At 39.8% G+C, this 144,179-nt stretch overlaps 4 protein-coding genes, 2 long non-coding RNA genes and 1 other non-coding gene across 8 annotated transcripts in view; 5 read left to right on the top strand and 2 right to left on the bottom strand.

The window, feature by feature from the left end:
* Positions 1-3,853, bottom strand: part of LOC131235034 (RNA exonuclease 4-like) — a 5,316-nt gene extending 1,463 nt beyond the window's left edge. For both annotated transcript variants that reach the window (XM_058232122.1, XM_058232121.1), the window contains exons 1-5: positions 3,741-3,853; positions 1,130-1,281; positions 905-1,038; positions 128-354; positions 1-43 (exon numbers count right to left, since the gene is read on the bottom strand). The exon at positions 1-43 is cut by the window's left edge and continues 164 nt beyond it. In XM_058232122.1, coding sequence (XP_058088105.1) covers positions 1-43; positions 128-354; positions 905-1,038; positions 1,130-1,281; positions 3,741-3,775 — 591 coding nt within the window. In that variant the 5' untranslated portion in view covers positions 3,776-3,853. The remainder of the gene's footprint in view (positions 44-127; positions 355-904; positions 1,039-1,129; positions 1,282-3,740) is intronic.
* A 47,585-nt stretch (positions 3,854-51,438) lies between these two features.
* On the top strand, positions 51,439-59,789 carry LOC131234733 (serine/threonine/tyrosine-protein kinase HT1-like). The gene is made up of 3 exons (XM_058231673.1): positions 51,439-52,954; positions 56,232-56,687; positions 59,492-59,789. Exons 1-3 carry the CDS (start codon positions 52,556-52,558, stop codon positions 59,738-59,740), a joined length of 1,104 nt encoding a protein of 367 aa, XP_058087656.1. The 5' UTR covers positions 51,439-52,555; the 3' UTR covers positions 59,741-59,789.
* On the top strand, positions 56,694-58,167 carry LOC131234734 (uncharacterized). The gene is made up of 2 exons (XR_009165764.1): positions 56,694-57,952; positions 58,004-58,167. It is a non-coding gene; the product is annotated as an uncharacterized LOC131234734 (long non-coding RNA).
* Positions 59,790-70,280: 10,491 nt separating the features above from the next.
* TRNAL-UAG (transfer RNA leucine (anticodon UAG)) lies at positions 70,281-70,360 on the top strand. Its single transcript has one exon. It is a non-coding gene; the product is annotated as a tRNA-Leu (tRNA).
* Positions 70,361-80,007: 9,647 nt separating this feature from the next.
* On the top strand, positions 80,008-88,447 carry LOC131234707 (protein KINESIN LIGHT CHAIN-RELATED 2-like). The gene is made up of 3 exons (XM_058231642.1): positions 80,008-80,159; positions 83,171-85,221; positions 87,647-88,447. The coding sequence occupies exons 2-3, from the start codon at positions 83,228-83,230 to the stop codon at positions 87,855-87,857; spliced, it is 2,205 nt and encodes a 734-aa protein (XP_058087625.1). The 5' UTR covers positions 80,008-80,159; positions 83,171-83,227; the 3' UTR covers positions 87,858-88,447.
* Positions 88,448-100,126: 11,679 nt separating this feature from the next.
* Positions 100,127-102,335, bottom strand: LOC131235411 (uncharacterized). Its single transcript, XR_009166113.1, has 3 exons — positions 102,104-102,335; positions 101,106-101,945; positions 100,127-100,645 (listed from the first exon to the last, which is right to left on the bottom strand). It is a non-coding gene; the product is annotated as an uncharacterized LOC131235411 (long non-coding RNA).
* Positions 102,336-132,160: 29,825 nt separating this feature from the next.
* On the top strand, positions 132,161-134,504 carry LOC131235231 (peroxidase P7-like). The gene is made up of 3 exons (XM_058232372.1): positions 132,161-132,503; positions 132,859-133,053; positions 133,747-134,504. The coding sequence occupies exons 1-3, from the start codon at positions 132,282-132,284 to the stop codon at positions 134,302-134,304; spliced, it is 975 nt and encodes a 324-aa protein (XP_058088355.1). The 5' UTR covers positions 132,161-132,281; the 3' UTR covers positions 134,305-134,504.
* Positions 134,505-144,179: the final 9,675 nt, after the last annotated feature.

The following is a 144,179-nucleotide window of genomic DNA, read 5'->3' as shown; positions in this document are numbered from 1 at the left end:
TGCATCGTTTAAATATTCTGCTCTTATGCCCGTCATCTCGTACCTTTTTTTTATGTGTTCGGTACAATCAAACACCAAAATGAAGAATGGTGGATCTAGAATTTGAAATTTGTCGGTATTTCGTTACCTGTAATTTGTTACTGGAATTTGGGGTTTGACATAAGTGTGGAAGATGATCTTTTCATCCTCACCGATGACACAGACCCACCCGCAAAGATCTAGTGACCCATCGCTTCCTCCTCCCACCATTTTGCACCCTAGTGCAACTACTTGTGGTCCTTGTGATCTCATACTGCTCGTTTCAATTTCGGATGGAGAGTATATGCTGAGCCTAGACAGTTGATAAACAAGTCCCTACGAGAACAAAACATCACTCACAGATGCTTGATGAATACTGATCACATACAGGCAAGGTACCACGAGTTGTTGGAATAAATGAACGATAAGGACCACCTTGGACAAAAATTAGGTTGTTCCACTCACCAGGTGGGCCACGTTGTTGGAATAAATGAACAACCGATGGTCAAACTCAACATACATCTGTGGCCAACCTGTTGAACTGGTTAGCCTGATTTTCAAGAAGTTTGGTACCGCAAGTTGTGGTGTTGTTTCTTGTAGATGATCCGTTCTCATGCTTGATAACTTGGGTCTGGGGGTAAATCCAACATTTAATCTGCATTTGGATGCACTATTGAATTCAATTGCAATAATTAGTTCAATGAAGTGGAAATGATAAAATCACCGCATCATCCTCAGTATTGTAATTTCATATTGATAGACTCAACATGCACCAAATAAATGCAATTCGGTAACTTTCCTATGTATTAAATTAGCTAGTGATCACAATTCAATTCAATATTGCATTCAAATGCGACTCTAATCACAAGGTGACACACTAACTTACAGGACTTGCCAAATGTGAAAGTTGGCATGTTGCACGGTGAATCCGAAGAGCATTTGGGTTATCAAGAATGCTTAAGCAAAGGTTGCATCCTCGAGCACTGAATATTTTTGCACATTCCACTTTCGGCAATGGCCCTTCAAAACCAAAGAAGCACATTTCATGATCAACCATAGCGGACAAAAAATGAATGGCTGCAATTGGTGACTTGTGGTTTTTGGGTTTTACCTGTAAGATGATCCCGCAGCGAATCAAACGATCGACAGTGCTTCTTGCATATCCCACACATGGGCTCATGCACTGAATGATATGAAATCCTCATGTGCTCCACCAGGTGCTCCACTTTATTGTATTGTCTAAAGCATGCTGAGCATTTGTTCCTGGTGCATATATACAAATGGGTTGTATTGTAAACACATGATTAGTTGTATTGTAAACACATGATTAGAAACAAATGTTCAATAAGGTAATAAGAAATGATATATACACTCCTATGTTTTTCATATGTACACCTTGTCTTCTACTTTTGGTATTAGAATATTAACCCATTGTACTGTTTTAATACAAAAAGTAAAAATAAAAGTTGTATGTATCAAAATGAGGGTGCCAACTTAGGTTAAATGAGCTAACATAATCAATATTATGGAGGATATAATGAGAACTGATTGTTTCCTCCGCCCATTTCTTGTGCAAGACATCCAAGCCATGTAAATGCTGTACCCCATGACTCTTTTTAAGGCAAGGAACACACTATTATTTCTTCCAAAAAAAAGGTTAGCAGCCCAAAAATACAAGATGTGCCCACACTTAGGGCTGGGGAGAAGAGAAAAAAGAGAAGTATAAAAAGAAGCACACATCCCGAGCCAGGTAGAGAGTCCAAACTCCGAGCAATGGGAGGGGGAGGCACCTACACCTCGAGCCATGGAGAGCAAAGAAAAATAAGAGAACAAAGCTAGCCCTTTGAATATATGGGATTAGGGATGCATGGCTGAAGGGATCGACAAGGCAAACTCTTTAAGAGGCAATAATCTGAGAAAGGAGAGCTCTCTTGTGCCTACCAATAACCTTTACCATTCCTCTAAAGGAGAGAAGCCTCAAGTGTGATGTGCGAGCTGGGCCCCACAATTAGGACCGTCCATCTCAAAAACCATGTCCATCTACTCATTAGGTAGGGTACACAAAATTGAGTCAGACAATCAGCCATCCAATTAACTTCGCTAGTGTAGCCTGCCAGATGAGTGTATTGGCTTGGTTTTAGTGCTGCATGATCTTCATGGTGGGTCCATCTTTTACGTAGATCAGGTGTTCTAGACACATGAGGCGTTTGTGTGGGAAAGATGGGCTGCATTTTAAGCTCACAGCCAACTGTAGGTGATCGATTCTTATTATATAAACATAAGAAAATTAGTTTAAATCTCGATTGCTCAATGTGTCATTACAGACTAATTTACTACTAGAAAATGGAGGAGAAATCTCCACAATTTCAACGTATAATACCATATCATATGAGTGTTTCTATGATGCTATCGAGAGATTATCTTAGCCTATCTTGATTATATTATATTGTAATTAAATTTTATAGTATTCGTTGTGCATTGCAAAATCAAAATCAACAAAACACCAACTTTATCCTTCATAAGAAAGCCTTTTTTTTTTTTGCCTTCCAAAAAAATAATTCATAGTTAGGGCTAGCTATTGAAAAAACAAACCACTAAGAAGAACATGTTATAATGAGAGAAATGGCTCCAAACTTGCCATGAAAAGAAAAATGGTTTGGGAAGCGCCCACCCCATTTAATAGATATACCCTATCTTTTCTGCATTTGGTGTTATAATAGTGCAATCCCATTGTATTTGTCGTATTACCAAAATAGAGAGAAAGGGTGTTTCTATCATTAAGGGTATGGTTGAAAGTTTTTCCCTCCTCTCTCTCTCTCTCTCTCTCTCTCTCTCTCTCTCTCTCACACACACACACACACACACACACACACACACACACACACACACACACACACCCACACCCACACACAGACATGCACCCACTCCCATTCCTTCACACAGAGTCGTAGTTTTAGATGAGCCCATGCATTGGAAAGATTGAATAGTCCCTCTTGGTTTTGATTGCAATTAATGTGGTGTATAATTACATGATATTTATCCTCAATAATACATGATTTTACACACATCATAACTGTGACACATGAGATACACAAAAACTTCCCCTCAAACTAATGGTGGATACGCAGCATTACTTTGTCTTTAGAAAACAAAGCCGACCACTGGACTGACCTTTTGGTCAGCTTCACAGTTCTTATTCCTGTGATCATATTTGAAACATGAATTCACATGATCGGTTGAAATAAGTTCTCCAATCCATTGCTCACCTGACATCAACCCTACTTTGCCAGGCTTCGAATCAGTTGGTATATCACTTCCAGGTGGAGTGGCCATAATATATTCCATGTGCATGCACACATATAAGCAAAACGTGATTCGTTTACCTGGCCTTAATTAACTGAGATAAAACTTAGATGATATTGATCATGTGTGTTATTGTGCAATCTAGACCAAGAACTGAGGTTAGGAGTGAGTTGATATGAGTTGAAGGCTTTAAAAATAAAAGGGTAAGGCCCAAAAAGACATGAATGGAGGTAATAAGAAAATATTTGATGACCCATGGTTTAACTGAAGGTTTGGCCCTTGACAAAGTAATCGGATTCATGTAGCTAACCCTAGCTAGTTGGGATAACGCTTAGATGATGATAATGATGATATATATGTATGTATGTCTGCATAAGAGAATTAATCCTATAATCTTCAAATTCTAGATAATTAATTACCTTAGAGATTCTGAAGACTCAATTCTGGTGTCCATGAAAAGTGCCTGAGGTGGGGAGATGGAAGTGAGAAAGTTGAAGAATGAAGAGGAGTTGGGATTGTATTTATAGCAGGAGAGGGTGCCTGGAAATGCCATACCTTGGATAACACCTGGAAAAGTAGCAAGAGTTAGCAAGGAAGAAATGGTGGGTCATCGTCAGTGAGGCCACCTAAGGATGTGACTCATCATGCAAAGAGGTTTTACCTTTGGGTCTTGAAAAGAAGAGATGGTGAAGATTATTCCAAAAGGCTACGGAAGCCTTGTATCTTATAGATGGGTCTTTATCTAAGGTTTAGGGGGCATCACTCGCAATAAGCATCACCCTTCGTAGCAATCCTTGTTATTCGTAGGCTCAACTTGCAAACATGTGTCCAACTCGGTCTGAGAAACCGAATCGAGTCAAATCAAGTTGAGTATAAGGAGAGAGAGGGAGAGAGAGGAGGAGAGAAAAAAAGAGACGTGAGAAATCGGGAGAGAGGAGGAGAGAAGGAATATGAGGAGGGAAATCGGGAGAGAAAGGAGGAGATATGGGTGGGTGTGGCGCCTCCTTCGGGTAGAAAAAGAGGGGTTAGGATTCGTTCGGATTTCGAATCGGATCAGTTTGGATTGATCATGATCCGAACTCAATCCGATGTACATCGGATCTGAGTGGTCCTACTCGATGTGACTCATCATGCAAAGAGGTTTTACCTTTGGGTCTTGAAAAGAAGAGATGGTGAAGATTATTCCAAAAGGCTACGGAAGCCTTGTATCTTATAGATGGGTCTTTATCTAAGGTTTAGGGGGCATCACTCGCAATAAGCATCACCCTTCGTAGCAATCCTTGTTATTCGTAGGCTCAACTTGCAAACAAGAATCACCCTCTGGGTAGATAATGATCTCTCTCTCTCTCTCTCTCTCTCACACACACACACACACACACACACACACACACACACACACGTCTCAGCGTGCATGCTTGCTTATGCTGTATGCATGCACATGCATATATTTGAGTTGTACGTGCTTAATTATACATGTAATATCAAGTTTGCTAGTTCGACAAGAAGCGTGTGGGAGTGTAGACATCCACGTGCAAGCTCAATATTCCTGTGAAATTTGAGCTTTCCATTAGGAAAGTACACTGTTTGGATCTTTTGGCATAAAAAATAGGTCATTTCACACCTCAGATGGGCTACAATATGTTAAAACAAATGAATGGCTAGAAACAATTGTAACTGTCAATTTACTTTGTATGGTGGCCCACCTGTAGAGTGAAATTGTCTGATTTTTTTTTTCCACTGAAGATCTAAACATTATTCCCAATCCTATGAAAAGCTCAAATATGACACGTATTTCATTTTTGCACATGTGCCTGCATGCAGATGTGTATGACTCTCTCTCTCTCTCTCTCTCTCTCTCATGTACTTACTTATGCATGCACATGCACATACATCATGTAACAAAGGTATGAGTCCACTAACACTTGAGCCTTATTAGCATTTGAAACATGTGTCATATATGCTCATAAAAGTGAATAAACTCATAGTGATTTTGGTATCGCAATTTTAACATATCAGGCACATATCTACCCAACATCACATTTGCTAGTGTAAAACACATGTGCAAGATCTAAGCCATGCATCAAGTGGGTCTGATATCGCATAAAAATTAGGTTGGCCAAATCATCATCTAAACCATATTGGTAGAAACAAGATGAGTTACAAAAGTTAGGACAACTTTCTTTTAAGCTATCCATTTGTTTCAAGGGCCTTATAAGTAGGCCACTTGATGGGATTTGCGTGACAGATGTTAGGGTTCCCTCCCCATGTAGAGGTGGAACACACATGTTTGGGCTTAAGAGCTTTTTTTTTTTTTTACCACATGGTCTTGTGGGAGGTATTTTGGTCATCTTAGGCCCTATCTATCTTTTTAAGAGAGTGAAAAAGAAAAAAAAACAAAAACACATTTTTTTTTGGAATTTCTCCCTGGGAGAAAAAGAAAAGAAAGTACAGAGGAAGAAGAACATGGTGTAGAGGAAGAAGAACAAGGAACATTCTACAAGGATATCTTCAAGTTTTTTGGTCAATTACAAGAGGGATTCGTATCTTTAAATTCGTGAGGTTCCATTCACAACAAAAGTCTCTTCGATTATCTTTTTCAATTCATGTTGGTCCTCCATCTTCTTTTAGTTTAAAGTCACAAAATTCTATGATGGTCCACATAATGGATGAATCTGATTATCCGAGCATCCATTGTATACATCTACCCCATCCCCGTGGAAAGATACATTGGTGCACATGACTTTAGGGTTCATGTGCAAAAGGTGGGGTCTTTACATAACAAGCAACTATCGATATGATATGTACGGTTTATGGGTTATCTAATACCTAATTATGCAATGATCTCAAAAATCAGATTAATCCAACACTTCAGTGGGTCATACTAGTCATTGATCGGCTACAGGTTTTCCTTAAATAAAGTAATTAGAATTAATATCGAAAATATATAATTCTCTGCGTAAGATACAACTTGGCACAAAGAATCGTACCGATTTATTTAAGACATGTAATTAGATGTCTATCATTCAGTGAAATCCTGAGATCAAAATTTATTAGAACCCTAAATCTTAGGTTGATTGGACCATTGGATAGGGTCATATTGATCCGAGACGATCTTAGCCTAAGAATCATATAATGTTTATCTATGTCGATTCATTGGATGGTTGAGACCTGATTCGATCTGGATCGACTATTAAAATCCAAACATCAGAATATGCTTATATCCAGATTTGATGATCGATTTGACCACCTGGTGGGCTAACTTGAGCAATCAATGATTGATTATTAGAATTGTAATAAATTGATGTATGGATGATTTAGATTAAGTTGATCAATAGTTATCCCTTGAAAGTGATCAATAGACAATCAATGGTCAATTTATATCCACCCATTGATCATGATTGGGCCCTAAATGATCAATGTAGATGAATCCCCACATATATATTTTTTTATATTAAAATTGTACCCAAAAAACAAAAATAAAGAATCAGTGCTCATTTCATAAAGGAAGGATTTTGTGATAGACAGGGTTCGTTTGGGGCCCACCATTGACTTGGGTGAAAAATGTCAACACCGGCTCTAGCATTTTGACTTTTTTTTTTTTTTTTTGTGGGCCCACCGGATTCGGGCTTTAGAGATACCCGAGTACAATGCACCATCTATATTCTATGCCTACCTTGGCGAATCCCCCAGTCATTAAACTTTATTCCACTCTAGTAGTCCGCGGACTACTAAAAATATTAATTCACAATCCGCTCTTTTGGGCCTTTTGTACGGGTGATCAGGACCGTTCAAGAGGTATCATACCATTAATTAGAAATGAAAAAGGTTCTTCTATAAATGATCCTATCATTCGATCTACTGAAGGACAAGATACTACATTCTTCAACTGATTACATTTAAGTTTACTTTTCGTACGGTGAAGATCATTTGTATAGAAGAATAGGACCGTCCATGACATTTCAATAGTGGGTCCTAACTTTTAAAGTGCTTATGCTGATCCACGTGGGGCGAATGGCGGAGTACGATTTCAATTCTGTGTTCCGCGGACTACCCACTTGGCGAATGTAAAGAATAAGAGTTTCTTTTCCTCCGTCGCGATTCAGAATCTGCTTTTGTGGTGTGGACGTCCTTAGCACCGCTGATTACTGTGGTGTGGTCAACTTGAGGATTGGATATGACTTATTGTTGGTCTAGTACTCTAAAATGATATGGAAAAATGGATGGACGGTGTGGATAAAAGTCATACGTCACCGTAGCACTTGTATCCTCGTCTGTCCTGAGCTCCGAACCAGTGGTTGTAATACCTAATCCGCGCCCAAGATTCGCCACGTGGATACATTTAATTTTTGAGGAAGCGGATTGCATGGTGTGCCGCATCACCGACCTCGTTGTTGTGTTGCCGCCACCAAGTTCCGTGGGTCCACCGTCATGCATGTGTTATATTCACACTCAATTCATTTTGTCATGTCATTTTAGGACATGAGCTGAAAAATAAGACATCCAAAGCTCACGTCGACCACATCAGAGAAATGAGTGGGATTGGACGTCTACCATTGAAAACCTCACATCAATTTAATATTTACTTTTTTATTCCCTTTAACCGTATGAGCAGGTTGGATGGAAAATAAACATTACGGTGGCCTTAGCCTCTTTACTGCCTTGGTTTTTCTTCGGTATCGTCAGCTTGAGCTTTAGTCTGCCCTATTTTTGAATCATGCTCTAAAATGATACTGCAAAAGGGATGAATAATGTGTATATATTACATATATCATGGTGCAGCCCACAGAACTTGGTGATGTCAACACACCATGTAGTTCGCTTTTAATTTTAGATGATTGGTGCATACTTTTAACTTCATTGTGCTGATGTGCTGGCAACTTGCGGGCCAAGCCGAGGTTAATCTTAGCCTTTTCAAGCCCTATAACCCTAGGCCTTGTTGGTTCTCCAAATTCTTATAAAATGTAAAGTAAATGAACTATAAATATTATTTTAAGTTATTTGTTTGAACAAAAATTAGGGCTAATAAAGCAAGAGTCAAATACACTGGTAAAGAAAGTAAAATAAATTATAATTATTACATTTGCACATTATAAAATTGCTAATTTTACCATGGTTAGTGATTTAGGAGTGAAAGAAACAATAGAGCGAAATCATTATTGCAGGCAAATGTAATTGATGTCACTATATAATTAAAAAAGTAAATAATCATGATCTATTTACAGTAATTAATTTACCATTGTAATAAGAAAACTGGTCATGAGTGTTAGTCTAAGTTAGGATCAAGATAAGGCCACTTTAATTTATAAGTGAAAATTAAAATGTTATATGATGTTATTGTATGCATTGAGATCTTATACGTAAGGGTGCACATCAAACCAGTAGAACCGTGGAACTAGACCGGAACCGATTAAACAGTTCGGTTTGGTTCGATTCAAGAGTGCACTGGTTCTGGTTCCGGTTCTAAAAATTAAGGAATTGTTTAGATCGGTTCGGTTCTAGTTTAGGGATATGTAGAACCGAATCGAACTTGGAACTGAACCAGAAACTGAACCTACATTTAAAAAAAAACAAAAAACAAAACAAAACTCGAAGTCTACTTGACCCCTCTCTCGTGCGCCCGCCCCTCTCTCTCTCTCTCTCTCTCTCTCTCTCACCGATCCTCTTTCTCTCTCTCTTATTGCTCCTCTCTCTCTCCACACACCATAGAACCATGGAACCCATTTGGAATCGAACCTGTTCTCACGGTCCAGTTCCGTTTCAGTTCTAGGGTGATAACAGTCCGGTTTCGGTTATAAAAATCCTAGAACCGCATAGAACGGTTTGGTTTCGGTTTTCCCCTAGAACCGGACCGAACCGACCGTGTGCACCCATACATGTATTACAAGGTTCTCTTGCATTTAGCCACAAAATCATTACCCTTTTGAAGTAAATATTGTTAGCTTAGTTTTAAATTTTTATATGTAAGATTTGCTTTAAAAACCTGTTTTCTAAAGTGTGACATTAGACACAAAATAAATTTATTGAAATCTAATTTATATAGGATTATTCTTATATCGTTATGGCATGGGATTTCATGGTGGCTGGGGTGGGCCAGGCCACTGGGCCTCCATCATAACCCAAAGCGCCTCATTTCTGCTGAAAAGGAAAACTCAATATTTTTGTGTAGGATCTTCCAATATAGGAGATTTTAGGGACATGGCCCATCCCATGACAAATTATGTAATTGCTTCTCTTTATTGTGTAAGAATTTCCATGAACCAATTATGGATGACTATTGTTAAGAATCAAAGCCTTCTTAAGTGTTGTTTAGTACTACTTTAACTCAATGATGTAGGATTCATGTAGTCATTATCCTCCATCCAATAAAGGGTCCCAATGTGGAAGGTGCATGGCATATGGGGATCCCATCTAATTTGGATTTTGGATGGTTGGCCTAATTTTCTTTTAGTAGTCCTTTTCATACCATTGATCAGACAGGATTGTCAGACCAGTTTGAGTTTTGGGTTGTTGATAATATTATGAGCTTCAATTTGAATGTATATCACATAAAAAATCTACCGGATGAGAAAATCCTAACCTTTCAACAGGTATCAAATTAAAACTCTACTAGATGAGAAAATCTGACACAGGGAGGGACGTGATGAGGTCGGTCACCGTCTTCTTCAAGGGACATCTACTCCGAACTCATGGAGTTATTTGAACTCCTCGCAGAGCTTCGTGTGAATTTGGGTAGCTATACTAAAAGCTCTAATCTATGCCTATCTATTGTGCTTACCGAGTTAGGCCGAGGGTGTACTCATGTAGGTGTATGTATGGGTACTCGCTGGACTTTATTTGCCTCGACTCAATTCTTAAGTCTTTTATCTTATAATTTTATTTTATTTTTAGTTTTTGATTTTAAATAATCTATTCAATTCAATCAAATATGCCAACATCTTTTTTTGCAAATGTGGCATTTTGTTTTGCGGGGCCAATCTGGCAGGTTTGTTGCTGTGGGACCCATGAAATTAGAGGCTCTTGAGAAATATAGTTTTTCAACTGTTTAGGCTATGTTTGTTACCTAATGTCGCTTGCATACTGATCCCAATCTTTGATTCTTAAAACCACTGAAATTTTTTATTTTGTTATTATAAATTCAACTACAATTCCGATGGTCATGATTATCCTCTCAGTATTAGTGTTCTAGCCATTATAGAATAAATTTCACAAAATGGACGATTCCGATTATGAGACCAGTCAGCGTGTAGACCCCAGTGGACGGCGGCTCATGCTAGATTCTAGATCGCGACCAAGGCAAAAGGAATTGGGAAAGTAAAGCTTTCTGCCAGGCACCTGAAGATATGCCTCCATAACATTCTAATGGGGGACCGTCAGTGCACACGTCTTGGAGCAAAATCAGGCCACTCAAATCATGAGGTGGACCACACATGTCCGTCCATGTAATATCAACCATCGGTTATGCTTTTCTAATTACTTCCACTTTGTTCTGTACATCAAGACCAAATGATAAGTGGACCAGTTGATGAGTGAATTAGCTATTGGGGTTTTTTTTTTTTTCCTGTACATCTGTCCACTAATCGGGCTGGTGTGGCCTCGGAGCTGGCAATAGACGGCCTAAGGCTTAGCTGAGGTTGCCTGGGCCCAGCCCTATAGCCTAAGCCTTGGCCCAAGCCCAGACCTGGCCGGCCTGGCTAAGTTAGGATCAGGCTCGGGCTAAAATGAGCTGGGCTCATCGAGGACCGGCTCTATTAGTTGAAGTGAAAATTAAAAGATGATATGAATTCTACCAATTCAAATGAAGCGGTGCATGATAAGTTCTTGATTTTTGAACCATGTGTTATAGGTAAAAATGGTTTGACCACTCATGGGGTCAGCTCGAACTCATGAGCTAATGCTTCTAAACCAAAGAACTCCTAAACAACCATCTCAGATCATTCTGAAAAAGGGTAGACTTCAAACTCCCGAGCCTAGTCCTCGGCTTCGACCAAATTTATATGTACATCTCTAAGCTTCGACCAAGTTTATTTGTATATCTTCGAGCTTTGACCAAGCTTATTTGATCTCTAAGAGATGTCTGGATTTATACGACCAGAAGATGATCAGAAGACTAATCGGCTCGACGAGATCAAGGTCATAGTTCGTCGAGAACGACAAGTACATCACCAAGAAGATGAGTCCCCTCCCTATGCCCAGAGCACAGACAGACCAAGGAATTGATTAATCGACCGGTGACGATTGGTGTAGAAACTTTGAGCCGATTGTGGAGATCAGCTCAATTAATTGATGGCTCGACTCAGCTCGGCCCCATCTTGATTGATCGAGGGCTTGGCTCAGGTCAATATCAAAACTTATTTGATCGAGGGCACAGATTGGGTTGGCCTCGACCACCCATTGCATGATTCTATGGTTAACTACATCAACACTTATCACCTACATAAATCCTGTGTAACGGTTCAGAAACTTAAGCAAAGATTACGCCTAAGATCAAGAATCGTATCTAGCCTACCTACAGTATAGATAACAGGCCCATCTACCCAAAAAGGTACGCATAATCTCTCACCCAAAAAGGTACGTATAATCTCTCACCCAAAATCCTTCAATACTACTAGACTCAGATTTCTAATCTGACTTTAGCATTGGAAGGTCTTTGCTCTAGCCAGAGTTTTATTTGTCTTCTTCCTGTGCAGGTACTCGAAGGTCTAAAAATGATGGGGTAGATTTCGTATCAAAACAATCCATCTACTCAAGTGAGTGATGTATGAAAATGGTGTAAACTTTTTAAAAGCCAATATTTTCAAAATCTCGTTGCTATTTGTCCCAAGGGTCCCAAACCTATTTCCTTGGGCCTAGCCCATCAAATATCAAACTGTCCTATGTTGGAACGGATGAAAAGAAGAGTAAATTCTAGTCTATTCACACGCAACCATGTATGGCATACGTATGCGATATCTGATCTTTACACCAAGTGGGCCACACTTTTTAGATCTTCTTGCCTAAATATCAGGCCATTTCAATCCTTCGGTGTAACAAAATTTAGAAAACAAACGGATGCATAGATCAAATTGTTGTGAGCTGTTCGTCTGTTATGTTCTCTGTAACACAAACAACTGAGCGCAACAGCTTGATGTTTAAAGTAGAAGATCTGTCTGTTTGGGAATCTGGATTATGCATTTGGTGGGGCCCACAGTTGATTGTTCATAAAAGCCGAAAGTCATAATGATAAGTGGACCTTACGTAGTTAAAAGTGTAGGGCGATAAATCAAAATTCCTCAAAGTCAAAAGGCTCCCAGCACCCTTTTCCCATTGGAAGAATATGATACTCGACCCACGTTTTGAGATTGTACATGTGGGGCCCATGATTCAGTGGCCTAGACCCTGGAGATGGTGGTACCACCATGTATGGACCGCGCCGTGAAAATCTCCAAGATTGGGTTTGGATTCCTGTGTTAGTTTAGCACAATTTCAAAAAATGGTGGTGACTCATGGTTTCACACGTCGCATTGATGGACAGCTATCCAGACCCTTCAAATTGCCAGTCACTGTGAGCATGTGTTTAAAATAACGCTGATATAAAGAATTCTTAACCATCGAATGGATGATTAGAAGTAAATTAGTGAGCGGTCCAAATTCACAGGGAAAAATCAGATGGTTAGTATTATCTCATCGGTGCAATTTTTTGGTTGTGCTTCATCCACCGTTGGTTCAGAAGTTTGGACAGTCTGGATTACTGCACCATTATGTCATGGTACGGTTGAAGAGTCACAACCATTTTCTAAACGTTGTTGAACTAACTTACGATCTATAGCGCCCCACGTGGGAAGCTACACACTGCAACTTTTTCCCCACGAACATGCCCCACGTGTAGGACATCGGCACCATGAAAGCGGTGGGCCCCACCGTGAAGACCACCTGGCATAAAAATCAGACTAGTTCGCTCATTGAGAATGCCACACTGTTGGAATCAATGGAGAACTGATGGTCTGACTCAACATACAGGTTTGGTCCACCTAGTGAGTTGCTCAGCCTGATTTTCAATAAGGGGTGGGGCCCACCTTTCATTAGTCAGTATAAATAAGAAACTGGGAAATTGTGGCGATCTGTAACTCAAATTAAACCGTTCAGATGGTAAACGTATATGTTGTATAGCTACGTAAAGATCCGATTGGTGGACATTAATTGGATGGCTGAGATTGAGGGGAGTAAAAAAAATAAAAATCCAACGCTCCCATTTCAGCCAGCATGTGTGCACGAATCAAAGGCTAAAATTGTTTAACTGATATGATGTTAGAAAGAAGAAGTGTCCACAGTGGGTCCCACAATTTGGACGTTGTAAATTGAGTTTTAAGTATAGCATGTGTACATTTTCTAGTGCCCGCCTATCATCCATCTCGCTCATGGATGGGCCTGGGCCTGAGCAGACCCACCCGACTTCATCAGCCCATCACGGAGTAGCTACTGTTTTGAGCTCTGAATTATCGAGGCTGCGCCCAGGCAGATCCTAGATCTGTCCAAGCCGGGCCAGCAAAAACAGGCCCACGACTATAACGAGCCAAAGCAAAAAGGCCTTAGCACAGCCCGTGATGAGTATGCCCGGCAGAGCCTGTGAGACCAGACATCCACATATATATCTATCTGCCGTTTCTCAACGCATTTCTTTATACAAAGACTTCCTTTTTCCTCTTTCCTGATAGTAAATCTTTATCAGGACATGGAGTGTGAATTAAACTCATATTTGAATTGAAACTGAGATACTAATGCAAGTTTTTACCTTTTAGAGCAAATAGATTTATATCTGAAAGAAGCTGACAATAAGTTCTTTCAAAATTGATTATTTGTTCCTCTGTTAGAGATGTTCTAGAAATGTCTGCGATCGTCTAAATAGCTCTATGAATGAATGAATTGGATCGAATTGGAAAATTGAATGATTTGTACAAGTTATACTTTCCGTCACCACTTCTTGGAAAATCATTAGGTATGAATATGTCAGATACCCATGACTCGATTGGTGAAATAGTAACTCTCCAAAAAAACATATATATATATATATATATATATTTCAAATGCATAGAAAATATTTTGTTGCGAATGAACAAGATAAAGTTCATACTATAAGCCTTGCCATCTTATTGTTACACGGATTCATTTAGCAAAAGCACTACAAGTATGCTAATTAACAAAATTTCTAGAACGAAATTACATCAAATTTGTAACCATGATTGTTTTCTTCCTTATATGAAAATATAGGGCGATGAAAGAAAACTCATAAAAAATGTTGGTTTTTAACACAAGACTGAAGATGACATTGTGCACACGACAGGATATTTAGATTAGTGGTATTGTGTTTCTTGAATAAGAGATTGTTTTTCCGGACTAGGGCTTAAGAAAAAGGAGAAATACAAGTGTTTCAAACCAAAGCTTCCCACCTATATTCATAGGTAGGGCTGTAAACAGGTCAGGCTTGGGATTGGCCTTAGCCTGGTTTTGGAACTGTTTTGGGCTGGGCCTATTCAAAATTCTGTTTGTGCAGGCCTGAGGCTGGCCCATTGACACCCCTATTTATAGGCTTTGCTTAGGTTATTGTAGTAATGAGGTGCACCAAATTACCATGCTTTGTCTTGATAAAAAATAATAATTCACATATTTCAATTAAGTACATCCAATGTCAAGCCTATGATACTAGTCTTCTACAAGAGGTGACATTACACTATATCCATAAGTAGATCAGAAATGATTCATTCTTGTAAACAATTGATTTGGTCCCACTCAATCAAGCTTGTTTGATACCATATGTGCACATGTACAAATTGTGCACAATGCACCGATAATGATGCATAAGTAACTACTTTTAATATCAAACGGATTTTATCTTTATAGACTTAATCGATTAAAGCCCGTTAAAAATTAACAAAAAATGAAAAATAAAAAAAATAAAAAACAATCATAAAAATATAGCTATCAATCCGATTTAGCACCTTAGATAAGTCTTATGTGAATTATCACAATCGTGCTATTATCTACATCTTCCTTTATCTATCTCCATAGCCTAATATTGATTTGTTTGCTTTCTTAGTGTGCTTCTACCTTAGCCGAATAGATCATACACTAAATTAACATCATCTCATTACAACATTGCCACATAGTATGGAATAATAAAGACGCAAGAGTCGCTTATGAGAATAAAATACTCACATAACAATTAAACTAAAATAAATTAGGTAATTACTTTTACAACACACGTGGGTCAATTTACATATCGTAAATGATCAAGCGGTTACTTGTAATCACCCTATGGGATTCATTCAATCAACCAATGATCAATCCTTAATACATCATATAGCCTTACATGATCTGATTGGATACAGAGTCGATCATGCTGATCAATGATGCCATGTTGGTCCCTTGCAAATATACATTTTATATGTAGAAGTATCTCAATATACATAAATTAAATTGTGTGTATTATCTGCAGGTCTACACCATGTGAGAAGTGGACCAAGATCAACAAATGGTGATCACATCTCATTATGATGATTATGATGGCCAATTTGAATGGATGTGTGCATTCATTGTCATGAAATGATTATGTCCCAAACATGTGAACTTGGTATAACCACGTACTTACAAAGTCTAACATATCCCACTTGCAGGCGTGCATGCTTCCAAAGGCAATGCTCCAAAAGCCTTTTTTTAAGTACCATCGCATGAGACAAAAGGAGAGTCCTATCTCACTCAATTCTACAATGATAGGAAACGCTAGTTCAACTCACCTTCCCCGGGTTTCACAGAATCACGCTCGTCAAACAGTGCCAGGTCATCTACAACACACGTGGCAACGTGGGACACCTGTGCGACCATCACAACCGTTCCTATGGCCTAACAAATGTGTTGGACATCAGAGGATGACCATACACAATGATCAGACATACCCTCGGGATGGATGAGTGGACTCTTCTGGAAAAACCTGAAAGATTTTTTAAGACAGGGCCTACCAGATTGACGGTTTGGATCACTAGATCATGCAACCATATGCTATCTGGAGACACGGGTCAACTCGTTGTGCCCTGAGTTGAGTCGGGACTCACTAGAATCCGAGTCGACCATGGATGAGTTGTATCAGACTCTTACGAGTCTTAAAACCATGCATCCTCACTTGATGGGTGTTAATGGGCTGGGTCAGCTGTTCGAATTCGATATTTCAGGGGTGGGCCCAGACCTATACTCTGGGCCCATCCTGTCAGAATGGGTTTCAAGGATACGTCCGATTAGCCGTTGGTCTGTTGTGGGGAGACTGATTAATCACGGAAAATTCCATGATGCAATGATTTGCATTACTTTTACATGGTTGTATGAGGACTGAACAGCTGCAACCAGTGGTAAGTTAAAAAAATAAAAGCATTTTCATATGCGCCCAGCTGTCCTAATTAGGCCCAGGCCCAACACCAGTGTAATTCACCAGTAGCCTATAATGGTTATGGTAGGGCAGCCAATGGCCGGGCCGGGGTCAGGGAGAAATCAAAAGTAAATCTTGGCTGTCAATTAATTTCAGGTCTGGAATTTGGACTCAGGCCTGATTGTTGGACCCAAAGGCTATATCTCATGGAAGATGATTGAGTAAGAAGAATTCCTCCTTTTTTCTTGGTGCGAAATTCCCTGCAGGAGCCTAGGTGAGCACACCTATCATCACCGTTGGATAGACAGGGTCCAATATGGATTGCATATAGCGCCAAATCACTCTGATTGGATGATCCTGGCCAGTTGATTGAGGGCTACAAAGTGGAACAAAACGTTAAAATGGTATTACCATCCAGTTTTCAGTCCCTTGGTTGGATGGCCTTGATCATCGTGATTTTAGGCCGATGTCGAATCCCGCATCAGGCCCCTCTAATTCAATAGGGGCGATTCTTACTCCACCTTTTTAAGGTGTGGAGTACACAATTTCCGTATTCCGCACTTTTATTAGATGCCCTTGAAATTATATATATATATATATATATATATATATATATATATATATATATATATATATATATATATATATATATATATATATCTTAACACACACCCATGGATGGATAGATCTGTGGGCACTTGAACCCATGATCTCAGTGTTGAAATGTAATTTGGCTGCTGAGCCATGAGCCATGCATTGAGACCAAGATGGCACAAAATGGGCTGCCATGGGGTTCACCTTAATGGATCTGTTGTATATCTATGTTGCGTATCTGTTTTAATTCATTTTAGGTCACAGTCCCAAAAGGTTGGCATATCCAAATCCTAAGTGGATTACACCACACGAAAACGGTGGTGATTGAACGCCCACCATTAAAATATTCAAGGGCTCACTGTAATTAATGTTTACCTGTCATCTAACCTGTTGAAGGGAAAACACAAACAGCATCCAGAACTTTTGTGCCCGCAGGAGTTTTTAATAGTGGGAATTCAATTCCTACCGTGTGGTCCACCTAAGATTTGGATATGCCTATTTTTTGAATCATGCCCAAAAATGATTTGACAAAATGAATGGACAGCATGAACATATAGCACATACATCAAGGTGGGACCCATGGTAAGGGCCTCACCCACTAGGATGTCACCCTTCCCTCACCTAATCCGCACCCAATGTATCTGGACTGAAATCGGTCTGCAATAACTGTATTACGTAAAAGGGTAAAATTAATGCCCATAGGCGTCCCACTATGTTGTATATGTAAATCCACACAATCCATCTGGTGAGATCTATTATTCGAGCTATACGTAGAAAACATCCGTCCAATAAAAAACTCAGCTGATGAGTCACACCAATGTAAAAATGTAAAATTCATGTTCGTAAAACCTCTTAGTTCATGTACATGTGGAGTGGGCCACTTAAGTTTTCGATCAGGCTAAATGGGCCATACCAAATGACGGGTCAATGCGCCATGTGTTCTGTGTAAAGATATATAGCTCCTATCTATTACAATTCTATGGTTTTAGAATAACAACTCTCAAAAAGTAATTTGGTCCAATTGAGCCTACTTGTGATAACTTGAGAGGATTTGCAAAATTCTCCGTATTTTCTTATATATTATGAAGAATTCTTTGAGTTTTGCTTTTCTTTTTATTGTATATTGTCTTACTCCATGTATGAAGTTTAAATAAAGAAATACAATGTATATAATAATAATAATAATGAATACATGCATGAAAAAAAATTCATATATAGCTATTAGCTTAATGGTAACAAAAGTTCAATTCATGATTAATTAGCTAGAGTTAAGGGGCGCAGCAACGAACACCAGCGAAAATGCACCACATGTGCATGTACAGGCAGTTGGACTCGTGATGTAAAGTAAAAACTCTCTACAAGAAATGAATATTTGCCCTTTTTACCGTGGGACTCCCACCTATACATATGCGCGTGGCGCTTTTCATTGGTGTTAACTGACGCAGGGAAGGACATGTAGAGGTTGAGTACCGTCTTCCTCTAGGATAACTCCAAATCCGTGGAGTTTCTTTGGAATTCTCATAAAGATTTTTTGAATCCACTAGAAAAGAAACAATAAAATAGAAATAAATTCTAAAAAATTTGTAATTTGATTAATACCTGAATAAACGAGTTTGCACCCCTTTAAATAGGGATGCTAGGCCATGGAAGAAGTTTCAAAATTAAACTACAACTAAAACTCCTAGAATTCGTGACTTACTATAAATAGTGATGTCACGATTCCTACTAGTGCACATGGTTTTCGGCCAAAAGTAGTGTCCTATTTGTCTTCACCACATTGTTCTCCTAATTATTCTAAGAACTTTCATGTTGGGTGCAACTCCTAAAGCCCAATGGATGAAGAGTTATGCTCAAACTAAAACTTATTATAAATCGTAAAAACAAAATTAAAACAGGAAATCGACCATCGATCTGATGGTATTTCACAACTTCGGCATGGGCAACTTGGCATAGTGATGTAGGGATGAACGTGATGAGGTTGAGTACCGTCTTCCTCAAGAGGATAACTATTCCGAATACACTAGAACTTGTCTGGACTCCTCACATACGCTTCTCAAATCCTTGAGAAAGAATGCAAACAAAATAGAAAATAAATTCTATAAAATTTGAAATTAATTAATGAATTAAATAAACGAGTTCACAACCCTTTAAATAGGGATACCAAGCATTGAGAGAGAAATCAGAAGCAAACTACAACTAACACTCCTAGAATTTGCAACTTACTATAAATAATAAACTTACTATTTATAGACGGTCATGATGTCTACTAGTGCGCAAGGTTTTCGCCCAAAAATAGTAAGTGTCCTATTTAGCTTCACCAAGCTGTTCTCTTAATTATTCTAAGCTCTTTTCACGTTGAGTGCGACTCCTAAAGCCCAATGGATGAAGAGTTATAATCAAACTAGAACTTAATTTTTATAATAAAAATGGAATTAAAAGAGGGAAACGATCGTCGATACAGGGGTATTTCACAAATTCGGCTTGCGCGACTTGACGTAGCGGGGTTGGGTGGCTGAAGTAGCTCGTTCTACTCCAAAATCATATATTTTACGTCCAATAACTCATTTTGAATTATGAGGTACGCCCGATCTAACGTCCGACAGTCCGAATTACTTTTGTTGTCGACCGGGCCTTTTTTTATCCATCCAGGCCATGAAACTATCCGCGACCCGCTCCACATCACATAGTAGGGTTGGGTGGCTAAATTAGCTCGTCCAACCTGAAAATCATATATATAGTACGTTCGATAGCTCATACCGGTTTGTGAGATATGTCCGTTTTAAGTTTTGATGATTCGGATCACTTCCATCGTCGACCGGGCCTTTTTTTATCTTTCTTGGTCATGAAATTGTCTGTGACCCACTTTACATCAGTGTTGAGCTGGGCTTCTTGGTGCTAAACCAGGCGCATGTAGCAATAAAGCTCTTATCCATTGTCTGCTACTTATTTATATGTAAAAATGACTAGACCAGCACATGAGTGTTGCAGTTCATTTATTTTTATGAATAAATAAATAAATAAAACTTATCTTTATTAATTTATCATGATACATACCAAACTATTCTCTTGTAATGTACATATACTACAAAATACCATCGCCATTGACGCTAAAGTATCGCAAATGTATCATTATAAAACTTTTAGTGTGCTTCATGTCTTGCATTTGCCCATATGATAAGTCACACACTTGACTCATGTGCCATGTGTGCTACCTCGTATCATTTAAGCGTCTTACATATGTCATTGTATAATATTTCTGCCTATGCCAAAAGATTTTCAACTCCCACACATGTCATATGTGCCATACGATCTTCTCATAGTATTTGACACACGTCGTAGAAATAATTAATTAACCACAACATCACTTCATCGAGCAAAAGCAAGACAGATCTCATTTAGGTTGATATATAAGACTAAAATTCTGCTACTACCTAACGGGACTCAGCATGTTGTTTGATGCCCTTTTTGAACAGGTTAACCTGGCCTGTTTCAACCGTCTGGGCACGTTGGTCTGATCCGACTGTCGGGTCAGGTATGGTTTTTGGAACACACTACACGTGGACTATTTTATTTTTATATCAGTAAATCCGTGGGATTTATTAAAGTGGGTGAGACACGTTTGGTAAATGTGGACATGAACAGTTGTCATCCATGGGTGATGTACCCGTGGGATGGAGACAAGCATATGAAAAGATGAGACATGGGCATAGCTGGTGTCGGTTGGGATGCATGCTTTAAGGAGTGCTGAAATCACCAGGCAAGTGCATGCAATCAATGCGAGTGTTTATGGTGTGGATGAGGCCATGCAGGCATTCATGACATGCACTTGACATGGATGGCATACCACTACCTATCCTTGTCTGCTATTTTCATTCTCTACCTAAAATCATGTAAAACGTTGCTCAATGTCTCGGTTTCTCACCGTTGATCACTGCCAGGATGGAAGACCCGTGTTTTGTTTGGGTCCCAATGGTTATGGAAAAGCTCTTTTGGCTACACCTTGATGTATGTGTTTTATCCACGCTGTTCATCCATTTTCCACCTTATTTTATGGAACGAACCAAAAAATGAGACATCCAAATCTCAGGTGGACCACACCACTGGAAACAGTGGTGCTTGAAGAAATCGGATTTTGGTACCGAGTAACTTAGTAGGCTTTTATTGTACAGTGTAAACTATGTTGGCGCACCGTGAGCATATATAGTTTATCCCGCTGTCCATTTGTTTTTCTGGCTCATTTTAGGGGTTGAGCATATCCAACTATCAAGTGGACCACGCCACAGGATGGGAATAATGATTTCCACTTTTGAAACCTTCGAAGGGCTAACAGGCATGATATTTATTTGTCATCCAACTTGTTTATAAGATCACACATACATGGACGAAGCAAAAACACAAATATCAAGATGATCCTAAAATTCTGTGGCTCCCAAGAATTTTTCATCGCTAGAAGCTCAATGCACACTCTTTCCCTTGATGTGGTCCACTTGAGCTTTGGATATGCTTCTTTTTTAGACTCAAGCCATAAAATTATCTATTCAAAATGATGAACCGAGTGGATAAAATACATAAGTTTACTAAGTACACAATCAGCTTCCGTGGTTAAATGCCCACCATTAAAACTCCCTAAGCCTAGCATAATATTTATTTGCTATCAAACTTGTTGATTAGGTCACAAAGGACCAGTATGAAGGTAAAACATTAATATCAGCTTGATCCAAAACTTTTGGGCCCCCAAAAAGTTTTTAATGGTGGGCTTTGAATCACCACTTTTTCCTGTGGAGTGGTCCACCTAAGATTTAGATCTACCTCATTTCATTTTCTAGCCTATGCCCTAAAATGAAGAGAAAAATGAATGGACAATTGACGCAGGGAAGGATGTGAGGTCGAGCATCGTCTTCCTCAAGACGATAACTATTCCGAATCCACAGAACTTCTCTAGACTCCTAATAGAGACTTCTCGAATCCACGAGGAAAAAAAAGCAGAAAATAGAAATAAATTCTAATAAATTTAAAATTGATTAATGAATGAATAAAAATGAGTTCACAACCCTTTAAATAAGGGTACCAAGCAATGAGAAAGAAATCGGAATCAAACTACAACTAAAACTCCTAGAATTCGCGACTTACTATAAATAGTAAACTTACACGATCGTGATGTCTACTAGTGCACAAGGTTTTCGGCCAAAAATAATAAGTGTCCTATTTGGCTTCACTAAACTGTTCTCCTAATTTTTCTAAGCTCTTTTCACGTTGGACGCAACTCCCAAAGCCCAACGGATGAAAAGTTATAATCAAACTAAAACTTACTATTTATAGTAAAAATGAAATTAAAATAGGGAAACGACTATCGATCTAGCGGTATTTCACAAATCTGGCTTGGGTAACCCAGCATAGTAGGGTTGGCTGGCTAAAGTAGCTCGTTCTATCCCAAAATCATATATTTTACGTCAGATAACTCATTCCGGATTGCAAAATACGCCCGATTTAAGGTCTGATGGTCTGGATCACTTCTGTCATCGACCGGGCCTTTTCTGAACCATCTTGGCCACGTAATTGTCCGCAACCCGCTCTACATCAACAATAGATAAAACACTGTAAAATCCGAGTCCATGCTTCAAATCATCCCATCCAGATTATGGGTACCAATTTAATTAAGTTTACTAGTGTTGGACCCTATTTCTGACAATTTCTAAGAAACCTAATTGAAAATGATGCATGTTATAGTAAGGTAAATGTATATCATGTTAAAGATATTCAGAGTGTTTTTTATGGAATCACAACTGGCAAGATGATAAAACATGAAATAACTGAGAAGTATTCAAAAGCAAAACAGATAGTTCAGATGCATCCAGGAGGCGCAACTGAGAGGTGTCCAAAAGCAAACCAAATAGTCGAGAGATGTTTACGAGCGAAATGACCGGTCGAGAGGCATTTAGAAGTGAAACAAGCAGTGAGAGGCGTTTAAAAATAGAACGGACATATGGAAACATATTAAGAAAGATAAAAAAATATATTGTAAGATTACGTGGCAATGGTTCGATTACTATATTAAAGAAAAAAAATCTAAAAGAATTAATAGTACACGCCATCAGATAACCAACAAAAGTAATGCGGCCGATGTGTGGGCGATAAATGATTAGCAACCAAAGCAAAACTTGATTGATAAAAGATGACCAATCATATGAAGAAACGTAATAAAAGGAAAGATTTAGAGAAATATTTTTTAACTATTGTAAACGTTGCTGTAATGTAAAAAGGATATGAAAGAATAAGCTATAATAGAACTTTATAAATAGCAAATGAATTCAACATAGTAAGATATCTCAAAAATGCTAAAAATCTCAAAAATAATCTGGCCAATCCAATTTATTAATTTATATTTGATCTCAATTTATTCTAATAATTGTGATAATTCTTTGATATAATCTTTAGTTGTAATTCAAATTTATGCTCATACGGTGGATTTGTCATTCATCCAATATCATACCATTCTTTTAAATACACATTTTTACCTTTGATCTTGGTGACGTATCGTGAGTTTTTACTTCTATTTGATTGCACTGATATTTTAAAAGCACCTTCTTTCAAAAGATATAAAGTAATCCATTTTCAAAGAAAGATACTAGTTGATTAATATAAATTTTTACAAATGACCTCACCGGGGCTCATCTTCCCAGAATATGATAACATAGATTTACATTAGACGTATTTGTTTATTTTAATGATTAAGGTCGAAGTTGGTTGGTTTGAATGGAGCTGTTTTACCGACTTTGACAAGCCTGTGCATACTACACACAGCAGAAAACAAACCAAGCGCCAATTAGATTACATGCCTATCAAATCGGAGGGTATTCATCGGAGGGTTAAAAATGAAAATATCCAATGGTATTATTTAAACGAAAATGAGTCCACCAATCAAAGGTTAAGATTGTTCAACCAATCTTATTTTTCGACTGCTACTTGTTGACAGTCTATCCCCCAATTTAGTCGATTTGATTTGAGTTATATGTGCGACGTGTACCATCTCAAAGTGACGGTGTTTCAAGCGTCATCAAATATCAAAAAATTGCCCACCTGATTTACGGAGTAATAAAAAATGCTAGCGCAAATAAATAAATGAATGCTACTTGCAGCCCCACGCGTGCCAACATGGCAGTTGTATGCGAGGAGCTGGTCGTTCATCAAGTGGGCCTAAATTGCAGTTGTCTTGACCCAAAGGCCATGACGGTTCGTTTATCAGGTGGGCCGCTCTTATACATTGATTGGAGACGGTTGGCCATATTTTGTGCATGCGGCAGCCTGATGGATGGACCAGCCAGATTTTCACTGTCAGGGAACACATGGTTCGTCGTTGGTCCGCTGATGAATGGCCCAGATCTTCGACACGTCATACTCATGGCACGTGTGGGCATAAGTAAGATTCAAAACTGTACTCGCGCGAGGCTTCTCCGTAGAGTAACAAGTGTCATATGATCGGATAGTTGTCACATGTACATCTATAAGGTGTGGGGCCCAGTACTACTAAGTGGCGATCTCAGCATGCGATGAGCTTCAATCAAGATAGGCTCTGCGGTGATTTCTTTTAGTACTCTTTTACATCGTTGGTTCCGTGATTTGCTTGTGCTTGTGCATTCCAACGCAGCTGCTGCAGGTAGCCCGTGCAACTAAAAGCTCCATGAGCCCACTCTGATGTCCGTAACACATTCAGTCTCCAGCACCACTGAAAAGGCATCAAGGGCGCATGTTATGTTAGGCACAGAGCACGGCGAAAAGTGCAAGATCATTAATAGATTTTGAAAATTTTTACGTTTTTTACGGTGGATCTCATGCCTAGCACGGATGGGAGTGGATTACTGAGACCCCCGACTCACCCAAGACCGTGCGGCCCCTCACTGTGGGCCCACCTTGATGAATGTATTCTGTATCCACGCCGTCCATCCGTTTTTCCAGATCAATTTTGGGAAGCGGATTGGCTGGTGTACCACACACCAGCTATATAGCTGGTGTAATGACGTCAGCAAGTTCTGCGGGTCTCATCACGAGGTCTCGCCTAATCCGCTCCCACCACATATTGCCTCCTGTCCTAGATTATGTGCATGGATTAGGTGGGTCCATGTTGATGTATGTATTATACATCCACGTCATCTATCTTTATTTCTAGATGATTTTAGGCATGAGTTAAAAAACGCAGGAGATTCAAATCTCATGTAAACCACACTATAGGAAACACTAGTGATTGAATGCTTCACCATGCCAAACGGGCCATCCACGCTCATATCCATAAACAAGCTCGTATACATAAAGAATGAGCCGGGCCTGTAGTGTGTTGTTGGAGATTCATAGACCTCATTGGAAAGGGGCATTGCATATCAAAACTTCCTAAGCCCCTTATAATACTTCCATAATGTTTATTTGCCATCTAACATATTGATAAGTTCATGCAAATTTAGATTTAAAATAAAATAAAATGTGCAAACATCAGCTTGATCCAAAACTTCTGTGACCCATAAGAAGTTTTTAATGATCAATTACCAGTCTCCTAAGGTATGGTTGTAACGCCCTGAAAATTAGGGGTAGAGTAAAAGTCCAACTCCCGAGTTCCAACGCATCACTTATGCAACATAGATAATGATGATTAAATGTTGTCCATATTAGTGCACTAAACATGAATGAGATTATACCACATACTCCAGAGACAAGTGAATTTTGCAAGCGGAAGACTGTATTAGATGTATAAGATATATGAATTGTAGTAAGTCTCCGAAGTATGATCAGGCTACTAGGTTAAACATGTACATGTATACCCTCAAAATGTACAAAATGAATATACTTGTGTGCTCCAAAATACAATCATAACAAGTGTAAAGATATCTAATCAGCATCCCTGTAAGCCCCGTCGATTAGAACACGGTCTACATAGACACGCCTGATAGCTGCAAATAGGAGAAACCCTCCTCATCATCATAAAAGTTTGGCTCCGCCTCGTAAGCTTCGCCAACACCTACAATTAAGACAGAGCCTGGTTGGTGTGTACAACACCGTCCCGTAACGTGGGAGTGAGTGATCAACTCAGTGGAACAATAAAGCAAAGGTTAACATGTTATCAGTTCAGTCAAGCAGTAATGATAACGCAATACAAGCAAACATCCCTAAGTACTGTGATTAATGAAAGAATGATATGAAATAATGATGCATGCCCTTGCTTCCGCTCCCTTAGCGACTTCATCTTATGATCGCGCATGAAACACTGCCTCAGTGCTTAACCTGCTACGCCAAATACACACGTAATGCGGTGCATGAGTTTGATTACCAAGTTCTTATTAGTCCTTTTCATACAGCAGGATTGGGAAGCTAAGGTACCTCCCTTATATCAATTCTCAAACAATGATCCATTCTAGGGTCGTCAATCCTAGTAAATCTCATATGATGATACGGTTCTAGGTCGCTGCAAAGGGCTCGTCACCTTATCAGTGCAGGCCTAGTGTACTCTTGTTGCTAGTAAGGGCTCGTCGCCTCTACGCAGTCTTAGTGTACACTCGAGGTCACTACAAAGGGCTCGTCACCTTATCAGTGTAGGCCGACAACTCGAATATAGTGTCTCATACCACCGTATTCGGCTCACAAGTCTGGGTTGCTCACTGGTCACTACGGGGAGGCTCGTCACCCCAGCGTAAGCCGACAGCTTGACCACGGTGTCCCATACTACCATGCCCAGCTCATGAGTCTTAGCGGATCGAGGTACCAAGGTTAAAGGGATTTTCACTGGTGAGTTTGGTACCTTAGATTCAAGCAGTAGCGTCCATACATGGTGAACATACATCAGGTCAATCGGGTTACTGGACGAGCTCGATTAGTACGAGCGCACGTTGAGTTGATCGACATGAAATGCGTAAGCACTCCGTGTGGCCTAACCACTGCCGACATCCCAAGTACGGCTCGGATTCATCGATCACGACTTATGTGACGAAACAACTTCAGCCACCAAATCAGAATCTGTTACCGATTGCCTGGACTATTTCATAGTCCCAAACACATTCAATTATAACAGATAATCATACAAGCTAATCAAAACAGTAATGAATCAACAATTCCAATCATATAAGCATGTGAGCATTTGATGGATTTCAACTTAACCATGAATTCACACATAAGCAATGTCTAAGTAAAACAGATAAAGAATATAAGTTACATGGAGGAAGTCATACACATCGTTAAGATAGTTGAGAATCTCTTCCTAATACCCATATAAAGTACAATTTATTACACACTTGTTCATTTAGACATTTCTACAAACACTTAGACTACATATTCCAACATACATGACGTATGTTGGTGATAGCACGTATTAGAGTAAATCTTTATACTAAGGAGTTGCCCCGTATACCACACGCATATACCCACGACGGATAATCATAGCCTGTATGAATCCGAGTTCCATATTCATTTAATCATTTTCACAAACACTTGGGCTACACACTTTAACATATATAACGTATATTGGCCATGGCGTGATTTAGGGCAAGTCCTTTCGTTAAGGAGTTGTTGCATATATAACAAGCATATATCCACGACAGATAATCATGTTAGACATAATTTCAAATTCCATACGTATTCAAATATCACAACATATACATAGAATACACTATATGTCATATAGTTCATATATACTTGTAAAACGAAACAGACGACGCATTTTACATGTAAAATAGCACCCACGTCAGTTATAAATCATTAACTGATATTGAAAGCTTTGAAAACTATAACCTATACGTTTATAGTCCTCACCTTTCGCCGATAGACTCGTAACGAACTCCGTTTTAAAGCTAAGTCTTTGTCTACGGCAGATTGGCAATCTATAGCATAAATTAGGTTAGCTATTTCATAACTTACACTATCTGAAACCCTAAAACAGATTAAGGTTAGGTTTTCTTACCTAAGAACGAGATTGGTATTACCCATATAGCGACACAGGAGTGGTGGCTAAGCACGTGGAGCGTCAGGGAAAGATCCCAATATCTATCTCTCACTCTCTTCCTCACTTTATTCTTCTCTTTTCTCTCTTCTTTCCCTTAGGGTTTGCAAAATTCGTATGATATATAAGAGGGAGTGTTTAAGGTCCTTATATAGGCCCAAGTTTGATGGGAATGGCCCCAAGGCCAAGGTATACTTAGGTTATATCCAAATACGGACCGTTCCGGTCCAATGGAGCACTTCTAGTGGCTCTTTTTCCACATGCGATCGCAATTAAGCTCCCTGACCATGGATCTAGGTCAGGCTGAGTTTTCGTTCCGATCGGATTTACAGATTAGCCGTAGCGGACCAGTTTCAGTTCAATGGTCACGGGCACTCGATCAGGGTCACAAGTACATTGACATGTGTGAGACATTTCTCTTGATCCGAGGGTGTATTTGGGTCGAATTCTAACGGTCTGAATTCTTATATTTGGCCTGCAAGCGACACGACTCAGATTACTTAAATTTGAATTTTTATTTCTAAAACATTCACGTTTCTCACACACTTTGCTCACTCTGCTCTGGGCTCAAGTTGTGCATTTTTAGACACTATTAGGACTTAATTTTTGAGGGAGTTATCAAGTCCAGCAAGGCGGTCATAACCATATGGTTTCGGGGTAATCGAACTTTCGACATGCGGTTTAAGTCCGATACGGAGTTTTAAGGTGCTCCCGAGAGCAACTGGGTTTTGAGATGGATCCTAAGTTTCAAGATAATGTAGCGTTAATGATTCTACACATTTTGAGTCTTAAAATTTGTATTTAAAGTAGTTCGAGCTAATTCTATTGATTGTTTTGTTTAGCACTTAACTAAATCGTGCCCTAATTACGATAGAATAAGGTCTTAGGGCAGTTTTACGCCCCTTTCTAGAACTTTTAGTAGGTATATTATTTTAATTATTTTTCTAATAGTTCTTTATCAAGTCCACTTCATTCCTACCAAATTTCATTAGATTTTGTATTGTAGAAAAATTCTAAAAATTCCAGAAGCAGCAATTATCCAAACTAATAATTTTCTGATAGTTGTCACAACGACCTACATTTAACTATATTAAATATTTTATTATATTTTTCAATTATTTTTATATAAAACTAGACTTATCAAGCTTCAATATGGCTTTTGAATCACCTAAATCGGAGTTATAACGATGGAGATATGATTTTTCAAAGTTGGAAGAATATGTATAATTTTTCTGCCGAAAACGGGCTGTCGGCCTGCTGCGGCCCTGTTAGTCCCACTTGGTGGCGAGGCCTCACCAAACTGGCGAGATCCTTGCCGGTCGCTGGACTTTGTGGTGATGGCTCGCCCCAGGGGCGATGTCCTCCCCCCCCGGGGGGTGCCGGATACATGCGAGACTCACCTCAGGTCCCCCGAATTGTGTCGTTTGGCCCTCGTGTCCGTGTGAGGCATTTTCGGGTCTAATTTATAAACCGGAATGAGTTTATTTGACGTGCAATATATGATTTTGAGGGTAGGAGACGCTAATCTATCTAACTAACCTATTTATTTTGTTAGATTTCAAAAGGTTAAGGGTCAAAAACTCATTTTATCCATTTAGTTACTATTTATGGTAATTTTTAGTTTCGGTATTGTTCTTCATCATTTATACCCTAGGATTGGTGTGTATTATGAATGTGTTTAGAAAACTTTGAAGAATAGGATGGTGAAAGGTGAGATTTCGAAGGAAAATGGTTAAAAAGAGACTTTACGCTTTGGGATTGAGTTCTGGAAAGTTAATAAGGTGTTATGATCGATCCATTGCCTAAGGACATCTATTTCCAGGTTGGTAAAAATTCGAGGCGTTACAATGGTCCACTTAAGATTTGGATTTGTTTCATTATTGGGCTCATGCACTAAATGTTCTATAAAAATGGATGGCCAGAGTGGATATAGAATGCATACATCAAGGTACGCCCCACAGTAAGGGTTGAACTCTCTTGGGTGCGACGACATGTCGTGGATTAGGTACAACCGCACCTGTCCATAGCTAGGATCGGACAGGGGCTCTTAGGGGCCACCATTATGTGTGGGCTTTATACACACTGTCCATCCATTTTGCCATATCATTTTAAAATATAGGCCTAAGAATGAATCCACGGCTCAAGTAGGCCACACAGTAGGGATTGAACACTTACCGTTGAAAACTTCTTGAGGCCCATGGAAGGTTTGGATAACTAATATTTAAGTTTTCCCTTCATCCAAGTTTATATGATATGACCTTGTGAATAGGTCAGATGACAATTAACCATCGAGTCAACTAGTGTTAGGGGTTTATCCCTCTCTGTGGTCTACTAGTGTTAGGGGTGTACATCGAGTCAAACTGAGTCCCAGCTCGAACTCGGCTCAGCTACTAGTTGACCCTAGCTCGAACTCAGGTTGGCTTAGTCCTCAATCCTGACAAGCCAGCTCAGCTCGGTTCAATCAGCAACTCAGGCCAGCTGAGTTCGAGCCGAGTTTGCCTGTGCAGCATTTTCACGAACATATGGACTACACCTTCAAAATCTCACTGTATGTAAAACAGTAGCAGTGGTTTTACAGGTATTTTATCAAACACCTTCTAAGCAACATAAAAATCAAGAAAAAATGGTACTTGTTTTATATACATACCTTCCTTACCACCCGCCACACATCGTTGAGTCATTTCATCAAACACTTGGTGAGTAACATCAATATCAAAGTAACCAAGTCACCAAACTAGTTTAATCCGAGTTCGATTCAAGCTGGGTTCAATCCGAGTCAAGTCGAGCTGGGGCCAGCTCGAACTCATTTTCGAGCTCAAAAAATCAGCTCAACTCGGCTTGAACTCAGCTTCAAACCGAGTCGAATCGATCTTTTTCGAGTCAAGTCAAGTCGAGCAAGCTAAGGGTCCTTACTCTTGCTCGGGCGGTAGACTCTTAGGAGTTTCAACACCCGGTCAAGGGTTCGAGTACCCACAAGTGGTGAAATTCCACTAGCGTGAGTGTGTGACGTGTGTGCGTGCGTGTGTTAAAATTAAAAAAATATATTTAAAAAAAAAAAGTCAAGCAAGCTAACCGAGCTAGCTCGGTTCGTGTACACCCCTAACTCGAGCCTTGGATTCATCTCTTTTTTAAGCTCAATTTTTAAAATGATCTAAAAAACTAGATGGATGGCATTAATAAAACATGGACAGATCGTGCAGTCAGAAACTCATTACATTATAACCTATGGAGTAAACTATGAGAGGCGCCCACCGTGATGTATATGTCTTAACCCAGCATGATGTATGTATCTTATCCATGCAGACCAACTACTTTATTAGCTCATTTTAGGGCGTAGCCCAGAATTTTCTTTTCTTTTCTTGAAAGGTGATATTTTATTAGAAGAGAACCCGGAAAACAGCGAAGAAATAACAACACAATAAGGAAAACAAAACAAGGCAAAACAAGAGACCATAATAAACAATAGACCAATCCCAAGACTGGCAAAAGAAGCTCAGAGAAACAAGGCACCTAAGGAGGTCCAATCCCTAAAGAGCATAAGAACTCTAGAAAAGACACCTGCCTTCCAGACTAATGTTCCGAAAACAACGGTTGTTTTTCCCAATCGAGACGGCCCAAAGCACTCCTAGAAGGAGAATCCTCCACTATCTTTTTCCAAAACCTCCACCAGAATCCCCATGCCAATTATAGAAAAGAGATTCAACTGAGCTTGGCATGGATAACGGGACTCCAGCTAAACTCAGGATGCTCCACCAAATATCATGACAAACGGACAGTGGATAAAGAGGCGATCAACTGCAAACCTAGAACTGAGGCATATCGAGAAACCGTGGGCATTGATTCATCTTGAAAACTCCTTGGGGCCATGTAAGTTTTGGATCCAGCCGATATTTGTGTTTTCCCTTCATCCATGTCTACGTGACCTTATGAATAGGTGGGATGTCAAATAGACATCACTATGGCCCCCAAAATGTTTCAATGGTGGACGTTGTTATCCAACGGTTTACCTCGTGTGCTCCACTTTAGCTTTGGATATGCTTCAATTTTGGACTCATGCAAATGGATAATGGCTTGGATCAGACGCATATAGCATAGTGGGCCCCACAGAGCTTACTTTAATTTGTAAGCTCATAGAACACATACATCAGGCTTATAGGAGACCTTGCCGGGACCAGGACTTGACCACCTATGCATAACACCACATGATGCTTTTCCATTGGATGCCGGATGCAATATACATTCAAAGCAGGGCCGGCAAATTAAAACTCAAGTGAGCCAACAATTAAATGGGAATGGCCTTGGCCTCACCCAACATGGTGTGGCCCAGCCTATTGTATTTATAGTATATCTTAGCCCCCCATATTTTTTTTCAGATTATTTACGGCATGAGACGAAAATTGAAGTAGATCTAAATCTCAGGTGGAGCACATCGTGGGAAACAATGGTTAACTGAAAAGTCACTGTTGGCTACAAAAGTTTTGGATCAAGTTATTATTTGTCTTTCCCTTCGTCCATGTCCTAGCGAACTTATCAAAAGGCAAGATGACAAATAAACATTATGGTGGGCCGTAAGAAGTTTTTAATGGTGGGAGTTTAATGACCACTGTTTCCTATAATGTGGTCCACTTAAAATTTGTATATGCTACATTTTTTCTCTCATTGCCCTAAAATGATATGGAAAAATGAATGAATGGTGTGGATATACTACACATACATCAAGGTAGGCCCCACAGTCAGGGCCGCACCTAATTTGCTCCCCAATTAAACTTCTTGGGGTCCACTAAAGTTTTGAATCAGTATCATGTTTGGTTGTTTGCATTCAATATTCTGTTGGGACTCACATTATGAACGGTGCGGATGGCATATAAATATCACGGTGGGCCCTGGAAAGGCTTTGGTGGTAGGCATATCTCCATTCTCATGGTTCCTTTGGTATGTCCCACTCGAGTTTTTGATTACGTTGTATTCGTAACAGAAGGTGGCTCACGTGATGGACGGAGTAGATGTTACTCACACTTCACTGTTGGGTCCAACCACCAAGCGTTCGTTGCAAGGGCTCCCCAAATTAGTGTCCTGCCTCTCAACCCGCATAATAAAAGAAAGAAGAAAAGACGACTGAAGAAGTATAGAGACACGTGTGCCATTCTCTAGTGGGGTCCACCATAAACATGTCCTGGCCTATAAATCAGGAAACTGGACGGTCCAGGAATTGGTGTACACGTGGCACGCACGATGAGTGGGCCAGCGATTTTTCCTGCCTTGAGGCATGTTCAAGGAGGGCCGCAATCAAATGCGTTGCACGTCTATTCTGTACCACCCCCTATGTACAGAGCCTGCTCTTCAATCCTCCCATGCGCGGATGGCCTCAGCATCTAACAGATCGTAGCTCAGTGGGTCCCACCGCATCAACGCGTCCGAGTTGCGGGGCGCGCGGATCCACCTATGTGGGTGGGATCCCTGACCGTGGGGCCCACCGTGACGTAGGTTCCTTATATCCACACCGTCCATCTGTTTTGAAAACTCATTTTAGGTTATGATGACAAAAATGAAGCAGATCTAAATCTCAGGTGGACCATAATACAGGAAACAGTGGTAATCAACCATTAAAAGCTTCTCTTGGGCCACAACAGTTTTGGACCAAGATGATATTTGTGCGGTATCTTCATCCAGATCTTTGTGACCTTATAAACAGATTGGATGGAAAATAGGCATTCCGGTAGCCCCCATGAAGTTTTTAATGGTGAGGATTCAATCACGACTGTTTCCAGTGGTATGGTCCGCCTAAAATTTGGATCTACTACATTTTTTTTGGTTCATGCCCTAAAATGAGCTGTAAAAATGGATGGACGGTGTCGATGTAAGGCGCAGACATCACAGTTGGCCCCACGGTTAGGGATCCACCCAACGAGTCGGACCGAGTTAGGATCTGGTCGAGTCACAAACCATGGTGCGTGCATGTGACCCTACATCACCCACGTTCTGGTCTTGGGCTAAATGACAAATATTCCCCATCAAACTGTATTTTTCTGGAACCAACTACCTTCAACATATCAGCATCAACGGGCCCACCACATGGAACATGATCCGGTACAGCCGGTATAACCGGAATTTTGATAGACCAATCTCACCACAGCACGCATGGGAAGCTCATGTACCAACCGGTACTGGCCCATCTAGTGGGTCCCATCTTCGATGGCTCATGTTTCAGCGGATAAACGTAACAGACAATCCTATCCATTGCTTTATTTCTCACCGTTGCTTTGAATGTCAATGACCGAACGTCTAGGATGATCCAATCCATGTTTTTTTGGTAAACATTTCACATCAATAGTTGGAGCCCAGTAGGTGGACGGTCCTGATTGACACATAACCGGTCAAGTGTACTACCAGGAGATGGCTTTACCGTATTCCGGTCCTACCGAAAGTACCGTATCATCCTTCCTACGATATATGAATTTACATGATTTTGTCTCTGGGTGTCAAATGCAAGTAATACCTTGTTGACTCTGGTTCATCGCGATGAACAGAGCATCGTTGCCGCTAATAGCTGTTGGTGTACTCTTGTGGTTGGTGATTCATGGTGGGCTCATCGTGAATAGCCCACTTAACCAAAACCGTGCAAATGGACAGTCCGATCCATCCGAGCTGCGACCTTCTAATGGACATCGGAAATACAAATGAGGAGAATCGAGGTTGATCAGAAGGCTATGAGCCTCCATGCTTTGGCTTTGCACCTGGTGGGCCCAACACTCCCCTTCTGATGAGCCAACATTGAATGGTGACTGGATCTACGACCACCATGGACCATGAAAATACAAAATGGTGGTACGAAAGGCTAGGATTATCTATTTCACGTTACACATTGGTGGCCTTGCTCTAGGGGAATCCGTACAGACGGTCCAGATTTTCCGAAATATGGCTACGTGTACAGTGGCCAGTGGAGAAGAACAAAGAATGGTTCATCGCGATGTACCAGAGAGCGATTGGAAAATGTATGCTTTCTTCCCCCTCTTTTTTTTATCATTAAAGATCCTTTCACTTATAGTAAGAGACCGTATACGGAACGACCATACGGCTGTCCGACATGCTCACGGAGACCTCATGTTCTCGTGGGCCCACACGCCATTCGTTCAGTACCATCCGTCCTACGTTCTGTTCCGGAGGAAACCTGAAAATGCCCCTTTTCCTCCCAAAATAACGAAACTGCCATTTGTCTTTCCTGAGCACCGACGCTCGCCCTTAGGCTTACGAAATTACAGAAATAACCCTGAATCAAGGAAGCCGCCGCTACAAGGGATGTAGAATAAGCTTATTCTGTAACTACGTGTTTGGGACCCATCATATGGTAGGACCAAATCCACTCCGTACATCATATTTTAACCCTCATTTTCTTGAGTAAAACAAAAAATCAGGCTGATTGAAAACCCAAGTGGGCCACACCGTGTAAAATCATGAAAACACATTTTTTGCTTCTCCCATTCATCCGGTGCAGTGCATGTTATGAATGGCTGGGAATGCATATGTAAGTCACTGTGAACCCCACGTACAATCTGAAAGGTTTTAATAGTGGGAATCCCCATTCCCACTTTGCCCTTTGGTGTGACCCACCTGTCTTTTGGATCAACCAGAATTTTGGGATGCAACGTGACCTTATGAATCGGTTAGATTACGAATAAACATCAACGTTGGGCTCAGTGGACATATTAAGGCCATTGTTTCCTTTTGTGTGGGCCACTTGAGCATTGGATCCCTCATTTTTTGGCTCCTCCTCCAAAGTGTTTTGGTAAAATGAATGGGCTGCACAGATATATGATATACATTGCGGTGGGGCCACAAATTTAAGCTGACACTATTGGACCGACTTTTGAAGTCAAAATGCTATTGCAATTTCAAACTGAGTGAAATAATAATAATTACTTGTTTACAAGGGATTTATATGGAAGAGGGAAAATCAAACCGGCCCTTAACACTGGAACAGATGGCATTTATTAAACCATTGACTTGAGTTAGATAGGTTGAATAATATTGCAAAGCCCGGCACATGATCAATTAACGTAAGCAAAATAAAATCATAAAATAAAAGAGCTAAATTAAACAATAATTAATTGGCCACACATAAAATGAGAGATACGAGAGACGGATTTATATTACTTTTTTTTTTTTTTAATTTCTTTTAAATTTTTTACACACGCCACCCGCCACACACCCACACACGCCATAGTGGGATTTCACCCAAGACCTTGTGTTGAAACTCCTTGGAGATGGATTTATATTACTTGACAATATGCTTTGCAACCACATTACAACACGCAAGACTTTCTTTTACACTAAAATAAAATAAACAAAACCACAAGACTTATTACTCTTCCTCTTTACAAGAACTTATTACTAAGAAATACCTTTAAAAAATGAAATGGTCACTTTCTACGTCTACTCTCCTTTCATATAGAAACATCACGAAAGAGAGCAACACCACAAAAAAGAGCACGTGGTGTAATTTTATTTAACTAAGCTTCACACGTGAAACCACAACACTCATATATGATTAATGGGTAAAATAAAATCATACACACAAAATAATAATAATAATAATAATAATAATAATTGTTGAGGACAAAATCTGATCAGCTCTCCCCTCGATCTCGTGAACTGCGAACCATTTCTGCGTCTTGAACTTGCACACAAGTAGTGATCAAAGGAGACACTGGCTAAACTGGAGGACCTTCCGATACCTAAGTCAGGTCAAGAGAATTTGGGTCTAAGCTGGAGAGTAGAGAGAGAGTGCAAGATGTTGCGTACCTGTAGCAATGGGATCTCATTGTATTTATACCTGTTTGTCGGATGATCTATGTTAGTTAATCTCGGCACGATTCACTCAATCATCAGGATTGTATGATCGTGGAGATACGGCCTGTAATCTGAAAATCGTATGACATATCGCGTGTATCTGCGGGCGTGACAGTTGGCTGTGTCTTCTTAAGGTAGTTTCCTAGTTTGGAGCATAACATACCCACATTTCGTCCCAACCTCGGCTCGGGACATCTATTCTCTGAAGGAAGATAAGGATAAGGACAAGGACGAGCTCTTGGCTCGGAGGTGCTTCTTCAAACGAAGCCGGAGACGAGGACGGGGCCTTGGCTCGGGCCGTCGTTCATTGGTAGGACCTCTCCTTACCCGACCTAGGGTTCGGCTCGGGTGGCCTTCTTTGGTGGAAGCTCACCTTACTCGGCTTAAGGTCGTCGTGTAAGGGTCCGCTCGGGCCTGACATGAAGTTCTCTTTCTTAGACGCATCTTCTGTCATGAACCCGAACCGAGTTCCAGACCGAGCGGAGCATGACTAGGCTTCAGTTATTTATTAAACATTCTGGAGGTCTTCCTCTTCAGTGGTGTTCGTCGTTTTGGATATTCTTGCGGATCCAACCGGACTAGAACGATGTCGGTCCTCGGAACTGTAAAGGGCTCAGATCTTCCCATAACAATAATAACAAAAGAGCAGAGAATTTTACAAGATTTGAAAATATATATTTGTTCACTAGCAGCAATACAAAGTTTATATATGTTTTTTTAAATAAAACAAGAGAAATCAGAGTATAAGAAATAATTCCAATCTTTGATTCATTGTTTGCTAAAATCAAGATAATAAATTAAATAATTTAATTTAAATTGCTGATGTGCCATATGTGCAATTTCAGACTGCTTGCCTATCATCAAGCACGCCCTACCATGGTATACGGTTTGACTTTTTTTTTTTTTTGGGGTTAGCTTGTTCATATACACCCATGTCAGTACACACACTCCATGTTAGCCATTCCCACTAGGGATCGATACTAAGACCTCATGTATATAGTTCAACTTGGATGTCTGAGATGAATGCTGGTATTTGAGGCTCTGTAGAGCTTACCATGATGTATATGTTTTATCCATGACGTTCATCTATTTTTAGAGATTATTTTAGATACGTGCCCCAAAAGGAGGCAATTTCTATAGAAGTAGTGAGAATTGAACGCTACCGTTGAAAATGTCTCAACCACATAAGTTTTGGATCAGGCTAATATTTTTGTTTTCCTTTTAACCTTATGTACAGGTTGGATGGCAAATAAACGTCACTGTAAGCTCTAAAAGGTTTTGACGGATACGTCATTGCCACCATGGCTTAGATGTACCTCAGCTTTTAGCTCATAGCCTAAAATAACCTACCAAATGTACGGACAGCATGGATAAAACACATATATCATGGTAGCCCCTGACAGGAGGCTTGTGCCCGATCCGCACCTTACTGCATTACTTCCAAGAAGTCATACAGCCACACAAGCGCCATCTACGGAAATGCGCTTTACGTCTTTGCAGGACATTGATCATTTCATGTGGTGGGCTCCACCATGAAACTTATCCGACGCAAAAGTTATTCCGATCTACTCATCTGGTGGGCCAATGTGTGCACTGACTATGTATGGTTGGCGAGTTTTTCCTGAACTCTGTTGTTATAGTACGAGGGTCGCCTACCTAAATGAATGTACCCAGCTGAGTTTTGAGTCAGATCATCTTCCCCACCTTTTATACACTGTTCAGATGTACTATAAACATGCCAGGTCAGCACATGTAAAGTTGGTAGTTGAGAAATGAGTTTGGTACACAACTAAATTATATAAGTTTGATTGAACAATTTCAACCGCTGATTTGCCAACCATTGTTTATTGAAATATGATCATCTTATTTCTTTTTAATCTTCACCGTCCAATACCTGTCCACAAATTTCATAGTAAGATAATCAAATAATCTTAATTTTCAGTACTTGCGACCCTAATTGTGAGGCATACCTTGATGTATATTTTATACATTCACTTTGTTTTTCTAACTCATTTTGGGGCATGATCCAGAAAATAAAACAAATCCAAATCTCAGGTGGACGTAGCAACATAGGTGATTGAATGCCCACTATTAAAAGAGGATCCACCATAATGCCCACTGTAATGTTTATTTGCAATCTAACTCGTTGATAATGTCACACAGACCTAGATAGGAGGGAAACAAAATATGGGCTTGATCCATAACTTTTGTGGCTCATAAGAAGTTTAAAATCACCACTGTTTCCTGTGGTGTGGTCTACTTGAGATTTAGATATGCTTCATCTTTTGGGATTGTGTGTTAAGATAAGCTGGAAAGACGGATGGACAGCCTGGATGTACAAAATATACATCAAGGTGGACCCTACAATCAGGGCCACATGTATTGGGTGAGGCGGGGCCGCACCTGATCGGCTTCCATTTGGAAGTGCCATAGGGCTCGACTTTGATGTCCTGTAGCACTACTTTCCAGAGGTCTTCTAGCCGCGCATGCATCACCTACCAAAATGCTCTTAATATGCTTTTAGGATACTGATCATTGCAAGTGGTGGGGTCCACCGTAATACTTATCTGACACAAAAGCCACTCCGACCTACTCATCAGGTGGGCCGGTGTCTACACTGAATATGAATTCTGGGTGAGTTTTTCCTAAACTGTCCATTGTTTTAGTACAAGGTAGACCCACCAAATGAATGAACCCAGTTGAGTTTTGATCCCATCATCTTCATCTTGCCCACCTCATATGTTGTCCATGTGCACTACAAATAGAGCTGTATACGACTTGAACCAAGACGAGCTTGGCACAGCTTGATAGTTGACCCAGCTTGAACTCAGCTCGGTTTAGTACTCGAGCCTGATTGGCCAGCTCGACTCAATTTGGTCAGCAACCCGGGCTACTTTGAGCCAAGTTCAAGCCTCCATGACATTTTCTCAAATACATGGAATGCACCTTCAATTTCTCGTAGTACGCAAAATAGCAGCAGTAGTTTGTAGGCATTACATCAAACTCTCGATTAGCAACATCAAAATCAAAATACTAGGGTAGTTTTATCATGTAATTTTTTATTTTTTATTTTGTAGTGATTTGTTTCGTATCATACCTTCCTCGCCACTAGCCGGTCCTGCAGAGATTGCATGCTCCCGAAATACCACTTCGTTGAGTCATTTTATCAAACACTTGTGAGCAACGTCAATATCAAAATAACTGAGTCACTTGACCAATTCAGTCAGAGTTTGATTCGAGTTGAGGTTCAATCCGGGCTGATTTGAGCTTGGACAAGCTTGAACTCAGCTCAAAATTTTTTCGAGCTCCAAAAATCAGCTTGGCTCAGCTCGAACTCAGTTTCTAACCGAGTTGAATTGAGCTTTCTTGAGTTGAGTGTAGTGAGTTAACCGAGCTAACTCGGTTCGCATACAGCTCTAACTACAAACGTGCTTGGTCCACATGATTCATGTAAAGTTCACGGGAGGGACACGGTGCGGCCATTACATGGTCACACCTTGATGTATTTACTCTGCATCCATGCTGTCTATCAGATCGTTTTAAGGCATATAATCCAAAAAATGAAGCAGATTCAAATCTCGAGTGGGCCATACTATAGAAAAAAAGTGGTGATTGAATATCCTACTATTAAAAACTTCCTAGGGCCTTTCATAATGTTTCGGTAAAGTTTATTTGCAGTCCAACCTGCTGAGAAGGTCACAAAGATCAGGATGAATGGAAAAAACAAATATCAGGTTGATCCAAAACTTTCGTAGTCCACAAGAAGTTTTTAATAGTCAATCACTACTGTTTCCTATGATATGGTGCAAATGAGTTTTGGATCTGCTTCACTTTTGAGTTCTTGCATTAAAATGATACGGAAAAATAGATGGACGGCGTGGATTTAGAAGAAATGCATCAAAGTGGGCCCCACAGTAAGGGCTGTAGCCTCTTGGGTAAGGCCAGGGCCGCACCTAATCCGCTCCCAAAGCTCGTGGTTGAGAGGTGAGGTGAGGTGAGGTGAGTATGGGACACGAAGCCTCTACTTTCTACGAAAACTTCTAGAAAGCTAGACCCAGTTTACTTTCATTCGCTTGATGCATCCACGATTTAAGGCAAAAGAAACTTGGGATCTGAACCGTTCATCAGTTTAACCATACATTGGATGGGCCATATCCCAAAATTCAAACCAATAATCGTAACCCTTTAAATGATGAACTTCTTTTCTAACCGTCTAGTTTCTTTCACTGAAAGTCCTATTGATAGTCAGGCCGGTGTGATTTTTGGGGTATAGCACATCTAAGATATACCCCACCTGATGATTGGTCCATATCTCTTACCAGAAAACAAAGCAAGCAAAAGAGCATGATTCACGCCGTGAGTCTATGCAAAAGCATTGCGTGTTTTTCATGCATACCTGTCTTTTTCTACTTTTTGGTTGCCCGTTTGGTTTGCTGAGTACTATATTTCTCAATAAATTTTTTTGTTTGATTCAAATATTTTCTTGTTGGTTTTTATGCTTCTCATGAATTTCATTCCCTAACTTTTCCGTGTAAACTTTGCCCAGAGATATAAAAAAACCTCAATAAATTAAAATAAATTTTTTATATTTTTACAAATTTTCTAAAATTATAATATATCAATCTAACAAAATTTAATACTTTTTCAGGAAATAGTTCCCCAATGGGGATATTATGAGAGAATCATAAACACAAGTCAATGACAAGCCCTGGTGGGACGGAATTGCATTCAGTGGAATGTATATGCCATCCAACGTTCGAAAACAATGAGAATGCTTGGATTAATCCAGTATCATATGTTGTATTTTAAAGGAATTTTAAAATAGAGAATGTGTTTTGAAATTTAAAATTCTTTTTTTTACTTTTTTTCTCAAAAAAGTTGTCTTTTCTGTATCATTTGCCTCACATGGAAAATGAACAAATAAAAACTCAAGTATATAAGAAGGAACTTTTGCATGGGACTTGAGCCCCAGCATGTGAATTTGGTTCAACGGGGGCTATAATACTGGCCCCCAACTTATGCCATTTACCACATGTGCGCGACGAGCCGTGCCGTAGATGTGCGAGCTCACGTCGCGTCAAGTCAAATTTGGGTCTAGGCTGGGTTTATGTCTATGTCTATGTCCATGTGTCGTGGACGTGCGTGCATGCACATGCCCAACAAATCCGATCCATTCAAAATAGTGCTTTAAGCACCTAATCACGGTCTATAAATAGACCTATACTTAAATTCGAATTTTCATTCTCGACAAAAATGATCTCTCTTTGTTCTTTAAAGAAGTCTCTAGTTCAGTGTTTTGCAACCGAATTCACTGTCAAGTCAACTCACTTCAGTCCACGTTCTATTTGTTGGTTTGAGTATGTTTATAACGAGTGCACCATTAGTACTGGGTCATAGTCATTGTATCATGAAGGCCAACTATTCAAGATTCTTATTACACTTGGGACGCGATCTAGGGAGGGTAGATTTAGTTTCAAGCAGAGTGACTCAGTCGCGCCTCAACTCAATCACATATAAACAATCTTTTCTTTTTTTATTATTTATTATTATTATTATTTTTTGAACTTTACTACTGTTTTCAGCAAATATTTTCCAATAATCTTGAAACCAAATATATTGTTAGAAATAGTAGATATCTCTTTCATTATCGGTTCAAAAATAGAAAATATTTTCTTCTTCTTTCAATTCTTTCTATAACCAGTGTTTGCCTATTTTTCGAACTGGTTGAAAACAATATTGCAACTAAAACTCTACTATTTAAAACCGTAATCATGTCCACCATCACAATCAACCCTACAATTGAACTATCCAAAATCAAACCATTTGTTGGATATAATTTCAAAAGATGAAAATAGACAATCAGTTTTGTGTTGAAAACATTAAAGGTGTTTTTTTTTTTTTTTTTTTGCATCCTTTTATATTCATTTATAGTTAATTGAGCAAATGAAAAAATAATAAATTAAAAATGTCAATAATTGTAAACACTATATTTTGAATACCTTAACAACTCAACTTATATAAGTAAAGATCTCATGCGATATGTTCGATAGGTAAACAATGAGACGTTAGGAGACTAGGAATCACTATAAGGAACTTGCCCCTTCCTATAATGTAAGCAATGCAAGCAACAAGATGAGGGATGATGAAATTTTGAACTCTCAATGAATTTATAACCATATGTGATAGTGTAGCCAGTTAACGTGTACACTTGATGGAATTCACTTATATAAGTGTGACCACTTCCTATGAGAATATATAGGCAATTTTTCTAGAGTACTAATGAAAATTCAGGTAATTAAATATATATGGTTAAAAAACACAAAATCGCAGAACCAGATATAGCGAAAAAGTTGTGTGAGTAGCATGTATAGTTGTTTACGCTTCAAGAATCAGGTTAAAGACCGATAGTCACCTGATTTCTGTAAATTTGTCTTGTTTACTCTAAATGTCGACTAAAGTCCGATAAACATCGACACTATTATACAACCATTCTATCTCATATCGAAGTGTTTTGAATTTGAAACATGCGGGGGATTGTTGTATTTTAAAGGAAATTAAAAATAGTAAATATATTTCAAAATTCAAAATCTCCCATTATTTCTTTGTTTTGAAATTGTTTTTTTGTGTATCTCTTGTCCCACATCGGAAATAACCAAAGGAAAAACTCAAGTGTATAAGAAATAGACTTTTGCATGGGGCTTGAGCCCCCTCTTAGGGTGCATGTGAATTTGATCCAATATGGGGCTATGCCATTAGCCCAAACCTATTCCATTGACCACATGTGTATGGCCCGAGCCGAGTCATGGGCGTGCATGCGCGCACCGAGCTGCACCAAGTCAAGTTGGGTCCGAGTCTAGGTCTAGGTCTATGTGCAGACTAAGACTTTGTTCGAGTGGTCGCACCAGTTAGGTTCAAACCCAACAAATCCAACCCATTTGAAACGGTGCTTTAAGCACCTAATTGTGGTATACAAATGAACATACTTAAATATTAATTTTCATTCACAACAAAAATGATTGCTCTCTCTGTTCTTCAAATAAGTCTCTTCTTTTCTTTGTTATTATTTATTAATATTAATATTTTATTTTCTATTTTAAAAATTTTTATCTATTGTTTTCAACACATATTTTCTAAAAACATATCATCCAATATCATATGGAGATACAACCTAATTTCTAATTAATTTCAAAATCCACTGCATATGTGAAACCTGCATTTGGGCATATAACTAGTTTGCACCCTTCACACGTGACAATCGAGTTACATTACATATGGGTGATGGGCATCATTTGTAAAATCTGGTCTATTGATTATAATTCCATGGTCCAACCAAACGCATGTTTTACTTAGGCGCGTTTCGATCGTAAGTTACTTTGGATAAGCTACTTATGCCATAAGTAGCTTATCTTGATTTCTACTTATTCAACCGAAATGCATGTTTAGTTTTCAACATAGTAAGTAATTATCTCTCAAATTTGTTTGGTCCTCCTCATATCCACCATCTATCATGTAGGATCGACCTTTGATGTGGACCATTCATTGTGTGGGCCCCGCCTTTGATGTGGATTGTCCATCATATGGGGCTCACCTTGGATGTGGGCCATTCCTCATTACGGCCCGACCTTTAATGTGCACCATTCATTATGTAGGTCTCACCTTTGATATTGGTCATCCATCAAGTGAGATCCACCATCAATGTTATTGTCCTATCATGTGGGGCCCACCTTCAATGTCCATTGCCCAACATATGGAGCCCACATTTGATGTGGATTGTCCATCATGTGGGCACCACTTCTAGCGTTGGTTGTTCATCATGTAGGGCCCGCCTTGGATACGGACCACTCATCATTATGGCTGACAATTGATATGTATCATCCATCATGTGAGGCCTACATTGATGAGGACCGTCCATCATGTGGGACCTATCTTGATGTGGATCGACCTATCTTGATGTGGATCATCTATCATGTGTGGCCCACCATTATTAATTGCCCATCATGTGGAGCCCACTTTTGATGTGGACTTTCCATCATGTGGGTCCCACCTTCAATGTGGGTTCGGGCGTATCTCGCAATCCGAATGAGTTAGGCGACGTAAAATATATGAATTTGGGGTAGAACGAGCTACTGTAGCCAACCAACCATGCTACCCCGGGTTGCGCCCCCCCGAATTGCGAAAAACCCCTTGATAGACGGTCGTTTCCCTCTTTTAATATCGTATTTACTATAAATAGTAAGAATTAGTTTGATTATAACTCTTCATCCGTTGGGCTTTGGGAGTTGCCCAACGTGAAAAGAGCTTAGAATAATTAGGGGAACGGTTTGGTGAAGCCAAATAGGACACTTACTATTTTTGGCCAAAAACCTTGCGCACTAGTAGACATCACGACTGCCTATAAATAGTAAGTTTACTATTTATAGTAAGTCGCGGATTCTAGGAGTTTGAGTTGTAGTTTGATTATGATTTCTTTCCCATTGCTTGACACCCTTATTTAAAGGGTTGTGAACTCGATTTTAATCATTCATCAATCAATTTCGAATTTGTTAGAATTTATTTCTATTTTCTGCTTTCTTTCCTCGTGGATTCGAGAAGTCTCGTGTGGGACCTATCTTGATGTGGATCGACCTATCTTGATGTGGATCATCTATCATGTGTGGCCCACCATTATTAATTGCCCATCATGTGGAGCCCACTTTTGATGTGGACTTTCCATCATGTGGGTCCCACCTTCAATGTGGGTTGCCCATCATGCATGGCTTACCTTGTATGTGGGTCATTCATCATTAAGCGCCAACCTTTGATGTGGACCATCCATCATGTGGGGCAACTTCACTATGGGCCATCCATCTTGTAGGGGCTAACTTCAATGTCCATTGCTCATCATGTGGAGCCCACCTTTGATGTGGATTGTCCATCATGTAGGCCTCACCTTTGAAGTTGGCCATCTATGAAGCCAACCCACTTTGGATGTGGCTTTTATCATTATGGGCTGACCTTTGATGTGGATAATCCATATGTAAGCCCACATTAATATGGGACTCATCTTTTATATGGACAGTCCACTATGTGAGTTCCACCTTCAATATGGAGACTCCACCATATGGGGCTTCCTTTGATATGGACCATGAAAAAGAGCCTCTTTTAATATAGGCAGTGAGAGAGAAGTAGAAAAGTCATAGGTTAAAAAGCAAAAATTAATTACTTATTAAAATAAGTAACTTTTGGCATATAAAGTACTTTTAATCCAATGCTTACCAAACTGACTTAAGTGGAAAAAACAACTTAATTACTTAACATAAGTTAAAAAGTAACTTATTTGACACCCTGATCAATAGCTTAAGTGGTAGACTGAGTGAAAGATACCTCGTTTCAACACTAAGGTCTTGGTATCGATCCCTAGTGGGGGTGGCTAACAGTGAAGTGTGAACTGACAGTGGGGTGTACTAACAAGCTAACAAAAATAAAATAAAATTATTTGGTGGTATCTAAATGCGTTGTGTAACAATGGTGTTAATTTCACCTAATGCAATTCCATACCAGTTAATCTCTTGCATTCCAAACGAGAAAGCTTCTTTAAGCCCATTGTTTTGGAATCTCAAAATCCACATGCAAGGATAAAGTGCCCTTGTGTCACACATGTAAGATTTGGGTATTCATCAGGTGGACACAATGTTGGAAACCATGGAAACACTTAGAGACGAATCAATAAAGTACATGCACTCGCACAACCAAGTCCAAATAAAAATAATTTAAATTTTATGTGAAAGAACCTTTGAAGGAAAAAAACCACGGCACAAAGTGACGACTAATGCACTATGAAAGCAAAAATTACAAGAGATAGTTACTTACCAGTTCAAATGAGCCTCGAATCTCTTTCCACAAGCCCTAACTATGCTTGTGAACCCTTGGGAACGATTTAAAAAGCCATAATATACCTCTCTCGTACCCTAATTCTGATTACACCTTATATATATATACTATCATAAGCAGAATAGGAAACAAATTGTGCACTCACGCAATTTTGTATAAATCTTCGATGGGATCTTCGATGGCATCGACGACTCATCGAGGTTCTTTCGACGGCATTGAACTTACTTCGATGACATTGAGTAGCAACGCTAACATTTCATCAACCAATATAGAATTTTTAAAATTTTCAAATGAGATTGAGCATTTGTCAATGGCATCATCGTTTGTTCAATGATATTGAGTGGTCTGTCAATAACATTGATAAACCCTGTTATTGATGGATTTAAGAAGTCAACAACACACTTTTTAAATATTTTGTCTCATAATTTAGTATGTTTATTCCTCAATGGGCTGCAATCAAAACTATTTCTAGCCGTCCATTTGATTTATACACTTGGGTCTGACAGGGGTCCCATCTGGTGGACACCTTGTATCCAACACATGTTAGCCATGTTGGTACGTGTGCTTACGTTCAGACAAAGCAGAAAAGCCGGTAACATAAGGAAAAAAATTAAAAAAAAAACACGTTACCATCTTTGGAATCTGGACCTTCTTGTAGCCGTGGATCCTAATGACCAGAGACTAATCTTTGTTCCAGCTCTGATCTCACACACATCTAGCTGTTGCACGTGTGGTGGGAGTAGGTTTCCCGTTACTGGTAACTGGTTAAATCACACGTTATAGAAGTCGTAATGGGGCCGGAACTGACGAGCACAAGCCACATCATCCTAATTGTCACCGACCGGAACTGACGAGCACAGGCCACATCATCCTAATTGTCACGGATGTGGATTGCCTACTTAGCGTGCCGAGTAAACACTGTGTGGTCCACCATGATGTATGTGTCTTATCCATACCTTCCATCCATTTTCCAGTTTTTAAGTATATAAAAAGCTCAAGTGGACCACACCACAGGAAATAATGAAAATTGAATCTATAATTTGTTGAGGGCCACAAAAGTTTTGGTTCAAGCTAATATTTGTTTTTTTTTTTTTTCATGTTGTGCAATCTTATGAAATTAAATACCTACTGTTGAAATTTTATTAGGGTCACAGAAAGTTTTGGATCAAGCTAATATTTATTTTTTTTTCCCTTCATCCTTGTTTATGTAACCTTATAAAACTGAACGGCTACTGTTGAAAATTTGTTAGGGCCGGAGAAATTTTGGATCAAGCTAATATTTTTCTCCCTTTCATCAATGCCTGCGTGACCTTATGAAGGTCGGATAATAAATAAACATCACTATGGTCTTAGAAAGGTTTCACAAGTGAACATAATTATCCCCATTGTTGCTTGTATTATGTTCCACTTGAGGTTTGTATATGCTTTAATTTTGTGCTCCTGCCCTAAAATGAGATGGATAAATGAACTCGCAGGGTGAGCCCTACAATTCAATGTGCTGTGTGATATTGTGCATACATGGAAAAACTCTTTGGCCCCATTTTGCCACCATGATGTATGTGTTTTATTCACATCAGTAGCTCATTTTGCTAGGTTATCCTTAGGGTATGAGCCCAAAAATAAGGTACGTTTAAATCTTAAGTAGCCCACACAGTAACAAGTAGTGTGGCTATGTTCGATTTTCCAAAGTAATCGTGAATGCACTGCAAATGTGTAATAATTGCTTACTATAGTAATTACCTCATCATTTCGTGAGGTTGATTTTTAATATATATGTGGGGCCCGTTGTGACATATGTGAATTATTCACACCGTCCATCCATCCGTTATGCCAATTGGATTTAGGGTATGAGTACAAAAAAGAGGTAAATTCAAGGTTCAAGTGGACCACATGCACCATAAGAAAAAGGGAATTAAATACTCACGATTAAAAACTTCTTGAGGCCACTGTTTACTTTGGTGTGGGCCACTTGGATGTTGGATTTGCTTTATTTTTCGGATCATGCCTCAAAATGTTGTGGTGAAATGAATGTACGGAGCAGATATCGGTTTCCAAGAAAGAAATTTCCACGGACTTTTACATGGGTGAAAGGATAATAATTACCCTTCACAGGGCATTTACACTTACTTTAAAAAATCAAACAATCCCTAACATAATAGAAAGGAAATCAAAAATATTAGCTTGGTTTAAACTTTAATAGCTCCCAGTAAGTTTTCAATCCCCTCTATTTCACTCAAGCTTTGGATATGTTTATCTTTGCACTCATGGTATTGAAACATTTAGAAAAATGAAATAACGGAGCACATAAAACACATAAATCATGATGAGACCCACTGAGTTTTGCCACTCATACACAGAGTCCGTCCCACCGATGGCATTTTGTTTAGGAAATCCATGCCATGTAAACGATGGGTCCATCACAAAGATCAGTTCTCTAATAAATCAGGTTGATCCATTGATTTGATGGGACATACCTTGACGTTGAGTCAAATCATGGGTTGTCAGTGTGGCCCAGCTGATGAACGGAATGACCTGACTTCTTGGCTTTGTTATCTCTTTGACGTGGCTTTGTTATCTTTTCGCTGGGTCTACCTTTTGCATGGTAATGACGTCATGCAATGGCGGCATAGCATAGGAAGAGCATGCAACACCTGAGCTCTGTAGGTCACTATGATCTCTACACGACGTCTCTGTTCATTGGTTGAAGCACTTATATTAGTACAGGATACCAAAAATCAGACCGATCCAAAATTCAAGTGGGGAACGGTGGGGATTAGGACTCCCACCATAGAAACGGGCGCGGATTAGATACTGACAAGGTCAGTAGCCAAGTTGCTACTGAAGTGACGTCACTAGGATATGTGGACTCCACCATGATGCATGTGTTGTATCCTTATCATCCATCTATTTGGAGAGATCATTTTATGGCATAAGAAAAATAAGAAAATAGATCTAAAGTTCAAGTGGAACACACTATAAAAAACAATGGGGACAGCAACATCCACTGTTCAGAAATTCTTAGGGGCCACCAAAGTTTCCGATCAAGCTTATATATATATACTTTTTTTTTTCTTCATCTATCTTTATGTTAACTTTTGAATAATTTGGACCTGAAAAATAAATCTTGGTGGGCGTATAAATGCTTCAACGGTGAGTGTGACTGATCCCACCGTCTTCTATGTTGGTCCACTTGAAATTTAGATTTATCCTATTCTTTTTCTCATGTCATAAAACGACCCCACGGCACGGAATCAATACATGCATCATGGGAAGGTCCGCGGAGCTTGGGGACGTCACTTCAGTAGCTATTTGGCTACTGAACTTGTCAGTATCTAATCCGCGGCCCCATCGAAGCTTCCTATGTCCGCTGAGTTGTTTGTATGACATCCAACTCGTTCATACACACCGTAGTTGCCTCAGATGCTAACGTATGGTTGGCAATCCATACCTATTGTTCCTTGTGGTTTGGTCCACCTGACAAGTGGCTGTGGATTTTTTCTTTCCCCATGGCATATAATGGAGTATAGAACCTGATACACGGAGGGAACGTTAAATATACAACATGTTACGTTGTGCTCAATCAATCCTGTTTCCTGTGATGTGGTCCACTTGAGATTTGTACATCTAAATTTTAGAATCATAACATAAAATGATATGAAAAAATGGATATACGGAGTGGATGAAGCACATGCATCATGGTGGGGTCCAAAAAGCACCAACCAATAAGGCAGCGTCACTAGCTAGCCCGCGTCCACCTCAGCAGGTGTGGACATTACGTACGGAAAAGTACGGGGGTATTTTCGTCTCTACAAAAATCACAAGGCAATGGTATTTTCGCAAATTTAAGGAATACGGTGAGCAATCTACTTCGAATGTGTAGCGGTCTCCATCAGGACCCAGTTTGTTCCCTGAGACGTTGTTCCTTTCACGTTTAGCGACGAGAAGCCGCCAACTGCTACCAATGGAATTACCATGGCTGCTGTGCGAGTATGAAAGAATCCTAGCCGCTGGACACGTGTCATATAAGAATGCGTGCTGCATCAGCTCCGTGAAGCCACGGAACTCATCATTTGGAAAACCTTGGCCCGATGATAAGAATGGTAAATCGATCAGAATTCAGAAGGCCCACAGTTTTTACATTGATATGGACCGCTCGATTGGTTTCTGCAATGTCTGCCTTTCATACAAGATCAGGGCAGCTAATAAGAGAATGGATGGATTACAGGGTGTTGGGTTATCCCTCCTCAAGGGACTGGATGTTATACACGTGTGACGTTCTGCGCTTGTGAGTCTATAGGATTCTAGTCCTAAACGTGCGAGTAGGCTGAGAAGGCTTCACCACCAAATGCCTTCTCTACTCACCGTCTCTCTCTCTCTCTCTCTCTCTCTCTCAGTTATAAATATTCTAACCCTAGGAAGCTCTGAAACTTCTTTGAGAAATCTCTGGAGGAAAACGAACAGAGGTTTCGAGCTTCTCTCGAGCTCTCGAGCACCACGTATTTGCATACACGTGCTCTCTTCTCTCTTTCCGTTGTGGCTATAAATTCCCTTACCTTTCTCTCTCTATCTCTCGCTGGCAACATAGATAAATGGAGCTCCAGCTTCAGAAAAGGAGCTCTCTTTCGAGACATTTCTATCTGAAAACGGCAGAGAATTAATTATTCTCTTCGTTTCGCGCGAGATTTGTGCTTGATATCCGAAGAATTTGATGTAGAAGGAGAAATATGATGCTTTGTTTTTCATTTGGTGAGGAATGGTGCGAATTTCTGTAGGGATTGAGCGAGCATCGGTTAATCGGTTGGTATTTTGGAAGTGAGAAGGCTGTTTTCTTGCTTGAATTATCAGATCTTGGAGCGGATGGAGGAAATGCAGTTTTAGGAGCGGCGGATCAGTACCTGAGAGTGGCGAATTTGAGAATATCTTGAAAGCCATGATTTTCTTCCATTTTCGGTGTGTCTATGATTTCTAGCAGAAGGATTTGGGGTATAATGCTGACATCTGGTGTTTATGGTGGTGCATTCTGTCAAAATCAAGTGAACTTTGCTCGAATGAAAGTTGTGTGAAGAGGAAAATATCAGGATTCATGGTGTTTGGACCGGTGGATTGGGATCTGAGGAAGATGAATTTTAAGAAAAATGCAAAAAAATGGCAGATTTTCTCCTTTTCTTTGATGCCTGTGTTCCCAGCAGAAGCATTTGAGGTGGAATGGAAATTTAGAAACTGAGCGACAGTTTCTTGAATGAAGGTTGTTTTAATTTTTGAACAGAAAGCATTTCCCCCCCTTGTTTCTCTGGTTTGATTTCGCTATTTTGTTCAAATCTTTTAGTGGATGACAGATATATGGTGGTAGGAAGGGCAGATCGGGATCTGAGGAAGGTGAATTTTCACAATTACGCAAAATGTAGGTGAAATGGGGAAGATTACAAGACTATTTACTTGTACTTTGGGTTAGATTCTATTTAGAATAAAAGGATTTGGAAGATCGGAACAGAATTTGGGGTTTTCGGAACCTTCCTTCTACACGAATTTGATGCTTTTACTGAGTAGTGGTCAGGTCGATGAAGCCATTCTATTGCTTTAAGCAGACTCCTATACGTAATCCTATCCGTGGTCGATCCGAACGGAGGCTTTCACTTGGAGAAAATAAACGAAGACTTTCACTTGGAGAATATAATCGAGCAGTCTCATGGTCAAAATACCTGGTGTCTTCGGGTGGATCGATCAAAGGAGAGGGAGAGGAAGAATGGAGTGCTGATATGTCTCAGCTGTTCATAGGGAGGAAGTTTGCATTGGGACGCCACAGTCGGATTTATCATGGGATATACAAACAGAGGGATGTAGCGATCAAGCTGATAAGTCAGCCCGAGGAGGACCCAGTCTTGGCGGTTTTCTTGGAGAGGCAGTTCACTTCGGAAGTTGCTCTACTGTTTCACCTAAAGCATCCAAATATAATAACTGTAAGATCTGTTTCTTTTTCCTTTTATTAATGTGCTTTCAAGATTTTATCTAGGATTTATTTTTGAATGTGGCAAGCAAAATGAAGCATTTTTCTTTTCAGACTGTTGGAAATGTATTATAGGCTTGGAGAAGTCTGGAATTTGTTTTCCTGGTTGGGGATTTTGTGTGGAAAGTTAACCATCTTGGCATTTTCTCAAGGGATAATGCAAGGAAAATGGAAGGATTGGTAATAAGGCCCTTAGATGTCTCAAGTTGAAACATTGTCAAGCAATCCCAGATCACCCTCCAAAGATTAAGATTTTCATTTTTATAAAGCTTAGTTAATATTTAGTTATCTGTGATCCTTCCTTTTATATGGTGTTTAAATGAGCCTGTCTTGTTGAGCTGCGATCCAGTATGAATTCTTTGTACCTTCTTAGACCATGAATTTATATGTGGGTCCCAAGTGGGCCTACACTAATGAAGACCATTAGATAGGAGGGTTCCACTGTGGATTGCATATGGTCCCAATATAAACCAGATCCAATGATTACAGACCTTCAAGTAATGGCCTACAACATGAACAGTAAGCCCATCTCTTCTTGTACTGTACATTTTTCATTCCCTTAGTTGTTTGCCTGTGATTATCCCAATCATGGTTATTTTTGGGCCATAGGCTATCTAAGGTGAATTTCACCCATCCATGGGTTGTTATTGATCACAAGTAGGCCCATATGGGCTCACATGGCTCCTGTCTTGTTTATCTGGGATGAGGTGACGATAAACGTTGTTGCCTTTTCTTCTTTAAAGATACTCTGCACTGGTACCAATTGAATGGCATTTTTGTTATTATGGGCTTCTGTGGGTTGTTACTACCTCCCAAGTCGCATCAGTTAGTGTGTCCATGTTAGCTCCTTGTTTGATACATTCCACATCTTTACATTCTGTTTCAATACTGAGAATTCTATCATTCTTAACTTTTTCTCTTTTCTTTTATTCTTTTCTTTTTTTTTTGAACAGAACCACCAAATTGTTAATATGAAAAGAATAAAAGATTTGCAATCGCAGCTGGAAGGGACTTCCCCTTATCCCAGCTGAATAGAGCAACTTTTTCCGCTGAAGGAAGAAACATTGACAATTGGAAGAAAGCATTGCAATGAATATCACATCCATGTTTCTCCTAACTATCTGCAACTTGATCACTTCACAATAGTGTAAGATATTGTACCACAGCTCTCCCAAAAGGCCTTGAATATCTGTCCAAAAGTACCAGATGGATGAAGGTGGTGTGATAGGATGAGGTGAGAATAAGCTTACCACAAAAGCTGAATCACTTGCCACTACAATCCAGTGGGGCAGGGACTGTCAAACAATGCTTTTAACTTCAGATGCATAAATTACCAGGATTACCTCTAGATGGTCTGTCTACATTCAGTGTAAAACCTCCCAAGAACAGTTAATCCATTTTGTTAGAATAAGATTTGGAGGCTAATGTAAGACAACTAACCACTTGCTCTAAAAGCTCGAATTGAAAGAGCATGGCGAATCAATCCCCTTATCTCATAGCCCAGGCCCCACTTCCCATGGATTAGGTCCTCAGCCAAGCCCCCCACGTGGGCCCCACATGACATGGGTTACGAGCCACCTGGCTCACACAGTCGCCCTCCCCAAGTGTGCCACTGCATCCCACAGGGGACCCCACTTGAGCCCGGTGTGAAAATGCCCCTGCATTAATCACCCCCGGTGAGGAGTCTCACTGCTCTGTTACCACTTTGATGTAGGACAACCAACCACTTGCTCCAAAAACTCGAATTGATAGAGCATGGCGAATCAATCCCTTTATCTCATAGCCCAGGCCCCACTTCCTATGGGTTAGGTCCTCGGCCAAACCCCCCCTCGTGGGCCCCACATCACATGGGTTCCGCCTCACACGGGTTGCCCACCCCGAGTGTGCCCCTGCAACATCCCACAGGCCACCCTACTTAAGCCCGGTGTGAAAATGCCACTATATTAGAGGCTTTATAGAAATTATATCAACATTCAGATTTCTAAGAGAGTATTTGAACAAAATGAACAGCTTTCCTGGAATCGATCTTTTGTGCCTAATAACTGAATCCATGCAACAATTTTCTTGATAATCAGACTTGAATGAGGAATTTTACCTTCAAACATTCTGGAATTTCTTTCCTTCCAAATTTCCCAGACAATGAACACTGGAAGGAAACCAAAAATCCATGAAAATAGATTTTTATGAGGCTTTGTCGAACCATTGACCACCCCGCTGGCCAATGGAATCAAAATGATCAAAAAGGAAAGTCAAGATGCAAGATGAAGAATGACCATATCTTTCTTGCAAGATCATGTTAGCTAGAAAAGATGATTAACACTGTCCATTTTACCATTTTATAATCAACAACACCTTGATACAATTTGTCATACCAAACCATTTCGAAGAAAGATAAAGGGAATTTCGTATATACCTCTTCCTCTAGGATGCAATGGTTTGAGGGCTGCCTTCCGTAGCTGTCTTCAAAGATGGCCTGTCTTTACTATCTGCTGTATATAGTGAGCTATTGAAGTATTCTTCTCGTCTATAACTTGTTGGACATTTGTTGTATATACCTCGACCACCATTCCTTATCTCCACTGCTCAAATATTCACATCAGCGTTGAGTTTTTCCTTAATAAATGACCCAATAGTATTTAACTGAGCATTTTGAAATGTGAACGCTACTGGTTTTATGACTCCCATCTACCATTTCCATGGTATACACCTTGCATTGGAGTGTTGGTATTAGTAAATAAGTCTAGGCCCATTAGGGAGTTTCATTGATCATAGGAATCAGCGATGAATTTGCAAGGATTTGGGTACCTATGGTTGCTTAACAGAGCAAGAAGTTTCAGGCGCTTCATGAACTGAAAAGGAAGATTCATGTACATTGCATGATCATCTGCTTCTGAGGATGGAAGAGTGATGGTCAATGTGAGCAATTTTCAGAATTTTCTGCACTTGAAACCAGATAGAACACTTATGGGTTGTGTGGTAAACTGTCTTTACACTGTTTATTTTGCCATCTTTCTGCACTAGTATGCAGTATACATTAGCAAAGGGAGCAAATATACATGGGAAGACTTGGTAAAACTAAGTTAATTCACTGTAAATGCATCAAATTTTGTTATTCATGACAACAATTCAGTTCAGTTTTTAAATTTTCTGTAGCAATTTGTTTAACGAGCTCTACTACCATGCAGTTTTGTTCTTTAACTGAAATAGTTGCATTCTGTTTCCAACAATAGTTTGTCGCAGCATGCAAAAAGCCCCCAGTTTTCTGCATCATTACCGAGTATTTGGCAGGGGGTTCTCTGAGACAGTATCTCCACAGACAGGAGCCTCATTCTCTTCCACTAGATCTGGTTTTGAAATTGGCGCTTGATATTGCACGCGGGATGCATTATCTTCATTCTCAGGGAATTCTTCATAGGGACCTCAAATCAGAAAATCTACTTCTTGGGGAAGATATGTGTGTGAAAGTAGCGGATTTTGGAATCTCATGCTTAGAATCTCAGTGTGGCAGTAGAGAAGGAATCACGGGCACTTACCGATGGATGGCACCAGAAATGATCAAAGAAAAGCATCATACTAGGAAAGTTGATGTATACAGTTTTGGCATAGTCCTTTGGGAGCTCTTAACAGCATTGATACCATTCCATGACATGACTCCAGAACAGGCTGCTTTTGCAGTCTCCCAGAAGGTATGCTTGCATTGGTACTCCTGTTCCATGTGAATTCCTTCTGCCATTCCCCATACACATATATAAATATATTATCTAGAATGTCAAGGTGCCTTCTGAATTAAAATTGCACATTCAGTTTTCTTTGAAACATAAAATATTGGGACAATCCTAAGTAACAAGCTTTGCCAATCAATGAGTGTATATATGCATGTGTGGATCATTTACTGTGTTCTAATTGGAGAAGAATCAAAGCTCACAAGATTCAACATGTATGGTATTTAACTCGATTGTGACACCATAACCTCTTAGCAGACTCCATGCTTTGCTCTCATTTATCCTGATATAGTCTCTGAAGAAGTGGTATATGACCTCGAAAGTCGGTAGACGGTCCAAATTTATCTGCCTGAACAGCTGCTGGTAGGCTAAAATTTTCACTGTCATATGTCATTTTCATTTCATAGGTGTGGAGAACCTCTTTCTCATAATAGTTGCTAGACCTGGAAATGTATGCCAAATGATTCAAATAAAACAGACACATTGGAGCTCCCCAGATGAATGATCAGTTTTTGAAACATATTTTTGGAGTAAAAGAAAAGATTAGAGAACAATGTTCTCTAAACCTAATTTTATAAGAACAAAAAGGAAACTGTAGTCTGCACAGAAACTGGAAATGCTGGTATTCATGAATTGAAGTGTCTATCCCAATAACTATTCACCCGTTAAAAAAATACTGTTTATTGTGACCAGAACTTAGGTTAATACATCTCGGAAGATAGGGAATTTGCCATTTTATTGGAGAGCTCATTAGTGGAGCTCTTTTTGTCACTTGCAAGGCTCTCAAATTAACTTATGCAATCTAGTAATATCCTTGTCCTTTGAAACATCCATTCATCCTAGCCAAGAATAACTCATAGTGATATAAAATTTACTCAAATCATCGGTACCAAGTCTGTAAGTGCATTCAACTGTGATGTTTCTCCCTCCAGGATTCACCAAATGGTGACATTCATATTTTCTGTAGTGTGCTGTTTCAGCTCTTAGAAAGACACAATGAAAACTAAGATGACTCTGACATGGACATTAGTACTGGTCAAGTGACTCAAACCCAAGACTGGTGGATGCAACTGCAATAGCTTAGCTAATGCGTTCAGTGAATTGGTTTTCTGTTTGGGCAGACTTTTGCACCAATAACTTCATAGATGTTTTTCTGTATCCTTACCAGATTTTACAAGTTTTAAAGAACTGTCTAACTTTTAAGTGGGAGTGGAAAATCAGTTGAGTTTGTTTTCCTGATGTACTTTTAAAAAAAAAAAAAAAGAAAGAAAGAAAGAAAGAAAGAAAAGAAGTTGGACTGTCAAAAAGAAATGGGTCATCTGATGTGTATTGTGATCTGCCTGTAGCACCAGATTTGTGTCGATCTTTATTGAACAATCTCAGAAATTAATATAATGACACGAAAAAAAAAAAAAAAAATTCTATGAAACGAAGATTTGGCATATTTCAGCAGAGCCAAAGCTAATCAGGTTTATCTAAACTGATTTATAGGAGACATCAGACAATACATATTTCATAGGTGATTTGAATCACATTCAGATGTTTTTTTCTTCCAAAAGGATGCATGAACCATTTTCCTTTGTTTTTTTTCCTAGTTTATGTGATGTTGAAAGGTTGGATCAACTCCACTTAGTTTCAATACATACTGGGAAGTTTGGTACCCAAATTACCATTGGTTCAGCTTCCATTCAGAGACATCCAAATGCAAAGGTGTTTGGAGTGGGCTGATGTTGAGCGGGTCGCAGAGAGTTTCATGGCCAAGATGGATCAGAAAAGGCCCGGTCGACGACAGAAGTGATCCGGACCGTTGGACCTTAGATTGGGCGTATCTCGCAATCCGGAATGAGTTACCTGACTTAAAATATATGATTTTGGGGTAGAACAAGTTACTTTAGCCAACCAACCCTGCTACTCCGGGTTGCGCAGCCCGGAATTGCGAAAAACCCCTGGATCGACGGTCGTTTCCCTGCTTTAATTTCGTTTTTACTATAAATAGTAAGTTTTAGTTTGATTATAACTCTTCATCCGTCGGGCTTTAGGAGTTGCGTCCAACGTGAAAAGAGCTTAGAATAATTAGGGGAACGTTTTGGTGAAGCCAAATAGGACACTTACTATTTTTGGCCGAAAACCTTGCACACTAATAGACATCACGACCGTCTATAAATAGTAAGTTTACTATTTATAGTAAGTCGTGGATTCTAGGAGTTTTAGTTGTAGTTTGATTCTGATTTCTTTCCCATTGCTTGGTACCCCTATTTAAAGGGTTGTGAACTCGTTTTTAGTCATCAATTAATCAATTTCGAATTTCTTAGAATTTATTTCTATTTTTCTGCTTTCTTTCATTGTGGATTCGAGAAGTCTCTATGAGGAGTCCAGAGAAGCTCCGTGGATTCGGAGTAGTTATCCTCATCACGTTCATCCCTGCGTCATGGGCAAATTTTCATTTTTCTCTTATCTGGTTTTCAGTCTCCAAATGTGTTTGGTCTGGGGCCGCTGGGCACCTTTTCATTTTTTCCCCATCCAGATAATTATTCAATTGGGGGAAAAGGCAGAGCATCCCATCTGCCTCAAAAAAAGAGGAAATTGCCCAAACATTCACCTAAATTATCTGATGGAAGCATTGATTGAACTGCTTCAAATGCCATGTATGGACCACTGGCTAAGCTGATGGAATTACATCAGTGTTAAGGGATACGAGGGGAGGGTATTTGAAAAATGCCAATGATACCTTCTGTAGGCTGTATCTCATATTAGTTGTATTAATGCAGAATGCTCGTCCACCTTTGCCCACCGCTTGCCCTCTGGCATTCAGCCATCTCATCAGTCAGTGCTGGTCGACTAACCCAGATAAACGGCCACAGTTTGAGGAGATTGTTTCAGTTCTTGAAAGCTACACTGAATCTCTTGAACAGGATCCGACATTTTTCTCAACCTATAAGCCCACCCAACATCAGACTCTCCTCCGATGCTTCCCAAGGTGCATCTCTGTTAGCAGGTTTGCATCTTTAAAAACTTAGCATCCTTTGTTACATTACTGTAATATGTAATATGTACCATATTGTCCTTCCTTCTGCTCAAATCCTCCTTATATATATATATTGTATGCTTCTGTTAAACAAAGGATTTTAAATGGGAACAGAAAAAAAGAGTTCCCTCTAGATTAACATGTCTAAGGTGCCACAGTTTCTATGTTCAGCTTTATGTGGAACTCATGTTTGGTTTCTTGATTAGCTTAATGCGTTTCTCTGGTAAGTTCACTTGGTGATTACCGATCACAGAAAGAAAAGAAAAGAAAAAAGGTGCAAAAATCCTCAAGATTTCTGGGTATTTTTACCCCTATCGAGATGGAGTTGAGCATTGTGAGGCCCACACATGATGATTATATGCCCAAAAAATCATGTCAATCCGATCAAAACATTGGCCTTGCCATGGAAAACGATGAAAACCAGACAAAACCTCAAAATTAATGTGCGGCCAGCCTGATAATTGGATTGGCCTGAGTTTTAGATTGCACCTGTTCAATGGGTTGGATATCACGTGATCAAGTGGGCCCTACCATGTACCCTTAGAAAAGATTGTTTTGGCAAAAGCCAAGGCCTTAAAATTAAAAAAAAAAATAAAAAAAATAAAAAAGAAAATCAGAGATCTGGGGATTTTTGTAGTAAAAATCCAAAAAGAACAACAGCAGACTACTAACTTCATTTCCATCATTTTCTTCCTTTAAATGGTAATGTGGTTTTTTTTTTCCTGTCCACGGCACCATTTTGGGTAGAGGGTGAATAATGCACCATTTAAAGGCTCTAAAATGGCAGGGAGAAGGCCTAAAAGGATGTGGGTGGTGATAGTAGGAAAAGACTTTTGACCTATGATTTAACGGAGGAAAAGACCTGATGACCTGTGATTTAACCCAGGATAGTGTTTCCTTGATAGAGTGGAATGGCGGAACATGATTCATGTAGCTGACGTCAATTTGTTAGGATATTATGATGATGATTTGTGCCGTGGCTAAATATTTTCCAGCACTGTTTTTGCTCTCTTTGGTAAATATTGAAATCATCACTATCATTTTAGCCTTTTCCCGACCATTTGGGTTCAGCTCTAAGAATCCTATTCCGCCCATGACATCTGAAATGAGATTTCTCATATTTGAAATAAGAACTCTCATGATTTCTTGTCAAAAATTTCAGGACGAGCCGCCCATGACCTTGTGACTCAGACCGACTTGTCTGGTCTAGACTTGAGTTGCGACTGAACTAAGTTGGAATTTGACTTGAGTTGCAACTTGGACAACTGTCATCCAAGCCATGGTTTTAAGACTGGAGTCGACTCAAAACTCTTTCAGACCAATCCAGTCTCAACGCCATGAGTTGCGCCTGACTCGGGTGAATTGGGTTAATTCACTGCCATCTGGGATGAGTCATGACTCGACTTGAGGCGAGACGAGTTGGTGCAAGTGGCTGAGTCTTATATCCATGAACCGATCCGGTCCTAGAAAGACCACCTTGTTGAATGATCAAATGCATAGTAAAATCCATGTAATTGAATCTAAAATATGAATATTATGTTGTGTGGAATCCTCAGGTCTGTATCCACACCCTTGATATGGAGAAATGGAGGGTCGGATCTCCATTCCCGCATCCATGTAGGCAATTAGTATCCAAACACCTTCATGAACTCCTTTTTTATAGGTCCACTTGATCTTAGCCCAATGGCCTATACATGAACTCAAATTCAAAGCCAAACAATATGAGGAACCTCTAATCGCTATTGACCCTACATCAGCCATTGTGGACCCCACTTCATTTGTACCATTCATCACTCCATTTATAGTGACACTAAACCTGTCCAACGTTATCATACGCTCAGGTTTCCACCCTTTGAACCGCTACCACTATAGATGGTTTGAATGAACCATAGTTTAAAAACCCAAGCTGGTCGTGACTCAGAAAAACGCAGATCATTATAAATTGTAGTGCTCCTACTTGCATCAGTTCAAAACGTCAATCAATTGATCTGAACCGTCCATTAAGTCCAGAACACATATATCCTTGATTTGGTCTTATTTTCTGCAGCCGTCCTTCTTTTCAAGCCACGGAAAGAATCACAACTAATCCATTATGGTCCCTGACCAAATAGATGGACCGAATTGTTGATTAGACCTATTTTGTGTAAATGATCTTGACCGTCCATATTAAAGGCCATTGATCGAATGTTTAATATTTGTTAGATTGGTCTGATGCTTGCATGATGGCGCATGAATGTGCGTTGGTCCTAGTGAACAGTTTAGATCAATGGATTGGATAGTCCAGGTTTCCCAATGCAACTAAATGCAATACTCGGGTGACTTCATGTTGATGAGATCCACCCCTCTATTTGTGGATGAAAACCACTTCGGATCCACCATACAAACAGTGTAACAGTGTGACTTTGATAGACGAGATTTTAAACATCTCACGATAATATAACAAAAAAAATACACTGCATAATGTTGAGCAGGGTTTCGAAATATCGTTAGATTTTAAAATATCACAATAAAATCACGGTATATGTATAGTAAAACCCTCAAATTTTGAAAGGCTCCTAGAAATTTCTGAGCGGAGAAATTGCAGTGAACGAGATTTGTCAATTAAGACCATCGAATGGTCTGGATTGAGGTGGGAAAGTCCATTAATAAGATCATCTGTTCGATGCACCTCTTGTATGTTATTGTGTTTCATCCGATATGGGGCAAACGAATTGAATGGTCTGGATTGATGCATATGCGTATACTAGCATACAGCAGTATTTTGCATGCACATCGGTGTTAGAAAAAAAAAAAAAACCTGGAAATCTAACAAGATCCATATTGCAATGAAAGCATATGATCCACAACCTTTCGCATTAAGTTTGTAGTTTGCGAAAGGGGCCAATATGTGGGCCCACAAAATTTGACATTTTCTACATGATTTTAAAGATCTTGGCACAGAACCAAAGATGGATGTCCTAATCTTATATCTAATGGTCCACCTGACTACTTTAGGAGCCCAGAGAATCTAATCATCCCTTTAATTCTACAATTAAAATAGCCCCTAGATATAATTAACATAAATAAATCTGATAGACAAATGAATATTATTCCTCCCTCAAATGATCATATACCATCTATTGACATATGCTCTGCTCCAGATGGACAGCCAAAAGGACAAAGAATTAAAAATAAAATAAAAAATGCAACACTAGTATAGTCTTCCCAACACAAATTCTTATGGACACCCCTATCTATAAAGTTTAAACATTTCAGCTTGTATTCCTTAATATTAAATATTTTAGAAAATACAAGTAAAATTAGAACCTCAAAACTCGAAAGAGCCTTATACGTGCTATGTTCAGAATACGTGTATCTCTAAGACTGGTAATGGGTCAGATAAGGACCAAGTGAGGGTCAACCCAAGCTCAACCCATCTTATCAAACAGGCCAAGAATTCTTTCCCAAACTTGACCAACGGCCTAGTACCATTTAACTTGACCCAATCCACTTAATACATAAAGCCTAACCTAACCTGACCCAATATAATGCATTTAATTGTAAATGGGTCAGGCTCAACTAACCCAACCCGCCCGGTGAACATATAATTACAAATATGGGATTTTTTCATACGATGCCTATCATTTAGAACATTTTTTAAAACCATTTACTTTTAAAGTATTTACAAGTAAATATAAATCTTTGATATGCAAATAAAAAATCAATAAGTTTAACTTTAACTAACGGTGAGTCAACAAAAAGAGCTATTAACAGCATAAAAGATAGTCTTATCCGCCTTTTTTAGTATAGCTTCTGTTGTAAAACAGATTTCTTAAATCTTGGAGTACCGATATGCTCGACCAGTCGAGGGATTGGCTCGACCAGTCGAAGGGCTGGCTCGACTAGTCGAAGGTTACGCAAATGGTGCGCAGATTCTGCGCAGACTGTGAAAATTTGAAATAGTTTCTAGGGGTGTGTTTAAGTGAAGTTTCCTAAACTATAAGAGCCTTTTTAGGTAATGCTAAGGTTTCTTAAAGGTATTCCAAGGGTTTCTAAAAGGGTTATAGGGTTATAAAAGGGTATAACAAGGGTTAGATTCGAGGTTGTTCGAATCGGGTAAGTCCTCTCTCTTTGTAATTTCTATTTTTATAGTGAAGATTTGTCGCTTTGTGTCGTAGTTTTTTCTCGTAAGGATTTTCCACATTAAATCTTTACATTTTCTTGTGATTGCTTCGTGTTCTTGAATTGTTATCCTAGATATATATCTGTGTGATTCCGTAGCACAAATCCCCAACAAGTGGTATCAAAGCAATCGTTGGGGCATAGATCTAAATCTGCAGGATTAGCAATAATGGTAAGTACTAAGTATGATATTGAGAAGTATTCAAGGAAAAATATCTTTGAGTTATGGAAGATCAAAATGATCAGTTACTTAATCAAGTAAGGCAAAGATGGTGCTCTTGAGGAGCGAAAGTCTACTATGACTAATGATGATTGGAATACTCTTAATAAGAAGGCCTTATCTTCGATCTGTTTATGTCTTACGGATGAGATTCTCTACAATGTCATGAGGGAAAAAACTGCGGCTAAGTTATGGGTAAAGTTAGAGAATATATATGTGAAAAAATTCTCTGAAAATCTCTTACACTTGAAGTGGCAATGGTATAACTTCAAGATGGCAGAGGGTGGAGATCTGGAGGCTCATATCAGTAATTTTAATAAATTGGTTTGCAAATTGCTGGATATGGAGGAAGTGATGAAAGATGAAGAACAAGCATGTATGTTGTTCAATTCTCTTCCGGCGTCGTATGAGTCATTTAATGACATAATGTGCACCACGAATAAAACCCTGAATGTCGACACCGTTATCTCAGCCCTTCAAGGAAAGGCCATGAGAAAGCTTAACGACGACATGAGGACATCTTCTGATACACTTTTTACGAGGGGCAGGAATTCTTAGTAAGATACGAAGTCTTCAAGGTCAAGATCTAAATCCAAGGGCAAAGGAAAGGTAAAGCGCTGGAACTGTGGGATGGAAGGATATGTGAAGAATGATTGTATGAATCCTAAATCTAAGAGAGAAGAATCTGAAGCTTCATACAGGGAGGGCAATGTTGTCACGTCAGATGGATCGAGTGGATGTGATGGTGATATTTTGTCTGTGTTTACGATTAGACGTCCATACGATGATCTTAAAGGTGAGTGGATTCTAGACACAGGGGCATCCTTTCACATAACTCCTTATCAGAATTAGTTCACCAGTTACAGGGAGTGCGATGGTGGATAAGTATTTATAGGCAATGATAGTACCTGTAATGTTGTACTTGTTGGTACGATGCGTGTCAAAATGTTTGATGCGATAGAGCGTACCCTGACTGGGGTGAGGCACGTTCCTGATATAAAGAAGAGCCTAATTTCTCTCAGTGCACTTGAGACTATAGGGTGCATGTTCACAAGTATTGATGGTGTCTTTAAAGTATCTAAGGGGGCACAGGTAATCATAAAAGCGCAACGACTCGATAATGTTTACAGGTTGATCGGGAGCACTTCAAAAGGTGGAGCTGCAGTGGCTGTAACAGATTCCACCTCTGCACGTGTGTGACATGTTGGGCATGGTCACATGAGCGGACATGGCATGAAGGCTAAGACCATCAGACAAAGATACAGAGTAGGTGAAGCAATCACCTGTGAGAAGAATCACACAACATAATCACATGATATTGGCGAGGTACATGGACGACTCCAATATCGTAGGGGATCCGTCTTCTATTCAGATGGCTCTAGGTGAGCCTGGTGCTAAGAAGTTGAAAGTGACTATGGGCGATTGATGGAATCGTTGTACTAGATCGACACGTGGGAGCTGGTGGAGCTTCTAGTGGGCGGGAAAGCGGTTGGATGCAGGTGGATCTTTTGGAGGATATAACATATATACAAAGCAAGGTTGATAGTAAAGGGTTATGATCAGAGAGAATGGATCGGCTTCTCAAAGATATTCGTGTCGATAGTATAACAGGTGTCTATTAAATCCGTGATTGGCGTTGGTTGGTCAGTGCGATCTTGAGCTGAAAGGATGGATGTGGAGTTTGATGTGAAGTTTACACTTTTGTACGGAAAATTGGAAGAGCAAATCTACATGAAATAATCAAAGTGGTTCAAAGTTAAAGAGGCTGAGAAAAAGAGTTTACAACAAGTCGTGGTACGACCTATCGCCTAAGCAGTGGTATAAAATTTGATTCCTTCATGGTGAGGCAGGTATTGTATGTTGATGACTTGTAGATTGACATGTCTGAAATCAATGTACTAAAGACTCGGTTAAGTGGGACATTCAAGATGAAGGATCGAAGGCTGCAAAGATGGTTCTCGGCATTGAGACTGAAAGAGGAGTAGGCTTTGGTTATCTCAGGCAGAATATCTTAGGTAGGTATTGATCAAGTAAATGATAGACTAGGTAAAGTCAGAAAGTGTTCCTCATGTAGTCTCCTCAAGTTTTTCTTAGGACATGTCTCAAAACAGATGAGGAAAAGCAGGACATATCTCATGAGCCTTATTCGAATGCGGTTGTTAATGTATGCCATGGTTTGTATTAGACCGGTTATTTCACGGGCTATCGGTGTTGTAAGAAAATACCCTGACAAGCAATATTGGGTGGCGGTGAAATGACACAGAAGACTACGTCTTACTTTTGAGAAGACAGGAGCAAAGGTGGTTAGGCATGTAGATTCAAATCCGGCAGACATGCTCACCTAGATTGTTCTTGTAGAGAAGTTTAAGTTCTGTGCAACTTCTCTAGGCTTGGCGATGGTGTAAAAGGAAGACGAAGTATGCATGAGAAGCTATGATGTGATGCAGAAATAAGATAAGAAGTCAAGAAGCTATACGGTTAAAGATTGAAGATATGATAGAGATTGTTATAAAACAGATGTCTTAAATATTGGTTTATCAAGATGCTCAACCAGTCGAGGGACTGGCTCGACTAGTTGAAGGTGCCCTTCGACTGGTCGAAGCAAGTTTGACTCGAAGTCCAGCAACAATGTTTCTAAAAATCCCAAGGTCTTCGACCAGTCGAAGGACAAACTCAACCAGTCGAATTCTAGGCTTGACTAATCGAAGGTTATGCAGATGGTGCACAGACTGCATAAATTTGAAGCGGTTTCAGAGAGGTGCGTAAGTGGAGTTTCCTAAACTATAAATAGAGGTCTTTAGGGTTTTTCTAGGTAATGCTAAGGTTTTTTAAAGGTATTCTAAGGGTTTCTAAAAGGGTTTTAAGGTTATCAAAGGGTGTAACGAGGGTTAGATTGGAGGTTGTTCGAATTGGGTAAGTCATCTCTTTTTGTAATTTCTATTTTCATAGTGAAGATCTGTTGCTTTGTGCCGTAGTTTTTTCCCGCAATGGTTTTCCACGTTAAATCTTTGTATTCTCTTGTAATTGCTTACTATTCTTGGATTGCTATCCTAGATCCATATCTGTGTGATTCCACAGCACGAATCCCTAATAGCTTCCACTATTTTACCATAGATCGTTTTAATGTGGATATGAACTCATGTAACCTAGAGTTTGGTGAGCCCATTGCAATACACTTGCTTCCTCTACTCCTTGCGTTAGTTTTGCCAGCTCATTGTAAGATGTGAGCCCAAAATTAGGCATAACCAAAATTTGGGTGGGCCACTCTGCAGGAAACGGTGGGGTTGAACGCCCACTATTAAAACTTTATGGAAGGCCGCGGTAGTTTCAAATACAGCTGATATTAGTGTTTTCCCTTCATCCTTGTGAGCATCACTTTATAAACGGGTTAGATAAAGCATAAATATGATGGTGGACCCCATAAAAGTTTCGACCATGGGCATTTCCACCCGCACTATTTCTTGTGGTGTGACCCACCTAAGTTTTGGGCTCACACCTACCATGATTTGGCGAAGCTAATAGACAGAGTGGATGATGTATCAGTATATCGTGGTGGGGCTTACAGAGCTTTTGATTACACAATACCCGTGTGTCTAGATTCAAATCTAATGTTGCAAGTGTGTCTAGATTCAGATCTAATGTTGCAAATTTATCCAACGACAAAAGTAAAATCTATCCAACAAACAACGATCTGACTGTTGTGAGTTTTTCAAAATCCAATAGTGGAGCCCATATATATGTGTTAGTGGAGAGATGGATTAGATGTGGAGAGAGAGGAGAGAAGGAGAGAGGTAAATGGCTTTTAACTTAGTAAATGCCATTTAACTACAGTAAATTTCAGTAGCCAGTAGGTGGGTTAATAGGTCTAGCTCAATGGCTGGAGGGTAGACAGACTCTGTTTCATCATTGAGATCATGAGTCAAGTGCCCATGTGGTGTGGGTGTCTGTACACGAGTAGACTAAGGCTCGAGTACTCGCTCGACTCGACTCGGAATACTCGACTCGTACTCAACTCGTGTGATTTTGAGCCGAGTACGAGCGGGTTTATAAGGTTCGTTTAGAAAACGAGTAAAGTATGAGTTGAGAAGTACTCGACTCGGTATTCGACTTGTGTACCGGTATATATAACTCGCTTTTAAAAAAAACCTACTCGTCTGGGTCGTTTTCAAACGGCGTCCGTTCAAAAACGAAAACCTCCTTTCCTCTCTCTCTCTCTCTCTCTCTCTCTCTCTCTCTCTCTCTCCCAGCGACCGGCCGGCCGTCCCTCTTCTTCCCTCTCTCTCTCTCGTCCCTGCGGCCTGTCCGGTACCCTGCACGCTGGTCCGCTGCACGCAAAGGGTGGAGATACTCTTCCGATGTCCCTGCCCTACTCATTCGTCGTCCTTGCCCTGCACGCTCGTCCCTGCCCTACTCGTCCACAAAGAGTATGAGTCCCTAATCCTTATCCATACTTTCTTTTTCTTTTTATTATTGTATGCCTAATGTGATTCAAATCTGCCCAATTTTTTGCCATGAGAAAGGCCCACAATCTGTCCATTTTGGACAGCGAGGATGGCCTTAAATCTGTCCAATTTTTGGACTGTTAGACGGCCCACAAATTTGTCCAAAATATGGACCTTGGATAGCCTTAAATCTGGCCAATTTCTACTCGTACTCGAACTCGCCTCGAAAACTTGGACTTGACTCGACTCGTTATCTACTCATACTCGGCTTGTACTCGGGCGAGTAGAGTACGAGCAGGGAGTCCATGCTCGTTGGCCGAGTAGAGTCGAGTACGCAGACTCTGTTTCATCATTGAGATCATGAGATCAAGTGCCCATGTGGTGTGGGTGTCTGTACCAACCCATTGATAACCTATATGGGTAAGTTGAGATGGGTAGGGTTCAACCCAAGCCCAACCCATTTACTTTGCCAAGTAACATTTCTAGCCCGAGACCGACCTACTATCTATTCAGCTTGGCCCAAACCCACCTCAAAAGTGTGTTAGGCCAGTTGATCCATGTATCACTTTTCAAATGTAGCCTAATTATTAAGTGGGCCCAACTAATGCCTCGTGATTGAGGCAGCTTGGGCTTATGTTATCAACTCTAGGCTGCCATGGGTGCACCTACAATTATTGCACCAAAACTAGGCCTGTCGGTGGGCCAGGCCTCAGCCTATCAAATGCAAAATTTTGAATTTAGAATATGGGCCCAAGGAAACCCTAAACCCAGCCAAGTGATATCCCTTACGGCCGGATCCTCTGCAGTGGGAGTTTTTTATACGTCTCTTTTTCACCTGCCTGTAAAGGTTGACTACTAAGGGCCTGTTTGGGAACGTGGTTGGGACCCCCAGGATTTGAAACCCCCTGGATTTGCAATACTCTCTATTTGGCACTGTGAATCAATTTTAATCTAAATGTACCTATGCATGGTATATTTACAGGGGTTTGAATTTAATTACTAAATTAACTTTAATATCTCTAAATAATGAGATATGTAATTTTTGACACAATGGTTGTGATAAGCCCGTTGAAACATATGCTTTGCCTGAAAGTAATGAAATTCCAAGTCTCGGATGGGCCGCAAGCACAAAATCATGTCTGAGTAACTAACGAATGATTTTTAATCATTGATTAACTTAGACAATGTTTGGACAGTGCCAGACAATGTTTGAACGGTGCTAATTTACATGAACAATGTTTAGATAGTGCTGATCATCATTAGTAGGTCATGTGCTCAATAGAATGATAGTATGGTGGCACACCCCCAGTTACTTTATGTTGCCAAATAACGAGGGAATTTGAAACCCCTTCAAATCTCCTCCAATCCAGGGTGCCAAACGACCCCTAAGATGCCTGAAACTTATTCTACAATGTGCAAATGTTACTCAATTGTATGTGTGGGGTCCTTTGTGTCCTGTGTATACCATCCAACAGGCGCATCAAGTGGGTCCCACTGTGATGGCAGGATGACCTAAAACATCAGGTTTATAAAATCATTAGGTGGGCCACTATATAGAAAACACCAGACATTCACCCAAAAAACTTCCAAATTCATGTGGGGGAGCTTCCCATTTTCATTTTGGAGAGATCCTTATGGAAGGGGTGGATTGTGCACACAACAGTATTAAATAGAATATAAGTTCTGTAAATCAATAATGCATGTATTGAGACAGTTTGGCCGAGTGGTCTAAGGCGCCAGATTTAGGCTCTGGTCCGAAAGGGCGTGGGTTCAAATCCCACAGCTGTCAATTATTTTTTTTTTTTCTATTTTTTTTTAAAGTGTGGCCCACCAACCCAATCCAACGGCTGTAATTAACCTTTTTCTTTCACTATTTTCCTTTCCACCCAAACCAACGGCTGTAATTATCTTTTTCTTTTTCTATTTTTTTTAAGTGTGGCCCACCAACCAATCTAACGGCTGTAATTAACCTTTTTCTTTCACTATTTTCCTTTCCACCCAAACCAACGGCTGCAATCATCTTTTTCTTTCACTATTTTCCTTTTTTACATTGTAAAAGCAAGTGGGGCCATGGTTTGGTGATGCAGAGAGTACACTTTTACAAGTCTGGCCCATCCAAAACCCACGGCTATAATTATTTTACTTATTTCACTTTCTACAAGTGTGCCCATCCAATCTTACCGGTGTCATTTTTCTTTTTTCCTTTTCAGTTTCTACATTTGTGGCCCGCCCATCCAATCTTATGGCTGTCGTTTTTCTATTTTTTAAAAACACACGCACGCACAACCACCACACACTTGTATTTCACCACCTATGGGTACTCGAACCCTCGACCAGGTGTTGAAACTCGTAAGAGTCTACCACCGGAGCAAAAGCGAGGACCCATCGCTGTCGTTATTTTCCCTTTTTCATTGTAAAGGTACGGTCATGGTTTGGCGATCTAGATAGTACAACTTCTTCTTTTTTATACTTTCTGCAAGTCTGCCCAACCAATCCTACGGCTCTATTTATTTTCCTTCTTTCACTTTCTACGATTGTGGCCCATCCAATCTTACAGATGTCATTATTTCCCTCTTTGCATGAAATGCCAAAACTGGCATTATATATATTGTTTTCCACTTCATACAATTGTGGCCCACCAATCTTAGGGTTGTAATTATTTTCCAATTTACAAGTGCGGCCCGTAGTTTCGTGATCTAGAGCTTTGATTATGGATCTTTGTGGTATTTCTTTTCTGGACCATCTAATCTCAAGTTGGTGATCTTTCAGCCGTCCAGAAAGTTTATCTGACCAGTCCCACTATGGACCATGATCCCACCATCCGTTCAGCCATTGGTCGATGATGTATTCCATTCCCTAATTCTCTACTTGCAGTCACCGGATGGATGGATGAGATTTTTCCGTTGAGGAGATTTTCGAGCATTGTCCATCGGCACATAAAATCAACGGTCTGGATGATTGGTCCCACTGGTGCAACTTGAAAATTGGAGTTTACTCTGTCGGTGGAGTATTATATAAGTTCTCATTTTTCTTTAATATTCTCGTTAGTTGTCTCCCTTTGGTGGCCCCCACACGTATCCTTCGACACAAATTAAGAAACAAAGCTGACCAAGTACTGGCAACGGTACCCCAACTTATGTTACAATGCCTTCTTTCACTACAACATGCCACTCCGAGAGGAAATCAGAACCATTAAAATGATTGGTCCCACAATGAAAATCACCTTCCTTGAAAATGCGACTTGTTTGGGGCCACAATTGTATGTTGAAGAAGAATGTATATTTTCCATTGATTCCATAGGTGTGGCCCACCTGATGATCTGAATGGCTCATTTTTCATCCCAGGTGATCTTCATGGCGGGTCCTACCGTTTCCATGGTACTGATGCTCGATAAAGGTGGCATGTTGTTGGAAAAAAAAGGTGCGTACCACAACTTGCAATACGCACCGCGCACAGGTGTTCGTTATGGTATAAAGATAAAAAGAAAAAGAAAAAAGAAGAAACGTTGGTTGCCATATCGCAATGCTTCGTTGCTTTAAAACAGAGTAATGGTATCTTGTACCTATCATCCCTACTTTCCATTCAATCTATGCCCAATGTTGTGGACCCACCAACCAAATGGGTGCACGTGCGGGTTTGGATATTAATCCGAGCCCAACTAATAATTGGGCAGGGTGCAGCTGAACCAGCTTCCCATGAGGTCAAGCTGTGCCCAATGTGATGGGAGTCAGACATCTATATTTCGCATTTGATGCGTCCCCTCTAAGTTAGGTAATAGGATACTCTGAAAATCAGCCATATTTGGAGCTCATAAAGGCCATATCATATGAAATCATGTAAAATTGTAACTAAAACCTTTAAAACAAATTGGTAAACCCTACTTAAGTTTTTCATAGGTGGCAATTTAATGTGACTAGGATTGTACACGAGTCCGGATAGGCTTAGTGCAATTTAACTTGGATTGACTTGGCCTAGAGGATGATTGGAGGCAAGTCAACCTTTATACAACTCAACCAGTTTTGAAAACAAGTAGAGTTGGACGCCTCTCTCGTTGTTAAGAGTGAAACTATCAAGTTAAATACTGACTTGTTTTTATTTTTAATTAAAAATAAAAATATTTAATTATTCATTTTAATTCTAAGTGGATTAAAATTCAGTGTTGATATAAAGAAAGCATCAAAGCATGCAAGCATTGGATGCATTAAATGTCTTTCACTTATCATAGTGACCCCAAATGCAATATAAAAGTTTTTAGTTCTTATCTTTTTTCACTAGTTGATCTAATGATAAAACAGGCCATTTTTTAGGTCATAAGCCAGCATAAGTGAAGCACATGACAGATAGATTAGACCTATCATACACATCACAATGGACCCTATACATCATAAATATAATATTAGCCATTGTGTTCTATTATATAATATGTCTCTTCAGCCACAAAACTTTACTTATAACATAAAACATGGCCTTTTACCGGGTTTCATATTGCAAGTGAAAACAACAACTTATTTATATTATAAACCTTTTACAAGCAGATGTAAGTCTCGAAGCAATTTGATGGGTAGTAATATTTTTTTTTTTTTTACATTTTGAGGATTTTACCGGACCATTAAAAGAATTCTTGAATAACATTAAATAGATGGTAAGATAATAAAAAGTAGACTTAAATAGTTTGATAATGTGTAAGGCAAAATACAATTAAATTAAATGAATTGATGCGGACGGAGGTAACAGGAAAATGGTGGATGATTAATGGCCTAACTGAAAGTTCAGCTATTAATAGGCCATGACCTAGCAAGATTCATGCAGCTGACCCTAATTAATTAGGATAACAGCTTATGGGATAAGCAAGATGAAGACTCATCCACATGACACAGTGGCAGGACAGCCATCCAACAGCTGGCCTGAGCTGAACGGGTCATATACCAAAAAGGACGAACAGATCATATGACTATAATCATCTGATTTTGCCTGATATCACTGGATCGCTCAATATTTTGCTTTCAGCCGTCCATTCATCTAGGATTGCTCGATCACTGTAATTTTCAACCTATAGTCCGTTAACCATGTTCTCCACATTTTGGATGGTGTGGATATTCGTTCACGTGGGCCACAACTAATGAACAAGGATCACCAACGGTTAAAAACAAAACGGTGCCAACCTCCCACGTGATTCCGCCACCGAAGAAGAAAACGAAGACTCTGAGAAAAGTCACATCATTGATATGGCAAGATGCGGGCCACAAAATGACGATTCTACCCCTAATCAAGCAAGAAACAGTAGGAAAAGAAAGAAAACAATCCCAAAATCGTGGGTATTATGGTCATTTTCACAAAGGCAATGTTCTCGTGACACATGGAATTTCGGGCATCACTCGTACCAAGCCACATGAATACAGAGCCTTACGCGCATGGAGCAGGTTATTCTTGTCTTTTCTGAAAATGCAAGGAGAGGAATAGGTGCGGTCCCCGCCTACCGTAGGGCCCACCTTGACGTACTTATTCTATATCCACGCCGTCCATCTTTTTTTTTAATCATTTTAGGGGATGAGCCGAAAAATGAAGAATATCCAATTCTCAGGTGGACCATACTATAGCAAAAAGAGGTGATTGACCATTACTGGACCACAAAGGTTTTGGATCAAGATGATACTGTTCTTTTTTTTCCTTCATCCATGTTTATGTGACCTTATCAATAGGTTGGATGGAAAATAAAAATTACGGTAGAGCCTAGGAAGTTTTTAATGGTAGGACATTCAATCACCACTATTTCCTATAGTATGACCCACCTGAGATTTGGATCTTCTTCGTTTTTGGGATCATCACATAAAATGATCTGAAAAAACGGATGGACGGCGTGGATATAGAATAAGTACGTTAAGGTGTGCCCCACGGTAATGGCCGCACCGTCTTGGGTGAGGTTGGTGCCGCACCTAATCTGCTCCCGAAAATGCATACCTTGCCCTACAACAAAGAAGGAAATGACGGTACTGTCCTCAGATAGTTGGAAACATCCCTACACAGACGCACGGTGATTGTCACGTGTATATACATGTGGTCGATTGATGGCTAAAAAAATGGACGATTGAAATGGAGAGTCCAAGCTCAAATAACCAACATCTATTCATGAGATTTTATGATCATCTAATCGATCTGATGTAGCTAGATGCTCTGTCTATCGAGAATCCCACGATTTGGACGGTTTGGATTGTGTTACATGTACTAAACGCGTTTATAGGACCTGCGCACGTGAGTATGAATTTGCACGTCTGCCAGCGTATTAAATAACTCTCTCCTTTAACTTACTTAAAAAAAGTCAAGCTGGAATTTGCTTATCTGCCAGTGGATTGAAGAACTCGTTAATTGTAATCAACCAATATAATAATAAATAAATTGCACATGTAAGAGTTTATAAGCTTGCAATGTGAGCCCAAGCCGGGATAAAGAATGATGGCAAATGGGGACGAATTTTATACCATAACTTTTATCACGAATCAAAGTATTTTATAGAGTAGAGTGGTGGATAAGGCTTAGGTTTGCTTTGAAGCGTGTAATAGGTGCTAATTGATACGTTAATTCGGAAAAGAGTATTTGATGTGAATTGGATTTTACTCGCTATCAAGTAAATTAAAACTTTAAAAAAAAAAATTATGATATAATTATATTATTTCTTTTTTTCATGGATTTTTTATTAGCACCAATTTGCAAGTCATGGTCTCTTTTGTTGATTGGACGCCTTTAATTTATTATTGAAATATGAGTTTTGATTTGATAAATTGTTTGATTGATTCGAATGAGAAAATTTAAAAAATACATGTTTATTCTCTAAATATTTTTGGACACTTTTGATTCAGTTGACGATGGGTATCAATTTGATTGATGGGTATTTGATAGGAGTCGATTCGATTGATGGGTATTCAATGGGAGTTGAATTGATCAACAGTTTACACAACTTTTGAGTAAGTGCACAAATTTATTTTTAATTTTGTACTAGAATTATATAAATTGAATTAATATGGAATTATGATATTTCTAAGAGAGCGAAAATGTTAGAGCATGTGAGCCAAGGGCTTTTAGATGGAGAAAGTTAAGATTTTCATGTAAAATTCATATTTTTTTTTATGATTGTTTGAATTTTTCTTTTCTTATTGTGAGGTGTAATTTTGTTTGAGGTTGCTTCCACACTAAACAAGCCATATAAGGACTTGTCCCAAACAAATGGTATTGAGGGTAAATGATGGGTTTTCAAATAAAATTTGAGACATGGCCTTGAGTGAATTAAATGTAAAATTTAAGATAAAAAAATTATGGTCTTAATTTAAGAAAGGCCTGAAGCAAGTGTTCTTTGACGAAGCAAACCACCCTGATCCGATAAAAGAAGAGAATTAGAATGAAATTAGATCAGATGATGATTACCACGGCTCTATTGTTATTGCCCAGTGAAATAATACTAACAAACGTACGGACGATTTGAACATGACACATACTCACTGTAGGCTTCAACACAGCACCGAAGTAGGTGGTGTGTGGTACACCAGCCAATCCGCTTCGATTCGATGATGATATTGGGTGGGCCTTGTCTCCTTTTAACATTTAAAGAGGGACTGGGTGCAATCACCGCCAATCCAAGATGGACGATAATGAGATTCGCTTTTCTATGCATGCTTCGTACTCACTCATTCCAGATATTGCCAGAACTACTTCATTTCCTCCGTAGTAAGGGGAGATTCGATACACTGGCAGCCTGTGAAACATTGAACCGTAGCTGCTTGGAAATTATACACGTGGCTCTTATTTACTCGAAAAAGCCATCCAAATTACCTGACCTAGTTTTGGTACTCCATCATCTCAAATTCATACTGATTGAATTATCCCACCCACTGATTAATCCATATATGTCCATTGAATTCCGACCGCGCACTCATTTTCATTTCTAACCGTTCATTAGTTATCCACCAATCGGCCAAATGAGGAAATAAATCATGGCATTTTTTGATATTCAATCCATCCATACTTATTTTCACCATTTAAACGGTTGAATTTGACGTTATTGGTTCAGGATGCACATTTTCACGATGCCTGTGTATCAACTATCACCATCTATAAGAGTATGTAACTCTCTCTTTACGGACAGAGTCGCAGGATTCCTTTTATTTGTACTCACACGAGTAATGCCTTTGTGGGGGTAGATCCGTAAAACCATCCAAAGCGAACCCATAACTCCGATGGTTAAAGTAGCCAAACAGGGACGGGGTTTTCGTACCATCCCCGCTTGTACCAGCTCGGAACAGGCTACGGCTATGAGGGGCTACTGTGATGTATAGATTTTATCCACACCATTCATCCCTTTTTTCATGTCATTTTATATTATATCCCCAAAAATTAGGCAGATGTACGGATCATATAGACTACACCGTCGGGATTAAACTCTTACCGTGTAAAAGTTATTGGGGGACATATAAGTATTTGATCAAGTTGATATTTATTTTTCCCTTCATCCAGGTCTGTATGTTCTTATTAACAGGTTGGATGACAAATAAACATCACTTTGGGCTGTAGAAAAGTTTCAGCAGTGGTCGCCAATAGCACCACTGCTTCCGGTGGTGTGGTCAACTTGAGTTTGAATCTGCTATATTTTTTGGAATTGTAACCTAAAATGACATGGAAAAATAGATGGACGGCGTGGATAAAATCTATACATCACTGTGGCTACTAATAGCCTTCGCATGTCCTGAGCTTGGTACAAGTGGGGTAGCAACCAATCCGTGTCCGCCAAATAGATTGGTGTGCTTATTTTTTTCCCTTCATCCATGTCTGTATGCTCTTATTAACAGGTTGGATGACAAATAAACACTTTGGGCCTTAGAAAAGTTTCAGCGGTGGTCGTCAATAGCACCACTGCTTCCGGTGGTGCGGTCTACTTGAGCTTGAATCTGCTATATTTTTTGGAATTGTAACCTAAAATGATATGGAAAAATGGAAGGATGGCGTGGATAAAATCGATACATCACTTTGGCTAGTAATAGCCTACGCATGCCCTAAGCTTGGACCAGGCTGGGTACACCCAATCTGGGTCCGCCAAACTTAGCGGCTGCTTGGCGCATGGTATCAGGTGGGATGAAATTTTATTTGGCCCGTGCCAATTCCACTCAATGTTTGGGAAGAGTAGAAAAGCTTGGAATTAAATTAGATCGAATTACTTCAGTCTCGTGCCCATTCCGCTCAATGTTAGCGAGTCGTGTAGTTTTTACCATGATGTGTGGGCTATATACACACACCATCCATCCATTTTTTGAGATCATTTTAGAGCATGGGCTAAAAAATCAAGCATATCTAAAGCTCAAATGGACCCCACCATAGAAAGTAGTGAGAATTGAATATCTATCGTTGAAAACTTCTTTAGAGCCACATGAGTTTTGGATCTACCTTATTTTTAGGCCCATGCTCTAAAATGATGTTACAAAATTGATGAATAGCTTGGATATAACACGTGTTATTCTCAATAACTTCAAATGAAGGTGGGTATATTCATTCAATATACCACTGTATTACAAACATAGCATCAATTAAGCTTATCCAAATAGTAACAGTGTCATGCCACATATAATAATTACTTTTTTAAAAGTCCCATTTCACCTAATCCTTCCCAATAACATCCGCCAAACACCCTCTAGACAAAGGGGGAAGCGGGTTGCCTGTGACCCCGGGCTGTGTGGCGTACACTGACATGTCGGTGAAAAATCCACTCCATCTATCTATTTTTAAAGTCTACGATTGGACAAAATTCTAAAGATTAAGGGCGTGTTTGGCTAGGTGGATTGGAAGGGATTGAATGGTATTAGGGTGGATGGCATGGATTCCAAGGTAATGATGGTGTTGTCCGTGGATTGTCTTAAGATCTATGGGATTGCTATATCCCGGGATTGATATATTGAGTCTGTTTGGCATGCCAAGCCAATCCGGGATTTAACTTCCAATCCCTTCCAATACCACACAATCCCTTCCAATCCGCCCGGCCAAACAGCCCTACGGAGATCCAAAACTAAGGTAGGCTATACTAACAAAATTATGGGAACAGCAACATCCACCTTTGAAACCTCCCTGGAACTGACCATGGTATCTATATGCCATCCAAACCGTTCATAGAATTATTACCATTAGGATAAACTTTAGTAACAAATATCATCCTGATAGGAAACTTCTGTCACCGTGTTGTCGGTGACAAGCATCTTTGCGGATCCCACGTAGCCCCGGGTATACAGATATGTCGCCCAGGGAGCTGGGTGGGGCCAACCGTATTGTTTGTGAGAAATCCATCCCTTCCATCCGTTTTCCATATCATGTTAAGGCATGAGCGTAAAACTGACGTAAATCCAGGACTCAAGTGAGCCGCATGATAGAAGATTGAACGTCCACCGTTGAAACATGTGTGGGGCCATAGAAGTTTTGAATTAGGCTATTTTTATGTTTTGAGTTCATCTTAGTAGGAATGACCTTATGAACGGTACGGATGATATATAAAAACACAGTGGACTCAGGGAGGTTTTGGATTTAGGAATTTAAGGTAAACGGGGACATTTCAAAATTATCACATTCCCAAAATCCCATTTATTTTGGGATCATCAAAGGACGAAGAGGAGGTAAAACGCTCATGGCTAACATCGACATTGTAAATTTTGTTCTACGCTGCAATCAGATTGGGTCCCATGATTTGGACGGTTTGGATTGATTCAAGTGAGGCTAATCCGTACGGAGGATGAATTGCAACTGTTTAATGCTACCGTAGAGAAGCACACACGCTACTATATTCCAAAAAGGCTTTAACGTTCCTTCAATGCCCCACACGCACGTCCGTGTTTGTCGGTAAAACCCAGGGTTATAACTGTCTTTTCACACGGGGACATTTCTATTCCGCAGCGAGCGGTAGTTGCAGACCGCGGCCGGTAGTGGAGCAGTCGCCGTCCCTTTGCTTCGACATTCCAACTCTGCACTCGCATTAAGATATCTCACCTTATATCGAGGAAGCGATTCGCGGGTGTGAGATTAAAGAGGCGATTCTCTTCGACCTTACCAACGTGGCCTGTATGCTTTGTTCGGAGCCACTCATTATGTGGGTTCCATGGTAACAATATCCATTCCAAGAAGTAGGGTTCATCCGCTTATTACTCGGGTCACACGTGTGCAATGAATAGAAGATGCGGATCAGTTTTTTACTGACCATCGATTTCTATGTAAACCTGCCTTATTTTCCACCATGCCGTACAAAATATGGGCCCATCTGGATGGATGGACGGATCACGTACACGTATGGATATTTGACATGGGTGACGTGAATCGTCTCTTCAATTATTTCGTCGCGCGATTGGGCGTGGAACTAATCAAATTATCAAGTAGAATAATCCGAGAATTTGAAAATTCCCGTTCCACCCTTGGTAATCTTTCTAATCCCTTACCTGTCCTTCTCTCTAGTCTCACCCCCACCTATATAAGGCTTTTTCCCTCCATGCCTCCCTGTTTTCTCAGAAACTCCATGAAGGAAACCAGAGAGAGAGAACTTCCAAAACCCTCTCTAATGGCAGATTTCCAAGGTATCAGCCTCAGAATCTCTATCTTTTTCCTCAATGTTCGTCTCTTTCTTCTCTTTCTTCTTTCATCGAATCAGTTCAAGTGATCGAGCCTTGAAATGACTGCATTTAAACAAAAAATCGTTTTATTTGGGGTTCGGTAAGTGGATTTCTCGCCTCGGATGTCGGAATCTTGAAACCAGTATTGAATTCCGCTGATTTGTCGAATTCCGGCTCTTCTGGTCGAGAAAGAATTTGATTTATGTTGTTTCTTGTAATTTAGATTGGAAGATAGGGTTTTGTGACAATGACACTGTTTTGTGGTTTTAATTCGATCATTGGTAGATATTCGAACTGTTTTAGTTAGAAAATGGTTGAATTTCTGGCATTTTGATGGTTCTATGGTCTGTAAGATTCGAAATTAGGGTTTTTGATGATTTTGTAAGTATTGGAATTTCTTTGCGCGTGGAATTTTACTAAATTGTTGAGATCTGACTCGTTTTAGTTGTAAAATTGTTGAATTTCGTCGCTGGACAGGCATTTTTCAGTTGTAATTTGTGTCTGGATTTGGATTTTGGGATAGTGTTATTGTTAGTATAATCCTGCTGAGAGTGTAATTCTACCAATTTCTGATTGAATTCGTCATTTTGGAGTTTATTCTATTTTCGATTTATAATTATATATTGGAAACTGCAGTTTTGAATGGTTGTATTATTGGTTTAGTTCTGCTAAATTTGTGTGGGATTTTACTGAATTTTCAGATCTGACTTGTCTTAGTTGAAAGCAGTTAATTTGATCACTTCGAAGGGTTCTCCTTATATATATTTGGATATAAAATTATGGCTGTGGTAATCTTATTATTTGTGGAAATGCTGTTGAGTACGCAATTTTATGAATCTTTGAATCTGACTTTCAGTTAGAAAATGGTTAAATTCTTTTTTGCTTCAAAGGTTCTTTCTTCATGTAATTTGAACTAACCATATGAGTTTTGAGTAATTTATTATCAGTTGAATTTGAATGCGTGTTTAATTGTAGTGAATCTTATATATATATATATATGGAAAAGGTTCTATACGGTCGAGCTCATGTGAACTCCCCATGAGGTTGAGCTGTGTGGGCCCCGCCATGATGTATGTCGAACATCTACCCCATCAGTCAGATGCACCATTCCATATTGGGCCTAGGGCTTAAAAATCAGGTCAATCTGTGACTTATGTGAGCCACACCACATACAAAAGTTGAGAGGGGTTACCCTCCATTAAAACATTCATAATCATTTTTTGGGCCCACCGAGATGTGGTTCACAAATCCAGCCCATCCAATGTGTGTCCCACTTGGATGAGGGGTTAGACCAAGTTTTAGATGCATCCAAATTTCAAGTGGGCCCCACCAAGTGCTTTTATATGTTTCAGGCATGTCTTCACATGATTTTAGATGGTATAGCCCACTTGAGTTCCTTATATGATTGATTTTTGGGATATCCCATAATTTAAAGGGGACCCATCAAATGCACGGTGTTGATGTTTGACATAAATCATGGTGGGGCCCACACAGCTCGAGCTCATGGGGACTTCCCATGAGCTCGACCGTATAGAACCTTTTCCCTATATATATATATGGGAAAAGGTACTATGCGCTCGGCCTCACTATAAGCTCCCGTGAGGTCGAGCTGTGTGGGCCTCACCGTGATGCGTGTCGACCATCAACACCGTGCATTTGATGGGTGCCCTCTAAATTATAGGATATCCCAAAAGTCAGCCGTCTACGGAACTCAGGTGGGCTATACCATCTAAAATCATGTGAAGACACCGTTAAAACATATAAAAGCACTTGGTGGGGACCACCTGAGTTTTGAATGCTGCTGAAACTTGGTCTAAACCATCATCCAAGTGGGACACACATAATGGATGGGCTGGATTGGCAAACCACATCTCGGTGGGCCCAAAAAATGATTATGAATGTTTTAATGGTGCATGGCCCCTCCCCACTTCTGTATGTGGTGTGGCCCACACAAGTCACAGATTGACTTGATTTTTGAGACCTAGGCCCACGATGGAATGGTGCATCTGACTGATGGGGTAGATGTTCAAAATGCATCACGGTGGGGCCCACACAGCTTGACTTCATGGGACGGACTCGTGAGGTCGAGCGCATAGTACCTTTTCCCCATATATAAAACAGCAATAATGTCTGGGTCATCATATTATTGATAGTTGTATCCTGGCGCATATGTAACTTTACTGGATCTTTTAGATCCTGCTTCTTGCAGGTTTGAATTTCTGTTGGCTTGAAGGTTAAAACATGTAACTGTGGTTGGCTTGTGGGATTTGAATAATTTGAATTGTAGAATGACAGCTATGATTGGTAGATGAAATGTTCAATTTGCTGCTGCTTTTCATTCAACTGAATGTTGAATTTTGTAGTTTTGAACATGTTCTATGATTCTTGTCACTTATTACGTTGAATCGAATTTGAATTCTTGGTCGTTGAAGTGAGACGTTTTTTTTTTTTTTTTTTAAAGTAACTAGAATATATTAGAAGAAAAGAAAAAGGCTACAAAAGGGTCTGCTGAGGTAGCAGAGCCAAGGCTACAAGCCAAGAAACAAAAAATTAAAATCCTTAAGACCCGGTACAGCAACCGCCCATTCTATTAAGAGATTTTTAGCCTTAGAGCCCACAGAGCGCGGTGAGGACTGAGTGTTGTTAAAACATCTGTCGTTCCGCTCCCTCCAGACCGCCCACTAGATGGTGAGGATAGACATTCTCCACACCCGAGTTCTGAATTTGCCCATCTTGAAACCGTGCCAATAAGCGAGCAGGGATGAAGCGGTCGTTGAAGTGATACTTTGAACTTGATTTGTGCTCAAAGCTTTACATTCTCATCGCTCTGTCTTGAAATCTGTTGTATCTATAACACAAATCTGATATATTTGTCCATATCATCAAAGTTCAATTAATGAATCTTGTTTACTATTGAAGTCAGTATTTTGTCCTCAGACTATTTGAATATTTGTTTCTTTGAAACAATTTTGCAGATACTTCATCTATCTAATTCACAGTTTGTGAGGTTCTGTTGATTTGTATATATAAAAATGCCTGGATTTGTTATGGATGGAGTAGATGGGGACAAAGTCGTGAATGGATTGGATTCAACAGTTATGAAGGAAAATTCATCACTAAATAAATCACTGAATAGTCCGTTGAGTACCAAAAGCCCTCAGAGTGAGGCTCTTGATCTGCCCCTGGAGGACTGCATCGATACATCCATTGAAAGGTTGTATGACAATGTGTGTGAGATGCAGAGCTCAGGTGATCGATCCCCATCAAGGATGAGCTTTGGATCTGAAGGCGAGGAATCAAGGATTGATTCCGAGTTACGGCATCTTGTTGGAGGAGAGGCCAGGGTTGTAGAGATAATGGAAGAGGAATCGTCTTCTGGAAAGGATGCAGTTTCTAAGAAGGAAAATGGATCTACCAGTTTGAACCCCAGGAGGATGGATAAAACTAGATCTCCTAGCACCAAGTCTGCATCTTCGACACAGTCGAGGAGACCTTCTCATTTGCAATTAGACCCTGAGGCATCAGTGAAATCGAGTCCAAAAAGCAAAACAAACCATGTGAAGTCTTCTATTGAGCAACCAAGCGATAAGAACTCAAGGAAACCGAGTCCTGGCGTTTTACCTGTAAAGAAACAGAGGAATGCTGCTCTAGGAGGGTCAAAATTAAACAACGGAACTGCTGATCCGGATGAAACTGGATTAGATAACCCAGATCTTGGGCCTTTTCTACTGAAGCTTGCAAGGGATTTGATTTCTTCGGGTGATAATCCTCAGAAGGCTCTAGAATTAGCGGTTCGGGCTGCAAAATCATTTGAGATATGTGCAGACGGTAAGCCCAGTTTAGAACTCGTGATGAGTTTGCACGTCGTAGCTGCAATTCATTGCAGTTTAGGGCAGTACAGCTTGGCTATCCCTGTTCTTGAACATTCAATTGAGATTCCAGTGCTGGATGAAGGCCAAGAGCACGCCCTTGCTAAATTTGCCGGCTACATGCAATTGGGGGATACATATGCGATGTTGGGACAACTCGAAAATTCGATACAATGTTATACAGCGGGTTTGCAAGTTCAGAAGCAAGTCTTAGGAGAAATGGATCCAAGAGTTGGTGAAACTTGCCGGTACTTGGCTGAAGCCCATGTTCAAGCATTGCAATTTGATGAAGCTCAGAAGTTTTGCCAGATGGCTCTTGACATCCACAGAGAAAATGGCACGCCTGCTTCTCCTGATGAAGCCGCAGATAGGAGGCTCATGGGTCTTATCTGTGAAGCAAAGGGAGACCACGAAGTGGCTCTTGAGCATCTTGTGTTGGCTAGCATGGCCATGGTGTCCAACGGCCAGGAAATGGAGGTGGCTTCTGTGGATTGCAGCATTGGGGACACGTATTTATCTTTGGCTCGGTATGATGAGGCTGTTTTTGCATATCAGAAAGCGCTTACTGTGTTCAAGTCTAGCAAGGGAGAGAATCATCCAGCTGTTGCCTCGGTTTTTGTTCGTTTAGCTGATCTGTATAACAAGACCGGGAAACTAAGGGAATCGAAGTCGTATTGTGAGAGTGCCCTACGTATTTATGGAAAGCCTGTTCCTGGGACCCCCAGTGAGGAAATTGCAAGCGGTCTCACTGATGTCTCTGCAATCTATGAATCTATTAACGAGCCTGAGCAAGCACTCAAGTTGCTTCAGAAGGCCTTAAAGATTTACAACGACGCCCCTGGTCACCAAAGCACTATTGCAGGAATCGAGGCACAGATGGGGGTGATGTATTATATGATCGGGAATTATGCTGATTCTTATACCTCTTTTAAGAATGCCATTGCAAAGCTTCGGGCAAGTGGGGAGAAAAAATCTGCATTCTTTGGCGTTGCTCTGAATCAAATGGGCCTTGCGTGCGTTCAGCGCTACGCAATAAATGAGGCTGCAGATCTATTTGAAGAAGCCAGGAGTGTCTTAGAACAAGAGTATGGACCGTATCACCCGGAGACACTTGGAGTATATAGTAATCTCGCAGGAACTTATGATGCAATGGGCAGGTGCACCCTTTTCCATATTCATGGTTATACATTTTTTATTGTCTTTATGATGCTTTTCTTTTTATGTGAATCATTATTCATTTTCCATTTTTTTAATTGCCTGGGATTTGGTCTTTTCAGTATTTATGAATACTTTTGACTTCCTATCTGCAAGTAGATCAACCAAAACCACTTTCGGCTAAAGCTATGTCTGGATGCGTAAGTGAATTGAATCATGAACATTCAGTTTTATCAGGAAAAAAAAAAAAGAACATGTCAAGTATCCCTTAAAATGCAGTTGCATTTCTTTGTCCAAATGGAAAGTGATGAATTGCTTTGGAGCCTAGTCCTCATTATGAATGCTAAGGAAATTACACTTTGGTCACTCGCACTTTATTCGATTCTGCATCCAAACGGACCTCACAATTAGAATCTATAGCTTGAGTTCCGTAGGTCTATTATTTTCTACCAGGTCCATGCATAGGTAAAAACCTGCAATCCTACAGGTAGCATTCAGTGTATCGGTACCGTTACACGTATCGATGATCGGGAATATGGAAACATGTATCAATATTGTTGATACCCGGAAAGATATCGCTGACTCAGGGAAACATTGAGGAAACAAGGAGAAGAATGTGGAAAATTTCAGTGAAACTTCAGGAGATAAAAAGACACATGTTTACATATTCAGGAATCAAAATACTGGAAAACAACCATACATAGTAAGTTTCCATTTAATAGGGGCCTAAACCATGTACTATCATAAAAAACCAATGCAATGGTGATGTAGAGCGGGTTGCGGACAATTACATGGCCAAGATGGATCAGAAAAGGCCCGGTCGACGACAGAAGTGATCCAGACCATCGAACCTTAAATCGGGCGTATCTTGCAATCCGGAATGAGTTATCTGACGTAAAATATATGATTTTGGGGTAGAACGAGCTACTGAAGCCAACCAACCCCGCTACGCCGGGTTGCACAGCCCGGAATTGCGAAAAACCCCTGGATTGACGGTCGTTTCCCTATTTTAATTTCGTTTTTACTATAAATAGTAAGTTTTAGTTTGATTATAACTCTTCATCCGTCGGGCTTTAGGAGTTGCGCCCAACGTGAAAAGAGCTTAGAATAATTAGGAAAACGGTTTGGTGAAGCCAAATAGGACACTTACTATTTTTGGCCGAAAACCTTGCGCACTAGTAGACATCACGACCGTCTATAAATAGTAAGTTTACTATTTATAGTAAGTCGCGGATTCTAAGAGTTTGAGTTGTAGTTTGATTCTAATTTCTTTCCCATTGCTTGGTAGCCCTATTTAAAGGGTTGTAAACTCGTTTTTAATCATCAATTAATCAATTTCGAATTTATTAGAATTTATTTCTATTTTCTGCTTTCTTTCCTCGTGGATTCGAGAAGTCTCTGTGAGGAGTCCAGAGAAGCTCCGTGGATTCGGAGTAGTTATCCTCATCACGTTCATCCCTGCGTCAAATGGTAACCAAAATGAATTCATATCATACAAATGCAGGTTAAAAAAAATGCATACATACCTACATTCATCCATGCATCCATGTTACATGCATACATACATGCTCCATCCATCCATCTATCCAACCATCCATTCATCCATACACATTCATACATGCATTCATCCATCAAAAAGTGCACCAATCCACACATAAATCATACATCCATCTGTACATTAAAAAAAAATGAAATAAGTAAGTATTTTTATAAATAAACATATATAATTTTTTTACATAATTTTTTAATCTTTGAAAAAGTAATATTTTTCTTTTAAAATGGAAGGGATCATTCATCAACATCCATTAGGGACGGGTGGATCCAGGTCCCATGGATCTGCATAAGCAAACTGGCTTGTCATTTTGCAGGTAGAAGTGCCTGTAGGAGAGCTTGTATGACTCAAAATTTCCATTTTTTTTCCATTTTTGCGGGACTCTTCCTACAAATGATTAGCAGGTCCTACGTCCCTTGTGGACCCCTACTCTCCACCAAGAAAATCTTCTTATGGATTTTGGGTGACCAAAGGCCTTCATGGTTCCAACTCGTGTTTCATAAATTGGGCCCCAACACAATTTGGGTCCAGGTTGTCTTTAATAGTTCTTTCTTTCCTTCTCTTCATCTCTCCATGACTTAGAATTGCAGAGTTGAGAATTTCACATAACATTATCTGTTCATAAAGTATAAGCTGCAGAGAGAGAGAGAGAGAGAGTGCAAAAAGTTGAACAAGTTAAACAGCACAGAGATAAGAAATACAGCATAAAATGCCGGAAACAATTACGTAGAAAAACAACCATACGTGGTCAATGTAAAATTGTAGTTTTTTTTTTAAAATTTTAAAAAACTTACAGTAGTTGGTGTTATCTGTATTTCGAGCAACATAATCAATATAATCATATGATATGTATATATTTAATTTCGTATTGACAGGTTGGAAGATGCAATCGGGATTCTGGAATATGTGGTGGGGATAAGGGAGGAGAAGCTAGGGACAGCTAACCCAGACGTGGATGATGAGAAGAAGAGGTTGGGTGAGTTATTGAAGGAAGCTGGCCGGGTCCGGAACAGGAAACCCAAATCATTGGAAAATCTTCTAGATAACAACTCCCATGCTGTTAGGCGAGATGCCATTAAGGTATGATGGATAGTGATGATAACGACGGTGTACAATAGGATATTTAAAAGAGTGGGGTTGTGGGCATTTTGATTACTGTCAGCTACTTGGGGGGCATTGATTGCAATATTCATTATGTTATTGTTGTTGGAGATTTGCTAGAATATATCCTGATGTATCGCGGTAGGATATGTTGGGACTATAGGAGTTGGATCTGGCGACGAGTTCGGTGATCCAAGCCCTTTGCAAGATAGGCCCCACTGGCAATTGGATGCCTAATAATGAAACTCTCTGGTTGGATACTTTTGCACTTTTATCATCAACTGTATTCCAGTGAATACCGACCGTTGCTTTGTGGGCCATTGGTTCAAAAGTCTAGGATTTTCCAATCTTGTAGATATTTGAGGCAGCCATTTCATCATTATATTTCATTGAATCAACAGTTTGGATCGCTGAATATGACCCATATCTGACGGCTACAGTTCCAATGTACCCCTACTGCAGTATGTTGGGATTTAGTCTACCAAACCTCTGGTTGTTATTGTTATTATTATTTTTCCAGTTATACTGTATTGGTTCTTCATTTTTTTGGGGTTTAATGAAAGTTCCTTTGGCCACATTGTCTCACCAATTTGTTGTTAAAGCCGTGGAAAGAGGATGCCAAATGTTAAAGTAAAAAATGATGGGACTGCTTTCTTGAAATTAAGGGAATATGCTTTCCAAATGGGATGGTGGCAAGATGCTTGTGGGGGGAGTTATTTGATACTCTTGCTCCGTAGGAGGCTTGATAGACAGGCGCTTAGAAATGGTGCATGTAGTGTTTACATTTATTTTCGGTACCCTACCATGGACCAATGCAAGGCCGCCATGTGTCAACACTATGGGCTTGATATTCATGAAAATCATACTTGCACCCAAATATGTATTCCTTTGATCTTCCTTTGGTGACACGTATTCCATTATTAATGTGGTGGCACAACCCTTGTGCATGCCTTTTAATAGAGCAAACCAACACACGCCATGTGACCATGATTAGCAAGTTAATTAATGAGGCAGCATACTTGACAAGTTTATAAAGACCCACCGAGATATAGAATATTATTACAGATCTAGCTATGATATGCTCAGTAAGGTTATCTCTTATAGTCCTTTTAAAATGAGAGATTTTTCCAGAGACATGAGTAGTATCAGTATGCGCAACATATATATATATATATATATATATATATATATTTATATATATATATATATATATATATATATATATATATATAGTAATCGAAATTAAGAGAATGAGAAAACCTGATGAAAGATCCACTACCATGGGCTAAGGATCTAGCGGATTCAGTCCATCAACCCCTCCAGGAACATAATAAGAAGGGAGCGGGAGTTTAAGATAAATGCAGTATGTAGTTTGATTGGGTCATTTAGATACATAACCATGATCAATTTAAAGTCCATGGTTAGTGTTAAAGGTTCCTTTGATGGATCTATTTTTACAAGCAGCAACATCTAGGAGACCGTCTACATGAAGATTCAGGAGCCAATGGTCCTAGATGCGCACAAAAATAATTCTAAATATAGACGTAGTTGTTTTCTAAAGGGGATCAATTATGAGAAGAAAATTCGAAAAGCTACGATTTTGTATCTATTTAGAATTCTTTATTTCTTGGAATGCATATCGTAAACGTGAAAGATCCACAACCATCAATAAAACTCACCAAGAGTTTTGCTGCCTTGACAACTTATAAAAGGAATATGTGAAGAAGAGTTGGAGGCTCACACAAAAAACAAATCTATCTTCTTTAAATCTATCTTTGTGCTTATCTTAGCATAGCATAGCATATCAGAACCTAGTCTTAACGTATATCGCTACTGTCCAATACCACCGCTACATACCGTATGATTAAATTAAATCTCTACAACCCTAAGTTGATAGATCCCGATCAACTGAGTTCTTAGTTAGGTCTGGTCACATCATGTTGACCATTCGCCTCAATCATCTGTTCTTATAAATGGATCAAGTATTTCTCTCTCATTTGTTTATTTTTCTAGGTGATTTTAATAATTTGTTGACTATATTGAGCCAAACATTCAATTATTAATAAAATTGTTATTGTTTAACTTTTTTTTTTAATATATATATATATATATTCTTTTAAGAAATTATTTATAATTACTGGTGAAAGAAAAATCCAAAAGTCATAAGGAAAAAAAATAAAATAAAATTCATCAGGAAAGACTAACCCCATCCTTTTATAAATTTCCGATCATTGATCACAACCGGTGGTTGAGAAGATATCCGGATCTTGCATCCCATTTCAAATCAGTCTAACTCAACGAGGGAGCACCAACATCATACCCAAAATATAAATACAAGCCTTCATTCACATATGTGGCCTTGTGTTTGATTGAATTGTCAATAACAAGCTAAACTGGCTTAATTGTGGAACCACCGTCTTGAGATTAAAGATGTTGGTTGAACAATCCCAACCTCTGATTCATGGACACTTACACTATTGGATATTTTTCATTTTAATCAATCGTCCAATAAATGCCGAGTCTAATATTTATACATCTAAACTGGCACTTATAATTTGGACGGTTTAGTTTGAATTTTGTATGCCAGTGAAGTAATTTTTTGAGTAATTTCCAACTGCCAGAGTATTAAAGTATTTACTTTTATCCTTTCATATTTAAAAATTAAAAATGAAGTGGAAATGTTTCCTATGAGCGCGGCTTCGGTGGATCCTGGATCCGCAAGCTGGGTGGATACTTGACTGTCGGGCCACCTTGATGTATTTTCTCTACATCCATGCTGTCATACGTTTTGAAAACTCATTTTAGGGCATGATCCAAAAAAATGAAGAAGATCCAAATCTTAGGTGGACCACACCCCAGAAAACAGTGGTGATTGAATACCTACCATTAAAAACTTCTCGGTGCCACTGGAAGGTTTGTTTCCCATCCAACCTGTTGATAAGGTCACAAAGACATGGATGAAATCACCATACAAATATCTGCTCGATCCAAAACTTTTGTGGCCCACAAGAAGTTTTGAATGGTCATTCACCACTGTTTCCTGTGGTGTGGTCCACCTGAGATTGGATGTGCTTCATTTTTGGGATTATATTCTAAAATGATCCTTCAAAACTGATGGACGGTGTGGATGTAAGGCACATACATTACAGTCAGGGATACACCAAAGCCACACCAGTTTCTTTTAACAGAGAATGATACAGAGATGCTTGCTTTTTACAGCGATGGAAATAAACGACCCCTCGTCTGTAATCTTCAACAAGAATATATTTCTTTATTTTTGTTTTTATTTTATTTTTATTTTTTATTTGGAGAAGGTGGCAGATGACAACACAAAATATATAAGAGTGAAATGTAAATTACCGGTGTGTTTGGATTTTAATTCTATTTGTGGCAAATGCGTGTAGGGGCAGAAAAACCACGTTCAAACTGTGGTGATAGTGTGATTGGTAAAGCTGAAAAGAGAAGCAAATCTCAGTTTGCGGTACATCCAAACGGATCCCAAGACTGAAAGGAAAAAAGTAAAAAATAATGGATTAAGAGAGTGGTGTTTCTGCTATCATTCTCTGGTGATTTTTCTAGTGAGGAATGTTGAGATGCCGCAGAATGCACCATAAGTTACGATACATCCTTCTCTCTCTCTCTCTCTCTCTCTCTCTCTCTCTCTCTCTCTCTCTCTCTTCTTTTTTCTTTTTCTTTTGTTCTGCCTGTGTTGCATATGTAGATCATACCTTATGTATGAAATGTGGGCCACGCGGTGATGACACCTGATGTGAAAATCAGGCCAATCCACATACAATGGGTGAGTGGATTAGCTATTGCCACCCTTACTGTGTGGGGCCCACCTTGATCGAGGTATTGTAGATCATTTCATCTTCTTAGCTCATTTGATGACGTTGTTCCAAAACTTAAGCAGATCCAAATGCACGGTGGACTACATCACTTCCAGCCTGATATTTATATTTTCCCTTTCATCCATCCAAGTTTGTTTAACCTCATTAATGAGTTGTGTGGAAAATAAATATTATAGGTTTGCTTATAACGGTCTCTGGGAAGTTCATAAGGGCAAGCGATCAATCGCCACTGTCTTCTGCTGTGTGATTCACTTGAGATTTGATTCTATTTAAATTTTGGACAAGTTCTAAAATGAGCTGGATAAATGGTTGGATGGCGTGGATATATAACATATTATCAAGGTGGGCCCCACCATGAGGGTTTCACCTTAGGTAACACCAAGGTGTTACCCAGGCAACACCTAATCCGCTCTCTACAATGGGACATGTTGTGAATATTAATGGGCAGCCCATGTATGACATAGCGTTCTGGTGTGGTCCACCCAATGGGTGGATTGGCCTAATTTTTGGTTCAGGTGATCATCATGATTTGGACCACCTTTTGTATGGATCGGATATTACACATTGGCCAGAGAAAAATATCTCTATCTAATGATTTTTCTTTTCCAGTTCCTTTACATGTGCACTGGTTAGGAAGTTATAGTTGAGAGCGAGGTGAATCACCTAGAACCGTCTCATGGTAAATCGTTGTAGTGTATGGCATCCGAGCGGTGAGAAAGATGGGCCTCTACCATGAAAAATCACCTGGGACGACAAGGTGGATCTGTGTAATAAGAACTTGTTAAGGCTAGAGCATGATGAGATTTGATTGAGCCATGTGCTCTTATGAGAGATGCGGGTCATCGTAGACCAGTCAAATCTCACTGCATTAGGGCCTTTACATGGGTCTGGACCAATCAAAAGTTCCATAACCCTGCCTATGGTGTGTCCAAGTGATATGACCCGTCTGATCAACGGAGGAGGACGCGGATTCCTTGGAGACCAGGTCACCGGTGATATATATACCTGTGGGCCTGACTTTGTGGGACCTACCATGATGTATGTGTTTTATTACCTCTGTCCATTTATTTTGTTAGCTTATTTTAGGGCATTAGCCCAATCATATTCAAAGGTCAAGTGGACCACACTACAGGAAACAATGTGGATGTTGTTGATGTCTCAAATCTTTAGTAATAGGGTCATTTGATGCCATTGGAAAAATCCAAAAATTTCACGATTAGTTGTTGGACACTTTAGGTGTCCTGCTTGATGCCATTGACGAGCCGTCAATGACATCAAAGTGCCATCAAGAAAATCTGAAAAATACATGTTTAGTTGCTAGAACAATTTGGTGTTTTAGTTAGATGACATCCAAAAGGTTCAATGCCATCGAAGTGACATCGAACGATCATGTAGAGGTACGCAAGAGTTGCGTAAGTGCGGAATTTATTTCCTATTTCGATTGTAATTTATCTAGAGGCTATATATATATATATATATATATATATATATATATATATATATATATATATATATATATATATATAGGGGGATCAAGAGCTTTTAATTCGTTCCTAGGGTTTCAAGAGTATAACTTGGGTGATTTGAGGCACGAATTGAGTAATCTCTATCTTTTATAATTTTCTACTTTCATAGTGTATATATGTCAATTTATGCTGTGGTTTTTTCTCAAAAGGGTTTTTTCACGTTAAATTCAGAATTTTTGTGATTGAGCTTGATTGGGTTATGGAATACTTTGCTTGATTCATCTCTGTGTGCTTCTGCGGTCACCCAATAAGTGGTATCAGAGATTAACACTAGGGCGTAGATTGAATCTAAAAGCATGGTATCAATGACTTCTAATCCTAAGTTCGATATTGAGAAATATTCAAAAAATAAAATAAAATTATAGAAGGTTAAGATGACCGGTCTCCTAGTTCAACAAGAATTGGATGATTTACTATTTGAGAAGCGATCGGAATCTATGACAAATAATGAATGGAACAAGATGGATAAGAAAGTGTGAACTTCTATCCAATTGTGCCTAACGGATGAGGTCTTGTGTGATTCCGCGGTTACCCATCAGTAAATGTTAACACCCACCATTGAAACCTTCGTAGGGCCCATTGTGATATTTATTTGCCATGTAAACTTATTCATAAAGTTACACATACTTGGTTAAAGGGAAACAACACAAGTATCAGCTTGATCCAAAATTTATGTGGCCTTTGAGAAGTTTTCAACGGTAAGCATTCAATCCCTTCTCTTTTATGTAGGGTGGTCCACTTGAACTTTGGATCTGCTGCATATTTGGGCTCATGCTCCAAAATAAGTTGGAAAAATGTATGGACTGACACGTATAAAACACATATATCACGATGAGCCTCATAAGCCTCACATATATCCCTTGTGACCAGGTCCTCGGGCAATCCGCGTCCATCAACGAAACAGCAGATGAGTGAAGGAATTAGAACTTCAGGATTTGATAATAGGTAGGATAAAGCTTCAATCATACACATATGAGAGATTGAAGCCATTCAAAAAGTTGTGGTTTGTGAAAATGCCTTTGGCGTCATTATGTTTACACGGTCGATATTAGGGTACATGTATGCCATGTGTGTAGTGGCTGCTTAGCTGCATATCGATGGTCGTACTCAGCCAGAGTACCAAAGTTTTCCTCTTTCTTTGTTTTCCATATCCCAACATGCACTAGCCGTGAATAATGACATCAAACCACCATTCACGGTCACCTTGGTTCGGTTGTTGTTTGGCTTAAAATTAGTCATTGGTATGTGTACGGGGTGCCGAGCGTGATAGAGCCTAATGTGGCTGAATTCAAATTGCCTTTGACCACGAGCATTGAAATAAGCTGAGAGTTCATGAGTGGTCTAAATGGAATAGAAGATCTAATAGGATAGATGCGGCTCTTGCATATATCGAATAGATTGGTAGGAGTGAGACAATGTGTGGTGTGGTTTGATTAGCACATGTCTTCCACTAGGAAGGGATAGATGAACCGTGGGTTCAAATTCCACTACAAGACAACCGACTTTTAGCGGCGGTATCAAAAACGCCGCCATATACTTTTATCGGCGCTAATCGTTTTTTAGCGGCGCTCTGAGTGCGTCTTTTGCGGCCGTCTCTGTTTCAGCGGCGCTTTTGCTGGCTTATTTCTTACAGAAGCGCCGGTAAAAATACAAAAAGCGCCACTAAAGTCAATCTAGCGCCGGTAAAGTGGCTTCTTGACACTTTTACATACGGAAAAGTGCCGACAAAATCTATACAAGCGCCGCTAAAAGTCCTTGTACAAATTTGAGTAGACCAGCATAGGCCAGTAAATTTTTTTTAAATTATATATAATTCAGTTGAAACCTATATTTTTTTAAATATTTGAAGCATAAAAAATATTGCAATACAATTTAAACTAAATATTAAATAAAATCTATATTACTTCACAATAAAAAAATATATATATATATATAATATTTATTACAATAAATTGAAAATGGTCTTAAAAAATCCTCTATATGGTACTCCCAGCGCGAGTAGCGTCAAAAGGCTGAAGTGCTAGTTTATAGGCCTAAATTTAGGCCCAATTGATTAAAATCCTGTGCACAAGGGAAAAAAAAAATTCAAAAAGTAGATGGATAATATGACAATGTATATCAAGGGACTTGCAGAATGCAGGTGAAATATAATGACAAGGTGGTGACTCTGATATTTTTAAGAGTATTGGATTTCTACTCAAACAACAAGACTTACGTCCAAGGCATTATAAAGAATATGTGAAGTGGTACTTTCAGTGCCTCAGCCACATGCGTATGTCCTGAACAAGCATATGAATGGGCCAGCAGATGAATTCCAGACTTAAATTGTGCATAAAAGATAATATTGACAATCTCCTGGCCTAAGAAAAAAAATTATGTAAGATATAAATCCATATTGAAAATGCTTCAGATTTAAAGAAGCGATTTCCTCACATTTGAAGCACTTGAATTGAGAAACAAAACATTAGAATTAACAATTTGCTTGGTAGCAGGAGATAACAATTAATTGGGGTCGCCTACATGAATCTGTCCCACCATTTTATTCTATCCCAACAATGTTCCAAACATCTCGTCTCTATACTACTTGGTTTGGCCCATATGCTGCCGTAAACATCCATTGGAATCCTGTCAGCATATCGTTTTTAGTTAAATCAAAGTTCTTGAAAGTATGAAAGAATTCTATATGATAAACCCACAAGTTGGAAAGCCTTATCAAAGATTTATGATCATCAGTAGACAATCAACAATGTTTTGATGGGGTTTTTTTTTTTTTTTTTTTCCAATTGAGGGTAAAATTTTTAGCTAATTTAAAGAGCACCAGTTTTGGGCAACTGTTAGCAACCTTTGTTTGTATAAATGGGAATGAACGGTTTTTTATAATGAGATTTGCATAGCCTATGCATAATCTTCACACAGCAGCAACAACATAACCAACAACAAATTACATTTGCATCTCAGTTCATACCTAGTGGCTGTATGTAATATTCATGAATGCTTCCACAGGTTGTTCTACTGCAGTATAATCCTTAGCCTTGCAATTTTAAGGAGAAATATACACTTAGAACTCCAAAAAACAAAGTTAGACATGGCCTACAGCTGCATGAAGAAAGAAAGGAAGCGCTAACAGATTCATGTGCAGAAGCGAAGCAGCATCTATCTCAAATATTAGCAAGTATAAATGGCAAAGAAGCAAGAGCCAGAAAACAAGCCCATAGCACAAGTTCAAAGCATGAGCAGCACATGGTAGAAGGAACCTGCAACTAAGATGATCTAAAATCGTATAACAACCCTTCTCCCTCTTCCTTTACCTGGGCTTGGGATCGGTAATGCAAGTAGTTGCATTGGCGGAGTTAAAAAAGGGCTTAAGATCCATTTGGTTTGATAAAAATTTATATTCATCAAGATTGATGTGATGACCAAATGGAGCTTAAGACTTATAATACTACAAATATGTATCAAGAATGACAACATTAAAACTTACATAAATGTAGTTGTTCTCCTTCGCTTGGCTTCCATCATCAAACACTGCTTTAAAAAACATACTAAAAAAGGTAAACGCCCTCCTATTAATGTTGTAAAGAAACATAGAAAGCCTCAAAAAACACACGTGCATTTGGGTTATAAAGAAAATTCATAAGAACAAGAGTAAATTATGTTAGCTAACTTGTTGATTTAGTAACCCAACCTATCATATGCATTGGATATTAAGTCAATCAAAATTATAAAATTAGAGTCAAACACTTTCTATCCAAAACCAATCACACATCAATCCTGAACTCATGCACAAAATATAAAATATTTACAAGAGAGAGAGGTCCTTTCATTTAGCTCAATCCATCTCTCCTTAAACCTGTAAAACAAAACAATAAAAAGAAATTAATTAGTACTCGCAATCTTCTTAGGACAAGTTAGTTGAAATACAACATGAGTTCGACAAATCTTCCTAGGAGAGAAACTAAAATGAGTTTAAGAGAAATTTAAGGAAGAGTACTAAAGAGACAAATTACAATGAAACAAGCACCATTATTGCTCACCCCACAAGCGACGACGATTTATGCATCTAATAAAATCTCTAATGGTATCTTTAACTGACTAACTAAATCAGTCACCCATCCAAGACTGGATAGATTGTAATACTTTCATGTTCCCATTTAAATGCCTACGCCAAAATTCTGGTAGCATCTCCCCATGTCTCTCGGAATACGTTGATCTTGCATTTGATTCCCATATCAAGTATCCACATAATGTGAAGATATTTAACATTAGAAATAAATATAAGAAATGTAACTAGAGAGAAAAGGATAGATATAACGCAGAACTAACACGTGCATTTAAATCAGCGAACCGAAAGCTTTCTAACCTATCTATCCTTGAATTGTCCAAACGTGAGACAATTTGAAAATTTTTATGCCTCCAAAAGCACACTATATTTATGCTTGACCACATAAAAATTCTCAAATGGGCAATTAATTGTCCTATACTTAAACAATTACATAATCAATCACAATTGGCATTCATCATCTAGCTAAATAATAACAGAATGAATTTTAAACTAAATAAACGAATTTTGTTTTGATAAATTAACCTAGTAATATCTACTACATACTAGTAACATACGAGCAATATTGGAGCACCATACCATAGGCTGCAAGAATATCATGTCCCCTTAAAAAATAAATCCTCTAAGGATAACATATATATATATATATATATATATATATATATATATATATAGAGGCATGCTCACCAACGCACATGCGCACCATTGCACATGTGTCATGGGTGTCGAATCCGAACAGTCCATAAGATGTGGAACCCCATGAAACCTTATCTAAGATTCTGGTGGGCCATAGAAAAGAGAAATTCAAATCAAGGGAAGAAACTGTTTGCATTTTTATGGCCCATTGAAGTTTTGGTTCAAAGTAAAAATTGGTACCAGGGGGTTTTATGAAGTTCTGCTTCACGTGGACCATTCAGATTTTCGAGAATCATCAGATATGTTGAGATCTCAAAAAAGTTCGTACGTAGTCCGTGCGAACTGGTTCATAGGTGAGCGTTTCGCTATATATATATATATATAAAATAAGTTGTTTATTGTCATTCATAATTACAAGTATCATTCATCATCCAACTAACTATTAACAACATTTACAAAAATAAAAGACATCCAACCAACTCTATATATTAACTTGCAACATAACTTGCTGGGAACTGTCATACACTGTAATATCTTATGGCAGAGCGGGTTCTGAGGAGTTACAAGTTGGGCATCTAAGAAAGCATATAAATGAAGTGACAAAAATATAAATTATGTAAGATCAATTATTTATGGAAGAGATTGATGATAACTTCTGTGTTGAAATGTGCAGACAGTCATATTTGTTGAAACAGTCAATCGCCTTCTGTGGGCCACCTGTGCTCATCTAAAAGAAATATTAGATACCTTTCCTTAAGACTCATTTTGTTTTGATCATTAGGTGGGTCGTGGGTACAAAAGAAATGGATGGTAAAGAGAAAATTGACCAATGATTTCCATTCAGTGTACACATTGGCCCCACTTGATGATCAGAATCACTTGAATTTTGAGAAAGGAATCTACACAGTGGGGTTCTATGTGATGGCATGATTTGTTGAAATCTGTAATCCCCACAATTGGACAGTTGAAGCTTTTGAAGGCACATCACCATACAAGACCTAGTCAGCACTTCAACTTGCAAGATTATCCCTTGATACTTCTCAAAAAATACAACGAAAGGAACTAGCCTTTGGCATATAATGGTTGACAGCTGGATGCCAAATGTCAGAATGAACAAAGTAAGTACAACTTATCTTTGAGGATCAGGAAAATTATGCTGCTTATCCCTTATAAGTATTTCCATACATTATATATAATGTACTCTTATGCATAAGATATGTAGCACTACATTCTCCAAAAAAAAAAAAAGAACAAAAAAAGAGTGCAAAATATGTAGTAGGAATTATAAGTGTTCCAAGATGCAGCAGAATGTACAGTCCTTATGCATCTATTTTATAAGCGTGGGGACCATGTTTTGGTCATCTAGACTACAGATACGAAGGAATCCACCATACATGGATAACGTTCCCAAGATTTCCAGATTAGATGATCCTATCCATCCCATCTATGGCTGTTATTTCGGATTGTTAATGTGTTTTTCACTAACTATTTGTTATTAGGCTGCTTATCCAAGGGCTAGAATTGTCTATTTTGGAATAACTTTTAGGAACTACCATTTATTTTGGGTTCTTTCTAATCAACAGCCTGAATTACTGAGGTAAGGAAGGATCTTGCATGTGCAAATTGACCCATCAGGGCCCAATGTGATTGGTTGACTGCCTAGCCTAGAAACCCTACTTTGAATATTCTGTTGCTTTTTGTACATTGCTGTGTGCTGAGATATGTTTTAAGATGTATTGTGAATAGAAAAAGTCTTAAGTGGCTGAATGACAGGTTTTAATGAGTCTATCAGTAATTTTACCCTGCTGTTTTACTCTGTGGGTTATGTGGGACTAGATCATTAGATTCAAACCTAAACATATAAAGTAGAATTTATGATCTAACAAAGAAGATTAGAATATGTATATATATTTATTTGTGTGTATGCATGCATGCTTGTAAGTATCCTTGCTAACATTCAAGCCCTTTTACTTCCCAAACAGAAAATTGCACATGAAAAGAAAAGTTGATCAGCATGGATTTGTTGCTGTGTGAAAAGCACCTTACCTGTGAAGATATAAAAGCGGTGAGGTGATAAAAACCTTTATTATCTTCAACTGGTATCCCAATAGTTTCAACCAGTCTATTATCCTCCAACTTGATCAATATCTGAAATTCAATCAGAGATAAACCAAAAATGCAAGAAGTTATTTTTCTTACACCCACCAACTCAAAGATCAGAGTTGCCAACTAGTCACCTCGTAAAGTTTGAAATTAACATCAAACCATATCAACTATACTAATTATTGATGAATAAATATTTGCTGAAGGAGAAAGATAAGCATAAGAGCAAAAGAGATTCAAAGAATTTAGAAACATAGTTGGAAAAATAAGATGTTTCACATGTCAAACATTACTTACATTTCATAACATATAAGGCCTCTGTTCTGTTTCCTTCAATCAAACCCGTACGAGTATAGATTCAAAGTATGGTCACAAGAAGTTTAGAGGGACCAAGTACAATATCAGGTAAGAACCACCTTTTGAAAGATCTAGAGTGGAGAAGGGCCCACTGTATTAGGACTTCATAAAATATTGAGATATTAATATGCCCATGACCCCAAGGTAGCAAAAGGAAGAAAGTAGAGTCAAGGCAGTCAAACCCTGTGAAGTGACATGTAAAAACCTCAAGGAAGATGGGCATAATCCAAATGAAAATAACTATAACAAAAAAGGAGAAAAAACAAAAAGGTAAAAAGGGAACAACCTTGAAAAATAAACCAAATGATTTAAACATGAAAATATAGATAAGGTGTCCACAAGTAGTTAATGTGAAAGTAATGAACAACTAAAAGGTTTTATCATAGCGATCATAGTAGTTGACATTTTAGCTATCCACAGTATATCAAGTTACCAACTACCAAGTAGGCAAGTAATCCCACAAAAAAGCAATTGAACAAGTAAAACAGAAGAAAAGCAACTGGGCTAGTTAGGAAACCAATTCAAGCAAAAAAGTAAAAACTAACAAATGAGAAAGAGTCAAGACTTGAGACTCAAACAGGAGAGAAATACAACAAAAAACAAAGTCCTAGTGGCCACTGCCAGATAATAGATTTTTCTTTCAAATAATTTGGCAATGCACATGACCTCAATGTGAGAAAGAAAAACAGCAAGGAGCCACCTTGGGCGAGGGCGACTACCACTCCATTGTCAATTTTGGTCACCCTCCCCATGGAAGGGAGATCACAGTGAGCATAGGTTCTGTTTTCCAGGTTTCAATTCCACCTAAATTAGCAGGAACTTGGTACCCCAAAGAAGTAAATAAATAAAAATTAAAAATAAAACTAAGAAAGAACCATCTCAATGTCATAATGGGGTTGATTTAGAAGTTAGCCAAATCAAGGAGACAGCAGCAATCCTGAGCTAATTGACTCCCTTCCCAATTCTTCATATTGGGCTCCATTGTGTAATGGAAAAAACTCCTAATGTGATTTGGGATGAATGGTCTAGAGACTTGAAATGTCACTTGTTATCTTAGGAGGCCAGTTTACGATCATTAAGGTGGCTTTGGTTATATCTCAATCCATAGGATGTCCATTTTCAGATGTCCTAGAATGTAACTAATAGGCTTGAATCTCTCCAGAAAAAAATTTCAGTCGAATGATCAGGATCACTGACATAAATATTACTTAGTTGTGTTGTGTGCAAATCAATCAGATGAAGATTGCCCTTCTCAGAAAGTGGTGGCTTTGAACTGATGGCTTACGATGCAGGATACATTGTACAACACAGGAGTAAACCCTAATTTGCAACAACAACAACATTGAAATTTTCAACAATTAGTAGACAAGGGAAAAGGAAAAGCAAAAGATTCCAGAAATTACCTAGTTGGGTTATGCAATGGGGCCTAAAGGATACATATTACAGCAAGTAATAAGTATGCAAGGATGTTCCAAAAAGCTGGGATGATCCAAGCTCTTTCCTACAGCTTGCTCAAGGGATCTGATGCATTAAAGTACAACTGCATTTTCATAAGTACAAGAAGGTAGGATCATTAGCACTCATGAATATTAAAAATAATAACAAAATGGAATCTAAAACCCCAGATCTACATCGAAAATATGTTGTAGCTTGAGAGAAAAATCCAAATCCGTTTTAGAAGGATTGAGAGAGAAAAACTTAGATCTGGTCTGTAAAAGACACAGAGAGAGAGAGAGAGAGAGAGAGAGAGAGAGAGAGAGAGAGAGAGAGAGAGAGAGAGAGAGCGTTGGGAGAGGGGAGCAAAAGAAGCAAAAGAGGCTTAGGGCTTTTCGTACGGTATTTATACCCAATCGCAAACTAACGCCCCGTTTTAATTAGCGCCGCTGATTAGCCAAATACATCGTCGGCTAATCCTCCTTTTGTTGTAGTGTTCCCTTGATATGGGACTTAGTCAAATCAAATATTCACATAAATCAATCGTTATCACCTCATCCTTTATTATAGTAGGACGTTGGCTTACTTGTTTCTAATTTTGTTAACACAAATTATATATTTATAAATTTTGTAAAATAATAAAGAAATTGAAATGTTAAGGATAGGCTGAAGCATGTGTGTTTCGTTGTTCTTAAAGTGTTATTTATTCCTTTTCAAAGTGATTAAGAATGCTGATAGGTTGTAGGCAAATAACTTCTAGGATACAACGAGCTTGTACGTGATTCTGTGTTCAACAAACACGAAGAACCACGAATGGAATTTTGTGTACACAATTTTTTTTAACAGATAAACAAAATAAAATTCTAAATCAGAAAGAATATTAAAAAATTGTAGCTGATTTACACTACTGCATTAGTCTATTTTTTAAGGATTGTTGGCTAAGGTTTGTATTAAACCTTGGTTTTATGACTGTTGGGCTAGCCATGTGTTATATGTCGTAAAAATAGGCTAACTTGATATCACTGTTACATCACTTCATAACTCCTCATACGATTTTTACTGTAAAGGTTTCTTATGTGCAAGGTTATGGTGCTTTGGCCAAATCTATCATTAGTCATGACTGTATATAGGTTGATGTCTCTTGTTGATCATGACACTACTATTATAGTTGACTTCGACTTTGCCAGGTGATTGAGATATCTGACAGGTATCCCATGACAACAACCAACTTAACATATGCTTTTTTATTTATTTATTACTGGACTCTTTGAATTTTAATCAAATTCACGTCTGGATAGCCGAAAAGATCTTCCATGTCTCTTATCAAGATCTCACTGTAATATGACATCAAGTCGCTAGATTTGAAATGGTCATGTCATTCGTAAACACCGGTCTCTTAAAAAAATAAATAAATAAATAAATAAAATAAATAAATAAAATTCCAACTGCTGAGACGATGGGCATCAACGTGGATGGCCATGTCAAATATAATAAAATAAAATAAATCCAATCTTGTATTGTCCTATTCTCTTAGATGTATGACTATAACATTGACCTTTTTTAGATTGAAAGCCAAATCTTGCTGTTTTTCTACTTAAACCGTTGATTAACTAACCATCTACTGAAGGGTTAGGATCTAGAAATTGCTTGTTTGGTCCTTGAGTCAAGTTGGAACTAGGGGGAGTCCCCATGTGTTTAACACCGACTCACAGTGCCAAACTAGATCTAGAAATTGCTTGTTTGGTCCTTGAGTCAAGTTGGAACTAGGCGGAGTCCCCATGTGTTTAACACCGACTCACAGTGCCAAACTAGATCTAGAAATTGCTTGTTTGGTCCTTGAGTCAAGTTGGAACTAGGCGGAGTCCCCATGTGTTTAACACCGACTCACAGTGCCAAACTAGAGATCAAACTCAGACTGAGTCCAACTTGACTCGGACGAGTTATCAATCCCTGGTTAGGATTCTTCTGCAAAGGAATTTTTTGTGCATGAGCCATCATACCAAGGCCTACAAAATCAACCGTTTGGATCAATGAAACATGGGCCTCACTTTCCTCCTTATACAAACTGAAGACCAGACGTCACTGCATCACCCATCATGGAGCATTGTACGGTCATTAAGATGACTAAAATACTTCGAGAACGATCAGGCCCTTGATTTTTAAGGGAACCATAGTGGATGGATGATGACTAAACAATCTCCCAGATCAGACGGTTATAAACAAATGATTAGGAAGAAAACAACAACAATAATCCTAAGCAAGAGTCTTGATGGGATGAGTAGAATCATCCAATCTAGGAAATTTTTATGCATCAGTTCATTAACGATGGGACCTATGGTATCAATGGCCTAGATTACGACAAAATGGGCCCCACTTGTATATAAAAAAAAATGTATTTATGGAAACCTTTTATAGATATCAAACTGGATCTTTAGTGAACCATCTAACCTTCAAAGTCAGCTTCATGGTTAGTTAGATTTCCACCTAAATAATAAAAACTAAAGCTGACAACTTGGGTGAAAGCATTAATTGTGAATTAGAAACAAAGACCTCCATCTCACCGAACTATTAATATACTATCATTTATCATTGTCCCAATATTAGAAGAAATGGTATGATTGGGCCCCAAATGGATGGTCAATAAATAATAAAATAACGGTCCCCAATTAATGGAAATGACCAATGATGACCGGATGACTCGGGCTTCCAATCTTGAAGATTTCTCAAGTAAAATAGAAGGAAGAGTACAAAATTGCACAAGGTGGAGTCTTGTGTAGCACTCTTAAATATAAAATGGTCGAATGCAATGATTCCCCGACGAATTTTATTTTAGCTAGGAAGATGAAAAACCATGGTAAAAAAATCATTTTCCATGGAAAGCAATGTTTCCTTGTTTGAGAAAGGAATAAGTAGGCATATAAATGGATTTCTAGTTTAAGGTGGACATCTGTTTCTTAAAAATAATAATTAAAAAAGAATAGAGTTAAAAACTCAATTTTCATAGTTATCAAAGACATCTCTAGTTATTTGACCATTGAGTTTTTAACATTTTCATGAAAAATAACCAAACAATGGAATCGCATTTGGATTATGTAATTTTCTATTTCCATAGAATTTCATAGGGGTTATTCATGTGTGTTTTGGGTTCTATTTATCTAACAGTTAACTCCATTTGGTAGATGGCTAAAAATGAGTTTATCTCATTTTAATTGATCACTAATACATAGTTATGATTATAAAAATGAAATGAACCCATTTTTAGATATCTACCAAACAGGCCCTTGGGGAAAATTAAGTCGGTTGAAAATTTGTCAATAAGCACTAGCATGCAGCATTAAAGAGAACCTTTGAGTACTTTTAGCATAAACATATATATGGACAATTGGGATTTTCCTCTTAGATAAGTTTGGAATAGTTATAGGTTTTTAAATCAAATCTTTTCATTTTGCTGGGGCATGTGACTACTGTATTATTTTTATTTCTGTAAAGAAGTAAAGATAGGAAGAGATTAAACACTCTCTCTCTCTCTCTCTCGTGCATATGCTGAATGTAGGATCATTTAGCATTTTACACCCTTCTACTATTGCTGTTTCTGAGGCGGTCGAAGTTGTGGTAGGGGCAAGCCCTGTTTATGAGGGTTGGCTTTTTGAGACACAAGGTGTTGTAGAGGTCGAGCCTTCGCCTCGAGTTGAAGGCCGAGCTGATGGAGGTCGAGTATCTTCCAAATCAGCCCGTGCCTCGATAGAAGGCCTTCTACATTGGGTAGAACGGCATATACGAGATGCCGAATTCACCAAGACAATGGACATGTCTCCAGACAACGTTGTCGAGCAGTTGGTGAAGCTTCTACTTAGGGTGAGTTTTCTTTCAAATTTTAATTTCTTTAGTTACTTAGCCAATTTTGTGTTTTCTGACATGAGTTTGGTTTCAGTTTGCCATTTCTCTCCTTAACGTCCGCCGCAAGATATTGCGCGGGAAGGCAGAGTACAAGGAGGCCGAGGCGGTGCTACTATAAAAGGGCTTTGAGGTAGAGCAGTTTCATTATGAGAACACTACTCTAAAGGCCCAAGTGGAGGGGGTGAACATTGTTCTAAAGGCCTAGGCGGAGGGGGCAATGACCAAGCTGGAGGTGTCCAAGAAGCTTCTTGCTGAAGCTCTAGAGAGGGGCACCCAATGGAAGTCCTACTTGGGCGAGTTGAGGTGTGAGTATAGCGTGAAGATGAAAGAAGCCAAGGCAGCCATTCCCGTAGCTCGGGTGGCTGCTGTGGAGGAATACAAGGCCTCCAAGGAATACGCAGAGGATAGGGATGCTCTTTACTGCCTCGGATATGAGAAGTGCTTAGAAGACATCAAAGGGGCGCATCCCGAGCTTGACCTCTCTACCTTCGAGGTCGACCCTTCGAAGACTCTTCTCTATCAATTGAGGATTTCCCTTCCGAGCAGCCTCCTCCAGCGGAGCTCTAAGTCTCCTTTCTTTTATGTATTTTTATTTTGACTATGTACTCTTCTTATCATATTAATGAAAGAAAATTTTGGTTGCAATGGCTGTTGTACTTGAATTTTTTAAGTGGGTTAATCAGTCCATCATCAGTTAGCAGTCCAACCCATTTTGGATTGTGCTAGAGCTCGTGCTTAGGCCCTTCGTTTTTTAGGGAGTAGATTGGGTAAACTATACTAACTCCTTAGCAGAGGTTTGAACAGTTCGCTTCCGGGAGCACCATTTTCCTTTTTTGTAGGTCGTGTAGTTCGAGTGGTAATGCTAGTTAGTGGCCCGACCACTTCTGTAAGGGTTGGGCGATTGATCGAGGGTTGTTTCTCCCTTGTACTAAGGGAAGTCCCCGGTGGTCCACGTAAGGGATTTGACCAGTGGTCCGACCTTTTTTCTCTGAGGGTCGGACTCGCACTAAGTGAATTTATGCAGGTCAGAAGTTTGTAGACGCAAAAGGTGTAAGACCCGTATCCTAGCCCGTACTGTTCCGTTGAATCTCGCGATCCTTCCCGTCGAATTCTGGCAAATTGCGACCGATAATCAATGTTTGCGCGTGACCCTAAGTCGTATCCTGTAGATTCGAGTCGGCTTAATATAAGACTTGTACCATTGCGACCGCATCGTCGCCGCGGTTCCATCGTCGCGACTCACGCACCGATCAGATACCCTGACCGATAAATGTGGGCTGGCGTTTATTTTGAAGAAACGCTACACAGTAGTAATCCCAAGAGAATCTCTACATCATGTCCCATCAATCAATCACTCAAATCAATCAATCAATCAACCCATGCTTTCTTTCTCCACAAGTCAAGCAACCACCAAGTCAACTCTCTCTCACCCTTTCTCTTACACACCCATGCTAGTCAAGTACACCATCACCTCACATCCATCAACAATCACTTCTCTTACAACAACCCTCTCTCTCTCTCTCTCTCTCTCTCTCTCTCTCTTTCTCTTCACACATTTCCAAGCAATAAAGGAGAGAAAAATATGGACGTCCAAGCATCCCAAGTGTGAGAGAAAAGTAATTTTTGTGTGGCCCACTTTCCCATCCCAAATCCTTCATCCTAGCCATCCATTTCTCATCCTCTCCATCAAAGTGAAGCATAAGGAGACCGGCGTTCCAACGGACCGAGAAGATCTAACGGTGGGTGCTTCTATAGGCTAGTTTTTATGTTTTTGTGATGGGCCAAGTGAGGCCTACTGATCGATGGTATGGATCTCACTTTGGACCCTATGATGTGGCCGATGGCCCACCTTGATCTTTATGATCATTTCATGATGGGGCCATTCTCCATAGACCCCATCATGATGTTTATTTTCTAGCTTGAAAAGGGGTCATCTAGACCTTCTATTTCAGTGGAGAAAGGATCTTCACCGTTGATTTTGATCGGTGGGCCCATATGAAATGGGACCCACTTGTTGTATATTTTAAATCTTGCAAGGGAGGGCCCATATTATCGGGGTCCCTCCATCACACGTGTGTCCCACCTTTTCTTTCTCTCTCTCCCTCTCTTTCATTTTCTTTTATTATTGTGTGATATGGCCGTGTGGCCCACCCGGATGGACCCCATCATGAAGCATGTATTTTTCCTAAGCCATTTGTAGGTGAGACCCACTTTACATGTGTGTTGTACCCATACCATCCAGCACTTAGTGGCTTACCTGAGCACGGCCCACCTTCGTACATGTGTTATGCTCAAACCGTCCAGCGTCTAGGGACGCTGAACGTGAAAGGAAAAAGAAAAATTAGCTTGATTCTCAAGCTTTGGAGAGGGCTGTCCATGTAGGCCCCACCTTGATGTAAAAATTCAATCCGCGCCGTCCAACCTTTTTCCCATACCATTTTAGGCGTTGAGCCAAAAAATGAGGTTAATCTGACTCTCAAGCGGGCCATAATATAGCAAATAGTGTGTCTACCATTGAAATCCACCATGTTATTTTGATGCGCTAAAAATATAGCGAATATTGGGCTCATTTGGCTTGTCTTGAGCCGTAGAATCCAATGGGCAGGGTGGATTCCCCTAATGCGGGCCCTACGACAGAAAAACCTCGAAAAAATGAGATTTTCAATATATATATATATATACACACACACAACAGTAGCATTGCTGCTGCTGCTGTCAGAGGCGCAGGCAGCGCCTGCCGCTGACGGGCGGACGAGCAGGGACCCACGGTGCAGCCGTGGGCCCCACTATGATGTGTGTATGTCATCCAAACTGTTCATTAGGTGGGCCCCTGCTTGAAGTGGGCCCCCTCCAAAAATCAGCCACATCCAAAGCTCAGGTGGCCCACATCAGAGGAAACAGTGGGATTGTATGTCTACCCATGAAACCCTTTTATGGGCCACAAAAGTTTTGGATCAAGATGAAATTTGTTTTTCCCTAGCATCCAGGTCTGCGTGACCTCATGGACAGATTGGATGGCAGATAAACATTACGGTGGCCCCACATGGGACCCACAATGATGTATGTGTTTTATTCCCACCGTTTAGGCGCCCACAGTAGTGTATGTGTTTTATTCACACCATCCACTGTGTGGACGGTGGAGCCCACCTAGATATATGTGTTCAATCCATGCCGTCCAGCCATTTTAGCTGGCTGCTGGACGGCAGGGGGACCCCACCATGAGGTATATGTTTCACCCATGCCGTCCATCTTTATGGGACCCACCCTTGATGCATATGTTGCATCCAAACCATCCAACCACTTGGCGAGCTTACCTTAACGGCTTGAGACGAAAAATAAGACAGATCTATAGTTCAAGTGGACCCCACCTTGGTATATATAAGGCCCAAGTGATTAGGCCCACCTTGGTATATGTATGGGGCCCATTTTGATTTATTTATGGCCATCCATTGAGGCCCACTTTGGTATATGTATGGGGCCCATTTTGATTTATTTATGGCCGTCCATTGAGGCCCACTTGATGTGTATTAGGCCTATATGATATGCATATGGCCCATGTGAGTAGGCCCATTTTGACATATTTTAAGGCCCATCTTGATGTAGTTATGGCCTATCCATTGGGGCCCACCTTTAATATGTATAAGACCCATCTGTGAGGCCCACCTTTGATATATTTATGGCCCATCTGTGAGGCCCACCTTTGATATGTTTATGGCCCGTTGTTGAGGCCCACTTGATGTATATGAGGCCCATATGATGTGGCCCGTTTGATGTATTTGGAGCCCATGGGTTGAGGCCCATTGTGATGCATTAGGGCCCATGGGTTAAGGTCCATTGTGATGTATTAGGGCCCGTATGTTAAGGCCCATTTGATGTATTTGAGGCCCATGGGTTGAGGCCCAATGGGATGTATACAAGGTCTATTACATTGTGTGATTCCACCATGGGTTATGTAATGACATTTATGGTGGGCCATGCCTTGAGAGCAATGTTGGTTTAACATCCACATTGTAAGAATAATGTTGGTTAAACGTTTGCATTATAACTCTCCCTAGGGCCCATTGATAGGCCCATACTTGTTGTGTATAGGCCATCAAGGACCATCTTCGTTGTGAGGATAGTCATCACCATATAAAATGCTTAGTATAACTCCATGATTCATGCCCATACGCATCACATGTATGCCTGATATGAGGAAAGTTCGATCATAACATACGCCATTGGGCAGACTATTTACGGGGCTCTTTATGAGATGGAGTGCCCACATTATCGTCCCATATGCGCAGGATTGCTGCATGATTGGATAGTGTGACTCATGCATCTCACATATATGTGACTTAATCATTGTACGCCCTAGCAACTTCAAGGCTGTGGCCTCCACAGACACATCGTGTAAGCCCTGTATCTTAGACCGTACCATTCTGTAAGCTTCCGCGGTCTTTTCGGTCGAATTTCGGCAACCTTCGACCCTTAATCGGCATTTGCACGTGACCTTGTGTCACACACCATCAACCCGAATCGACTCAAATCGAGACTTATACCCTAGCGACTGCGCCGTCGCCGCGGTTCCGATACCTCATCTCGTGCGCCGATCCGATACTCTGGCCAGGAGATGTGGGCTAGCGTTCGGTGCGAGGAAAACGTCGCGCGTGCAAATTATGAGAGAATCTCTATGAGATATCACCTCAATCAATTAATCAATCAATCCCATCATGTCAAGTACACATCACTTCTCACCCTTCCCCAAGCAACCCCCAAAGTCTAAAAGGTTCTTACACACCCATACTTCTCTTACACCATTTACCACAAAAGTCAAAAAGTCTCTTATACATCCATCACCACCACATCCATCACCCATCACTCCTCTCTCTTTACGACCCTCTCTCTCCTTCATTTTCAAATCTGATTCTAAGTAAACCCAAAAACCACCACACGTCCAAGCCTCTTCCCATCTCTTCCAAGCTACAAGTGTGGCCCACCTTTCCTACCCTTTCATCTCCCATCTCAACCATCCAAACCTCATCTCCTCCGTTAGAATCAAAGCTAAGGAGCTAAGGAAGCCCAGGGTGCAAGAAGAAGCCGGTGGGTGATCTTGGATCTTCATTTCTTTATCTTTTTGAGATGTAAGGGCCCACTTATGGTGGAACCCACCTTGATGTAGGCTTTGTATCAAAGAGGGGCCCATAGTGGCGGGGCCCCTCCATCTTCGCCAATGTTTCTCTCACTCTCTCTCTTTCTCTCCCTCTCTCTCTCTCTCTCTCTCTCTCTCTCTCTTTCTATGATCATGGCCCACCTATAATGTGTGTATTTCATCCATGCCACCTACCGGTGGACCCCTTCCATATGGGACACACCATGATGTTTATATGTGATCTCAACCGTCCTTAGGGCGACCACCTTGATGTGGTTAACGGTGTGGCATGGCTGTCAGTGAAGTGTGATTTGACGTGGGCCCCATAGCTCACGTGGTGGACTGAGTGAAAGGTGCCTCGTTTCAACGCTGGAACCACCCAGCACTTAGCTCAACTGGCAGACTGAGTGAGGATGCCTTGTTGCAGCACCTGAGGTCTTGGTATTGAACCTGTGGAGGTGGCTAGCATGGTGTGTGTGTGTACTGACATGGGTGTGACCTGATAGTGGGGTCCATGGGACCCACCCACGTCATCCATCCATTTTGGTGGGCCCCCTTACTGCATGTATTATATCCTAACCGTCCTGACGGTGGGACCCACGTCCCTATGGGGCCCTCTTTGGTGCATGTGCACACCCAGCTACATAGCTCAACTGGCAAACCGAGTGAAGGATACCTCATTTCAACATGTGAGGTCTTGGCACCGTTTTCCTAGTGGGGGTGGCTGACAGCGAAGTGTGACCTGACGGTGGGGTCCATGGGACCCATCCTCACTGTCCATCCACTAGGGTGGACCACACCGTAATTGTCCAGGCCGTCCAAAGGCCTGGACGTCACCTGGTGATATAATATAGATGTATATTATATATATTATATTATATATATTGTATATATTATATATGTGCTTTTGAGAGGGTGGGCCCTATGTGTATAACTACCCACCTCTTCCTTTTTACTACTTAAAGCTGTAGTGACAGCAGTTATTACATATATATATATATATATATATATATATATTATAGTGTATTACATATTATATGTTTATATAACGGTGGGCCCTACATGGGGGCCCACCTCTGCCATTTGGAGTGCAGCAAGCTGCTTGCACAGTAGCTATGTAGCTGCTCCTCTTGTCAGTAGCCAGCCACAGGCCCCACATGATGTATGTGTCTTATCTACACCGTCCATGGTTTGGATGGTGGGGCCCACCATGATGCATGTGTTGCATCCATACCGTCCAACCATTTATGAGATCGTTGTATGGCATGGGAGAATGTTGTATGGCATGGGAGAATGAGTGAATCAGATCTAAATTCAGTTCAAGTGGACCCCACCATTTAAATAGTGGACCGTGTCATCCACCGTTCAAACTCCTAAGGGCCACAAAAATTTCAAATTGTTTTCATTTCATCTATCTCTATAATAACTTATGGATATGTCAAATCTCAAACACATAAGGGTAGGCCCGATTTGATATATATTTGGCCCATTTGACTCGGCCATTTAAATCGGCCCATTAACTCGGCCCATTTGACTAGGCCCAGTGCGATGTACTTAGGGCCCAGTTGGTTAGGCAGATGTGATATACGGGGCCCGTTATTGAGGCCCACCTTGATATGTATGAGGCCCATATGATTAGGCCCATCTTGATGTAATTATGGCCTATCCATTGAGGCCCATCTGATATACATAAGGTCCATGTTATGCAGCCCATTTGTTGTATCTAAGGCCCATGGGTCGAGGCCCAATTAGATGTACACAAATCCATTACAATGTATGACTCTACCATGGTTTATGTAATGATGTTTATGACAGCCGTGCCTTAGGAGCAATGTTGGTTTGACGTCCACATTGTAAAAATAATGTTGGTTAAATATCCGCATTATGATTCTCCCTAGGGCCCATTGTTAGGCCCATACTTGTAGGCCGTCTAGGCCCATCTTCGTTATGAACAACATCTATCACCATATAACATGTTTAGTATAGTCTCATGATTTATGCTCATACGCATTATATGTATGCTTGGTATGAGGAATATTGGCCATAGCATATGCCTTCGGGCTGGTCGTTTATGGGTTCCCGGATAGGTGGTGTTGCCCTACATGAGCGCACGATATGCGCAGGATTGCTGCATGACTGGATAGTGTGATTCATGCATTTGCATTGTGTGATATGGTACTGTACGCCCTAGCGACATCAGGGCCGTAGCCTCCACAGGCGTATCTTGATTGGCAGGATTGGATACCAAAAATCTTGTTCTACATGGGGTGCTATAGATATCCCTGGGTGAAAGTCCCTAAACCCTTATGGTACCAGGAAGTTGCTCCAACGTCTACACCGAGTGGGTACATGAGTGCCAAGTGCCGATTACCAGATGGCCGCGCTTTCCATTGTGTCGTGATTGGTTGGAAGGGGGTGTAGCCTTACCCACCTGAAAGGAGGAGGCAAAGCTAGGCTGAGTTTGACCAGCTCGAGTAATGGGTCCGCTATCGACGAGCCGAACCCGATACTGGCAAGCAGATAGTGAGGTCTTTTCCACTCACCTTATTACGCGCGATGGGTTGGCGATCTGGTTGGAGTGTACTAGACCCCGATGATATTCCAAAGTTGAACTGTATTGATATGTGGACTTAGATGAGGATTCGTATACTTGAGCTTACATTTCGCACTGCATGGCCTTGGATGGCCGACCTCCTTCATGTCTTACACCGCATGGCCTTAGTACAGCTAATAGCATTCATGGATTCATCAGCATGTTCCGCATTACTCTGATACGGCATAATTATATTACTACCTTACGCACACACTTACACCACCCTCTAAGCTTTCCATAAGCTTATACATGACCGTTGCGTGCAAGTGATGTTGGACCGCTGCAGCGCTGAGGAAGAAGTGCATAGCAGATCATCTTGGAGCTTTTTTTCATTATCATTGTATTTTCCTTTATGCTCATTGTACTTGTAAAGTTTTTTATCATAGTGGAAATGTGATAAAGTTTTTAGTTGTTGTTTGTGGGTTATGCCTTTGGTTATGCTTATTACGAATCAAACTGATGTTAAAAATCCTCCTCGTAGCATCCCAGGATCGGAACCTGGCGAATGGGGTTCTACGGAGGCTGTCGGCGCTGGATTCAGCGATCAAAAATTTTGTGAGCTCGGTTTCCGAGTTTGGGGCGTGACACATCTTGGATGGTCAGATGGGACACCGAAAATGCTTGCTTCTAGCACTGTGGGCACATAGGATGTCCGTGGGTGAAAATCCCAGAACCTCCTTAGTACCAGGAGATGTTCCAACGTCTAGACCGAGTGGAATATGAGCGTTGGTGCCTATACCATAAGGTCGTGTCTCTCATTATGTCGTCATCGGTTGGAAGGGGGTGTGACCTTATCCACCCGAGTGAGGGGGCTATAAGCTAGGTTGAGTATAACCAGCTCATAAATGAGTCCGCTATCAACGAGCCAGGCCCGATATTGACAGGTGGATAGTGAAGTCTCTTCCACTCACTAGGCTGTGCAGCTAGGGAGGAGGCAGTCAGAGTGGAGTGTAATAGACCCCGGTGATTTCCCCAGAGAGCAAACATACTGATATGTGGACTTATTGAGCAGGAATTGCATATCCATTCATTCATTCACTATCCACTCGGGCTGGTAGTGCGTAACTATTTATCACGTGTACCTTCGCATGGCCAGGATTTTAGTTGGGCGCATGACTAACCTGAGATCAAAAGTTTCCCACATTAAGTCGGACTATCTAAATTTAAGTATGAGACTAGTTTAGATAGAAGTCCCTTGTGGTGAACCCCGTAGCCTGTGATACTACGTACTATCATCCCGACTTTACATTCCAGCATGACCATTTCATTCGCACCGCATATTATATTACATCCGTAGTACTTAGCATTTTGGGTTACTAAGTTTTTGCATGAGGTTGATGGTGTTCGTGGCTCGTTAGGATTTGCATATTGCATTGCATCCTCAACATCTATTATTGTCTTATTATGTTTTGCATCGCATAGCCTTGGTACGACTGATAACACTCATAGACTTACTGTTGAGGGTCAAATATTGCATATCAGACCCCGATTACTGCCTGATTTTATGTACAAGATAATGCCTAATATTATAATTTAATCGTGTTTTTGTTGCAGGATGTAATAAGGAGCTTTGATTGAAAAAGAGTATTAAAAGCATGGATTTAACGCTCCAAAGTCACCAGAGCAAGGAATGAACTCCAGGGGACCGAGATTGATGGATATACACGCCAGAGATCCGAGAAAATTAAGAAACTGAAGCTCAAGTGGCCTGAAAGTTAGTCAGAATGCAAGATCACAGGGTTTCCACCATCCACTCGGCTCGAAACTTCATACATGGCTTGAGGACCATAAATTAACCGTACACGTCAAATTTCAGCCATTAGATCCTCGTGGAAGTGGCCCAACAGAGAGATCAGAGGGCGCTAGCCATTAAAGAGCATCTTGGCAATCCAGAAGTGATTAAGGCTCAAACTTAGGCGTTAGAAAGAGCATGAAAAATAACAAATCCTAGTGAAGTTTTGTGTCATTTGCATGGTGCAATCAGGAGTTACTGACGGCAGAAGATATAACAAAAGAGAAGGGCAATTTTGTAAATAGATGTGCCATGCATGGCATCAAGCATACGTGAAGCAAATTGTATGTTTAACGGTGAATGTTGTCCATACATCGGTTAAGCGTGTGGCCCACCCTGAAGTCGGATCTACTTTAAACTAGAGGCCATGGGCAAACACTATGTACAGGAGCTGATGGAGGGAGTGGATTTCTAGGACAGGCATCACAGTGGACCCCACCTATTTTTTGCACAAAACATCCAAATTGAGACGTTTCGCACGTCCAGTGACGGACGTGTTCCACTGGGTTTTGACAGTGGGCCCCACCCATCATTCCATTAGATGATTTGACTCGTCCATTTGCTCTGGAGGATGGCCAAGACCCTGGATATGATTCCTTTCTGGTCTCATACAAGCGATCGTGTGAATTTCTTATCCAAACAGAAGACGGACGGTGCAATGAAACGTTCCATGGGCCACACCGAATCTAACCCAAAACCAGTCAATTGTACATAGTTTTTCGAGCAGAATCTAATGGACGGCGTGGATCTTTCACCTGACACCAAGAAGTGGGGCCCACCAACATCCAGCGTAAGCTCTTACGCACGCACCATCTTCTGCTGTGCGTAAAGGCTACGCACACAAGATCCTATAAGAAGAAAGAGAGAGAGGGCCGTAGAGGGGACGAGGGGGATCCAAGCTTGGCGTGGGCAGCCGTGGAGGCCAAGAGAGAGGAAGAGACAGGGAGTGAAGTTCTTTTAATTTTATTTTTTCTTTATTTTTGAGGATTAGTCTAATCATGTCTATTCTAGGCTAAACCTCTTAGCTAGGGCTAAGAGGTGAAGCTTGTAACATGATGGGAGGACTTTTTGCGTGTGCTTTTTATTTACATTGAATTGAACTTGATATTAGTTTGATTTTAAGGGAATGTCTTTAGTTTTAATGGTCTGTTGTGACTGAAATTACAATGGGTCTGCGATAGCTTGGAGCATGTTCCTTTCCTTTTTATGTTTATGATGTCAGGAAGCCCTATTGTTCACCATTGTCCCCTGAGCATGGTCGGATGACAGTACCCTTCCTAACCTTCATAGCATGTTGATTGGTTGGTAATTAGTTTAATTCTGTTGTTTACTTTGTCTCCTGGGCATGGTTTGGTGATGGAATCCATTCTAATTCATATACTTTTCATCTCTTTAAATTATATCAGAGGAAGTTCAGTTTAATTTCCATGAATTTTGAAGTAGGCATAAGATCTCCCTGATCTCTACAAGTGGATCCTCTGAATCCCTAGTTTCTTATCTCTGATTTCTCTTAAGTTTTTCATTAATCTCTCACCATCATTCATCAATTTATATTTGATTTAAATTTCATCTTAGGCTAGTTCTATTTCTACCTAGTTTCAGATAACGTATAGGTTTCAGTCCCTTGGGATTCGACCTCGGTCTTACCGAGTTTATTACTACATCACAACCCTATACTTGGGTAATGAAAGTTATCTTCTGCTTGTCGTAGGGGTGTATAGTAATTTGGTTATAGCTTGAGTATGCATCCATGAAGCTCAGGAGCTTGTGTCCAGCTGTGCTATCGATGAGCTGGTCAATTTTGGGGAGGGAAAAACTATCTTTGGGGCAGACTTTGTTTAGGTAGGTGTCATGAACACAGACTTGCCACTTACCATTGAACTTTTTTACCAAAATGATGTTGGCTATCCAGTCTGGATAGTAGATTTCTTTGATGAAACCTGCCTCGAGGAGTTTTTCGACCTATTCCTTGATAATGACGTATCGTTCAAGTTCAAACGCCCTCCGCTTCTATTTGGCTGGCCGGTAGTCGGGGTCGAATTTCAATTTGTGAATCATTATTTTTGAGCTGATGCCGAGCATGTCCCGATGAAATCAGGAAAACACGTCAGCATGTCGTCGAAGGAGGTTCATCACCTCATCCCGTAATGCTGGAGTCAACAATGACCTGACTTGTATTGTACAGGTCAAGTCGGATTCATCGAGTGGGATGGTGACAAGGTCTTCCACTGGGCATCCTCTTTCGACCGAGTCTTCCCGAGGATTGAGGGAGGTGATGGTCATCGCTTGATGTTGTGTTTTTAATACCATTAAATAGCATTGTCGAGCCTTTTGCTGATCTCCTTTGACTAGTCTGGTACCATGCTCAGTCGGGAATTTCATCGCCAGATGGTATGTCGACACCATTGCTCGAAGAGTATTGAGGGAAGGCCGTTCGAGGATGACATTATAGAGGGAGGGGCAATCGACTCCTAAGAAGTTGATCATAGTCGTCGTGCAGTTCTGTCCTTCTCTTGTCATTACTGGGAGCTAAATACATCCTTTTGAGGTGATTTTATCTCCCGCGAATCCGAGTATGGGGGGTTTTGACAGGTCGAAGTAGAGACCTGCCGACCCCCATTTTGTAAAAGGCTTCGGCAAAGAGGATATTTGTCAAGCTGCCAGTGTCCACTAATATTTGAAATACTTTGTTGTTAGTTATAGTCATGGTCACCACTAGTGCATTGTCATGGGATGGTGGACACCTCGGGCGTCCTCTTCCTTGAAGGTTAGATCACAGGGTGCCAATTTCTGCTCCTTTGGAGGCTACTGGTGCGTGGATTTGATGTTCTGAGCTGTGGTGACTAATACTTCGAGCATGAACTCTCCAAGCTCGATTTGAATCTCCTCCCCTGGTGGGCCCACCAAAGATAACATGGATTTTCTCGATAGGTTCATTGTTGATAGGCCTCTCGTTCTTTGGATTTGCTTGCTCTTCTTTCCTATTGACATATTCCCTCAGATGCCTTTTGCGAATGAGGTTCTCGATCTTCTCTTTTAGATCGAAGCAGTCGCCTGTTGAATAACCATGGTTGCGGTGGAAGTGGCAATACTTTCGCCTGTCCTGCTTGTTGGCATCGAATTTCATCTTGTTTGGCTACTTGAGAATTCGTTTGTCCCGAACTTCCATGAGGACCTATTTGGGCATCATGTTAAGGGTAGTATATGAGCTGAATTCGCTCTCGAGTTACCTGCTTGGACGCTGGCCACTGGTCAGTTTATCGTCATTTCTTATTTTGTTGATGTTGGTCGAGGCCGATTCCTCCTTAGGTCGCCTTTCTTTGGTCGAGCTCCCCTTATTTCGAGCAGCCTTCCGCGAGTTGAAAAGCTCTTCAGCATTAGAACATTTTTGGGCTCGATTGAGGAGGTTGGCCATCATTGTTGGAGGATTTTTGCCAAGCAAAAAGTGGAACCTGCCTTCTGTAAGGCCTCCCATCATGGTTGTTAGAGCGATTTCTTCCAAATGTCTTTGTACCTGCACTGTTTCTAACTTAAAACGTTTGATGTAATCTTTTAGCAGCTCATTCTCTTTTTGGATAGCATTAAGGAGATGGGTAGTCGGTTTGAGCCTTTCCTTTCCTCCAATGAAGTTGGTAATAAACACCTTACTGAGCTATGTGAACGAGCTGATCGATCCGGAACCACTTCCGAGCTGCTCCTGTTAAGGTTAAGGAAAATGCTCGACACGTGACTGCGGTTGATTTGACGTGAAGTTCCATCCAAGCCCTAAAGGATTCCAGATGCTCGGTTGGGTCAGTGGCTCCGAAGTATGGGGTGATTTGAGGCATCTAGAACCTTGGCGAAAGCTGGGCATGCATGATATCGACAGTATATGGTGGCTCCGTCTCTTCCAGTATTGCCTCTACTAAGGTCAGAGAGTTCAGGTGGTAAGCTTGCCGTATATCGCCAATCTGGCCCCGTAAGTCATTGAGCTCGGCTTCCCAGGGGTCTTCGCTTTCAGCTATTGTCTCGACTGTTGCCTTGGGAGCTTTGTTGCATCTCTTTTTCTCTAACTCATGACGTAAGTCAGAGACATCCAGTGCGGTGGTGCCCAAGACGTGGGAGGGTGCCGGCCTCGAGATTTCGATTTTCCTACTTCTTCGTGAGCCGACGGGCGCCTCACATAGCTCAGGGATCTCTGTAGCTGCTCGACTTGCTGCTTGTCCAATCCCCTTGATGGGAAGAGGTCGTAATTGCTCTAACATTTGTTTAATCGAGTTCATATTATTGTTCAGTGCCTCAACTTGCTGTTCGAGTGATACAAGTCGTCCTCCCAGATTTTGGGAATGCTGTATTGGTCCCTTAGGCATAGAGTCAGTTTAAAGTTGGGAAGAGGAATCCCAGTGGCTGACAGACTACTCTGGCGGTGCGAGATTCAGCGCAGCGGTGGAGGTTAGAGTTTTCTTTTTCCCTTTTGCCATTGTCGAGCCTCGGTAGATTATGAGAACGACTTTCTACATCACGCCCACAGACGATGCCAAACTGTTGATGTAGTTTTCTAGTTAGCCTTCCTTGGACCTTCGTGTACCTATATAAGGAACGGACAAAGGAGACCCTAGTTAAAACAGGGGATCCTCCAATGCCTAAGTTAGGTAGGGAATCTGGATCTAGTCGAATAAGGTTTTTTTAGGCTAAAGATTGTGCGTACCGTTCATCGTTAGGGGTGGTCTTATTTATAGTTGAGAAGAGGGCGGTGATGTGAAAGGAGATTTCCCTACTTAGCAGGGACGTATTGTAGAGGGATTTAGATCCCTGATGTATTGCACCAATCTTCTAAGATCTTCGACGGAGATCTCAGACAGACTCGCGTTGTGGTCGTCTCCCTAGATCTTTGGCTAGGATCTCGGACGAGTAAGTTTGGTAAGATCTGGACAGTCAGTCCTAGGTCGAAATTAGTAGAAGTGCACACTGGGAGGCCGAGGTAGAGAATTGTTCCGAGGAGTGGTTTGGCCGACCTGGGTTCCTCTGTCGGGTCGTCACTGAGCTCCCTCTAGCACTGAGTAGATTAGCAGTTAGCCGACTTGTTTTTGGAGAATGTGTCAGGAGATCGAGGCCGGTCTCCTTTTTTGCTCAGATTGAGGATGGCTGTTGAGCTCTTCACCACATCAGTTATTGACTGACCTGATAGTGCACACGGATGTTCAACTTGACCCTATTTGATTGGCCAATCCGTTTTTACCTATAAAATCTCTTACATCATTTCATGGCTCTTAAAATGATTTCTGCTATAAGGGTTTCTTCTGTGCAATGTTACGAGGCATGGGCCGAATGCATCATTAGCCATAACTATATATGGGTTGATATCTCTTGTTGATCATGAGGCCAGTGTGATAGTTGACTTTACCATGGGAGCGAGACACATGTGTATCTCATTGTAATATGGCGTCCAGTCGCTGGATTTGAAATGGTCATGTCATGCCTAAACACCGGTGAATAAAAAAAAATTCCAACTGCTGAGACAATGAGCATCAACGTGGATGGCTATGTCAAATAAGAGTAGAATAAAAAAAATCCAATCTTGTATCGTCCAAATCTCCTGCCTGTATTAACTATAACATTGGCCTTTTTTAGATTGAAAGCGAAATATTGCTGTTTTTCTACTTAAACCGTTGATTTGATGACCACATGCTGAAGGGTTAGGATCTAGAAATTGCTCGTTTGGTCCTTCAGTCAAGCTGATGAAGGGTTAGGAGTCCCCCTGTGTTTAACACTGACTCATGGTGCCAAACTAGATCAAACTCAGACTGAGTCCAACTTGACTCGGACGAGTTATATCAAGACCTAGTTAGGATTCTTCTACAAGGGAATTTTTTGTGCATGAGCCATCAAACCAAGGCCACAAAATCAACCGCTTGGATCAATGAAACATGGGCCTGACTTTCCTCTTTATACAAACTGAAGACCAGACGTCACTGCATCACCCATCAGGGAGCATTGCACGGTCCTTCAGATGACTAAAATACTTCCAGAACATGGAAAATTCGTATCTTTGAGTGGACGTGGAACGACCTCCATTTACTTGTAAGAAAATTGAGGGTCCTGATACCTTCATGCGCTAGTCCGGACAGGTACCGTCCATGGATCTGGGGATCCAGCCCTTGATTTTTAGGGGAACCACGATGGACGGATGACGACTAAACAATCTCCCAGATCAGACAGTTCTAAACAAATGGTTAGGAAGAAAACAACAACAAGAATCTTAAACAAGAGTCTTGATGGGATGAGTAGAATCATCCAATCTAGGAAATTGTTGTGCCTCAGTTCATTAACAGTGGGACCTATGGTATCAATGGCCTAGATTACCACAAAATGGGCCCCACTTGTGAAAAAACTGGATGCATGGAGACCTTATATAGATATCAGACTGGATCTTTAGTGGACCATCTAACATTCGAAGTCAGCTTCATGGTTGGTTAGATTTACATCTAAATAATATAAACTAAAGCTGACAGCTTGGGTGAAAGCATTAATCGTGAAAAAGAAACAAAGACCTGCATCTCACCGAATTATTATACTATCATTTATCATTGTCCCAATATGAGAAGAAATGGTATGGTTGGGCCCCAAATAGATGGTCAATAAATAATAAAATAACGGTCCACAATTAATGGAAATGACCAACGATCGGATAACTTTGGGCTTCCAATCTAGAATTTTTGTCAAGTAATTAAAATAGAAGGAAGAGAAGACAAAATTGCACAAGGTGGAGTCTTGTGTAGCACTCTTAAATATAAAATGGTCGCATTAATTATATGGATAATCAATGTCTGCATTGATTCACCCCATGAATTATATTTTAGCTGGGAAGATGAAAAACCATGGAAAAAAAATCATTTTCCATGGAAATCAATGTTTGAGAAAGGAATAAGTAGGCATAAAAATGGATTTCTAGTTTAAGGTGGACATTTGTTTCTTAAAAATAAAAATATAAATATAAAAGAACAGAGTTAAAAACTTGATTTTCATTTATCAAAGACATCTCTAGTTATTTTACTATTGAGCTTTTAGCATTTTCATGAAAAATAGCTGACTAATGAAATCGCAGTTGGATTCTGAAATTTTCTACAGGGGTTATTCCTGTGTGTTTTGTGATGGGGTTTTCCTCCTTAAGTCAGAGGAGATGTGGTACGGTTCAGATGCCACAAATAGTGGAATCACTGTGCCGCTCGACCAGTCGAGGGTCACTCGACTCAAAGTCCAGCGAGCTTAGTGAACAGTGCTTGACCAATTGAGTGAACAGTGCTCGACCAGTCGAGGTTACGCAGATTTGAGTCCGGATCTTTTGTGGATTGCGGAAATCTGAGGCGGTTTCGCAAGAGGTGCGAAAGGGAGTTGCCTAAACTATAAATAGGGGTCCCTAAGGCTTTTCTAGGGCATGCAAGAGGTAATGCAAGAGGGTTTCCTAAAGCTTTACAATGGTTTGCTAAAGGGTTTAGGGATATCAAAGGTGTGAGAGAGAGAGAGAGAGAGAGAGAGAGAGAGGACGCTTGTGGAAGGGAGGTTATGCTCGTAGAGGTGATCTACTGTGCACTCGACATCTCAGCGCTTTTACATCCTCGTGATTGGTGAGATCTCTCCATTTTTCTTTTATTCTCTTATTATTTATCCACTCTTGTATGAGTGAAGAAGGTTGTAACGTTCTACTTCATAGTGGATTGTTGATTTGGAAGAGGTCCCGTGGTTTTTACCTCTTTGAGGGTTTTCCACGTAAAATTCTCTTGTGTCATGTGGTTTGTGCTTTGATTTATTTCATTGCTTTATTATCCTATAATTCTGGTTTGTTTTAGGAGGCTAGATCCTAAGGTTTTGTGCAAGGTCCCCAACATTTTGGATTCTATTTATCTAACAGTTAACTCTATGTGGTAGATGGCTAAAAATGAGTTAATCTCATTTTAGTTGATTACTAATACATAATTATGATTAATAAAAATGGGCTAAATGCATTTTTAAATATCCACCAAATAGGCTCAGCTGGGGGAAAATTAAGTCCGTTGAAAATTTGTTAATATGTGGTGGTATGCAGCACTAAAGGGCACCTTCGAGTAATTTTAGCATAAACATATGGACAATTGGGATTTTCCTCTTAGATAAGTTTGGAATAGTTATAGGTTTTTAAAGCAAATCTTTTCATTCTACTTGCATATGTGACTATTGTATTATTTTTATTACTATAAAGAATCAAAGATGGGGAGAGATTAAATTCTCTCTCTCAAGTGCCGAATGTAGGACCATTTAGCATTTTATACTTTTCTAAAACTACTTTTGAACGAGACTTGAGTTTTATATAAGTGTCGGTGTGTTACCAAGAAGAGCTTGAAAACTCCTCCCTCAGCAGTCTCCATACACAATAGAGTCCACATCAAATTCCATTAGGCATTTGAATTGATTCACAATTATTGTGGGGCTACTGCTATGCTCAGTCACCATTTCATTTTGTATTTGAATCAATCATAACTATTGTGGGGCTACTAGTATGCTTAGTCTAAATATCCCATAGTTAGATCATCCAAACTATTGATTATGTGGGACCACTTAATAGAACTCTTACATCTCTATGTATGGTCTGTATGTGATGATGCAGAAGGTGGGAGTAGATAAGGCTCAACTAAAGTCAATCATCATGGATGGATACGTTTGCACAATTCAATCAAACACGAGGCCACATGTTTGAGGCCTTATATTCCGTTTATGTCTGTGATTAGGAAGTGTGGGCATGCTGCCAAAGTTATACTCAACTCAATGTTTGATTCAACATTGGTGCTCCCACGTTGAGATGGACCAAGTAAGACTAGATTCTAAGATCCAGTTACCCTTCGTTAGCATCGGTTGTAACAACGATTATGAGATTTGTAGATGGATAGGGGTTGGTCCTTCAAGATGTATTATTTTTATCTTGTGTCTTACCGACTTGTTCTTTCATCAGTAATTGCAACCAATATATTTTACAAATAAACAAAGATGGACAAATAAATCAGAAAATGGCTAAACAACACCAATTTTATTGATTCATAGATGATGCTCATTACAATAGGCAGAGTGTCCAATAAAATAGAGAATAAAACAAAATAAAAGATAAATACATGAATCGCCCATATGTACAAAAGATCTAGGCAAATGTGACTAGGGTATTTGATCTTCTAAATAAGAACTCAATTAATCGGAATCAACTAATGAAATCTCGCGAAAATTTATTCTACTTCTATGGTACTATAGTAGTACACGCTGGATAGTGTCGATCTAAGATAAGACTATGCTAAGCTATAATAAGATTTTTTTTTTTTTTAATTTTTTTTAAAGGTAAAGGTAAAGATTATGTAAATAGATTGTTTTTGGCATATGACCTGAGCTCTTCATTGCATTTTCCTTTTATAACTTTTGGAGGGAGCAAAATTCTTGCGAAGTTTTCTTGTTGGTCTAGGATCCTTCGCAGCCACGACATTTTATGTGGTGTTTCTACAAAAAATCTCTAAACTGTTCTCAAATCTCTTGCCAACGTGGCTGCAATGATTTCCATATATTAGAAACCATTTTCAGGGTTACATGTAATCATGTCTTAATCAAAGCTATCTTTAGATATCCTATGTTGTGACCATGAATATTCGTAGAACTGGTGGAACCGGTCCCACAAGATCCAAATCAGGCCTAAATCTATTAGTTCCAATTTGCTTAGATATTGATCCGATCTTCAGATGTTTAAAATCTTCATAATTATTATGGGAGATTTGAACATCTTTGGGAATATGTCCCACTTTAGAAGGATTGTGAGTGATGGCCTTATTGACCATATCCAGATCTGTCACAGGATTCTTACCTCAGTGGGTCTTTTATAAACATGTTAGATATGCTTCCTTGATCACGTTACATGCAAATTAGAACTGTGTCATTCGATACTTCGCTTCCCCTATATACATGTATATGGTTTTATGCCACCACATTTATGGTGAGACGTGTATCCGCTGAGGGAAAAGAAACAAAAGATATATATGCTTGTGAGGCACGAGTACAATTTTAACATTATTAGGCCTGTAGTGATGACATGCGGCGATGTCTTATTGGTCCGCACTTAGGTGTACAAAAAAAATGAGTGTACATTGGATAAATACCCTAACTTCTCTTAAATTGGAAAAATCCTAGCCATACATCTTGACAGTTGAATGTGGACGCGGCCGCCCATTCAAACTTTAGCATCTTCTAATCCGTGAGATTTCCGGGCAGTTGTTACATTAAGGTCATCACACCAAAAAAAAATTGATGAACTAACCGTGGCCTACTCGTATGAACTTGGACCTGTCTTATAGATAAGTAAACATAGTGAATCCAGACCGTCCACCTGATGACCACTGTAGTAAATGACTTGTTTACCCCACACACACACACACACACAGAGGGAGAGAGAGAGAGAGAGAGAGAGAGAGAGAGAGAGTATATTAATCAAGCAATGTTCCGAACTAGAAAAGTAAAACCGAAGGCTTGAAATTTGCATACCCCCACTTCATAGGCTGCCGCCGTCAAAAAGTCATACTGATGGGATAATCCAAACCACCCAGTCAAAGGCATTAAAAAATAGATGGACAAGATCGTTCATAAAAGATAAGTCCTATCATAAATGTTTAGGACCGTCTGATGGCTACGATATTTCTCGTGCAATAACAGGAAAAGAGTTGACCGGATCGAATGAATCATCTACAGTAGATGCCGATGGCAATGAGTACAGATGCAACTTAACATGGGAGATCAGACGGTTATAAACAAATAATTAGGAAGAAAACAAACAACAATAATCCTAAGCATGAGTCTTGATGGGATGAGTAGAATCATCCAATCTAGGAAATTTTTATGCATCAGTTCATTAACGATGGGACCTGTGGTATCAATGGCCTAGATTACGATAAAATGGGCCCCACTTGTAGAAAAAAATTATGGATGCATGGAAACCTTATATAGATATCAAACCTTATTTCTGTAAAGAAGTAAAGATAGGAAGAGATTAAAAAATCTCTCTCTCTCTCTCTCTCTCTCTCTCTCTCTCTCTCATATGATGAATGCAGGACCATTTAGCATTTTACACAAGTTTTATATACAAGTGGTACCAAGAAAAGCATGAAGTAGTGTAACTCATCACAACTCCTTCGACACTTTTCACACTTGATAGGGTCTACATCCAATCGAAGTACTGTAAATATGTAACACGGTTTATTCACACCATTGCATTACACATTTGAATACATCACAGCTATTGTGGGGCTACTGGTATGCTCAATCACCATTCCATTTCATATTTGAATCGATCACAACTATTTTGGGGCTAGTAGCATGCTCAGTCTAAATATCCAATGGTCAGATCATTCAAACTATTGATAATTTGAGACCACTTAATGGAAATCTTATGTCTCTGTGTGTGTCTGTGTGTGTTTGTGTATGATGACAGACCACACGTGTGACCTAGTGATGCCTTATATTCGGTTTACATGTGTGATTAGGAAGTGTGGGCATGCTAGAGTCGTACTCGACTCAATGTTTGATTCAACACTAGTACCTATGTGTTGAGATGAACCAAGTAGGACTAGATGATAAGATCCAATTGCCCTTGTTAGGCACCGGTTGTAATAGCGATCATGCGATTTGCAAATGGACAGAGGTTAGTTATTCATGATAGATTCTTTTTACCTTATGTTTCATAGACTTATTCTTTAACCAGTAATTGCAGCCAATATATTTCTCAAAGAAACAGTGTGAAGATGGACAGATAAAGTAGAAAACATGCTAAAACAACATCAATTTTTTTTATACACGCGCACACACCCCACACACTCACGCTAGTGGAATTTCACCACTTATGGGTACTCGAACCCTTGACCGGGTGTTGAAACTCCTGAGAGTCTACCACCAGAGCAAGAGTAAGGATCCTAAAATAACATCAATTTTATTGATTCATATATGATTGCCATTATAATTGCAGAGTGTTAAATAAATTAGAGAATAAAACAAAACAAAAGATAAATACCTGAACCACCTATATGTACAAATGATCCTCGCAAATGTGACTAAGGTGCTTGATCTTTTAAGTAAGAACTCAGTTGATCACAATCTAATAACGGAATGTTGCGAACATTTATTCTACTTCTACAATACTATAGTGGTACGCGTTGGACAGTAACGATCTAAGCTAGGACTAGACTAAGCTACGCTAAGATAAAAAAGAAAGATAAGGATTATGTAGATAGATTGAGTTTGGCATGGGCCCTGAGCTCTCCATCGTGTTCTCCTTTTATAGCTTTTAGAGGCAGCAAAATCCTTGTTAGGTTTCCTTGTTAGTTTATGATCCTTCGTAGGCATGACTTTAATTTTATATGATCTTTCCATAAGAAAACCCCATAGATTTGAAATTGTTCTAAAATATCTTGCCAACATCGTTGCAATGATTTTCATATATCATAAATCATTTTCAGGGTTGCATTGATCTAATGATCAAAGCCATCTTCATATATCCCCTATCATGACCATAAATATTAATAGAAGTGGTGGAACTGGTCCCACTAGATCCTAATCGGGCCCATATTCATTGGTTGCAATTCGTTCAATATTGGTCTGATCTTCAAATCTTCATAATCTTTATAATCATTACGAGAGCTCCAAACATCTTTGGAAAGATCTTCCATTTTAGAAAAATTATTAGTGACAGCCTTAGACAGCGTATTTAGATTAGTGACGGGATCCTTACCTCGGTGGGTCTTTTATAGACGTGTTGGATGCATTCACTTAGTCACATAACATTCGAATTATGGTCACGTGTCATTCAATGCTTGATTTTCTCTACTAGCATATATATGGTTTTGTGCCACTACATTTATGATGGGAGGTGTATTGCCAATAGGAAAAAAAAAAAACAAAGAAAAAAAACAAAAGATATCATCAAGCGCGACTACACTTTTGTCATTATTAGGCTTATGGTGACCACATGTGATGATATCTCATTGGCTCACATAAGTGCGTAAAAAATGAATGTAAACAGAATAAATACCCTAAATTCTCCTAAATTGAAAAAAATATATGCCGCACATCTTGATAGCTGGATGTAGACTTGGACGGTCATACCTTTTTATTTTAAACAATGAATCATCCGTTTCCATGCCGCCCATTGAAGCGTATAGCATCTTCCATAGTGAGATTTTGGGCACTTCTTACATTAAGGTCCATCAAACCAAAGATTTGGATGACCTAGCCATGGCCTACTCGTATGAACTTGGATCTGTCTTATAGATAAGTATATGCTGTGAATCCAGACCGTCCACCTGATGACCACTAAAGTAAATGACTTATTTACATCACACAATGAGAGAGAGAGACTAGAAACATAAAAGGGAAGAGAGAAATAGAGAGATTATTAATCAATCAACTGAAGCAAAACCAAAGGCTCATAATTTGCATGTAAATTCATGATGTGATAGACTAAATTACGTGTATGAGAATCATTCCATGCACGTAGTCGCATTTAGACGTGGTCTCCAAACCTCCACTTCATTGGATGCATTAAAAAAAGTCATAGTGATGGGACAATCCAAACTACCCTGTCAAGGGCATTAAAAATTAGATGGATAAGATCTATCCTAAAAGATAAGTCCTATCATAAATGTTTTGGACCATCTGATGGCTGTGATATTTCTCGTGCAATAACAGGAAAAGAGTTGACTGGATCGAATGAATCATCTACAGTAGATGCCGATGGCAACGAGTCCAGATGCAACTGGGAAAGTGTTTGATGTGACTCGTCCGAATCGACTCGGACTCATTTGGGCCTGTTCCAGTTTGATGCCATGAGTCATCCTCCTGAGTCACCTGACTCGGGCAAGTTGAGCCGATTTAACTCAACTCGGGTGGGGCATGACTCGAAAATGGATGGAGCAAGTTAGACCGATTGGCCAAGTCTTTTAAACTATTCAATTTGCAGCCTACACAAAAGAAAATTAGTGACTTTCAATTAAGAAAAGTCCTAATATAGCTGGATGGATTGATCCAGTCAGAGATTATTATTATTATTATTTTGGCCTCTTTGAAGATTTGAATCAACGAACCATTATTGGATTACAGAACATGGACTCCACCTATCAGATTGTGAAATAAATGGAGTTGGCTGGACTTGTTCATTGTAACTCAATTCAAGACTGAACTAGTCGGTTCAAGTTGAAATCAAATTGCGTTCTAAGTTTCTTGGCACGCTCTTATTCTACTGAGTAAACTTTGTTAGGCCTATCATAAATGTATGTGGTTTATCTATGCAGTCCATCTGTTTTCCCATGTCATTTAACGAGGCCAAAAATGAGACATATACCAAGCTGAAGTCGACCATACCACAGGAAACAATGGGAATAATAATTTCCACCTTTGAAACCTTGCTAGGCTCCACAGTGATGTTTATTTGTCATCCAACCTGTTCATAAGATCACAAAAACATGGATGAAAGGAAAAACACGAGTATAAAATTTATGCAAAACTTCTGTGGCCGTCAACAAATTTTCAACGGTAGACGTTTAAGTTTCCTATGGTGTGGTCTATTTAAGCTTTGAATATACTTTACTTTTAGGCTGAGGCCTAAAATTATCTGGTAAAATGGATGGAAGCAATGGATAAAATATATAAATCATGGTGGACCCCAAAAAATTTACCCAGTAGCTTAGCATTGTGAGTTACTCACTAAGCAATCCGCTTCCGTCCGGTTGCTTAGTCTTAAAACCGTGTTCTTAAGTATTCATAAAATGATTTTGTATGAACTGTCTAATCAGTGCACCTGTTGAGCAATCCAGCCCATTCACTCAATGGGCCACCTCATGATTAGAGCACAGATAAAAGTATTTTAATCATCTGCCAGGGTCTACTTCTCGCATCATCATCGACTGATCGAATACAAGGGAACATCTAACGGTTGGATTCTGATCTGCTACAGCCCAACAAGAGGTGGCATGGGGCATTGATTGGACGGTCGAGATGGTTTATATAGACTGACTTTCAGACCACCGTTTGCACATGTGATTCTTCCATATTCTAAGAAAGTAGGCAAGCCATGTCAAAGTCATTAAGATGATAAAAGCGGAAGAGATTATTCAAAGCCGATCGGCGGTGTAGAGAAATATCGGTTCGTAGCTGTCGTGCATGATTCCATCAACGTGATTTGTTCAAATTGTCAACGACCGCTGATTTTCACAAATGGTGGGGCCCACCAAGGCAAGTCAAATAATGCAGCGGCCGCTACTAGCCTCCTTCCTAGTGCCTCCCTCCGAGATCATAGAATTTTGCGGATCTTTGTAAATGCCCCTACACTACTTATCTCTGTGGGGCCCACCGTGATGTATGAATATTATCCACGCCGTCCATCCTATTTAAAAGCTCATTTTATGGAAATATCCCAAACTTGAAGCATATCCAAAGCTCAACTGGACCACACCATACAAAACAATGGGGATAATAACGTCCACCATTGAAACTTTCTAAGGCCAACTGTGATGTTTATTTGCCATCAAATCTGTACATAAGGTCACACAGATATGGATCTTTTATGTATATATATATATATATATATATATATATATATATATATATATATATATATATATATATATATATATATATATCATCTTGATCCAAAACTTATGTGGCCCCCCAAAACGTTTTCAACCGTAGATGTTTTATTCCTAGTATTACATGTCGTGTGGTCCACTTGAGCTTCAGATATGCTTCAATGTTGGGCTCATGCCCTACAATGAGATGGAACAACGGATGGACGGTGTGGATAAGACACATACATCACGTTTGGGCCCCACAGAGTTTACTCGGTATGCTTTTGCTAAAGTGTACTGAGTCAGTACGTATTCCACTCTCATCCCATAAATCATGACCGAGCATCCCCCCTCCAATTTGACATTTTAGGGGCATAATAGGTAATACACACCCCAGTACTGCTAGCCAGCGGTCTTTGTACTGTTGTGCAAAAATACAGGACTGCCAAATTTCAAACTCTGGCGGTGTTTGATACTCTGCAAAAGTATCTCTTGATACACAGGCACTCAGATCGTACACTCGATATCCATCAGATTAAGCTAAACAGATTAGATTGTGGAACCCGTTATCTATAAGTCACAGTCCCAAAATCAGATTGGGTGAACCATTCTAACCTCTGATTGTTGGACACTTGTACGTTGAAATAGAAACATGGGATATTTTGGAGCCTTACTCTTGCTCCGGTGGTGGACTCTCAGGAGGGTTCGAGCATCCATGGGTGGTGAAACTCGGCTACGGCGTGAGTGTGTGGGGGTGTGTGCGTGCGTGTGTATAATAAATAAATAAATAAATAACATGGGATATTTTCATTTTAAACCGTCCAATAATCGCCCACTTTATACAATAGACAGCTAATCAAAGACGCATAATATTCCCTTCTTGATAACCTAAAATTGGACCCGTAATTTGTCCTGTTTAATGAATTATTTGCGTGCCTCTTATATAATGCACCACTGTCAGAGTATCAAAGTTTAATAATATAAAAGGAAAAAAACAAAACAAAAGGCTGCCTTACTTTCTGTATGAAACAAAACCAACATTTAAAAGATGCCAAAGTCCATGGTCAAAACAGGAGCGTGTTTCTTGTCTTTTTCAATTTTTAACTTTGTCGAGCAGAGCGTGGCTTCGGTGGATCCCGATCTGCACCGACATGGGTGGATCCTTGACTGTGGGGCCTATCTTGATTTTTTTTGCATAAATCCATGCCGTCCTTCCATTTTGAACTATCATTTTAGAGTAAGATATTGAATTGGGTGTACTTGTCAAACGTTCATCCCAATCTTTGAAAGTGTCAACATGGGAAGATTCAAGCCTTTAATCCTTTATAAACCCCAACTCTCTTCCCAAACATTCATTCAAGAGCCTTCATCTAAGGGGAGAGAGACAGAGAGAGAGAGAGAGAGTTCATTGTAGCGTCGTTTCTTCATTCTTTCTAACAATGGCTGGTATTACTAAATCCACTCTTTGTGTGGGCCTCTTGATCATGATGATGATGGCCATATCATCTCCTGTATCAGCACAACTCTCAGTCTCCTTCTACGCAAACACATGCCCTTCTGTCTTCGACACCGTAAGGGCTGCAGTGCGGTCCGCAATCAATAGAGAGGCCCGCATGGGGGCATCTCTCTTACGGTTGTTCTTCCACGACTGTTTTGTTAATGTGAGTTCACCCACTAGTTCTTCTAATTAGAGAGTAATTATCAGTTCGTTTTTCTTAGTAAACGTACACATGGTGGGGTCCATTAATCAGTGATCCAGACTGTTGATCCAATGTGTCTGCAATGCGTCAAAATCTTCTAGATGGAAGGAACGTACCCATCAAACTTTTTCGCTTTTTACTATTTTTGCTACGTTTTTCTAGGGTGATGATTGAAAGATGAATATATTCAGATCAACGGTCTGGATCACCAACCATGGATTCTATATTTGTCAACTAACAGCTTATGGACTTTATATTTGTCAACTAAAAGCTTCTCTCTCACTCCCATCTAATTGCATCTTGCTTGCTCTTATAGGGTTGCGATGGAGGGGTTCTTCTCGCTGATACTGGATCATTCGTGGGAGAGCAAACTGCTGCACCTAACCAGAACTCAATCAGAGGATTCAGTGTGATCGATACCATAAAGGCACAAGTCGATCGAGCATGCGGCCGTGTAGTGGTGTCCTGTGCTGACATCCTAGCCATTGCTGCCCGTGACTCCGTTGTAGAAGTAAGCACTATGACAATCTCATTGCACTCATGTAAATGCATGCATGTTAATGCTGTGATTACTGGTGAAAGGCACCACCTGAATTGAACGTGCCAGTTTGAGATTGGGACCTTTGGTCATCAAGTCTTCCACCTCATATATGGACCTTTGGACATCTTTCTTATTTATCCATCCACTATTTTCATACATGGTCCTCTTGATGACCAGATCTTTCGTATACACAGTGGGCCCCAGCAGATGAACGACCAGCTTGGGTCTTTCACTCAGAAATTCAGAGTAGCCATGGCATGCATTTCTCTACTAACTTGTGTAGATTCATATAAACCTAAATGTAGTCATAGTCAAGACAGAGAAATCTCATGTACAACTAGTTGTATGTAAACAAATCATGCAACTAGCTGTGTCTAGGGCCCACCGTGATGTGTGGTCAGTCGAACGTAGGGTAGTCCAAAAATCATGCCAATAACCATATCAGGTGGGCCACCATCTGAATTATTTGGAGGTTTCTGGGTGGTAGTAAATTGTTTCAAGCGATGTAACCCACCTAATTATCGAATTGGCCTGAGATATCATGGCGGGCCCCTCGCGAAGCTATTTGCATGAACTTATCACATACAACTACTTGCGCATCAGATATTCTCTCTGATAAAAACTTATATTTTGCTAATTAATCTCATCTTTCTCTTACCACAGCTTGGTGGGCCATCTTACTCAGTCCCATTGGGGAGGAGGGATGCAAGAACTGCAAGCAGAGATGGAGCAAACACCAATCTTCCAGCGTTCTTCGACGACCTTAATACACTCATTCAGCTATTTAGCAACAAGGGGTTTACTGCAAGGGAGATGGTTGCATTGTCTGGCGCACACACCGTCGGCCAGGCTAGGTGTGACAAATTTAGGGACCGGATCTACAACGAAACGAACATCGACCCTGCCTTTGCAGCCTCCCGGCGGGCCACTTGCCCTAGAGCTACCGGAAGTGGCGACGGCAACCTGGCCCCACTAGACCCCCAGAGCCCAAACCGCTTTGGGAACAACTACTATCAGGCGCTGCTCAACCGTAGGGGCCTACTTAGCTCTGATCAGGTGTTGTTTAATGGTGGGTCCACTGATTCTATTGTAACGACATACAGCAACGATGCCAATGCGTTCTCAACAGATTTCGCCAATGCGATGGTGAAGATGGGGAACTTGAGCCCACTCACTGGGACCCAAGGCGAGATTCGAACTAATTGTGCGAGGATTAATTAACTAGATTTTCTCTAGTTTTCCACCTGGTTTGTCATTTTCATTGAAGTATGAATGTTTTAATTTTACTTTTTGGCAAGTGTAGATGTTATGAAGTTGTTTTCAGTCATTGTAGTAATGGGTTTTGTCTTAAAAAGAATTGAGGAGATGAAGATTTCCTCAGTAGTAAAGATTTGAGGAGAAGAAGATTTCCTCCTTATTAATGGTCTCTCTCTCTCTCTCTCTCTCTCTCTCTCTCTCTCAACGCTGTGTGTGGCCCAAAAATCAGGACGCAGTTTGGCTGGTGACCCCGACACCCGCCAGCTAGCTGGAATCAATGCTCTACGGGCCCACTATGATTGTATATCTCTCTTCAGTGAACTTTGCAGCTCTGTCGTAGGGGACAGTTTCTTCCCTGTATACTATCAACCAAATCAAATCTCCAATTCTGATGTCGAAAAGGACTGCAAGTCTAAATTAGACTCCAAAAGTTGTCTTATCTAAAATGATTGCTTACAAAAAATCAACCATTTTAATGAACATGTTTTTAAAAAATAATACCAAATTGTAAATGAAATAAAAATAAATAAATGATTTTAATGCAAACAGTTGATTTCCAGAGACAATAAAATCATTTATCTATTCAATCTATTATGAAGCTAAGAAAAACTTCAATCTTTTGACGTAAACATAATATAAGCAAAAACTTCATGTCCATTTTGTTCATGTGGCCCGGACGAGTATACCACATACGTGCAAATGTGGAATCTACAACAGTTGTTGTTGCTCCACTATTGAAGTGCTTCCAATCAACCTGTAAAGGTTTCCGTACCTCTAAGCTCTCATTACCACGGGTGCCCCATTTGTTACTTTGAGGACACCTTGACGTCGGTGAACTTGCACCCTATTGCTTCGAGTATACCGAGAGAAACAAAGCTCTTCTTTATGTTAAGAATGTGCCTGACCTCAGTCAAGGTACGCTCCATCCCATCAAACATCTTGATGTGCATCGTACCAACAGCCACGACATTATAGGCATTGTTATTGCCCATAAAGACCTGTCCACCATCACACTCTTTGTAACTGGCGAACCAACTCCAATGGGGAATCATGTGATATGATGCTCCCATGTCAAGGATTCACTTATCTCTACGATCATCGTACAAATATCCGATTATAGACACTAAAAACACATCACCTGAGCTTGTCTCTTCATCAGACCCAGTAATGTTGGCCTCCCTGGAAGAAACCTTTGAGTTTTCTTTCTTCGTTTTAGGATTTGTGTAATCCTTCTTCATGTGTCCGGTCATCCCACAGTATCAGCACTTTAATTTGCCTTTGCCCTTAGATTTGGATCTAGACTTTGAAGATCTTATATCTCGCTCAGTATTTCTACCCCTCGTAAGCAGTGCATCAGAAGAAGTCCATACGCTATAGCCTTCTCCTGAAGGGATGAGATAATGGTGTTCACAATTAGGGATGATTTACCGGTGTACAATGAGTCCTTGAATGACTCATACGAAATCTAAAGAGAATTCAACAAAATACATGTCTGATCTTCATCTTTAACCACTTCCTCCATGTCTAGGAACTTGCAAATTAACTTATTAAAACTACTGATGTGGGCCTCCACATTTCCACCTCCTGTCATTTTGAAGTTGAACAATTGTAACTTCAAATTAATGTAGACGATTCTCAAGGGACTTTTTAGCATAAAAGTCCTCTAACTTGGCCCACAAACTCACTGTGGTTTTCTCCCTCAATACATTGTAGGGAACCTCATCCATGAGACCCAATCAGATAGAGGATAAAGTTTTTTTTATCAAGAGTATTCTAATCATCATCACTCTTATATGGTCGACGCTCTTCAAGAGCCTCATCTTTGCCTTGCTTAGTTGATACGCTAATCATCTTAACCTTCCATAACTCAAAATTATTTTTCCCTGAGTACTTCTTAATATCATACTTAGCATTTTTCATTAATATTAATCCTTCATATTCAAGCCTGTGCCCCAACGTTAGCTCTAATATCACTTGTTGGGGGATCGTGGAAACACAGAGGTGGATCTAGGATGGCAACCTAATGGGACCAATCAAACGGGAGAAGTATACAAAGATTTTAACGTGGAAAAATATTTGTGAAAAAAAATCACGACACAAAGCGACAAATGAACACTATGAAAGCAAAATTGCAAAGAGAAAGAGCTTACCCGATTCAAACAACCTCGAATCTCGCCCTTGCTACACCCTTTGAGCCCCTTGGACGAATTTGAAAACCCTTAGGAATATCTTCTAATCCTGTTTAAACCTATGTATATAGCCTTGGGAAGAATCTCAAAAAGAAAAGAAAACTGAGAAGAATCCCAAACAAAAAAGGAAACATAAAACTTGATTAAAGACATCGAATACAACATCCAAAAGTTACTCAGTGAAATGCTACACACCATGGAGGAATGACGCAGGAAAACACGTCTAGGCCCATTTGAGTTACCTTGATGGAGCTACGAAGAACATATATATATATATATATAGAAGAAAATCGATTGGCATGTTATGTTTGGATGCACAATTTGATTGAATTCCAGTAATTATTAATCTAAAAAAGTAGAAAGGGCCTACTGATGACATGTACCTTCTTTAGCATTCAAATAGAGGGTCTGGATTTCAAATTGTATGTTCCTTTCAAGCTGGGTCTTGAGACTAGTTAGGGAATGAAATACAAGAAACATCATCAGTTCATGTCATTATCATAGAGAGGCTCGCAATTCAACTCATATATCCTTGCATTCAAATTCAGCCTAAATTTAAAAGTTGGGGTATTATTCCAACTATATTTCCCTTTTACCTCTGTTTCTAACTCCCATTGACTAGGAGTGAACTGAAAAAGGAAAATAGTTTTGGACCTTCCATTCAGTAATTCAACGGTAGCCCTTATGACTCAGGAAATTAGAAAGATAATTCCTAATAAGAATGAAAAGACAAGCCTTGATAGAAATAATTTATCCTTGATCACTTTCATCCATGCAAACAGACATTTAAATAATAGCGTCTTGTTTCTTATACTGTGCGTAGATACATTTGTTCTAATCTTAATAAATTACAAAAGTTTTATACACAATAATATTATATCTATGTTCACATGTCAACGTGTTCATATCTAATTACTAATTAGGCCAGGTTGAATTTACCTCATGGGTCTGCCTAGAATGGTTATGCCAGGTTGGGCTTGGGGCAGAGCCATGAACCCCACTTCTTAGGCTGCCTTGAAAAAGTCATGCTAATGGGATAATTCAAATCATCCAGTCAGAAGAATGAAAAAATAAATGGATCAGATTGTTAATAAAAGATAGGTCCAATCATGGATGTTTAGGACCGTTTGATAGGTGTGATTTTTGCACAATAGCAGGAAAATAGTGGACTGGATCGAATAAATCTACAGAAATTCTGATGGCAATGAGTCCAAATGCAACTAGGTGCTTGAAAGTGTTCCTGTATACTTGGCCTGAGAGATCATTTCCAACTAGTCGCATGCAACTCATCCAAACTCGGACTCAATTTTCGATCTAGCTCGATACCTGATTGGCAAACCTTGAGACGACTTGGCCTAACTCGTCTAAGTCACTAGAACCTTTATTGATAATGCCGAGCCAGATCGAGTTGACTCGTTCATTCACGACAACGAAGGAGGCCCTTAGCCTCACTTCAAAACAGTAAGGGCCTGTTTGGCCGGACCGATCCCACGGTATTAGTTGGGATGGGATTCAAAAAAACATCATTATTACCCATGGCAGGGACTGTTCCCTGTTGCCATGGGATGAGCTTAATTTCCTTTTTTGTTTGTAATACGGTGGTACATTGAAAGGATATACCACCATCATTTAAAACTATTGACAATAACACACATGTGTTATATCTAAACCGTTCATTTGTTTTGTGACCTCAATTTATGGCATGGGCCTGAAAATGAGGCAGATCCAAAACTTATGTGGCCCCAAAGAAGTTTTCAATGGTCAGTATTCAATCCCCATTGCTTTCTATGGTGGGCCCACTTGAGCTTTAGATCTAACTTATTTTTCGGCCCATGCTCTAAAATGATCTCGAAAAATGGGTGGACGGTGTGGATATAGCCCACACATCATGGGAGGACCTACACAACTTTGCTAACATTGAGTGATATTAGCACGGGACCGAATACGATTCCATCTAGCTACTTCCAAGCTTTTCCACTCTTCCCAAACAAACATTGAGTGGAATTGGCACGGGACCAGATGCAATTCCATCCCACCTAAGCCCATCTAATCCAGCCGGCCAACTAAAAAGGATAAAATTTGTATGATGTACTTGGATGAGTCTGATATGACTCGCCTGAGTCGACTCAAACTCATTCGGGCGGGCCTGTTCCATTTTGATGCCACAGTCATCCTCCTGAGTCACCTGACTCGGTCAAGTTAAGCTGATTTAACTCTGACTCGGGTGGGTCCTGACTCGACACAGGATGGAACAAGTTGGACCGAGTGGCTCGAGTCTTTTAAATTATTCAATTTGCAGCCCATAGAAAAGAGAAATAATCAACCACAAACATTGAAAATAAAATAAAATAAAATAAAATAAAAAGTCCTAAAATATAGGTGGAAGGATTGATATCCAGCTTAAGATTTATTTATTTATTTATTATTATTATTATTATTGGGCCTCATTGAAGATTTGAATCAGCAGACCAATTTTTTGGATTACAGAACCATGGGCCCCATCTATCAGATTGGAAATAAGCCGAGTCGGCCGGGCTTGTTCATTATAATTAACTCGACTCTAGACGGTCGAGTTTCTGAGTCTTAAAACGATGTGCTTTAAGTATTCATAAAATGGTTTTGTATTAACTATCTGATCAGTACACCTGTTGATCAATCCAGACCATTCACTCCATGGGCCACCTCATGAACTGGCCACAGCTAAAATTATCTTAATCGTCTGCGTGGCATGACTTCTCACATCATCTAAAAGATTGTCATCAACTGATCGAATACAAGGGAACACCCAACGATTGGATTCTTCCGCGACAGCCCAACTACAGGTGGGACACTGATTGGACGGTCGAGATTGTTTATATTGACTGACTTTTAGTGTATGGTTTGCACATGCAGATCTTCCATTCTAAGAAAGCAGGCAAGCCATGTTAAAGTAATTAATGAAAGAAACCTTAATAGATAAGATATTAAAAGTGGAGACTCAGGCCGCCCCAATTGGCGGAGTAGAGGGATTTTAAAAAAAAAAAAAAAAATTGTTAATATGTTAGTACACCCCACTGTCAGTTCTGATGTAGAACGTCTCACAGATATATTCCCAGCATGGTTGAGCTAAAAGAAGATGGACCGTAAATTGACTATAACTTTTGATCCGGATATTGTTATGGGGCGTACAACCTATCAATCTTTACTGAAATGGGCCATCCGAGGTGAACCGACCTTTGTGGGTCGCATCTATCCGTTTCGTTAGAAAACGTGCGCTTTCAGCTCAAAAACGAATTTTTAGAAAATTTTTACTATTTTTAGTAATTCTGATTTTTTTAATATTTTTAAAGTTTTAGATTTTCTTTCGTTTTAGAAATAACTTTTACTTATACTAGGACTCTTCTAGAGAAAGTTTATTTGCAATTTTTATTTTTAGAAATTAGGCCTTAGAAGAGTTTTATTAGAATTAGGATTTTTATTAGAATTAGAATTTTGCTATTTTTGGTAATTACAAATTTTAGTTTTTTTTTTTTTTTTTATATTAATAGTGTAAGGAGACACATTAGACAATTATCAATGATCAATTAATCAATTTCGAATTTATTTCAATTTTCTGCTTTCTTTCCTCGTGGATTCGAGAAGTCTCTATGAGGAGTCCAGAGAAGCTCCGTGGATTCGGAGTAGTTATCCTCATTACGTTCATCCCTATGTCAATTAGTATCAAAGTCAAGTTCCTCTCGAGCCGATGACAAATAATGGAAGTATGAATCAAAATCCCGTGTACGGTGATTCAGGGATTCGTTATCTTTTAAAAAGAATTGAAGCTTTCCACCGGGAGAGTCAGTTGACCATGCAAGGGCTGCAGGCAACCCTCAACCGTATTGTGGATACACTAATTCCGCCCTGAGCTAAAAGTGATGCTCAACTGCCTATGGCCGCTGTACGACACAATCCCAATTTCTACAAAGCACCATCAGATGATAGTAAATCACAAGTCACCACTTCGATTATGAGGAAGCTGTTATACATGCCAAAGGTAGAAATAAAATTACAGCGAGATAACATCTTTCGAACAAGGTGCATTGCATACAAGTAAGTCTACAATGTGATCATCGATGCTAGGAGTGATGAGAATTTCGTGTCGAAAATAATGGTGGAAAAGCTACAATTGAAAACAAAAAGACACCCATCTCCATACATGATTGGATGGATCAAAGAGATCAATAAAATAGAGGTAACTGAACGATGTCGTATATATTTTTCCATTGGTAAATCTTATAAGGATAAAGTAATGTGTGACGTGGTCGACATGAAAGCTTGCCACATGTTACTTGGTCAGCCCTGGCAAAATAATATTAATGCTACATATAGGGATCGGGATAACCTATTTATCTTTATTAAACATGGTAAAAAGATTATCCTCGGCCCTATGGGAAGGGAGAACCAACCCAAGACTTCTAAAGTTGAGGAACAATCTCTCACAACTGAACAGGCTTTTGTCAAACAATCTGAGGAAATAAGACATATATATCCATTAGTTGAAAAGAAAGAATATATGGAGCCTGTGAATATCCCAGAAGATTTGAAGCCAATTTTACAGGAGTTCAAGGAGATTATGCTCGATGAACTCCCCGACAAATTGCGTCCTATACGAGATATACAAAATCACGTTGATCCTGTCTCAGGGGCAAGTCCGCCTAATTGCCCACATTATAAAAAAAAATATGAGATGTTGAAGACAGATGTGAAGGAAGTGATCAATATTAGTCAAGTCAAGAAAAACATGAGTATATGTATTGTGTCAGCTCAAGAGCTTAATGCCAAGTACAAAAAAATGGCTAATGAATATCGGCGTTAGAAGTTATCTCAAACTCATGTGCCAAATCTCTTGTATAACTCGAGGACGAGTTTTTTTCAAGTGGAGGGGTCATATGTAGAACGTGTCATAGATACATTCCCAGCATGGTTGAGCCAAAAGAAGATGGACCGTGAATTGACCATAACTTTTGATCCGGGTATTGTTATGGGGTTTACAACCTATCAATCTTTACTAAAACAGGCCATTTGAGGTGAACCGACCCACAAAGTGGGTTGCATCTGTCCGTTTCGTCAAAAAACGTGTGCTTTCAGCTTAAAAACGAATTTTTAGAAAATTTTTACTATTTTTAGTAATTTCAATTTTTTTAATATTTTTAAAGTTTTAGATATTCTTTCCTTTTAGAAATAACTTTTAGTTATACTAGAACTCTTGTAGAGAAAGTTTATTTGCAATTTTTATTTTTAAAAATTAGGCCTTAGAAGAGTTTTATTAGAATTAAAATTTTTATTAGAATTAAAATTTTGCTATTTTTGGTAATTACGAATTTTAGTTTATTTTTTTCTATATTATTGGTGTAAGTAAACACATTAGACAATTATCAATAATCAATTAATCAATTTCAAATTTATTAGAATTTATTTTTATTTCCTGCTTTCTTTCCTCGTGGATTCGAGAAGTCTTTGTGAGGAGTCCAGAGAAGCTCCGTGGATTCGGAGTAGTTATCCTCATCACGTTCATCCCTGCGTTTCACACTTCACTGTTAGCCACCCCCACTAGGTGTTGTTGAAACGAGGTATCTTTCACTCAGTCTACCACTTGAGTTATGGATCAAGGTGAGGATTAGAGAAAGATTGCATCGTAGCTGTTGTGCATGATCGAATCGACGTGTTTTTGTTGAAATCGTCAATGTTTGTTGATTTTCACCAAAGGTGGGCCCACCCAGGAAAGTCTCCAATGGAACTTTGCGGATCTTTGTAAATGCCTCTACACTAATTACCAGGGTACGCTGATTGCGTACTGAGTAAACCCTTTAGGACCCACTACATGTGATGTATGTGTCTTATCCACACGGTCCATCCGTTTTACCAGCTCATTTTAGGGATTGCCAAAATTGAATCATATCTAAAGCTTAACTGAACCACACCAAAGGAAATAGTGAGAGCCGTTTTGGCCAGTGAGCCTGCCACTAGCCAATGGCTAATGGTCGGTGTTCTATGGGCTCCAACATGATATATGTGTTTGATCTATGCCATCCATCCATTTTTTGAATGATCCAAAAATGAGGTAGGTCCAAATCTCAAGTGGACCGCATCACAAGAAACAGTGTTGATGTATGTGTGGTTTCAAAGTTAAATCATGAAATGATCAGTGGTCCAAATTCAATGGGCCTTTGTCCGTTGATTGATGATCAGGACAATTGATCGGAATGGTCCACATCGGACGGATGATAGTAAAAGATGCCCAAGATTGAAAGCTCCTGCGCCCAAATAGTTGATCCACAAATAGAAGGCCAAGGGAAGAAGGCGCCAATGGTCCGGAAGAAGGACAAAGATTACAAGTGTAGGATCTTCTAACATGGAAGAATTTTCAGGAATTCCTCATCTATTGTGGGGGCCATCAGATCAACGGTCCGGATCATATATCCATGCACCCAATTGTACTGAACCGACCCATCAGGACACACTCACGCATCCCATACGACAGCAGATTGTATGTATCTTATCCACGCGGCGCATCCATTTTTTCAGCTCATTTTAAGTTATTATCCCAAAATTGAGGCATAAAAAAACTCAAGTGGACCACACCACAGTAAACAGTGGATATGTTTCAAGTTTGGTGTGGTCAACTTGAGCTTTGGATATACTTCAAGTTTGGTTTGTTTGATATTCTAAAACGAGCTGGAAACACGGGTGGACGGCATGGATAATTAAAAAAGTACATCATGTTGGGGCCCACACAGTTTTCTAGGTACGCTTTCCTAAACTAAGGAGTACTGAGTTACTCAGAACGTAATCCGCTCCTATCCCGGGCCTGACCGAGGATTCCTCTTTCAATTTGGCATCACAGGGGCAGTAATTCACCGTCGCTGCTTACCAGCTGTCTTTGTACCGTTGTGCGAAAATACAGGACTGCCAAATTTCAAATTATGGCGGTATTTGATACACGGCAAGAGTGGCTCTTGATACACAGGCACTCAGATCTTGTGCAGGCGGCATCCATCAGATTAAAAGAATTAGATTGTGGAACCAGTTATTACAAGTCACAGTCCCAAAATCAGATTGAGTGAACAATTATAACCTCTGATGGGTGGACACTTGTTTGTTGAAATATGGCCATTAGATATTTTCATTTTAAACAGTGTCTAGTGTATACGAATAGTCAGCTAATCAAAGACGCATAATATTTCATTTTTGATAACTTAAAATTGGACCTATAAATTGTACTGTTTAATAAATTATTTGCATGCCACTTATATAATTTTTAAATAATTTTTAGTGCCTGCGTACCATGTATCACACTGCCCGGAAACTTTCAGTACGAAACTTTCTGTTCGAAGCAAAGCCGACGTTTCAAAGCTGCCGAATTCAATGGTCAAACACGAACGTGTTCCTAGTCTTTTTCAATTTTTTTAATGGGGAGTAGCTACCGGACGCGGATGAGATACTGACAGGTTGAGCAGCGAGACGCGCTAATGAAGTGACGTCAACAACTTCTCTGGGCCCCACCATGATGTATGTTTTGTATCCACACCGTCCAATCAAGCTGATATATTTTTTTCCCTTTATTTCACGTCTGCGTTGATACATGAGCTAGTTGGATCTCAAATAAACATCATGATGGACTTTCGAAAG

This window comes from Magnolia sinica, chromosome 19 (genome assembly GCF_029962835.1).
Source record: "Magnolia sinica isolate HGM2019 chromosome 19, MsV1, whole genome shotgun sequence".
Lineage (NCBI taxonomy): Eukaryota > Viridiplantae > Streptophyta > Magnoliopsida > Magnoliales > Magnoliaceae > Magnolia > Magnolia sinica.
This window is presented reverse-complemented; position numbering and strand designations above follow the sequence as displayed.

Coding starts and splice junctions, on each gene's coding strand:
- LOC131235231 (XM_058232372.1), top strand. CDS start 132,282: ATGGCTGGTATTACTAAATCCACTCTTTGTGTGGGCCTCTTGATCATG. Junction 132,504..132,858: donor TCCACGACTGTTTTGTTAAT/GTGAGTTCACCC, acceptor TTGCTCTTATAG/GGTTGCGATGGAGGGGTTCT. Junction 133,054..133,746: donor CCCGTGACTCCGTTGTAGAA/GTAAGCACTATG, acceptor CTCTTACCACAG/CTTGGTGGGCCATCTTACTC.
- LOC131234733 (XM_058231673.1), top strand. CDS start 52,556: ATGAAGCCATTCTATTGCTTTAAGCAGACTCCTATACGTAATCCTATC. Junction 52,955..56,231: donor AGCATCCAAATATAATAACT/GTAAGATCTGTT, acceptor TTCCAACAATAG/TTTGTCGCAGCATGCAAAAA. Junction 56,688..59,491: donor CTTTTGCAGTCTCCCAGAAG/GTATGCTTGCAT, acceptor GTATTAATGCAG/AATGCTCGTCCACCTTTGCC.
- LOC131234707 (XM_058231642.1), top strand. CDS start 83,228: ATGCCTGGATTTGTTATGGATGGAGTAGATGGGGACAAAGTCGTGAAT. Junction 85,222..87,646: donor ACTTATGATGCAATGGGCAG/GTGCACCCTTTT, acceptor TCGTATTGACAG/GTTGGAAGATGCAATCGGGA.